The following is a 144179-nucleotide window of genomic DNA, read 5'->3' on the forward strand; positions in this document are numbered from 1 at the left end:
AACAGGGAGAACCAGGGAGAACAGATCTGAAGCCCTCCCCCGGTGCCCCAGTCCTAACCGCCATCCCGTCGGTGCTTCCGAAGGCTACGTCCCCACCAGAGCGTGAGCTCCAGGAGGCCAGGGCTGCGTCTGTCTTGTCCGCCGCCGAATCCCAGTGGTCAGCACGCCACTGACCGGCACGACCGGAATCAGTAACCGAGTAAACATCACACCTAACGTCCTGACGTGTTCGGTGAGCAACTAGTATGTCCCCCACATGATGGGGACACAGAGAAGGCCCAGACACGCAGCCGCTCGGAACGAGCTCACTGGCTGGGACTGGGACAGGAAGCAGCGATGTCAGCTGTGACCAGCCCAAGTCTGTGGGCTCAGGAAGACTTCCCCGAGGAGCAGCAAACTCCTGCGAATTGAGTCTCATTAAAAAGTCAAGGTCAGGGACGCCTGGGTGGCTCAGTCGTTAAGCGTCTGCCTTCGGCTCAGGTCATGATCTCAGGGTCCTGGGATCGAGTCCCACATCAGGCTCCCTGCTCAGTGGGGAGCCTGCTTCTCCCTCTCCCTCTGCTTGTGCTCTCTCTGTCAAATAAATAAAATCTTTAAAAAAAAAAAAAAGTCAAGGTCATAGAGCACATGAAAAAGGCAGGAGGACCTCTGTAGATTAAAGAACTAAATATGCGTGAAGTCTGGATACTGGATTATTGGGGGGGAAAAACTATAAAAGGTAAATGTGGACAATGAGGAAAAAAACGTTACTAGTGTCTGCGTAACAGACGGTATTATGGAATGATTTTTTTAATAGGTATGATAACAGTATCGTAGTTAGTCAGGTAAGAGAACGTCTGTACTCTGAGGAGACAGATGCCAAAAGATATAGAGGTCAATCATCAGGAGGTTTGGGACTTACTTTCAAGTGGCTCATAAAAAAAAAAAAACGTGTGTGTGTGTTTGTGTGTAGACAGAGAACACGAGCCAGAAGAGATGAAGGGTAAATGTGGCAAATATTAACAATGGGCGAGCCTAGGAGAATGGTACTGTACTAGTCTTTCAGCTTTTGTGAATATTTGAAATTTTTTAAAATAAGAGGATGGAAAGAAAAAAGCCCCACCCAAATCAGATCGCTCTTTTCACAACCTACTAATGCCTTCTTATTTCACTGAGTCATAACCAGTCCTAACAAAGGCTCCCTGTAACTCGGCCCCGGGTTCCCACCCTCACCCGTACTCATCCCGCTCCTCACCTGCTCCTCCTTAGGTTGCTGCACAACTCTCACCTCTTTTGGCCTCTACTCAGATGTCGCCTTCTCAGAGGAACCTTCCCTGCCACCCCATCCGACACCGCGGGCCCCCTCCCCTGCCTAGACATTCCCTATCCCCCCTTCCCTGCCTCATTTTTCTCCTTCGCTCATCACCACCTAACATACTCTATTTTGTCAAGTAACTTGCTTATTGTCTGTCTCTCCTACTACCATTTAAACTTCAGGAGGCAGGAGTTTATGTCTTTTTTGTTTGTCGTCGTATCCCCAGCACCTAGAAGAGCTCGGCATATGGTGGGCATTCACTAAATACCTGCTGAATCAAAGTTCCCCCCCGACCCATCACTAGTCTGTCTCTGTGCCAGGGCCTCAGCCGTGCCTGAGCCCCACAGCTTCCCTGGCCTTCCCCTGAGCTTCGTCATGTCATGTCCCCTTTCCAGACTTCGAGCTTTCCCTTCAATTCTGTGAGCTCCCCGTTATCTAGCCAATACAATCCTTTTCTGCGTAACTTAGCCAGAGCTGGTTTCTTTGGTTTCCACCCAGAACCCCCGACTGGCATTTCACCTAACAGAAGGCATGTTCCAAGGAACCCAAATGGAAATGCTGTGCTCGTTCAGGTATGGCAGTCAGGAGGGGGCCAGGTCTTGGAGGGCCCTGAAGGCCACACTGAGGAGCTGGGACCTGATCGTGCAGGTGATGGGGCATCAGGGAGGGATGTCAGCAGAAGCAGAGACTCTGACCTAGAGAAGCTCCACGGTTAGCAAACAGGATGTTAGTGCAGCCCCTCCAGGGCCCGAGACGTTGGTGGTTTTGCAGATACGTGCAGCTATGCTCCCACAAACGTCTAGTGCAGAGGCCCGCAAACTTCAGCCCACAGGCCAAATCTGGCCTGCGGCCTGTGTTTATACAGCTCATCAGTTAAGAATAGTTTTTACACTTTTTATGTTTATAAATATCAAGAGTATGACTTTGTGACATGCGAGAATTATACGAGTTCAGACCTGAGCGTCCACCAAGCTCTATCAGTAGACGGCCAGGCGCATTCATTTATGTGTGTCCGCAGCAGACTTTGAGCTACATGGACAGTTAAGTAGTTGCGACAGAGGCCCTATGGCCAGGGAAGTGTAAAATATTAACTATGTGACCATTTACAGAAAAAGTTTGAAGGCCCCTGCTCTAGTGGATGGGACACTGGGGCAAATCCACCCAAACTCGGAGAGAAAGAATCAGGACCATATGCCTTGAGGAGCTGGGGTCAAAATAGATATCCTCCCATAAAGGCAATAAGCTGATTTTTCTAGAAGGAACTGAGGCTTTTTTTCAAGTAGGTCCTGTGTCTAATTAAACCTTACAGAAAATGCCTTGAGTAGACTATCAATTCTGCCAAGGATGGTACTCAGCTAGTAGCACTCGAGAGATGCACAGAAGTTAATTCATTACATAAAATGTATGCCTGAAGGCATTAGGACTTAATTCTGTTACGGACTCCGAGACCCCGAGACAGCCTGTTGTGGTCAGGGCTGACTTAGAAGGGAGCTGAAAAATCAAGTTCTTCCTGCCTAACCGAGATCCCTTCTACTCCAGAACTCTTCAGGAGCAGGCAGGACCTAAACCAAACCATAGTGGCAGCTGGGTCCTCTTGTTTTGCGTTTCCAGGAAGCAGGGCTGTTCACTCATAGCACCAGCACCCCAGACCCCTCCTTGTAAGTCCCCTGGCTTAGTGAGCCCAGGTACCTGGCCCCTTAAAAATCCTAATGCTCACTTACTCCCCCACAATCCATGGCACCCTCTCCGTCCCCCAACGCACCAGTGGGAAGTCCCAAGGTGAAGTACTTGTCTGGCCCCGGGTTAAACTGGATGATGCGATTCCTGATGTACTTGGCTGCCCACTCGCTGGCCTGAGAATAATGGTCCAGGATGATGAGCTTCATCTTGTCCTGTAGGGGGCAGGTGACAAAAGGAATCAGTGGTAAGGGACAGGGAGAAAGGGATGCAGGTGGCTGGGGAGAGGGGAGAAGCCCTTCTCACCCAGCAACAACCTCTCACCAGGTGTCCGAGCAAGGAAGAGGAAGACCCCAACTTTCGGTTCACAGAGGAATTAATAGGCTGGGCCAAGTGCCTCCACCACCCACCAGGAGGCGCTGCTGTGAGACAGACCGGGGTTCTACTCTCAGTTCCTCCATTTACCAACCACAGGACCTTGGTCAAAGGACTCAAGTTCTCCCAGCCTGTTTCTTCTTACGTGAAAATGGGGACCTACCCGACAAATTTCACGATGGTGAATATTAAATGAGGGCATGTAAACCACACACTATTCAATATGCTGGCTGTTATCTTGTAGCTCGACCCAGCCCCCTTTCCCCACTTCTCTGCCCCCACGCGCTGGATAGTCTGTACCCACGGCCTCTTCCTCAATAGAGGGGTCATGGGATCATATGGGCCACTATAGCAGGTGAGAGCCATGGAGTTTGCCTGGAGACGTGTGTTCCCCTGTAGAGGGGTGCTCCCGTCGGCCTTGCTTTGTGGACCCTCAGTTTCCCCCAAAGCACAAGGGGTCAATGTAATCGCCCCGCACTGCGATCACTCAGGGTGGGAGGCGGGGATGGCGGTCCCGGCCGGCCGAAGGATACAGGAGTGTTTGCCCGACGCCGATCGCGATCCCATCGCCCCTCCGGCCCTGCACCGGGAAGGGGGGTCCCGGCAGCTCGCTGGGCTCCCGGCTCCTGGGGAACCCGAGGCTGGGGCAGTGCCTGGACCCCCGCCCACGCCCACCCGCGAGGAGGGTCCCCGCCAGCCCCGCGCCCCACTTACTCGGACACCTCCCGCGGCGCCTGCAGCAACTGCGCCGGCGGCCCCGCCCCGCGCGGGTCACGTGGCCCCGGGTCACGCGGAGCCGCTCTCCGCCCGAGGGGCTGACTCTGCGGGGCCCACTGCGGGGCCCTGGCCGCCCGCGGACTCTGGCCTGCCTGGGGCTAGGTCCCCTCTCCTCTCGGCTCCGGGAGCAGCTGTGGGAGGCGAGGCTTGGAGGCCGGTTTTGTGCGGCCCGGAGACTTGGGGGCTCCAGGTGGCCCCGAGGAATGCAGTGCCCAGGCCCGAGGCGGGGGGGAGGGGGGGCGGCTGGGGCCAGGTTTTTAGGGCTGGGGGGAGGGGGGGGGGGGGGAGGAAGAGCAAAATCGCTTCCTTAGAGCCTCAGGGATTGGGCCTGACTCTGTCTTCCATTTAACTTTTTCAGGTGTCATTTTTTTTTTTACGTAGATATTACAGCTTTTTTGCTTTAAATATAATTAGATTTTTCTTTCTTTTTTTAATCTTAATCTTCACAGCAGTCTATATTAGAGAAAGAGGGAGGTCCCTGGTCTCCCCAGCTCCCCACCCCAAGATAACATTGCTGAGAGTTTAGGCTACATTTCCAAAATCTTTTTCCGTGAATATATTTTCCATTTTACAGAAATGGGAACACACCACACATGATGTCCACAGGGAGCTAGGTGGCCGTATTCCACAGGTGCCATGATTGGGCTCACCCCTGCCCTGGGGCCCAGCTGCAGCTCCAGCCCAGCTCGATAGAGGTGGTGTTGGGCTGGTGAGGCCCTGATGAGATGGGGCTGTGGGGCTAATACCTCTACAATTCTAAGGACTTGTTCTTTGGCCTCAGTGTTGGTTTAGTTGTTAAAACAACAACAACAACAAAAAACACACACACACAGAAAGACCATGCAGTCAGAAACCTCATCTCAGCTTGAGCACTGTAGTTGTTTCACAACCCCAATCTCCAAACACATCAGATAACGGGGCCTAGTCTCCAGCAGCTGCATTCCCATCGTTCCAGGAAGAGTGACTTCATGTGACTTTAATTGGGCCTGTCGCCCCCATTATGCTTTCTGTAGGGAATCAGTTCCAGGTCTCTCTTAAGCCTGGCAGCTCTGGAATCAGAGAGCTAGGGGACACATCAGGAAGATCTGGTTTAGTCAATCCCTGGTTCCTGAGTGAGTGACTCAAGCAAATGACTCAAGTTCTCCAGGTCTGAATTTTCTCTTCTAAAACACGGGGACCGAATGGGGATACGTAATCCTGATCTCAGGCATCTATTGTGAGTACTGGATGAACAGTAGCATAGCCTGGCATTCATGGCCAGCCATGATCACCCCTCATGTCCTCCCAGCCTCCCTACAGCCTACTCTCTACCCTGCAATGCCCTCTACCCTAAGCTCCTGCCCTTCATGTTCCTCCCACTGCATGTCTGGGTTTGAACTTACCCATACCCGTCCTTCCATTCTCGTTTTAGAACCAAAATGGGCTAATTCAAAGAGTTGTGGATTCATCCTTGCAGTGGAACACTCTGTAGCTGTCCTGTGGATGGATGTTTTTGTACTCTTCCGTTGCCCTTGCTTTGCGTAAACACATTGCCCTAAGCCTCAGAAAATCCTGCTTGGGCCCTGGGGTTCATGTGGGTTTTGTGAAGCTGGTCCTACCCTCTGGCCTAATCAATTAGAGAGCTCCATGGCCCTGGCCATGACTGATTCACGACTAGGCAGACACGGAAGATACTAACCCAACAGCCACTCACAGCCTTCCTTCTCCTTTGCTGCTTCCCACTGTAGCCTCTGGAAAGTTAGCTACTCTCCCAGCTTCTCAGCCAGGATGTGGCCAGGTAACCTAGTTCTGGCCAGTGAAGTAAAAAGACGGCTCTGGGAAGATACTCTGCTTTCTGAGAAAGGTGACATGCTTGCAAAACAAACTGTCTGTTCCTTCCCTTTTCTTCCTGCCTTGCTGGCAGATGTGATGCCTGCAGCTGGAAAAGCTGTTTTATGACCATGAGGCAACAAGCATAAGGACAGAGTGAAGGATAGAAAGAACATTAAGTCCTTAATATTTGACCAGTGCTGGGACTCCTGCGTCTGGACTTCTTCTAAGTAAATAATAAATATCCTATGGTTTAAATGTTAAGCCACTGTTAGTAGAGTTTTCTGTGACTAAAGTTGAAAATGTGACTCATTGTTACGGTGGATGACTCAGGTCTTTCTCGGGGTTTATGTTGGTATTTTGGGGAGATACATTGTGGGGAGCTGCAAAATCCAGAAAAGTTTAGAGCTGCCAGTGAGAAAAGCAGAACCAAGAGAAAAGCGATACAGAATCCTGATGACATCATCTGATCCACTTAGATCTAGCCATGTCTGAAGCCAAGTATACCCCATTAAGTTCAATAGTTGTGTGAATGAATGAGTGAAAACATAAATAATTTTTTTTTTTTACCCTGAGGCTAGTTAGAGGAAATTCTGGAAGGATACTTAGTAATCTATTGCTGCATAATAGATGATCCTAAAACTCAATGGCTAAAAACAATAAGTCCAATAAGAGCCAAAGAGAAATGTGCTGTGAAGCCATGAAAAGACATGGAAGGAAACTCAAGGGTGTGTCACCGAGAGAAGCTGATCTGAATAGGCTATGTCTGCTGTAAGAGTCCAACGATATAACATTCTGGAAAGGCAAAACTAGAGAGACAGTAGCAGTTAGGGAGGAGAAAGGGATGAATAAGTGGAGCACAGAGAATTTTTAGGGCAGTGAAACTGTTCTGTATGATGCTGTCAGGGTGGATACGTGTCGCTCTACATGTGTCTAAACCCAGGGAATGTACGAGAATGAACCCTGATGAAAACGGTGGGCTTTGGCTGATTACGACGTGTCAGTGTAAGTTCATCATACAAATAACAAGTGTTTGTTACATTTATAATAACACATGTGCCCCCCTCTGGTGGGAGATGGTGATAATGCGGGGGGCTGTGCATCTGTGGGCATGGGAGGCATATGGGCTTCTCTGTACCTTCCTCTCAATTTTGCTGTGAACCTAAAAATGTTCTAAAAAAAATCCTTTAGGACACCTGGGTAGCTCAGTTGGTTAAGCGTCTGCCTTCAGCTCAGGTCATGATCCCAGGGTCCTGGGATTGAGTCCTGCTCCTCAGGGAGTCTGCTTCTCCCTCTGCCCCTCCTCCCACTCGTTCTCTCAATCCCTCTCTCTCTCTCAAATAAAGAAAATCTTTAAAAAAATTTTAAAAATCCTTTAAAAACATTTATTTTTTATGATCGCTCATGATTTCTATATGCTAGATATTCAGACAGGGTACGGTGGGGATGATGAATGGAGCCTTAAATGTAAGAAGGCTGGAGCTGGAATCATGAGGCTCGTTTACTCACATGTCTGGTGGTTGATGCTGACTGTTGGCTGGAACACTTGCCTAAGGGCTTCTCCTTGTGGCCTGGGCTTCCTCACAACATGGTGGCTGGGTTCCAAGGGCAAGCATATTGGACAGACGTGGGTACCCTATCATGGAATGGACTCCAGAGCTACACTGTCTGGATTTGCATCCCAGATCTGCTACTTCCTGATTGAGTAACTTCTGGTAAGTCACTTAATTCCTCTGTGCCCTAATTGCTTCATCCATAAAATAGGAAAAATATCTTCCTTATAGTATTTACTATTATAATGAAGAATGATTACCTCAGGGAGGAATACATGATTTAATAGATGTAGGGCACTTAGAATAATGCCTGGCAGAATTAGCCATCGCTAAGGAATTGTTTTGAGATGGGTCTTGAAAGAGAATTAGGATTTGGTCGTTGAAGAAGAGGAGGATGGCATTATAGGCAGGGGTGATCATGGAGGCACAGAGGCTGGGGTTGCGGTGTTCACCAAGGTAGAAGAATAAGAACACAGAACACCCAGTTAAATTTGAATTATTCCTAATTGCCTCCACGTATATACTTTGAGATAAAAAATTGCATAAAACCCACTTCTTTTCTTCTTTTTTTTGAAGATATACTTATTTATTTGAGAGAGAGAGTGGGGGGGTGTGGGGGGGGGAGCAGAGGGAGACAGAAAATCCTAAGCAGTCTCCCTGCTGAGAAAGGAGCCTGACTCCTGGGGGGGGGGGGGAGGCTGGGTTTCATGACCCCAGAGATCATGACTTGAACCAAAATCAAGAGTTGGACGCTTAACCCATAGAGCCACCCAAGACATACTTATTCTAAAAACAGATTTGTTGTTTATCTGAAATAAATTATAAGTATCTAAATTACATACCTATTTATTTCATTATATTTCCCTGGTGATTTGGCTCTCCTTAATAGTACCTTGTTTTGCAGAATTTGCTTATAAAATTCTCTGAAGTTACAGTCTGTGTTCCATTTACATTTTAACATGATTTCTGCAGTGGTCACATTCAACTTATTCTGTTCTTGGCCAAAGAACAGATAATAGGAAGTACAGCGAGAGTCAAAGAGATTGAATTTGAAGATCTCACAGCTGCAACAGTGCACCTGCTTTCACAAGTCTGACCTCACAACTAACCATCAACAGGGGTCCAAATGTTCAAAGGGCTGCAAATTTGCAAACTAACATTAAATTGAACTTGATGTCTGATGCAAAAAAAGATGAGCTTCTTGTTTGCCTGAAAGTGAGACGTGTGCTTTTAAGTCTTAATCAGCCAGAGCTGGTTTTCGTTAAGGCGTGGGAAAGCACGGTGCAAGCGGCTAGCGGGCTCTCACAAGAGAAAGTGCGCAGGAACGTTCGGGCCTCTCAGCTGAGTGCAGCACTAGAGCAAGGCTGCTTTTGACTCGCTGACTTTCAAGCTTGGGCTCCGGAGTGAGGGACTTGCTGATTGGCTGTTGTCTCGCAGGGGCTGTCGCTGATTGGCTGGCTTGCAGAGGCTGGGGGCTGTCCTTGACTTGCTGACTTTCAGAAGCTTGGTTACCGGGGTGAGATCATCGCTGATTGGCTGATTTTCAGAACAAAAATCGTAAGTTATCTCTTATTAAAGGTGCTCACTGTTCACGACTTGGGACTTTAGCCGAAGAACAGTATTTTCCTTTTCTGAATATGAAAATAAGTACCTTTATTTTGCAGTCTTCCCTTTTATACTTCCCTCAGTTAAACCTGCAGGAGACCATACGGGATTGTCCAGATCTTTATTTGTAGAGATATGCTTTTCAGTTAGTGTGGCCTTTAATTGATTTAAGTCCCAATTACGGTGGAGGAAAAATAGCTCTGATGCTTTTTTTTTTTTTTGTAATTTGATTTAAAAAAAAGCTGAGTACAGGACATTCATGGCATCCTGTCAGTAGGTAGGGAGCTCAGGACAAAATACAGGATGTGTTTTGTATATACAGGCAACTCTGGGGAAAGTGAAGGGAAAAGAAGAATCCTCATCCCCAACAGAAGGAAATCTAATTCTCATTTCCTTCTAGAAGGGCATTCATTATAGCCCTGCTTGTTAAAGGAAAATATTGGAAACAACCTAAGTGTCCATCGTTTGGGAACTGGTTGGATAAAGTTTTGTAGATCTATAAAATGGAACACAATGCAGCAGTTAAAAAGGAGTAGTTCTGTGAACTGCTATAAAGACGACCCCATAGTTAAGTTTAAAAAAAGCAAGATGCAGGGGTGCCTGGGTGGCTTAGTTGGTTAAGCATTTGCCTTCGGCTCAGGTCATGATCCTGGGGCCCTGGGATGGAGCCCCACATTGGGCTCCCTGCTTGGCGGGGAGTCTGCTTCTCCCTCTCCTCCTGCTTGTGCTTGCTCGCACACTCGCTGGCTCTCTTTCTGTCTCTGTTTCTCTCTCTCTCAAATAAAGAAATAAAATCTTGAAAAAAAAAAAAAGGATGCAGAACTCCAGGTATTGTATCTTTGGCCCTAAAGGATTCATGGGGGCCATGGAGATAAGAATAAATATATGTTCCTATATGCATAGACTATCTCTAGAATGACATTCAAGAATAGTCGTGATGATCTCTTTGGGGGAAGAGACCTGAAAAGCTGCAAAGCTGAAGGGAAAGGAGCAGGAAGAGTCTTCCTTTTCATGCCATATCCTTTTGATACTGTTTGATTTCTTTATCCTTTGTGAGTGCATTACCTATACTAAACACTTCAAATTACTTTTAAAACAATGATTTAAAAAATCAAATGTGCTGGGGCGCCTGGGTGACTCAGTCGGTTAAGCACCTGCCTTTGGCTCAGGTCATGATCCCAGGGTCCTGGGATTGAGCCCCACATCTCATCGGGCTCCCTGTTCAGTGGGGAGTCTGCTTCTCCCTCTCTCTCTGCCCAACCCCTTTCTCCCTCTCACGCTCTCTCTGTCTCTCTCTCTCTCAAATAAATAAATAAAATCTTTAAAAAAGAAATCAAATGTGTGACCTGGGCATGGACCAGAGGCACAGGTTTGATATGTTGGGGGTGTGGACAGGATGTTTTCAGAGCCTGGTGACCCTTCTGCACCAGGATGGACCTCTGAGGCTGTCCGACCGGCTGTGCAGGATGTTTCCCAAATCTCTTCCACATCTCAGAGGACAGGAAGTAGCCCGGGGCTGGAAGAGTAGCAATGTCATCCCACATAGCATATGACCAAGAAACAGAGCTCACAATAAATACACCAAATTGCATAGGCAGCCAAAAGAAACAGGAACCACCCTCATTATTTATGTAGAGTTCATTTCCTGGGGGCTCTCTGTTGCTGATGGAGGTGAAAACCAAGAAGGGTCCTCCAGAGTGGCCTTGGGATTTCAGAGCTGGAGGGCTTCTCATGGGAGAGTCAATCTGCTTTGAGAATAATAGCTTTTTCCTGGCAAAAACAGATGTCTGCAGCCCAGAATGTATTACAGAGACAGAGCGTGATAAGAACTTTTGAAAATAGAGGGGTTGGGAGCAGTAGAACCCACTGTGGCAGATAATCAGCATCATCACAGGAGATGATATTTACTGAGCGTTTATTGTGGTATGCGAACAGGTGCTTTGCATACATTATCATCTCAGTCCTTAGAACAGCCCTGTGAGGTAGGCACAATTATTGCAATTTCACTGATGAGAAAACTAGTATACAGAAGTTTAGAATTTCACCCAAGTTCATGTAAGTGAGTGGCCTGGGGCTTGAACTCAAGCTGTGGGTGCTCTTAGCCATTCTATCATACTGCCTTCAAAAGAGGGCTTCTCCAGCTCAGCCTAAAAACCAATTAAAAGCATCAAGCAGGGGCGCCTGGGTGGTACAGTCGGTTAAGTGGCCGACTCCTGGTTTCGGCTCAGGTCATGATCTTGGGGTCCTGGAATCGAGCCCTGTGTCGGCCTCTGTACTTTGGCGGGAGTCTGCTTCAGGATTCTCTCTCCCTCTGCCCCCCCCCCCCCCCCCCTCCTGCCCTCTCTCTAAATATATGAATAAATCTTAAAAATAAAAAAAAATTTAAAAATAGAAGCATCAAGCATTCATTGCGCACCTGCTGTGCGCCTGGGGCTGGGAGAGCCATGGGAAGCATTTGGTGTTTGAGCGCTAGCATGACTCTAGGAATGTGATTTCCTTTAACTGAGGGGGAAATTCACATAACAAAGAACTAACCATTGTAAAGTGAACAATTCAGTGGCATTTAGTACACTCACAGTGTTGTGTAGCCATCACCACTGTTTAGTTCCAACACCTTTTCATCACCCCAAAAAGAAGCCCCCTCTCCATTAAGCAGTTCCTCTCCATTTTCCCCTCTTCTCAGCCCCTCTAACCACCAAATCTGTGTCTGTCTCCATGGATTTACCTATTCTGGATGTTTCTTGTAAATTGAATCATATCATATATGACCTTCTGTGTCTGGCTTCTTTCACTTAGTATAATGTTTTCAGGGTTTATCCACATTGTAACAGGGATCATCACTCCATTCCTTTTTATGGCTAAATTATACTCCCTGTATCCATCTGCCACACTTTGTTGATCCGTCCACTCACTGATGGGTGTTTGGGCTATGTCCACATTCTGACTATTGCAAATGTTCTAGGACAGAAAACCGGTTCCAAACAGGTTTGGCTGTTCGTTGCTTGAAAATCAAGAGACAAGTGATGGAAGGAAAGGAAAGGTGGCTTTATTCCAGAAACTGGCAACCTGGGAAGATGGTAGACTAATGTCACTAAGACCATCTTCCCTGTCCAGGGGAAGCTGGAGGGTTCGAAAGCGGAAGGCATGGGAAAAGGCGGGGGACTGCACGCGGGAGAAGCAGGTGCCCGGGCGGTTACTCGTATGTCGACGTGACCCTGAGCAGACTCGCTGCCATCGGGGGCAGCTGTATTTGGATGTGGTCAGGCCTTATCTTCTGGGAAAGTTTGGTTCTTCACTCCTCCAAACCAGTGGTCTGCAAATCTCAAGGAAATTAAGTGAGCACTGCAGCACATCAAGGGACTTAGGTTAGCAAGCAAGGAATGCATAAGATGGAAGCAAGTCGACCCTTAGCACTGGTCCGAGGGCTCCTACACAAATAGCGCTGCTGTGAACATGTGTGTACGTGTACTTTGAGACCCGCTTTCACTTCTTTGCGGGATATACCCAGGGGTAGAATTGCTGGGTCATGTGGTAATTCTATGTTTAACTTTTTGAGGAATCCCCAAATTGGAACGTGCTATTTTTTAAAAAAAGATTTTATTTATTTGATAGAGACACAGTGAGAGAGGGAACACAAGCAGGGGGAGTGGGAGAGGGAGAAGCAGGCTTCCGTGGAGCAGGGAGCCCGATGCGGGGCTCGATCCCAGGACCCTGGGATCATGACCTGAGCCGAAGGCAGACGCTTAACGACTGAGCCACCCAGGCACCCCTGGAACGTGCTATTTTGACATTGGAGTCTTTTCTTGGTACCTTGGCTCTCTCCTGTCCAAGAAAAGGAGAGAGCTCCTTTCCAGGGTGAACAAGAGAAACACAGTGTGTTGTAGTGAAGACACGGGCTGGCGTAGTTTTGAGTCTCTGCTCTACCACTCGTTGATAGCATGTGTGTGGGCTAGTTGTAAGCCTCTTTGAGGTGGCTTCCTTATGTGTAGAAATCGAGATGATCCCATCATCCATCCGCCCATCCATTCATTCAGTGAATCTGCTGAGGGCTTATTGTGGTCCAGGTGATGGGGATAGAGGGAGCCTTCATTGAGTTTACAGAAGGAGGGTTGGGGGGACTGGGGAGGACCCAGGAGTGAATTATTTTGCAAAAGAAAGAATCTTTTTTTTAAAAAAGATTTTATTTTTAAATCATCTCTACACCCAACATGGGGCTTGAACTTGCAATTCCGAGATCAAGAGTCACATGCCGTACTGACTGAGCCAGCCAGGAGCCCGAAAAGGAAGAATCTTTTTGTCATGAGAATAATCACTCTCCCCTCCACTTTTTTTAGACTTCATTTAAATTCAAGTTAACATCGTGTGTATTATTAGCTTCAGGGGTAGAATTTAGTGATTCATCACTTGTATATAACAGCCAATGCTCATTACATCAAGTGCCCTCCTTAATGCCCATCACCCAGTTACCCCATCCCCCTACCCACCTCCCTGCCAACAACCCTCCGTTTGTTCCCTATAATAATCACTCTCTGTAATCACAAGTACGTCGGAGTAGGACTGCAGCCTATTCGTCTCTGTCCCCAGCAACAAACACAGGGCCTACAGACAGAGATATGTCATTTAGGGTTCTGGGGTGGCAAGCATCAGAAACTGAGTGGCTTGGTTAAACAGATATTCCTGGAAAAAAAAGATTAGGATAGCTCCCAGAATTGAAAGAATAAACAGTCTTCCGGGTTGCCAGTTGGAGACAGGTGTGTCAGCACCAGCAGCTTGTAGTTCTGCCTTCCCTGCCCCTGCTCCGACCTTGTCTCTCACCTGCGGGCCCCCTGCCCGGCTCCCAGGGCCTGACCCCCAGCCCCAGGTCGGGGCCCGTGTGCTGTTGCAGGCACTGCCTGTAATTGGAGGGTGGGCTTTGCACCACTGCGGGGGGTTCGTCACGTTATGGTCAACCGGGGTTCGAATCCTTATTATGACAATCTTCTAGCAAATACCAGTTCAAGTGTCCAGAGGAAAAGCATCTCTGTATGAAGTCACTGTTGGGGCTGAAAGAGCAAAACCCGGCCTGGACTGACAGGGAAAATCAGCTTGCAGTGCAAAAGAAAGAAGCCAGGAGGACAGGGAAGATAAAGCCAGCGGGGGAGCCACCAGGAAACACTGTTTCTCCTCAAGTCATGCAGAAGCTGTGAGATGTCATAAGGACCTCTCTTTGGGTGACCAGTGCTTTCTGATCTGTGACAAAAGATAAAAGCAAAGGCCTGCTTTGCTAGTCTCATCGATTACAGGGGACAGCCAACTGCTAAGCCGTCCTCACATCACGACAGCTTTTAATCCCCAGTTAACTCTGCTTTTCTCAATCCCAAGTCCCCAAAGAGCAACGAGTGCAGTCCTTTGGAAAGGCTCATCTCACCGCGTCAAGTCGAGAAATCCGATTCCATCAGACTGCAGGTGCAGGCTGGCTCCCAGTGGCTTTTGGGTAATGAGGCTGCACGGGCCGTCAGGAGCTGGAATAGAGGACTGTGATTGGCAGCCCCCCCCCCCACTCAGGACCGTGGGATGGAGGGCTGAAGTTTCTGCAGAAGAAAGTGGAACACTGTTTTCAGGAAAAGGTGCAAGTATTGGGCATCCAGACCCAAGAGCTGGCTCTTGGAGTAGGTGCTCAATTAATGCTAAGTATTATTGAGGTCATGTTCTTAGCAAATATCTTATAAATTATAGATAATAATAATACTTAATGGTGACTGAATATTTGCTGTGTGCCAGACATTGCTACTCTATTTAATTCTTTTTTTTTTTTTTTTTTAAGATTCTATTTACTTATTTGTCTCGGAGAGAGAGAGCACAAGCAGGGGGAGCGGTAGAGGGAGAGGGAGAAGCAGTGATGATCCTGCCAAGTAAGCCCAATACTGGACTCGATCCCAGGACTCCTGGAGCATGACCCAAGCTGAAGGCAGACGGTTAACCGACTGAGCCGCCCAGGTGACCCTCATCTATTTAACCTCACACCCATTTCATAAGGTCCTCTGCCCTTTCTAGAACATGCTGTCTGTGCAGGGAGTGTTGTCCAGTGTGGAGACTAGAGGCAGGTTGCTTCCAGATCTGGGTGTCCCCTCAGTGACTACTCCGGCCTAGCAGGACCCCCTGGATCTCTCTAGATCTTTGTTGGGGATGTGTGAAGGCAGAAGTGGCTCCTGGCCGGACACACGCTACTTTAAGTTGGAGGACTCACACTCTGCTCAGGCGGCAACAATGGTAACAACAACCATTCAAAACACTCACAAGTGGCTTTATTTACACACCAGAGACCTTGCTCAGAGTTTGGCATGTATCATCTCATTTAATCAGCAGAACAGCCCTGGGAGCTACGTGCTTCCTTATTTGACAGATGAGGAAGCTGAGGCCAGGAGATGTTTCTTGCTGAGGTCACATAGTTGATGAATGACAGAACTAAGACTTGAACCTAAGTCTTTCTAGAGTTCATGTGCTAAAACCACAAGGCTACGTTGCTTGAATGACCTGCGACCATTTGGAAACACAGCCTCTGTTTATATTTTTATAATCATTTATGTATGTACTTGTTCATATATAAATATGTATATATATATTTAAAAGATTTTATTTATTTGACAGAGAGAGAGTGAACACAAGCAGGGGAAGTGGCAGAGGAAGAGGGAGAAGCAGGCTTCTCACTGAAGAAGGGGCCTGATGTGGGGCTCAATCCCAGGACCCCTGGAATCATGACCCAAGCCCAAGGCAGACACTTAACCAAATGAGCCACCCAGGTGCCCTAATATTTTTAATAAATTAATGAATAAAGCACTTAGCATAGGGGCTGGCACATGAGACTCATGAGTGTTTATGACAGTTACAATGGATATGTTCTTTTTTTTTTTAAAGATTTTATTATTTATTTGAGAGAGAAAGAAAGCGAGAGAGATCACGGAGAGGGAGAAGCAGATGCCCCACTGAGCAGGGAGCCTGGCATGCGACTCGATCCCAGGACCCTGGGATCATGACCTGAGCCGAAGGCAGATGCCCAACTGACTGAGCCACCCAGGCGCCCCTACAGTGGATGTGTTTTTCACAAGGATGTAAATCCTATTCTCACTTGTAACTTTAGGTTGTGATTCTCATTTTATCTTCATTGCTCAGTGATGATCAATTTGCCACGACTCTTAGATGCTCTCCATCTCTCTCCTAAATGCCATCTGCCAAATTTCTCTCTCACGCCTTTTATGTGGCAAACACTTAAGGGCAAGCACCTAGAAAATAAAAGCATCTCTTAGCAAATTCTTTTGGTTGGGGAGAGTCCTGTTGTCATGGGGTAAATAAGCAATCACCCCTAATTTTTCTGTTTGTAATCTCAGGAATCCGGATTTGGGGAGAGAAAGGGGGAGCAGAGACCAGGATGGCTGTCTCACAGACTGGGGAAAGCCCAGGGTTGTCTCTGCACCTGAGAGTAGCCAGAAGGGCTCAGAGTATGGCTCCCACCATTGACATCGCCGTCATCATGGGCAGCTGGGCCAAAGTGCAGGGTCCGGGGCCCCACCCCAGGCACGCTGAGGCCGTGTCTCTGGAGATGGTGCCCATGAACCTGCATTTAGCATGTCTCCTATTATATATATATGTAGTATATATAAAACACCTTGCTACCTCAGCTATATTCTTATTCTAGTATCAAGGAGAAACTGCCTGGGGCAAGGCTGGGGTCCCTGTCAGAGGAGGAAGTATGTTTCATCAGTGCCTTGTGGATGGCTATCTTTTCAGGGGTCCCCTGTTTGGCTCTCACATGTCTTCCCTGCACAACTTTTCAGCATGGCCTTACTTGCCTTTTTAACATCACTTCCTTATTACACTAGTGCTCTAAGAGTCCACCTCTGGAGAACACAACAGGGAGCCATCACTGTCCCTGCTTCTTCCCCCAGACGCAGTTCTGCTCCCAGAGGTTGTTTGCATAGGACCTACCGTCCTTCCAGGCCCCTCACCCTTTTTCTTACTTCTTTTGGTCTTTGCTGCCCCTCTGTCATCACAGGGAAGGCAGAGAGGATGCTCCTAGAATGTGAAAGACCCATTTGCCTTATGCAATTCAAGGACGAAATTCACATGAATTGGTTTTCCTTTGGATTTGAGGCACTGAGATTTTGTACCTAATTTAGTACCCGCTGGACTGAGAGAATTGAAGCCTGTTTGTTTGTGCCCTTGGCTGACCTTCCCTCCCTTCTTTCTGCTTTTGTTTATTTCTTTTCTCTAGCTGCCCTTGCAGGTTTCATTTATCAGTCTGGCTTGCTTTGGGATGCCAAGAGCATGAGTCTGTGCCTGGCTGGGGGTTTAAGAGGAGGCGCTAGGAGCATTGTGGGAAGAAAGGAATAAATGCATATAAAATACCTTGCTATAGGGGCACCTGGGTGGCTCAGTCGTTAAGCGTCTGCCTTCAGCCCAGGTCATGATCCCAGGGTCCTGGGATCGAGCCCCGCATCGGGCTCCCTGCTCAGCGGGAAACCTGCTTCTCCCTCTACCACTCCCCCTGCTTGTGTTCCCTCTCTCGCTGTGTCTCTCTCTGTCAAATAAATAAATAAAATCTTTAAAAAAAAAAAAAGAACCTTGCTATAACTCCACAACAACAACAGCAAAAACAAACAATCCCAACTGAAAAATGGGCAAAGGATTTGGATACACCTTTCTCCAAGGAAGATACACAAATGGCCAATAAGCCCATGAAAAAGATAGTCAACATCACTGACCATTAGGGAAATGCAAATTGAAACCACGATGAGATACCGCTTCACACCCATTGGGATAGCTTTTACCAAAAAAAACCCCAAAAAAACAAAAAAACAAAAAACAGAGGATAGCAAGTGTTGGTGAAGATGTAGAGAAATTGGAACTCTTGTGCTCCGCTGGTGGGAATGTAAAATGGTGCAGCGACTGTGGAAACCAGTATGGCGGTCCCTCAGAATTAAAAATGGAATTACCATATGAACCAGCAATCCCACTTCCAGGTATATCCCCAAAAGGATTGAAACCAAGGACTCAAAGAGATACTTGTACACCCATATTCCTAGCACTATTCGTCACCATGGTCAGAAGGTAGAAACTACCCAGGTGTCCATTGACAGATGAATGGATAAACACACTGTGGTGTCTACATACCATGGAATGTTATTCAGCCTTTAAAAGGAAGGGAATTCTGGCACATGCTACAACCTGGATGAATCTTGAGGACATTATGCTGAGTGACATAAGCCAGCAAGGGAAGGATACATATTGTGTGATTTCACTTATATAAGGTACATGGGGTAGTCAAATTCACAGAGACAGAAAGTAGGATGGTAGTTGTCAGGGCTGGAGGCAATGGGGAAGGGAGGCTTATCTCTAATGGGTATGGAGTTTCAGTTTGGGAAGATGGGAAGAATTTGGAGATGGATGGTGGTGATGGTTGCACACCAGTGTCAATGTAAATTCCCAACATGGATGTACTAACATACTCCAGAAAGAGAACGACCGCTCACAGTTAGGGTACTGCTCTTTGTCTTTGTTCAGTAATTCCGTATTCAGGGATGTGCACTTCCCCTGACTTTCCTCTCTGTCTGGCCTTCAGCGGTTGGTCAGTCCTGCAAGCAGTGGTTTTGTCTGAGGGCCACACAAGCCGGAAGTGCCATGTGGAGAGAGCTGCTGACCCGGGAAATGCACGGCTCGGGGGGCTTTGGCTGGGTGAGGAGAGCAAAGAAGAATTTCTATCGTGACTACAACATAAGCTCCTCTGGAGAAACCTGCCCTGGTTGGTTTTCTCTGAGGTCTGGGTTTTTCTAGAAAATCACCTTTTGACTTCCAACCAGGCAGTTTCTGATGCCTCTTGGAGACGTTCTGAACAAATTGCTCATCTTTTTTTTCTACCTGATAATCACCCACATGGACCAGTCCCTTAAATACCCCTGCCTTCCCTACCCTGAAAAGCTTGGGTGTCTGGGATCATTTCATGAAGGGAGGACGGTATGGAAACCACTGTTTTCTAGAAGTCAGAGACTGCGTACCACTTCTTTAGTTTTTTGGTTGCTATTATTCATGTGCCATCTGTGTTATTATTTACTTGATATTTTTTACAGTCATTGTTTAAACCTTAGCATTATCCTAATCAGCTGTTATCTGTGAAGTCATGGATTTTATGTTCCATATACACACATGGACTTATACACACTTTTTAAAAAAGATTTTTATTGTTAAATAATCTCTACACCCAACGTATGACTCGAACGCACAACCCTGAGATCAAGAGTCACCGCTCCACTGACTCAGCCAGCCTGATGTCCCTGCACACACAATTTTAAATAAATACATAACAAGTGAAAAAAAATTTACAGAAATCATCAGGTATATATACTCCACCTCAGGAGCACAGGCCTAAGTTACGGTGCTCTGAGTAAAGTTGTGGACGTGGATTCTGTCAGGCTCAGCTGTGGCCATGGCGAACCTCTCTGGCCAGTGGGTTCTTCACCTCTGGTGGCAAACCCGGTCAGAAAGCACTGTGTTTATTAGAATCACTCCAGACTCCTATCAGCTTTGGGGCATTCTCCCCAAGTTTCTCTAACTCCTTCTCTTAGGGCAAGTTTTCACTTTGCTCCACCACACCCTGGGCCGAGCAAGTCAGCTTGACTTGCCAGGTTGCCCTTAGAACTCTGCACGGTATCCTCAGTCCCAGAGAGGGCCGGTCAGCTGAGCTAGGCAGCCGGAGGCTGCTTCTCTTTGCTAGATGTGTCTCTTAACCGCCTTTTTAGAAAGGTTTATTTAAAAATGTATTTATTTATTTGATTGAGGTACAATGTTTATGTCTTCAATGTACAGCTTGATGAATTTTTCTGTGAGTAAGCTACCACTCAAATCGAGGTACAGTCCTGTGCTGTTTGATGTGGTAGTTATCAGCCACGGATGGTTATTGAGCAACTGAGGGGTGGCTAGTTGAGGGGCCCCTAGGCTGGCTTAGGCCCTAGAGCGTGCGACTCTTGATCTGGGGGTTGTAGTTTGAGCCCCACGTTGGGTGGAGAGATTACTTAATAAAATTTAAAAAAACCACAAAGGGTGGCTAGTTGGAATTGAGATGTGCTGTAAGTGTAAAATACACTCTCAACAACTTAGCACAAAAAAAGGAATATATACCATTGATCATTTTTAAATAGTAAGTAAATGTCCAAATCACAGTATTTTGTATGTTAAATAAAAACATATCATTAGGGTGCCTGGGTGGCTCAGTTGGTTAAGCGACTGCCTTCGGCTCAGGTCATGATCCTGGAGTCCCGGGATCGAGTCCCGGATCGGGCTCCCTGCTCGGCGGAGAGTCTGCTTCTCCCTCTGACCCTCCCCCTTCTCATGTGCTCTCTCTCATTCTCTCTCTCAAATAAATAAATAAAATCTTTTAAAATATATATATATATATCATTAAAATTAAGGCTATTATAAAATTAAAATTAAATTTCACTGGTTTCTTTTTAGCTTTTTAAATATGGCTACTAGCATATATTAAATAGCTTACAGTATCGTTTTTTTGGACACTGCTGGTATGGAACATTCATTCCCAGCACCCTGGAAGGCTCCCTCATGTTCCTTTCCCATCAGTACCTTTCCTACAGGTAACCCTTACCCTGATCCCTATCAGCATAGCTTCATTTGGCCTGTTCTTGGCCTTCATGTAAATGGAATAATATAGTATGTACTTTTCAGTATCAGGCTTTTTTCATTCAACATTAGGTCTGTGAAATTCATTCATGTTCTACCAGGTTGAAACGGTTTGTTATTTTTTATTGTTCTCTAGTATTCTGTGGTGTGAATAGGCAACACTTTATTTTACCCATTCTGATGCTGATGAACACTGGTGTTTTCCCAGGGTTGGGTTATTGTTCATAAAGTTATTGTTACTAAGCTATAATGATTTTGTGTGTGTACTTGGTGTACATAAACACACACTTCTATTAGTATATACCCAGGAAAGGAGCAGCTGGGTCATGGGGTGGATGCATGTTTTGCTTTAGTAATATCGCATGACATTTTTCCAAAGTGGTGGTTAGAATTTGCAACCCCATCAGCTGTGGACGAGTGTCTTGGTTGTTCCACATTTTCACTGACACTTGGTATTGTCAGTCCTTTTGATTTTACCTAGTTTAGTAGAGAGGCAGTCAGATTTTGCACTGAAAGTAATTCTTGGGGCGTGTGGGTGGCTCATTCGTTAAGCGTCTGCCTTCAGCTCAGGTCATGATCCCAGGGTGCTGGGATCGAGCCCCGCATAGGGCTCCCTGGTCAGCGGGAAACCTGCTTCTCCCTCTCTTACTCCCCCTGCTTGTGTTCCCTCTCTCATTGTGTCTCTGTCAAATAAATAAATCTTAAAAAAAAAAAAGAAAGAAAGAAAGTAATTCTTACCATTTTCTTCTCTTTACAAGGTGACAAGACACCCACCTAGAGGATGTATAGAACATATACACAGGTAAAATAAAAACAATAAAAATACCCATCATCTCAAGTCAACTACTGTTAACCTTTTTTTTCTTTTTTCTTTTTTTTTAAGATTTTATTTATTTATTTGAGATAGAGAGCGAATAAGCAGAAGGGAAGGGCAGAGGGAGAAGCAGACTCCCCACTGAGCAGGGAGCCCAATGGGGGACTCGATCCCAGAACCCTGGGACTATGACCTGAGCTGAAATCAAGAGTCAGATGCTTAACTGACTGAGCCATCCAGGTGCCCTACTGTTAACCTTTGATATATATCCATCCTACATTTATTAGTGTATATACTGAAAAAGATGGCATCATACTACAATAATTTTTTTCTAACAATTTACCATGTTCCATCTTTCCGTGTCTATGAACATTCATCTACAGCATAGCTTTTAAAAGCTAAATGACGTTCCATTTTATGGATGTGCCATAATTTGATCAGTCCCCTTATTCTTGAGCATTTAGGATATTACCAGTTTTTCACTATTACAAACAGTGTTGTAATAAGCGTCCTTGGCATTAAATCTTTTTTCTTGTCTTTAAAATTTTCCCAGTAATGGAGTTGCTTGTTAAAAAGGCTGGCATGCATGTTTTGAAGGCTGCCAGTCTGTCTCCCTGAGCAGCTCCCAACCCAGGCTTGACAAGAAAACCCTATCTCTTTTCAGTTAATGACATTTTGAAGGCAAGAGGGCAAGAGAATTTTCTCTAGAACACTGAGTTGCTCTTTTCCTAGATCTAAAGTGCAGGAGGCACTGGTTTCCTAAGAATGCCAGGTCAGTTAGTAATGCAGAAGCTCAGGCATGAATCATGTTCCTGGGGCAGAGAGGGAGCTGTTGGGTTTCCCAAGGAAGAGATATCTGGACCAAGGAAGGGGAATGTGTATCTGTGAGAGGGAAAGTGCTAACTAGGTGAGTCAGACAGTCCAGAGGGATCTCTTAGGTGAGGTCTGTTAAAAGGGTTTGGGGAATAACAGATCATTAGTTCTTGGCTGCTGTTAGGACTATAATCCATATCCCCAACAGCCTGCCTGTTAACCTCCATTTAAGTGGGCTGTTTTCTCTGTGGGAAAGAGAATAAATGTCTGGAAGCCGATAGAAGGACTTGTGCCCCTGCCCACTCCTTTGTTGAGCACTCTACAGAGAGGGGGGGCTTATAGAAAGAAGCTGATAGAGCAATTCAAGATGGACACCCCAAGATTCAGGGCAAAACAGAACCACTTAAGGGCCCAGGTGATCTCATGTAGCTTAGAAGCAGCCAATTCCGTCCCCAACCCCCAGGAAACACTCTGCCCAGGGGCCTCTCACGATGGTTGATGTGGAGGTGATGCTTTCCCAAGGGGATTCAGGAGCCACAGTCAGGAAGTGGTGCTAAAAAGCAAAAAAAGGCAAGTAGCTGCCTAGTGACCACAGAGGGAGGCTGGTTTGTGTGCCCTTGTGAGGCTCCTTTCAGCACCTCCCAGAAGGACCTGGGGCACTCTGAGGGGGGCAGAGGTTCCTCTGTTGCACATGTGGGGGCTAAGGAGGCTGGTAGCTGCCCTGCTCTAAAGTGGGCAATCCAAGAAAGAGCGAGAAGCAAGCTGCATGTCTCTTATGACCTGGCCTCATGAGTCACAAACCAGCACTTACACCAACCATTATACTTGGTTATGTTACTGAGTCCAGCTGACACTCAAGGGGAGAGGAATTAAATTCCACCTCTTGAATGGGACAGTGTCATGGATATGCACATATTTTAAAACAACAGCAACCAACGGTACATCCTCACAGTCTATACCTCTAGAAAACATTACTGGGAGTGGGGAAGAGAGTTATTAGTTAATAACTGTTGTTATGAGAACTGATTAACCATTTGGAAAAAAAACACAACAAGAAAACAGAAACTTAGATCCCTACCTCACATTTTACACTAAAATAAATTCCAGATAGTTGAAATATTTAATTGTGCAAAAGTATTGGAAGAAAATTTAGATAAATCGAAGTAGGATGGGTGTGGGAGTCCTTAATTCTGTCATGTTCAAATTACTGCAAACTCAAGCTTTTAAGGGACGTGTTGATGGATTTATAAGAAATGACTTTCACTGGTTAAAAAAATGAAGTAGAGGAAGATATTGAATCATGGCATCCAAGCTTAGGCAACACAAAAGAGATGATTAGTCGATAGGATCACATGTGAAAATTAAACACATCAAAGGAGAAAAACCAAGCAAAAGACAAAGGAAAGCTGGGCGCCTGGGTGGCTCAGTTGGTTAAGCGACTGCCTTCGGCTCAGGTCATGATCCCAGGGTCCTGGGATCGAGTCCCACATCGGGCTCCCGGCTCAGTGGGAAGCCTGTTTCTCCCTCTCCCACTCCCCCTGCTTGTGTTCCCTCTCTCGCTGTCTCTCTCTGTCAAATAAATAAATAAAATCTTTAAAAAAAAAAAAGACAAAGGAAAGCTGGACAGAAATTTTTGCCAGTTATAAGGCAGACAAGAACTAAACCCTTAGTAGAAAGAGCTTGTACAAATTCATGTGGGGGAAAAAAAAAAAAGGCTCTAAAACGTGTCCCAGAAGTATGTCTCTTCTCCTGGGTGCGTGGCTAGGAAGTGTGCAGGGAGAAGGCGAGTGTCTGCACTTCCACGGGCCATTCCACGGGGCCGGGATGCAGGGACAGTGAGTCCGTTGATTACGGCTCTTTATTTCAGTTCCAAAAATGTCTGCACATTATTTCTGTGCCTCACCCTTCAGTTCTCTCCTCTCTCGCTCAGAGAAAGCTCGTTCAGATACTTCCTGTGCAGTTTGTGACTCACAGCTAGATTATGGCCCAAGTAGTGCTGATTTCAGCAAGAAATCCTCCCACAGCATAAATTGGGTCCCTGTGATGCCCAAAGAGTGAATTGGAACTAGAAAGCCTGGGCTCCGTTCAGCACCTCCTTCTTATGCCCTTACTATGAATCTGGAGCCCTTTTTCTTTTTTTAAGATTTTATTCATTTATTTGAGAGAGAGAGAGAGAGCACGAGTGGGGGAGGAGGGGGAGAGGGAAAAGCAGACATCCAAGCTTAGGCAGCACAAAAAAATGATTAATTGATAGGATCCATGTGAGCAAGGAGCCCAATGTGGGGCTGAGCAGGGAGCCCGATGTGGGGCTCAATCCCAGGACTTGGGATCATGACCTGAGCCGAGGGCAGATGCTTAACCGACTGAGCCACCCAGACGCCCCTGGAGCCCCCCCCTTTTTTTTTTAAATCTGAGTGCAGATAAGAAGAAGCTGGACAAGAAGAAAAGGCATGGCCTGGAGATCCAAGTTTGGGGCCAGCTCTGCTACTTTTCATCTCTGTGACCAGACAGGCCCCCCTCCAGCCCTAGACTTCAGTTGCTTCCTGTGTAAAATGAGTCGGGGGACTGGGTGATCCCCACAGGGTCTTCCAGCTCCAACATCCAAGGACTCAGCTCATTTTCTCTTTTTCACATGTGGGCTCTGATAGCTGTTTGACTTTACTTGAGAAATTTTGGAAGTCCCTTGAGAGTCCTTCACCGATTTTGGAACCCATTGAGAGTAAAATAGAAAGTGCTTTCAATTACTGAAGTTTTCCCTCCATTTTCTAAAGAAGATTCCATTCCACTCATTTGGAAAAAGTAGAATTGCAACAGAGCCAAATGACTAAGGAGGCGATAGTTAGGTTAGGTGGTGAGTCTGACAAGGTCCCCATCTTCTGATCTGGCCATGGACGTGGGTGTGGGAGCTGGGGGCAGCCAAGAACTTTAGACTTCATTTTCCTGGACATGTGATTGATACAAGGATGGCATGACATGATTCTGGGAGAGAAGGTCTCTGTCCCTAGGTCTTAAACTATTCGTGGTGCTGTTAAGCTGAGAGGCTGTAGGTCTGAGCACCGGGCAGCCATCATTCTTATACATGGAAAGAACCTGATGCAGAAGGAGGCCAAGCAGAGGCTACTGAGATGAGAGGTGGAGAGAGTGTCATGGAAACAGGACGTCAAAGAAATAAGAAACAAGAGGGAGATTCAGAGGGGAATGGAGAGAGAGAAAGAGAGAGAACTTCACCTTGAAGCTGAAGCCTTGGTTCCTATAACTTCCCCTTACAGTTTGTAAGCTACCTATCTTCCTAGCTACGTGAGTAAATACATCCTCTCTTTTCTTCAGATAGTTTGAATTTAGAAGTGTCCTGAATAATGTACTTGTGTATCTCCAGGAAGTTCTTCTTAAATTGTAAATGTGTTATCCAGCGGGATGACACATGAAACCAGTAATGTAGGTTAGGTTTTCAGATAAGCTGTGATTACTACATAGAACAGAGATACATTTTGACAAAGAAGATAAAGCAAGAGTATCGCTAGAGAAAAGAGGTATTGCTAGAAAAGGGGGGAATCCTCATACGCTGCTGGGGGGATGGAAAATGGTGCAGCCACTGTGGAAAACAGTTTGATACTTCCTCAAAAAATTGAACATATGGGGCACCTGGGTCGTGTAATCGGTTAAGCATCTGACTCTTGGTTTTGGCTCAGGTCATGATCTCAGGGTCATGAGACTGAACCCTGAGATAGGCTCCGCGCTGGGTGTGGAGTCTGCTTAGGCTTCTCTCTCTCCCTCTGCCCCTCCACCCCCATCCCCCGCTCGCACACTCTCTCTCTAAAAAACAAACAAAAAAAACCCTTGAACATATGCTGTGGAATTTAAGAAACAAAACAAATGAGCAAAGGGAAAAAAAAAAGAGAGACAAACCAAAAAACAGACTCTTGAGAACAGACTGATGGTTACCAGAGGAGAGGTGGGCAGGCTGGGGGTAGGGCAGAGTATGGGGAAATAGGTGAGTGTAAAAAGTGCACTTGTTGTGATGAGCACTAGGTGATGAATGAAAGTGTTGAATTACTATACTGTACACCTGAAACTAACATAATGCTATATGTTAGCTACACTGGAATTAAAATAAAAATTAAAAAAAAACCTGAACAAATGTTATCTCATGACCCAGCAATTCCACTCCTAGTTGTATACCTAAGAATTAGAAACATATTCACACAGAAACCTGTACATGAATGTGCATAGTAGGATTATTCATAATAGCCAAAACCAATTTCCATTAATTGATGAATGGATAAACAAAATATATCTGTATGATGGAATATTACTCAGCCATAAAAAGGAATGGAGTTCTGATGCATGCAACAACATGGAGGAACTTTGAAAATATACTAAGCGAAAGAAGCCAGTCACAAAAGGCAACGTATTGCATGATTCCATTTATACGAAATATCCGGAACAGGCAAATCTATGGAGACAAAATAAATTAATGGTTGCCAGGGGCTGGGGTAAAGTGACTTGTACACTTTAAAAGGGTGAATTTTTTCCCAAGAACCCCCCAAAAAAGGTGAATTTTTCAGGTGCCTGGCTGTCTCAGTCAGTAGAGTATGCGACTCTTATTCTTGCGGTTGTAGGTTTGAGCCTCCGTTGGGTGTAAAGATTACTTAAAAATAAAATCTTTAATAAAAAAATAAAAATAAAAAATAAGCGGATGAATTTTTGGTGTGTGAATTACATCTCAATTTTTATAGAAGGATTATTCTTATCCTGGTCATTCCCATCTTTATATCATACCGTGGTTTGATACACATTTTGTGGTTTGACTCTGATTCTCCCCCAGACATCCCTCTTCTAGTCCCCCATCCCACTTCAAATCCTCCACAATATTTAGAACCCCTGGAACACTCCCTGGTATGAATAGGAACTGGGGCTTGCTTCCCTTTCAAAAGAGCTACACCCTTTTGGTCGCACAGTTATTTTGTTGGGTAAAGGACCAGTCTTATCAACTCAAAGGGGATAGACAGCAGGGGACTGAAACTAATTCACAATTTTGTTTAAATTTACTTGTCAAAGGCAGAAATATTCAATTTCATGCATACTCCCAATCCCCTGCCCTGGGAGCAGATTTCCAGGAAGCAATTATGTAGAACAAAATGTAATGGGTAACAGGGGGTGCCTGTGAATTATTCATAATCCCATAATGATTTTAACCCATTTTTAACATTACCTGCTATTGGTGTTAGCTTCTGGAAAGTTCCCAGAGTAAGCAGCAGAGAAGCTTCCTTTAGCTCTGCTTCTATAACCATAAACCTCCTGCCTTTCCCCAAACCACCTGAATACTTAAAATTAAAGGAGGCCTGGGATCCCTTTCCTCCCTGAGTCTACAAAGCAAAGGTAAATGCTGCGTTACAGACTCCATCTTGCTCACCCATCAATCGTCCTTCCTGTCTTCCAGGATGGTCGGCGTGGCATAACGCCCAGCAGAGTGCCTCGCTCCGAGAAGGCACCCAATATTTACTTGGTTTGGATTATTGGAATGAATGAACAATGGAAAAGAATGAGATATTTGTAGTAAAGAATACCTGGGCTAAGTAGTTTTGCGATTTACCAGCTGTGTGATTTAGGCAAGTGTCCTGCCCTCATTTTTTGTTGTTGTTGTTTTCATCTGTAAGATGGAGAAAATAATACCCGCTTTGTGGAGTTCTTGGAAGAATTTGAGAGCATGACAGTAAGTGTTCAGTAAGCAGTAGCTGTTATTTTAGTCTTTCTTTCTACTAACAGTCCGGTAACTTCCCCACCTCTGGTAAACAATAGGGAATCAGCCGAAGCTTTCTTAGGATCCAAAGGTTACCACACCTGAGTGTGTATTGGAATCACCTGCAAAGGTTTTTTTAAAATATACATTTCCAGATTCTGCCTCTGGAGATTCTGATTTAGTAGGAATAGGACGGGGCCAGAGAATATATATTTTTGGTTTTTTGTTTTTGTTTTTTAAGATTTATTCATCCATTTGAGAGAGAGAGAGCACGCATGCGCAAGCAGGGGAGGGAGAGGGACAGGCACACTCTGGGCTGAGCATTGACTCCGACGTGGGGCTTGATCTCACGACCCCCAAGATCATGACCTGAGCCAAAACCAAGAGTTGGATGCTCAACCGACTGAGCCACCTAGGTGCCCCTTGGTTTCTTTTTTTTCTTTTTTTTTTTTTTAATTTGAGAGAGAGAGAAAGAGAGAGCACATGAGAGGGGGGAGGGTCAGAGGGAGAAGCAGACCCCCTGCTGAGCAGGGAGCCCGATGCAGGACTTGATCCCAGGACTCCAGGATCATGACCTGAGCCGAAGGCAGTCGCTTAACCAACTGAGCCACCCAGGCGCCCTCTTTTTTTAAATTAAGGTAAAATTTACCTACAGGGAAACGCACAGATCTTCAAAGTATAACTGGGTAAGTTCTGGCAAATGTATGCGTACAGAACATTTCCATGGCCTCAAAAAGTTAAATCAATCCCCATCCTGCATAGATCACCACTCTTTTGATTTCTATCGCCACAGATGGGTCTTTCCTGTTTTTGAATGTCATATCAATGGATGTGTCCGGTTTCTTTTTTTCTTTTGCTTCTCAGAAAGTTTTTGGGATTTATCCGTGTTGTTGCATGTATCATATCCATAGTTCATTACTTTTTATTGCTGAGTAGTATTCCACCCTGTGGCTGTACCTCAGTTTGTTTCTCTCTCTACCTACTGATGGGGCTTTTGGCTATTATGAATAAAGCTGCCGTAAACATATTTTCATTTATTTTTTAAAAGATTTATTTATTTATTTTAAAGTGAGAGAGAGAGAGAGAGAGCAAGCGAGCGAGCAGGGGGTGGGGTGGGCAGAGGGAGAGAGAATCTCCAGCAGACTCCCTGCTGAGTCCGGAGTCTGAAGCAGGGCTCTATCCCACTACCCCAAGATCATGACTTGAGCTGAAATCAAGAATCAGCTGCTCAACTGACTGAGCCACCCAGGTGCCCCTGGTGTTTTCATTTATTATGGTCAAATACCAAGGAGTGCGATCGCTGCATAATAGCATAGGGATGTGTTTAATTCTACTTATAAAAGCCTTTCATGTGATGCTGATGATCACCCAGATTGGGGAATTCCTGAGGTAGGAGAGGATCAACCCTGATGACTGATGTTTTGTTCAGTTTTTATTTCATTATACAGGTGTCCTTCTTTTACCAGGGAAACGTTATCTATTCTCTCTCTCTCTCTCCTGAGGAGCCCAGCCCTCCTCTCTCTTGCTTGCCAGTACCTTACCAGAGAAGAGAGTTCCTAGCCAAGGATCCCCATGAGTCTCTTGAATTGTGTCATCCAAATAGTTCCAGGAAGCGGGGGGTGGGGGGGGGTGAATGGAATCAGAGGAGGCTGCCCACTGACAAAACTTGCTCTAACCTTGGGATTGCTTGCTTAGGATGAAAGGCCAACCCTCCAGTCACTTGGAAGGGTTATCTGTTTCCAGGGGGCCACAGCAGTTCCCCCACCTGATCCAGGGGCAGGCCTGGGGCACTTTGGAACCGAGGTCTTTGGTAGAGCATGTGCAACTTCAAGGGAAGAGACGTGGCAGAGCCCTGTAGGCTGGTCAGGCTCAAGAAATTGGAATCAGAGTTGGGAAAGAAGAAGTTGTCAAAACACAACCATTTTGGGGGTGCCTGGGTGGCTCAGTCGTTAAGCGTCTGCCTTCGGCTCAGGTCATGATCCCAGGGTCCTGGGATCAAGCCCCGCATCGGGCTCCCTGTTCTGCGGGAAGCCTGCTCCTCCCTCTCCCACTCCCCCTGCTTGTGTTCCCCTCTCTCGCTGTGTCTCTCTCTGTCAAATAAATTTTTAAAAAATCTAAAAAAAAAAAAACAAACAACACAACCATTTTGTTCCAAGGGTCATGCTGGTTCTTGGCTCAGGAATGATATATATATTTGTTCTTTCTGAAATTGCTTTTCCTTTGGGGGATTATTAGAATTTCACAATAGGGGTGAGGACATTTGGGAACCAAAGTGATGCTCTAATTCAATGTTTCCCAAAGGGTGGCAGATGTGTATGGTACTCAGGACGGTTTCAGGGATTATACAGATGAGTAAAATTAAAAATAAGTATTTGCGGGGTGCCTGGGTGGCTCAGTCGTTAAGCGTCTGCCTTCAGCTCAGGTCATGATCTCAGGGTCCTGGGAATGAGCCCCGCATCGGGCTCCCTGCTCAGTGGGAAGCCTGCTTCTCCCTCTCCTACTCCCCCTGCTTGTGTTCCCTCTCTCGCTGTGTCTCTCTCTGTCAAATAAATAAATAAAATCTTAAAAAAAAAAAATAAGTATTTGTAGAAAAAATAAAACTAGCACATTAAATATGTGATTTCATGGATATGTTGCTTATTGTGAAGCCAAGTTAAAAAGGTAATTCAATTTTCAGAAAAATGTTAAGTATATAATAGTATGGGTGATACACAGGGGTGTTTGGAGGTAGAGATGAGAGGCCAGGGTTTAGAAAACTGCCTTTGTTGAACCATATCTTTGATGGATGGAAACCCAAGGCCCCAGGATGCAAGTGACTTGCACGAAGTCACACTTCATCAGAGCTAGGACCAGATCCCCAAACTTACCTGGTTCCTGGCCCAGGGCTCATTCCACTAACCTATTACTTCCCTTTTGTAAGAACGGGAAGGGATGTCAATGACCATGTAGCCTAGCCCCTAGATTCAAAGTCAAATACATTTGCAGAAATAGCCTACAGTTTGATCAGACCACAAAGGCAGAAGGAGTGCATTAATAGGTCCAGGCTCCAGGAAATCTGAGGTAATGAGAAGGAACCAGACTTCTAAGGAACAAACACCAAGATCTTTGTAACTCTCCTCACGTGAAATCTTTGGGGGCAGAAGAGGACAGAAGCAGAAGGACAGCTCTTTTCCCCATCTCTGCCTCCCATTCCTCCAGAACATTGAAAACGGCCTCTAATAGAAGGTGCTAGAGCCATGCTGCGTGAGTGCCCTACGTGGGCAGTTTACCCGTGCACAGGTTTTTAGAGGCCATAGAAAAAGAGCTCTGATTGTTCACTGAAATAGCTTCAGGCATCAGGCAACGTGTAAGGGCATGGCTTCCCAGATGACTGTCATCTTTGAGTCTTTACAAATCCAGCAGGGAGATTCAGAGGCGGCAACTCTGTCAGAATTCTAGCATTTGCTGACCCCCACCCCAGTGAGAGTGAAAAGGGCAGGCGCTGGGAATGCAAGCACAGATTCGAGCTTTCTCAGCTGGAAAATATAACTGACAGTGGGCGTGGCCGAGAGGGTCCACCTTACCCCTTTCTCTTCTCAGAATGAGATCTTGTGTCCCTTGCTGAGGCATCCCCGACCTCTGTAGTCTGGGAGCCGTTCATTCTTCCTCTGTGTCACCCTCAGGGTGTTGGACTAGTATGTGACCTACGGAGCCTATCCCTCAAAAGAAGTCTCAGGGATCCAAGCATGAGACCCCATCTAACGTCAGAAGAGATGTAGTGGGATATACCATGTGCAAGTTGTCCTGACTTACAAGATCTCAGCACCGAGGGGGACAGCACTTATCCTGGGGCCAGAGAGGAATCTGTGCATGGACCCCTCTAACCCCACCTCCTGTCCTCGCTCTGGCCGGTGGAAATAGGAGCCCTAAGAATTTGATAGTGGGTAAGTTAAGCAAGTAATACAGTACCATAGCTTCTCCTGACTTCTGTAGGCTCAGAATGAAGGTTCTTTTATTTAGCAAAGCACCTTTATGTGTTTTTAGGATATGCCAGGGTAGGCTCAGGAATCTGATTTGAGTGGAGGTGGAAAGCTGAATACCTCTGCATTAGAAAGTAACAAGGAATTTCACGGTTCCTGCTGGGAGCTCCAAGAGAAAGGTCAAGGAGGGAGGGAAATCATGTGATTTCCTTACAGTGAGCACTAAGGATAGAAGGCAGTGAGAACTGTTTCTATTTGTGGAACATACCATGGTCTTCTTCTGAGCTATGGCGTGTTCCCCATCTGTTACCCCCTAGATCTTCATAAAACCTGCTGTACCCAACAACTTTGAGTCATGCATGGGGTGGGTGGGACTACACATGAGGGTGACACAGGTGAGGTGGGCAGAGAAGCCTCCAGAGCACAGGGTGACCTTGAGTTGGGACGGAACTGGGGCATAGGGCCAGTCTCAGAAACAGAACTGAGACCATAAAAGTAAGAAAGCAGAAGTGCAGGTGGGTCAGGATGAGGGTGAGGAGTGGAGGGGCACACACTTAGATGGGTCTCCCTCTGTAAGGGGGGTCTGGACCCTGGAACTTCCTGCCTTTCCCCACCACAAAGAACTAACGGGGAACTCAGGAGTCTCCTTATTAGTCCTCTGATCCCATCCCCAGCCTTTGCTGGTGAGTCGAGCTGGGAACTTTTGACCTGGGCCAACAAGTGGCTTCCTTTGGAGTTATGGTCTTAGAATGGGAGAATGCTTGAGATCAGGCTGGCTTCCATGACTGTGGCTCGGAAAAATAAAACTCACAGGATCTGTCAGCAGCCACACTGCCTGTCTTGTGGGAAAAGCCACTGGAAGGAGAAGGAGGGAAGCTGACTGCTGGGGAGAGGGAAGAGATGGTGATGGAGTCCAGACGACTATCAGGCCTCAGACCCCCAGCAGCGTCACTGCCTGAAGATCCTTTTCCCTAAGTTTAGCCTCTGCCACTTGCATACAGAAGTGCCCACTGGGCACAAAGCATCACTCCCTGCTCCCCTTCCTCCTGTGTGGAGTGAGGTGAGGAACTTGGATGAAGACAGAGGAAAATGTCCCTCCTGGGATCAGAGCTCCTCAGCTCCTTTATCTTCACCACACTTACCACTCCCCAAATCATGTTTATCTGTTTACTTTTATCACCCCTCTCCACTAGGAAAACAAAGTTCCATGCTGGCTTGTTTAATGTGGTGTCCCTGGTGCCTGGAACATAGTAGGTGCTCATGAGTCACTGAACGAATAAATCAGGCTTAAAATCAGGCCACCGTAGAGCCCTCCAAGGTCACAATTACAGCAAAAAGATCTCAGTGCCAGACACTGAGTCCCGGATGTCCGAAATGTGCGTGTCCAAGTTATCTGCCCATCAGGGTGCACGAGTATGCTGGGGGCAAGGCTGGAAACACAATCGGTGCTTCAGAAAGCACAGATAAAGAGCCAGCAGCCGACTGGGACGAGGGGCTGCTGGGAGGGGAAGTTCGAAGCAGATTACAAAGGCTTCATCAGGAGCGGGGCACTGGAAGGCAGCTGTAATGAGAAAGCGTGGGCATTCGCAATTGCCTGGAGGTCAGAAGGGCGGCCCTGGCCGGCTGGGAGCTCGGCCGGAAATGGACGCGGAGGCGCTGCGGTCCTGGCCTGACATAATTGGACAGAGACCAGCAGCCCGTTGCCATGGTAGCAGCCAATCCGAGGAGCAGCTTCTGCGGGCGAGGACTCAAGGTTTCTAAAGAAGGGGCTAAAAAAGCCGCCTTTGTTCCCACTCTGAGCTACTTGCTGTCAGACCCCTGTGGGGGTGAGGTGGCGCGGCGCCAGAGCCAGCAACTGCGGGCCACGGTGGCCAGGAAGGGGGGCCGCGTGAGGACTCGCGGGGCTGGCTGGCCTTGGGGAGGCAAAATGTGTCTCTCCATGTAGCTGTCTGTGCCTTCCGGGGCAGAGCAGCGGCCAGTGGCTTGCGTGTCAGAGCCTGAGAGCGCGGCTCGGCCTCCTGGCAGCGGTGTGGCCCCGGGAACGACCAGGCCTCCGGTTCCCTACATGGCCAGAGGGACTGTGCTAACTTTCAGGGTGATCGTCAGGGTGGAGACAAGGATGCGCGCCACGTACTCAGAGAGTGGTAAATACTCTTGCCGTTGTTTTGACAAATGATACAAACGGCTTCCCAGCAGCTCCCTCAAAGGGCTCTTAGCTCCTGGGGATTAAAAGCCAGGTTTGGCTTCTCTAAGGGGACCAAGAAGATAGCCAACAGAGACTCAAAACCTCCAGGAGGTGACCGTTCGGACTAACAAAGTTGTATTTAAAAAGAAAACATTCTTCAGACTGTTTTGAGAGCTGTGCGCCATCAGAGAATCCTTCTCCTTTGTTCTTCTGGCCAATTTTGTGGGCCTGGCCAGGATACAGAGATGAGGCTTTCCTTCCACAGCGGGAGAGAGAAAACAGAGAGGACTCTGAAGGGAGAGCTTCCTCCGATGTTCCCGGAAGGTGGGGCTGCAGGGGCCAAGGAGGGCGCTTTGCTTGCCCCGGGACAGGCCAGAGGCAGACAGAGCAAGGGCACGGCTCTGCACCGAGCCTCCCCTTTTCCTCGCCCTTGCAGAAGTGCTGGGAGATGCAGACATCCCTCTTCCGACTCTGGTGCAGTCCTCTGTTGCTATGGCAACTCAGTGGGCTCTCTGGTGGGTGGAAGAAGGGCAGCGGCTCTGCCCCTTTGCTGTGGAAATCAAGGCATTTCTGAGACATCCCCTCTCCCATCTCCGGCGGCCCTGGGAAGCCCTGGGGTCCTGGGGGCCTCCCTCCTTGCTCCAGCCTATACCCGTCTCAGTGAGGAACCAGGCTCCTGTATGGAGAGACAGCTTCCTTGGGACCCTCACTCAGAGTGCGTCTTCCAATCACACGTTCCTCTGGAGGTTTCCTCTCCATTTTCTTTGTAGATGTGGTCTGTTCATTCGTTCAGCCAACTGGGGACTGTGGGCCTCCTGCGCAAGGCGCCGGCTGCAGAGCAGTGAACGAGACCAAGTGCCTGCCCATGTGGAGCTCACGGTTTTGTGGGGCACAGACAGGAAACACATGCACACAGAGAGAGACTTGGGAGGTAATACACAGGGTGGTACGAGCCGGGGAAATTGGAGGGGTGGGCTGATTAGCGTGGGGTGCTCCAGGAAGGCCTTTCCTGCCCTGCAGTGGGCAAGCTGAGGAGGAGCCACTTCTCCTTCTCCTTGTGGGCGTGAGGAGTGTTCCAGGGAAGAGCCAGTGCAGAGGCCCAGGGCAGGTGGTATGGTGGTTAGAGGAGGAGAAGGGGGGTGAGTTGTGAGGCCACAGAAGATGCAGCTGGAGAAGCAGCAGGAGGGAATTGGACAGAGTCTTACCGGCTTTGCCATGGAGCCTGGGTTTCACTCTGAAGGCAATGAATGGGAAGCACTGATGGGTTTTAAGCAGGAGAGGGAAGTGATCTGGTTTATTTTCCAAGGCCTCTGCTAGCGTGGTGGCTGATGGACTTTGGGAAGGCAGGCGTGGAAGCAGGGGGCCAGCTGGGAGACTGCCGCAGTGCCCTGGGGGGGGAGCTCATGGTGGCCTGGCCCAGAGTACTGGAGTGGTAGAATTTGTAGGTAATCCCAACTGGACTTGCTGGGCACCTAAGGGTCGGGGTAAAGGAAGGGTGCTGTGACCCCTCTCCTTCACCCACCAATCTCAATGAAATTGTTGGTTTTGGAAGAATATAGAAAGAATAGTTGAAATGATGAGCGTGGGGAGAGAGGTGAGAATAGAGAAGCCCCTAGTGGATTTGAGAACAAGACAGGGACAGGACGTGACCAGGAAAACAACCTTGGAATCTACAGAAATCTTGGGAAGGGAGCTGCCTTGCCATGTGCTGTGAAGGGGAAAAGAAGCCAGTTATTTGAATGTTGAAAGATTAGGAACAACCTCAATGCTCATCAAGAGGAAGATCCTTGCATAAGCTATGGTACATCCATACAACAGAATCGTAATGTGATAGATATAAAGGACAAAGTGCCCACTCCATACCCTGAAGTGGAAATAGGGCCAAGGCAAAATGTTAAATGAGCAAGCAAGTTGTACAGTACAGAGAATATGATCCCACGTAGGAAAACACAACAATCTTCCCCACAAAGCAAAAGGCTTAAAACACCCAAGCTACGGTAGACACTTCTGGGTAGAGAGTTGACATGGGTTTGGGGAATCAAAGGGGATTTTTTTACTTCAACTGATTTAGTCAACCTTTTTTTTTTTTTCTGCAGAAATATACTCATGTATTTTCTATGCAATTAAAAATGACTTAAAAGTTCTAAAAAGAAACAAGGGTCCTGAGTGATGTGCAGAGGAAGCCTGGTGCTTATTGTCTGACTGCAGGTACTGCCCAGTTGGCCCCGGACACCAGCTGCCCTTCCCCAGGTGATAAGCTCCAGGGTCAGTAAATATGAATAAATATGGGCCCAACTCCCCAGCCCCAAGTCAGACAGTTTTGTTTTAGCGGGGACAAAACCCCTCAGGCCCATGAAGAATCCCAGGGACACAGCCCAGCCATGGTTCATGACAGTCACATGTAATGAACCTGGACCTCGGGATAAATTGTTCATTGAAAAAGCAAGGTGGGGGTGGGGCGAAGCAAGGCAAAGGACACTGGGAATTAATTCCACTATTTGAATGAAAATAAAAACTGTGAATATGCAGGCTTATGTATGCATAGACTACTTTCAGAAACTAGTGATTGCTTCTCAAGAGGGCAGCAGGGTAGCTGAAAGACAGGGGTGGGAAGGAGCCTTAATTACAGGTATTTTTGTACCTTTGGAACTTTGAAATATGTGTTGCCTAATTTAAAGTAAGTGCTTTTTTTTTTTTTTCCTGAAAGTTTGTACCTCTTGACCCCCTTCACCATTTCGCCTGACCTCCCACCCCCCACCTCTGGCAATGATCATTCTTTTCTATCTGTGAACTTATTTTTTGTTGTTGTTCTGTTTTGTTTAGATTCCATCTATAAATGAGAGCATATGGTATTTGTCTTTCTCTGACTGGCTTATTTCACTTAGCATAATGCCCTCAAGGTCCATTCATGTAGTTGTAAATGGCAAGATTTCGTTCTTTCTTATGGTTGAATAATATTCCACACAAACGCATTCTTTTTCTCTATCCACTCATCCATCCATAGACACTTGGGTTGTTTCCGTGTCTTGGCTATTGCAAATAATACTTGCAATGGACACGAGTTAGTGTTTTCATTTTCTTCTGATAAATACCCAGAAGTGGAATTGCTAGATCCTATGGTGGTTCTATTTTTAATTTTTTGAGGAACTCCCACACTGTTTTCTTTAGTGGCTGCACCCATTTTCATTTCTACCAACAGTGCACAAGGGTTCCCTTTTTCCCACATCCTTGTCAACACTATTTCTTGTTTTTTTGATAATAGCCCTTCTAACACGTATGAGGTGATATTCCACTGTGGCTTTGATTTGCGTTTCCCTGATGATGAGTGATGTTGAGCACGTTTTCATGGACCTGTTGGCCATCTGTATGTCTTCTTTGGAAAATGTTTATTCAGATCCTCTGCCCATTTCTTTCCTTTTTTCTTTTTTCCTCTGCCCATTTCTTAATCTGATTTTTTTTATGCTATTAAGTTACATGTATTCTTTATATGTTTTGGATATTAATCCTTTATCAGATATATGATTTGCAAATATTTTCTCCCATTCAGTGAGTTGCCTTTCCATTTTCTTGATGATTTCTTTTGCTGTACAGAGGCTTTTCAATTTGATGTTGTCCCACTTGTTTATTTTTGTTTTTGTTGACTTTGCTTTTGGTGTCAGGTCCAAAACATCACTAACACTAACGCCAAGGCACTTACTGCCTGTGTTTTCTTGTAAGAGTTTTATGGTTTCAGGTCTTACGTTTAAGTCTTTAATTCATTTTGAATTATTTTTTGAGTATGATGTAAGATAGCCGCCCAGTTTCATTCTTTTGCCTGTGGCTGTCCAGTTTTCCCAACAGGATTTATTGAAGAGACTGTCTTTTCCCTTTGTATGTCTTGGGTCTTTTATTGGAAATTAATTGACCATATACATGTGGGTTTATTTCTGGGCTCTCTCTTCTGTTTGATTAATCTAAAAGCCTTTTTTTCCTCCCTGTATATCTGTTTTAATGCCAATACTATACTATTTTGATTATTATAGCTTTATAATATAGTTTAAAATCAAGGAGGGGCGCCTGGGTGGTTCAGCTGCTTAAGCATTTGCCTTCAGCTCAGGTCATGATCCCAGGACCCTGGGATGGAGTCCTACGTTGGGCTCTCTGCTCAGCGGGGAGTCTGCTTCTCCCTCTCTCTCTGCCCCTCCCCCCTACTTGTGAGCTCTCTCTCTCTCTCAAAATAAATAAATAAAATCTTAAAATAAAATATAAATACATAAATGCATAAAGAAATAAAATCAGGGAACATGATGCCTCTGGCTTTGTTTTTCTTTCTCAAAAAAATACTTAAAATACATATTTTTAAGTTTTTTATTTATTTTAATTTTTTAAAAAGTAATCTCTGCCACCAGTGAGGGGCTGGAACTCATGATTCTGAGATCAAGAGTCATATGCTCTACCAACTAAGCCAACCAGGTACCCCAAAATACATTTTTAAAAAAAAAAATAAAAAGAAGTATATTAAACCACGAAGGAAAAGCGATCAGAAAGGGCCTTTTTTTCTAAATTGTGAGGACATGATTGGGGGAAGCCCCCTTGACTTTGGACCTAGGGGCCAGTGCTGGGGTAATATTGACACACAGGCTACTGTGTTAGGTAATGACTCAGTTTCTCCTAATGCACCTGGGAATGCCCTTTCAGTGATCCAGAAATCGTCTTGATGCTGTGGTAGAGCACCTCTGCCGGCATCTGTGCCTCAGTTTCCTTTCAGAGTTTTTAGGATAATAAAACGCTATTTTTATTTTACACTATGGTTGGTTCATACCACAGGACTGATGCTTCCAAGACATAGCTGCGAAAGCATGCTGCGGCCGCTTGCCCAGGAGACATATCCTATAGACCCGGCCACAACGGCTCCTTTGTGGAATGAGGCAGGACCTGAGTAAATACACCTTGCTGTGTATCACGGGGAGCCCATAGTACTGTCCTGTTCCAGTTTAAAGATCGTCGTAAGCCACCCTCCTTTGGGAGAGTGTCCGCGCACACGGCCACGCGCGCCCACACACACTTCCTCGCCATTAAGTGCTCCTTCCATCGGGAACTAAGGACAATGGGGAGCTGTTGGAGGGTTTCCAGCCGAGCAGTGACCTGATCGGACCTGCGTTATTCAAAGATGGCTTCCTGCAGTGGGGAGAGTAGAGGGGAACAGGGTGAGGCCGGAGCTGAGCAGGGGAGAAGAGGTTGGGGGGGGGGGTTGCTGCCGTAGCGGGCCAGGCTGCAAGCGGTGGTGGTGCGGAGCAGCGGAGCCGGTGGGCTTGGTGAGGTGACAGAAGCGCCGTGGGCTTCGTAAGGTGCCTTCCGTGCAGACGCCCTGTGACCACCGTACCTCAGGCCCCGGCCGCTCAGTGCAGGCAGAGACGACAGGTCCCCCTTAGAAAGAGCTGAGGAGGGCGCCTGGGTGGCTCAGTTGGTTAAGCGACTGCCTTCGGCTCAGGTCATGATCCTGGAGTCCCGGGATCGAGTCCCGCATCGGGCTCCCTGCTCAGCAGGGAGTCTGCTTCTCCCTCTGGCCCTCCCCCATCTCATGCTCTCTCTATCTCTCATTCTCTCTCTCTCAAATAAATAAATAAAATCTTTAAAAAAAAAAAAAAGAAAGAAAGAGCTGAGGAGCGAGGAGGAGGGGTCACGCTCAGGTTGCCCCCTCTCCTGCAAGTCTCAGGGCGCCAGGAGGAAAACCTGAGTCCCCGGCACCTCTAATGTGTCGCTGACAACAGGGCTTGTGGAAAAGCTGTGTAGGGGAGGGCGGAGCGGGGCAGAATTTCAGACGGAGAGTGCTTCTTCGTGCTTGTTTGAGCCCCCGACCTCACGCAGCGCTCCTCTGGAGGAGTCCCCGGCGAAGGCCCCGGGCAAGGTCTGCGGGCGCTGGAGCGGCAGCGCTGGGGGCTGCGACACCCCGCCCCGCAAGCAGGGGGGACGGGGTGGGGGCGGGGGAGGCCGGCTTCTAGGCTTGACTTCCTCCTCCACCTTCTGTAGTCAGCCTTATCAGGCCTGTCAGGCTTGTCACTGAACTTCTTGGGACCTCGGTCTTTGTGTCTGGGAAAGAGGGATTATCATCCTTCTTGTGGAATTGAACATGAACCAAACAAATTATTAAATGCCGTTCTTCTTGCAACACGGAAAGCAACAGTCTCATAAAGTGATGATTTTCGGGGTGTGCTCCTGGGGCCACTGTAAGGAGGGGGTGGGGTGGGGGGTGGGACTCCAGACATCCCACTTCCCTGTTCAACAGGACAGCTCCACTCTTCAAAATGTTGGAATTTGAGTAAGATTTCATTTGAACTAATGAGGGGTCTTGCTGCTAAAACAGTTTAAAAACCACTATGGTGGGGCGCCTGGGTGGTTCAGTCAGTTAAGCATCTGACTTCGGTTCAGGTCATGATCTCAGAGTCCTGGGATCAAGCCCGCAATGGAGCCCCCAGTGGAGCCCTCCTCCAGCTGAGACTCAGTAGGGAGTCTGCTAGTCCCTTTCCCTTTCGCTCTACCCCTCCTCCTCCCCCACCCCCTGCTCATGCCCACATGTACTGGCATTCTCTCAAATAAATAAATCAATAAAATCTTTTTTTAAAAAGATTTTATTTATTTATTTGACAGAGAGAGAGCAGGAGAGTATAGGCAGGGGGAGAGGCAGGGGGAGAGGCAGAGGGAGAGGGAGAGGGAGAAGCAGGCTCCCCGCTGAGCAGGGAGCCTGATGCAGGACTCAATCCCAGGACTCTGGGATCATGACCTGAGCCAAGACAGTCACTTAACCAACTGAGCCACCCAGGTGCCCCATAAATAAAATCTTAAAAACAAAAAACCCACAATGACACAGCATTCCTCCCTGGGCACTTCAGATGTCTGACCTTAATCCAGGGATGGCAAATAAATCACCCACCACATATGAAGCCTGTGCCTGTGGCAGACATAACTAATGGATCACAGGCCCTTTCCTGCTGGACTTTAATGAAACCTCAGAATTATTTGCAACGCAACACTTGGAGCTACCAGTTCCATCCATAAGCATGTGAGATGAAACTGATTTTCCACTCTCTTGAATTTTCATTGTAGGTTGACCTTGAGCATCCAGTTGAATTGAAGACAATAGCTGCTCTAAACTTCATTTAGATAAAAAAAGTTTGAATACAAAGTTTGCTTTTGTCTTAGTCAGTTCGGGCTGCTATAACAAGATATCACAGACGAGGTGGCTTAAGCATCCGTCATTTACTTCTCAGAGTTCTGGAAGCTTCAGGTCCAGGATCAGGGTGCAGGCAGGGTAGGGTTCTGGTGCAAGCCCTCTTCCTGGTTTACAGATGACACCTTCTTGCTGTATCCTCATGTGGCAGAGAGAGAGATTGTCTCTCTTGACTCTACTTGTAAAGGCACGAATCCTATCATTAGGGTTCTACTTTCACGACCTAATTACCTCCCAAAGGCCCCACCTCCAGTACCACTGGGGATTAGAGCTTCAACATACGAATTCTGGGGAGACACAAACGCTCAATCCATAGCAGCTTTCAGAGATTTGTCTTACCAATATGTATTTAAGAAACTAAGATGTTCCTTTTGATCATTTACAGAGGGCCCTTCATCCTCATGTGCCCCACCTACCTCTCATTTTACATGTGCAAATCATACTCATCCTTTAAATTCTTTTTCTTTCTTTCTTTCTCTCTCTCTTTCTTTCTTTCTTTCTCTCTCTCTCCCTCCCTCTCTCTCCTTCTCTTTCTTTCTTTTTAGAGAGGGAGGTGGGGAGGGGCAGAGGAAAAGAGAATCTTAAACCAGCTCCACACCCAGGGCAGAGCCCAACTCCGGGCTCCATCTCACAACCCTGAGATCATGACCTGAGCCGAAATCAAAAGTCAGATGCTTAACCAACTGAGCCACCCCCTCTTCCTTTAAAATCCTAAATCAGATGCCTCCTAGTTACCTTCTCCCTGAAGGTGAATTTTCTTCTCTGAATTTTCACAGCATTCTATTTGCTTTGCTCATGGCATTTAATACCTTGTAGTGTTGGGTTTTTGTTGTTGTTGTTGTTGCTGCTGTTGCTGTAAATGCCTTGTGTTTCCATTTAGACAGTGAGCTCTGTTGAAAACATGACTGCCATCTGGATAGATATTTGTATTGTTTCAGAGTAGCCCAGTAGATAGTATTTGCTGAAAGAATGAATTGACATGAGGAAGTCTGAGGGCTAGCCCAAAAGGCTATTTCGTTTTGTTAAACTACAACTTGAAGCATACTTGAGGTCTATTGGGAACTGAAAGCAGTTGCTGAAATGTAGATTCTAGGGGCGCCTGGGTGGCTCAGTTGGTTAAGCATCTGCCTTTGGCTCAGGTCAGGGTCCTTGCTCAGCGGGAAGCCTGCTTCTCCCTCTGCCTGCCGATCCCCCTGCTTGTGCTCTCTCTCTCTCTGACAAATATACAAATAAAATCTTAAAAAAAAGTAAATAAAAAATAAATAAAATGTAGATTCAGGAGGATAGGTGATCTTGGTTTGTTTATGGCTGCTTGCTTCACTCATGGCTGGAACAATGCCTGGCATAGAGTAAGCCCTCCCCTCAATTTATTTTAGTAGAATGAATAAAAGAATGAACAAATTAGGGTTTGAGAAAATACTGTAGCCTGGCAGTGACTTCTCTTGTGTTTATCTCACATGAGGTAAGGTATTAAATGATTAACAGGGTTTAGCCACTTTTGAAACCAGCTGGACAACTGCCTGGTTATTTCTATGGAAATGTGCACATTTCACATTTTTCCACACAGGTAGGAACTGACAGGAGGATGTTATGTAATTGAGATTGACTTCCACCTCTAACTGGGAACTTAAATACTCTTGCCTCGTGGAAATCTGAGTAGATGTGGTCCTTTAAAGGATGAAAATATTCTGCATATTTAAAAATTTATAGTTGTTATCAAAATGGCTCCTGAAAATTCTCTTATTTTTCCTGTGTTTGGCAAATGAAGAGTTCTATCTTTCAGGGCCATTCTGCCAAGAGAGATACTATTGAATTTTCAATTTCTCTTTGCTATGAGAAATTTTTGGGTAATTTGCTGTCAGGTAGGATTGTTGAGTACTTTGGTAGTTTGCTTTACTGCTGATTGTGCAGAAACTCACTGATGGAGAAATCCACATTCGGCGTGATATGGTAACATTCCCAATCTCCAGGCAAAATACTGTCATCAGAAAGGTGGCTTTTTTTTTTTTTTTAAGTTCTCCTGGTTTTATGAGCTCTCACTTTTTTTTTTTAATTAACATATAATGTATTATTTATTTCAGGGGTACTGGTCTGTGATTCATCAGTCTTACACAATACACAGCGCTCAAGAAAGGTGGCTTTTTAAAGCCTGATATTTGCAATCCACTGTTTGGCACATAGTAGGTGCTTGAGTAAACATCAAATTTGTGCACTTAGTAATTCAACAAATATTTATCCAATGCCAGCCCTCCACTTGAGGTTACCAACATTAAATTCAGGTCCTAAGAACATTATTGGTGTTGTCTCTCGGAGTTAAGTTGGCTAATTAATGTGGGCACGCTATTATTTTCTTGACTGGCCTAGTACTGCCAAATGGCTCAATTAAAGCAATAAAACTGAAGAGGGCTTGATCTTCCTTTCACATGTATCATCAACAGGGGCTCAGTTCTGTGCTAAAAAGGCTTGAGTAAAGATTTGATTGGGCCCTTTGCCTACTCAAACTAGTCTATAACCATTAACTAGTTAATCCAAATAGGCCCTCAGGGAGGCCTGGCAGAGCCATTATCTTTACATTACTGAAAGCCAGGTGGCTTGTTCAAGGCTTCGGAATAAAGTCAGAGCTGGTTTACACTGGGGGCAGAGGAGAGTCCAGCCCTTCTTTGTCAGGGTTGGTCAACTGCTTCCTCCCTAGGCATTTGCACATCTGTCTTTATTTTTCCCACTTAAAAGGAGCTCCATTTTTGCCACCTTGCTCCCTTGCCCTCATTTCACTATCCTCTCTTCTCAGACACCTTGTCCCAAGAAGTCTTCATGTGAAAGTTCTGGTCCCTGGAGACTCGGATGGCCTTCTATTTCAGAAATTACCCCAAACTGATATGCAGACCTTAGCAGCTAAAGCTTTGGTGTCAGGCAACTTGGGTTCAAATCTTGGATTTATTGCTTAGTAACCATGTGACTTCAAGGCAAGTCACTTAACATTTGTCAAACCTCAGTTTCCTCCTTTACAAGATGGGGGTGTTAATAATAGTACTAACCTATGGTGTTGCTACAAAAATTGAATAACGTAATGTCTGTAAGCACTTAGCACATTGCCTGGCACACAAGAAATGCCCGATGTATAAGTAGCTATCAATGTACTAGGCAGCCATCACAAATTGCCTCTAGACAAAAAAATAAGACTTCTAAACCAGTCACATCTTGTCTTTTCAACCAAAGTCATCTGAAAAATCAATAACCAGAATAGAAACCAGCCTCTCCAAGTGAGATGGAGCAGATCTAACCTGTATACAACTCTGTTGGCTAGAACTTGGGGGAAAAAAATGAAAAAGAAATACGCCTTGTACTGCTTATTTACCTGGATGCAGCGAACTGAAGAGAAAGCAGATACTCTTTGGAGAGATGCATTTATTACCTTTGGGAGGCTGAGCTGAAGTGCAGCTGAGCAGCCAGGATTTTGACATTTATCTGTTTTCCCGATGCTTTATGGACTCTCTATAAAACCAGTCTAATGACCTTCCTACCAAGGCTGAACAATTTGCTGATGGAGCTGTAGGTTTCTGTGGGCCTTTTGTGTGTGTGTGTGTGTGTGAGAGAGAGAGAGAGAGAGAGAGGCTTTAATTTCATTTCTGGAATAAAGGAAGTGCAAAGACATTAAACTCTGGATCCATCAAAGAAAGAACTCTGTAATTGCAATTTGGCAGCAAAAGTGCTTGTGCTATGTGCACTTTGAAAGCCAGTGATGATTAATCCTGCACATTTATCAGAGCCCAAGAGCAGATGCGCAGGAATGACAACTGCGTCAGGCGAGAGAATGTTGTTTGATCATTACGGACTTGGACCTGCTGGGATGTACATGAGTAGCAGTCTCAACCAGATCTCAGCCAAGAAGTCTCAACCTGCCTGTCCAGCATGGCAGCCACTAGCTGCCCTTGAAATGTGGCTGGCCCGCATTGAGATGTGCTGTAAATATAGATTTTCAAAGCTGGATTTCAAAGACTTCGTATGTAGAAAAGAATGTAAGATATTTGTCAATTGCATATGTTAAAGTAATAATATTTTGGATATGTTGAGTTCAATAAAATAGATTATGAAAATTAATCTCATCTGTTTCTTTGTATTCCTGTAATGCATCTGCTGGAAAATGGTAAATGACATATGCGGCTCACATTTGTGCGTCACGTCATATTTCTGTTGGACGGCGCTGCTCTAGTCAGAGACTAACAGGTGAGGCAGACACATCTCCAGTTTGCTCCCCCCGCTCACAAAGATTCGTCTTTTTCAGGCGACTGCCTTTGTCCCCATCGCACAGTTGAGTGGTCTCCTCATTGCCATCATGCTGGGGTTTTTTGACTCAAGCATGGATGCCTGACTCAAGTCTGTCAGTCAGACTGCTTCCCTGGGAAGCTAGCCTGGGAGCTGGTGCTGGGAGCTGCAGCATGTCACATGGGCGGCCACGGTTTCTTGCTCCATGTGTCAGAAAAGCACACGGAGCTGATCTTCAAGGAGAAAGTTAAGAATGAAGCACATGTGAGGGCGCCTGGGTGGCTCAGTCGGTTAAGCGGCTGCCTTCGGCTCAGGTCATGATCCCAGGGTCCTGGGATCGAGTCCCGCATCGGGCTCCCCGTTCTGCGGGGAGCCTGCTTCTCCCTCTCCCTCTGCCTACTTGTGTTCTCTCTCTATCTCTCTGTCAAATAAATAACTAAAATCTTTAAAAAAAAAAAAAAAAGAATGAAGCACATGTGTAGGTTTAGAAAGAGACAAAACATGGGGAGTCCTGCTTGGGTTTGAGACTCTGGTTGCAATGTATATTTGGCCCAGCTAGGTTCTCACCCCTGGGTCCTGTGAGATATCCCGGATCCTTCTCATAAATGTCAACTTTTTCACTCCCTCTACCTCAGGTGGGTCTCTGACTACCAAAAGAGTCTGTATGTCAAATCTACTTTTCTCTATCACCCCAGGTCCAACCTGAAATAGATTTCCTCTGAAGTTCGTGAAGCTTAAGCCTTAGAGCCACTCACCTCCCTTGCAAAGCTTCCTTCCAAAGCCCCATGTTATATATGTACGTTAATATTCTTTTCCTTAAAGAGGGCCCCCCAAACTGTATATGTCTCAGGCAGTATAAAATGTAGATTTACCCTCTGTATGCATTCCTCTCTGTGCTTGCAAATTTAACCCTTTGGGGATTTCAGGAACATTATTCCTTCATAACAACAACTCATACCTACCTTCTTAGGACCTTTGACAATCCTCCCTTTGCCAGCCTTGTTCTTCCCCAGACCTTTGTGGAGTTGGCTCCTTCTTATGGATCAGGTCTTACCTTCACTGTTACCTCCTCCAAGATGCTTTCCTTGGATAGCCCACCCAGGGAACTCTGTGTCTCTATCACATCATCCTCTTTTATTTTCATGAAATTTCTTGTGTATTCATTTATTTGCTTATTGTTCATTTCCTCCTGTTCTTTCTAAAATGCAAGTGCTTCAAGAGCAGGAATACTGTCCTGCTCACTGCTGTAATCCCAGCATCTAGAACAGTGCCTGACACATTGTGGACATTCAGTAAACATTTGTTAGGATTTTATTTATTTATCAAATATTTATAAAGTGCTTCTTTTAAAAAAAAAAGATTTTATTTATTTATTTGACAGAGAGAGACACGGCGAGAGAGGGAACACAAGCAGGGGGAGTGGGAGAGGGAGAAGCAGGCTTCCTGCCGAGCAGGGAGCCCGATGCGGGGCTCGATCCCAGGACCCCGGGATCATGACCTGAGCCGAAGGCAGACGTTTAACGACTGAGCCACCCAGGCGCCCGTATAAAGTGCTTCTTGTCTGCTGGGCATGATTCTAAGAACTTTACAAATGAATGAATAAGTAAAGTTCCCAACTCTCTGTTACAGTCTGTGCCATAGACTATATTTTCGATTTCTGATTCCCTCTTACTAGGAAGAAAATTAGAATTCATCAACAACTAATTCATTAAGTTATTCCTATGTTCCAGGCACTAGGCTAAGTGCTTAACAAACATCTTATTTTAATCCTCACAGCAACCATATAAAGTAGTGTATTCACTTGGGATTGCATTTGGCTGCATGTAACAGAATCCAGACAACAGTGGATTGACCTGGTAAAGATTTCTTTTTCTCATGTAACAGGGAGTCTAGGGTATGTGGCCCAGGATATGTATAGCATTTCCGTGAAGTCATCAAAGACCTGACTTCTGCTTTCTTGCTCTGTCATTTGTGGTGGGTGGTTCTTATAACTGCAAAAATGGCTACTGACTCTCTAAGTGTCCTTGTCTTCTTTAGGCAGGAACAGGGGAAAGGGTTAAGGACAAAAATATATGAAAGTTGAACATATCCTTTGTGATCAGGGATACACCAGTTTTCTTGGAAGCCTCTTGTAATATATAAGAATACTGCTTATATTTCATTGGTCAAGCTGGACCACATGACCACCCCTAACTGCAAGGAAGTCTGGGAGGTGAGTGTTTTTAATTGGGCACATTGCTGTCTTGCATAAAATTTAAATTCTGTTGGTAAGGAGAGAGGAAAGAATAGATATTGTGTAGGGAATTAGCTGTGTTGGCTGTGACAGGATTCCATGATTATATCCAGGACCCTAAGAAATGACCAAGTCTGCAAGTATTCCAGGAATTCCATGCGTTCAGGACAGCCGGAAACACTGAAGGCTCTGAAGGTTGTGTAGGATTTGGGTGATTCGATGACGGAAAAAACATTTCATTTTACAGATGGAGGAATCAAAACTGTAAGTGATAAAGTGTTTTGCTCAAGATGTGGCATCTAAAAAAGATTGACAAGGGGAAAAAAGATACAGAACTGGAATTTAAACCCAGAACTATCTGATTTCAAAGACCATATTCTTTTTTTTTTTTTTTTAAGATTTTATTTACTTATTTGAGAGAGAGAGAGTTAACGAGAGCAAGAACACAAGCAGGGGGAGTGGGAGAGGGAGAAGCAGGCCTCCTGCTGAGCAGGGAGCCCAACACAGGGCTTGATACCAGAACCCTGGGATCATGATCTGAGCTGAAGGCAGATGCCCAACGACTGAGCGACCCAGGCGCCCCTCAAAGACCATATTCTTAAGGATTGGGCTTTGTGGGTCTAAAATATAGTTAAATGGTGGTTTTCTGGGATCGAAAGGCCCATCTTTTCATGATAAGTTTTCACAGTAATAACATTTACTGCTGATTGAGCACTTACTGTGTGTGATTTTCTTTATATACATTGTCTCATTTTGAAAATGGCTTTATGTTTTTTGTAAACGTCTTTCCTGATCATTGTAAAAAATGTTTAAATCCCCCAAATAAACAAACCAAGCAGTATGGAAAAAACCAAGGAAAAAAACCTCCAGGGCACCTGGGTGGCTCAGTCAGTTAAGCGGCTGCCTTCGGCTCAGGTCATGTTCCCGGGGTCCTGGGATCGAGCCCCATGTCCAGCTCCCTGCTCAGTGGAGAGCCTGCTTCTCCCTCTCCCTCTGCCTGCTGCTCTACCTACTTGTGCTTTCTCTCTCTCTGTCAATAAATAAATAAAATCTTAAAAAGAAAAAAAGAAAAACCCTCCAGAAATCCCACCTTGGAGAAAACCAGGATTATCATTTTGGTGAACATCTTCTCAGGCATCTCTCTTTGCAGATTAACATATTAGATATGTGTCTAAATACACAAGTGGGAGCATGCCCTGTGTTTCCTGTGGACATATACTGTCCAGCTAATCATTCCAACAACCCTGTGGGGTAGGCATCCTTAGTGCCATTTTATAGGCTTAGAATAGTTAGGTGACGGGGCGCCTGGGTGGCTCAGTGGTTAAGCATCTGCCTTCGGCTCAGGTCATGATCCCAGGGTCCTGGGATCGAGCCCCACATCGGGCTCCCTGCTCAGCCAGGAGCCTGCTTCTCCCTCTCTCACTCCCCCTGCTTGTGTTCCCTCTCTTGCTGTGTCTCTCTCTGTCAAATAAATAAAATCTTTGAAAAAAAAAAAAAGAATAGTTAGGTGACATGCCTAGGACACGCAGTTAACAAGTGGTCAAATGAGGCTACTTTCATTTTTACCTGAAATGATCACCCCAGTTCCCTGGTAGAATTAGAATTGGACAAAACAAAGGTCTCTTTCCCTGGAGAATTAAAACACACACACACACACACACACACACACATAAATAAAAGATGGTCCTACTATCAAGGCACCTTGGTGATAGGAAAGCATAGCTGGCTCTGTGGACTCAGCAGCTCTAGAGATTATACCCATTCTGAATAAAATAAAGGCATTTTTAGTGCCGTAGGGCTTCTGAGACACTGTTCATCTGAAGTCTGTGTGAAGCGATGCTGAATCGATGTCACCCAGCCCTGGCCCCATCACATGACTGAGTCTCCGAGAACTGTCAGTGTTTACATCATTACAAGTGATCTTCATTCTGATGCACTGCAAATGACTTTTTTTATACCACACTTCCACCCCCAACTCTGCTGATGCTCTGCTTTGTAGTTCTATTTGCCAGATATTGTGGACCAAGCTGAATAATCTTTGGAGCTGTAGGCTTTTGAGTGAATGAATGAAGTAGGGGTCTCTACTCTCTTGCTGGTGAATGGTATATTAACTGCCAAGGCCCCTTATAGTCTTTTTAAAGTGCTTTGCCATTAATAGGGTACTGATTAAATAAATTATGGCACCTCCCTATGTTGAAAACCCACGTGCTGATAAAATGAATGAGGTGGATCAGGGAAGAACTCCAAGATGTATTATTTGGTAGTAAGAAGAAAAGCAAGGTGTGGAACATGATGTAGAGCATGATCTCACTCTCTTTTCTTGGTAAAATGTTTTTTTTGGTGAGTTTTATTTTATTTGTGTTTTTTAAAGATTATTTATTTGGGGGGTGGAGGGGCAGAGGGAGGGAGAGAGAGAGACTCAAGCAGACTCCATGCTCAGTGTGGCGCCCCATGTGGGGCTTGATCTCACAACCCATGAGATCATGACCTGAGCCAAAACCAAGAGTCAGATGCTTAACTGACTGTACTACCCAGGGACCCCTTTTTTGGTAAATTTTAAAAGAATGTGTATATACATAGATATACTTCTTCTGGGAGGACCCATAAAAAACTACTAATAAATAGTAGTTGTTACCATTCAGAAGGGCAGGAACAGAAGTTATCACTTGTTATTTTATACTTCAATGATTAAAATTTCGAACTTTCTACATGTACTACTATTCTAATGTTAAAATTATTATCTAATATTGACAGGAATGATCTGGGCAGGGAGAGCATGGGCCGTTAAATGTTTTCTTTTCTGTACTTCTCCATGCTTTAAAAATGTTAAGATTTATTTTTAAAAGATGTTTTCAGAGAGAGCCCCTTCCTCCTTAAAAGAACAAGGGGTCCTCCTACCTTATAGACTTCTGCTGCTGAAATAGCCCTCTGTACACTGGGAACATGATCTGAGCACCAGTATAACCGAATCCAGTTTGAGGACAGATTTATTTCTTCTTTTTCAATTATTGTAATAAATCAAGCAGGACTGCCAAATAGTGCCAATTAAGTTCAGTTGGCGATGGCCGCCCGGAATGCTGTTGAGAAGAGCCAGGAGGCGGTTTCCGGGCTTAGCTGTGATTGCTGAGCCATGGCTGTCCCCGAGGGAGGGTGGGGAGTCTGGAGAGCAAGCTTCATGTGGGTTGGTGTCACCGAGGGACAAGTTCCCTCCAAGTTAGTCCTGGCCTCCCTGCAACCCCCAGCATGCTAGCACATGACAATATGCTACTCACAATGTTCCAGCATCCCAGAGGGGGAAATAAGGTTTAATGGAAGAAACACGAAAGGACACAAATCCTGATGGTGCATGAAATTAGCAACCAACACTGGGAAGCATAAGTCACAGCTCTGTTTGTTCTGGGACAGGGTGAAAATCACAATCATTTCATCAGAGTAGAAGATAAAACCAGAGGAAAAAAATCAAAAGACTAACGAACTGATCAAAAGAACCACCACCACCACCCTTTCAGATGGCCCCTTCATCCTTAGTGAGCTTCTGTGGCTAAGGAGAGAGAACTGGGGCACTGTGTGGGCTGAGACTGATAGTAGCTTCATCTTTAGGGCCTCAAGGTCTTTGTGAAGGGCCAGGGTAGTCCCCTCTGGGGAGATGACATCTGAACTGCTTATCGAGTAATACCAAGGAGCCAGCCGTAGGCACGTCTGCAAACGGCTGCTTCTGGTCGAGCCTGAGTTTCTCCAAGCCCCGTGGAATTTTCTAGGAACTTCCAGGTAAAACGTGTCCCCTCTGGTGTGGCATGTCTGGCAAGGTTTAAGTAAGGAGGAGCCAAGAGGCCCTTGCCCGAAAGGGGCTTTCTGGATGTCCCTGCAGTTTGCCGTCCGAGTGTCTGGTGGAATCCATGTCCGTCTGGGCCGGGAAGGTGCTTCTTGCACCACGTGGGCTACCAGCATTGACTACCTGGACTTGGTGCCGAAAACAGCAGCACTGAAAGGTCTGCTTGTTCTTTTTGTCCCAGAGCCATGATGAAATGCTTCCGAGGGCTCAGGAGGGTGTGAGGCTTAAGACGCAAGGTCTCTTCCCTTCCACAGCCACCTTTGGGATTTGGTCGAGTCAACGTGATTTAGTATTTAAACTCTTTTCTGTTTGTTTTTGTTTTTTGGTACAAAGTCCAAAGTATGAAGAAATTTCTCTCCTTTCAAAATTGGCAGATAAAGGACGTGACCAAACAGGATCCATTTGGTTTTCTAGTTGATGTGGCCCCCTCCCTTCCTCAAAATGCCAACTGTGCCTGCCTTAGATAACTCCTGATATGTCCCTTAGCACTGGGTGAAGCCCGGATCTCGGGGGGAGCATAAACACCAGAGTGAGAGCAGGTGGGTGGGGCAAAGGCTAGAAATCTGATTCTGGACACACCTTCCCTCATTCCTTTGATAAACAAATACAGTATATTTATGGTGTGCCTACCACAAACAAAGACGCAGCCTTTGTTCTCAAGAGCTGAGAGTCTAGCTGGGGAGTAGGGTCTGTTAAACTATGTCTGTTTGTTTTGCTTTGATTTATTTCACTGAAACTTGTCAGTGGTAATTCCACTAATGGCAGGATTAACAGGGAAAATTTATGAAATGTTTAAGCTAGTTTAAAAACTGAACCTCGGAGCGCCTGGGTGGCTCAGCCAGTTAAATGACAGACTCTTGATTTCAGCTCAGGTCATGATCTCAGGGTGGTGAGACTGAGCCCCGCATCGGGCTCCTGCTCAGCGTGGAGTCTGCTCCAGATTCTCTCTCTTCCTTTGCCCCTCCCCCTTCTCTAAAATAAATAGGATCTTTTTTTTTTTAAGATTTTATTTATTTATTTGACAGAGAGAGACATAGCGAGAGAGGGAACACAAGCAGGGGGAGTGGGAGAGGGAGAAGCAGGCTTCCTGCTGAGCAGGGAGCCCGATGCGGGGCTCGATCCCAGGACCCTGGGATCATGACCTGAGCCGAAGGCAGACGCTTAATGACTGAGCCACCCAGGTGCCCCTAAATAGGATCTTTAAAAAAAAAAAAAAATTGAACCTCTAGGTCATGAATAAATGAATTAAATTATCTGGATCCTGTTCTTGCGAAGAAAATAGCTTTATTTTTTTATAATTTTATTTTATTATTTATTTAAAGATTTTATTTTATTTTTTTAAAGATTTTATTTATTTATTTGACAGAGAGAGACACAGCAGGAGCAGGAACACAAGTAGGGGGAGTGGGAGAGGGAGAAGCAGGCTTCCCGCCGAGCAGGGAGCCCGATGTGGGACTCGATCCCAGGACCCTGAGATCATGACCTGAGCCGAAGGCAGCCGCTTAACGACTGAGCCACCCAGGCGCCCCTATTTATTTATTTTAGAGAGAGAGGACAGAGAGAGAGAGAGAGAGAGATCATGAGCAGGGGGAGGGGCAGAGGGAGAGGCAGAGAATCCCAAACTCCCTTCTGAGCGGAACCCCACATGGGGTTCAATCCCACGACCCTGAGATCATGACCTGAGCTGAAACCGAGAGTTGGACACTTAACTGACTGAGACACCCAGGTGCCCCTATTATTTATTTAAGTAAGCTCTCCCCCCACAATGTTAAGATTTGAACACACAGCTCCAAGATCCAGAGTTGCATGCTCTACCAGACTGAGCCAGCCAAGCGCCCCCTAAAGAGAAGAACTTTAAAAAGTGATATTAGGGGCACCTGGGTGGCTCAGTCATTGGGTGTCTGCCTTCGGCTCAGGTCATGATCCCAGGGCCCTGGGATCGAGCCCCGCATCGGGCTCCCTGCTCGGCGGGAGGCCTGCTTCTCTCTCCCACTCCCCCTCCTTGTGTTCCTGCTCTCGCTATGTCTCTCTGTCAAATAAATAAATAAAATATTTTTTAAAAATTAAAAAAAATAAAAAGTGATATTAGTGATTTTGTACATTGCACTTCAGCACCACCTCCATCTTAATCACTGGATCCTTTGCAACCCCCACCAGTCGTATTCTTTAACAGATTGCTGTTTTCTTAATTAATTTCTCCATTAACTTGACTTCATGGTGGTTCAAATTAGCATAAACTGACAGGATGAAGACCCTCACAAATAAAATTACATGTGGCTTTAAAGAAGAAAGAGTATAAGGAAATAAACTTTTTAAAAATTTTTTTAAAGGCCTTATTTATTTACTTGACAGAGAGAGACACAGAGAGGGAACACAAGCAGGGGGAGTGGGAGAGGGAGAAGCAGGCTTCCCGCGGAGCAGGGAGCCCAATGCGGGGCTCCATCCCAGGACCCTGGGATCATGACCTGAGCTGAAGGCAGATGCTTCATGACTGAGCCACCCAGGTGCCCAGAAATAAACTTTTTAATCATCCTAAAAAGGTGGCTCACAGGCCTAGTCCTGCAAAGAAGTATGACTTTTTGCAAAAGATAATGCTCCTTTTTATTTTATTTTTTAAGGTAATTTTCCTTTTATTTATTTTTTATTTTTTTTTTTTTAAAGATTTTATTTATTTATATGACAGAGAGACACAGCGAGAGAGGGAACACAAGCAGGGGGAGCGGGAGAGGGAGAAGCAGGCTTCCCGCGGAGCAGGGAGCCCGATGCGGGGCTCGATCCCAGGACCCTGGGACCATGACCTGAGCCGAAGGCAGACGCGTAACGACTGAGCCACCCAGGCACCCCGGTAATTTTCCTTTTAAAAGGAGTGTATAATTCACACAAAAACTTGTACATGAATGTTCACGGCAACATTATTCGTGATAGCCCCAAAGTGGAAATGACCAAAATATCCTTCAACTGGTGAGTGGTTACACAAAGTACGGTATATCTATACCACGGATTCTTCAACAATAGAAAGAAATGAAGTATGTCTATACATGCTATTATACAGATGAACTTCGAAAAAATTCTGCTAAGTGAAAGAAGCCAAACACAAAAGGTCACACATCGTATGATTCTATTTATATGAAATGACCAAACTAGGCAAATCTGTAGAGACAGAAAGTTGATTAGTGGTTGCCAGGGGGCTGGCAGGGGCAGCAGTTGGGAGGAAATGAGGAATGACTACTAATGGATGCAGGGTTTCTTTTTTGGGGTGAGGAAAATGTTCTAAAATTGATTGTGGCACATTGCAAATAGACCACTGAATTGCGCATTTTAAATGGATTAATTGTATAGAATAAAAGTTATATGTCAATAAAGCTGTTATATATATATAGATATATATATATATCTATATATATATATATATATAAAGGTATATGGGGTGCCTAGGTGAGTCTGTCCGTTAAGTGCCCAACTCTTGAGTTTAGCTCAGGTCCTGATCTTGGGGTCGTGGGATGGAGTCCCCGGTTGGGCTCTGCACTAAGCATGGAACCTGCTTAAGAGTCTCTCTCCCTCTCTGCACCCCCAACATGTGCGTACACGTGCGTGTGCTCTCTCTCTCTCTCTCTCTCTCAAAAAAGGTATATATATGTGTGTGTGTTTAAATGTATATATATATTTAAGCTTTTGAAAAATTGAGTCATTTTAGGACAGTTAGGGCAGCAGCCTGAAGAATTCTATTTCCTTAGATCGAATTTGTATGTGAGGATTTTGTTAATCAAGTTTTCTAAAAAGCAGGACTCACAATACACATTTGAACAGATGAGTGAAAAAAAAAATCAGAGTTCCAGAAATAAGCTCATATATATAAAAGGAGATTTTGTATATGATGGACACTTTTTAAATAATTATTCAACAAATGGTATGAGATCTAGCTAGCCATTAAAAAACCCCAAAAAATCCTGGATTCCTACCATGTTCCTTACCCCAAAATAAACTGAACTTGATCAAATATGTCCATGTAAGAAAGAAAAGTACTAGGAAAAAATATATGTAAATGTTTTCATGATCTTGAGGATGAGGAGGATCTTCGTAAATTAAAGGCAGAAGTCATTAAAAAAAAGAGAGAGAGAGAGACATAGATTTGACTACATTTTTTTAAAGTGCACAAAACTAAATAAAATCTTAAAAAAAAAAAAAATGGGGCGCCTGGGTGGCTCAGTTGGTTAAGCGACTGCCTTCGGCTCAGGTCATGATCCTGGAGTCCCGGGATCGAGTCCCGCATCGGGCTCCCTGCTCAGCAGGGAGTCTGCTTCTCCCTCTGACCCTCCCCCCTCTCATGTGCTCTCTCTCATTCTCTCTCTCTCAAATAAATAAACAAAATCTTTAAAAAAAAAGTGCACAAAACTTCAGCACAGCCAATATTCTTCCTCTCTCCTCTTCCCTATGTGCCCACTCTACCCAAATTTGATGGATCCTTCAGGATAAAGCTAAAATTGCCTTTCCCTGTGGCATCTTTCCCAACCACTCCTGCACCTATGACCATTTATCCTTTCCTGAACGTCTCTTGAACTTGGTCAAAAATACACAGATGGAAAGAGGAGGTGGATGGATTATAATTTACCTGCCAGATCCAGACACACAGCAGTGACTTCTCAGAGCCCTGTGTTAGAATTCTTACCTGCTTCTGACCTCAGGGGGATTACTACTCTCTGTCCTGCACATGGGAAAGGTAACATGAGTCACATGCATCTCCCCTGTCTTTGGGCATCTCATTACAAGCACCCAAAGCCCTGAAATGAGTGATTTCCAGGAGCACAATAGTTCCCAGGATCAGAAAGTATCCCAAAAGTGACCTCTAGTTTATGGTGTGGGGCAAGGAGAGTGGCAGGGAGGGGATGCAATGGAAAATGGTCCTCCTTTACTTTTCTTCTTTAAACAAAACCTATTTACCTCCAAGCTATACTCACTGTACATGGGCTTTACGTGTGGGCAGAAAATAGAGGAGTTTTTTTTTAAATAGAAAGCTGCCCATGGAGTGAGAATTAAATATGCATTTACTGAATGAGTGATTGCATGAATAAAATCAAAGACCTGCAAACACCTCTAACATGACAAGATGTTCCACGGAGCTCAAGTAGCACATGCACCCGGTAAGAAGCTAGTAAACATGCCTTTGTTTAAGACAAGCTCCAGGTCAACACAATGGCAGAGACTCAACTAGGAGATGCTCCCACAGCCAGACGAGGCTGTCTCCCTGTCTCCTCGGTTCTGCTGGCTGATTGCAACTCTTCCTGCCTCATTCACGAACCTTGCACCCTCCTGGAGCCGGCATGAACTCAGCCTCAGAGAGGCTTTTGCAGTCATCCTAACCTCATGTCAGCACACAAGGAGTTATCCACAGAGAGCCCTGGCCGGGAAAACTTCCTGGTGCTCTGTGGCTGGAAAATCTGTGTCACCAGAGATATCGCTAGATAATTCATCCGTTCCGCTCCCTGGATTTTGAAGATTCAGGGAACACATGCAAAGGCACGTGATAGTTTTTGGTATTCGCAGTTTGCAAAGTGCTTTTACCTGCATTGTTCCATTGAGTTGGTCTTCCAGAGGTCAGAGACTAGACTTTTTGCTTGAAATCAATCTGTCTCAGAAGAACAATTGTTGCCAAATATCCTATAAAAGGTCTTTTTTTCCTACTGACAATTGGCATTTCTCTCCCCTCCCCAAGAAGGAAGTCTAGTCTCCAGGTGGGAGGAAAGCTTATCCTTAGGCAGCTGCCAAGTTGGGAAAGAAGGGCTACCCCCCTGGGCAGTGATGTATGTTTAGAAAGGGAGAGGGAGTGACATTTTTAGGCTGCAAGTCTCTTCTGGGAGGCAGACCTATTTTTGGATATGTTCTGTGCCACCCATGAAACACTCGAAAGGTAACTAAGAACCTGGTGTGTTTCCTGTGGGGAAAGTTGTGAAGGGCCAAGAACTTCAGCCTGTTCTGAGTCATGAAGTTTGACTTCATCATCAGTTGGTTGCAGAGAGAGCACAATACCGCCCCTCCCCTTTCTTCTGAACCATAGTTTGGTTGCATGAGGACAGCACAATGGGGATGGCACAAATCCTCGAATCATAAAAGGTTGGGCCACACGCTCTCAGAGTACAGGAGGCCAGGGTGACGTGTGTTAACCCAAAGTGGTAGATTGTTTGGTTCAGGGATGGAAGGAACCTCATGTTCCATAGCCTCTCTGCCACTTCCTGGCTGTGTGATCACGGGCATGTGACCTAACCCCTCTGAGCTCAGTTTCCTCATCTGTCAAATGAAGGATCAAACCAAATGATTTCAAAAGCCCTTTTAGCTCTTGTCTTCTATGACATACACACAAAGGCAAGATAATTATCTTCATGCAACTTGTTCCCTCATCCAGAGGATAGAGATAAAATAGATTCTACCTCATGTGTTTCTTTTTCTTTTTCTTTTTCTTTTTTTTTTTAAGATTTTATTTATTTATTTGAGAGAGAGAGACACAGCGAGAGAGGGAACACAAGCAGGGGGAGTGGGAGAGGGAGAAGCAGGTTCCCTGTGGAGCAGGGAGCCCGATGCGGCGCCCGATCCCAGGACCCTGAGATCATGACCTGAGCCGAAGGCAGACGCTTAACGACTGAGCCACCCAGGAGCCCCTACCTCATGTGTTTCTTATCAACAGTAGAAAAGATAAAAAAATGTAAATTGCTTGGCACAATTCCTGGCATAAAGTAAGTGCTCAGTACGTGTGATAATTAAAGTAGTGGTCTTGGGGGCAGTGATATCAGACGCATCTTTTTTGGGACAGTGAACAATAAAAAATGCATCTTTAATTTTTTATGGTGAGAAGCATCAGTGGCAATTTAAGCCAATGTTCTGGATGACCTGTAGACTAGTATATCGGCCATGTTTGCTTACAGAGTGACTAACAGGTAAAGGAAAGTCAAGGCAAGAGAATGGTGTTTCAAAAGCGAACACAACTTCCATTCGACCCCTGAGCCGGTGGCCAATTACTATTTAAAATTGAAATCTGTTTTGTCACCATCAGCTCTGGAAAGGCTGCGTGCCAGGTGCCAACCCACCTTGTACCATTACTCTATCACTGCATGGCTGACTCCAGGGGAGGAATTTGGCATAGAGGGGGGCTTGTCTTTGCTCCATCTGTGGGCTTCAGTTACCGAAGATGTGAATGAGGAAGAGCCCCACACAGGAATAATGTTAGAGGAGCTCCTGAGTAATTTGGCCAGGATTTCAACACTGCTTTAAAACTATGGTACGGGGGCGCCTGGGTGGCTCAGTCCGTTAAGCATCTGCCTTCGGCTCAGGTCATGATCCCAGGGTCCTGGGATCGAGCCCCACATTGGTCTCCCTGCTTAGCAAGGAGCCTGCTTCTCCCTCTGCCCCTCCCCCTGCTTGTGCTCTCTCTCTCTCTGTCAAATAAATAAATAAAATCTTTAAAAAAAATTAAAAAAAAAAAACCAAACTAAGGTGTGATTTCCTGGTCCTCATGTAATCTTATTTAAAACTAGAGAGTCTCCCTTGTCCTTTCCTTAAAGGCTGCTCTAAGTCACCCAGGCAGAGTTTCCTGGTGACCTGTGAGCAACCAGCATGTGTGCCCACAAGCTGCGGCTGAGTTTAAGCCAACATCAGCTTCTTCCAGTGGGGGACCCTGCGGGGGGCTCGTCTTTGTTGTCATAATTAGCACAAGTAGTATGTCCCCTGACACAGTGCAGACAGTGCAGATCCCTGAGCTTTAGTATTTCCCTCGTGTAATCCTGTTTCTTACGATACTTCCTGAACACAGGGAGAAAATTACCCACTGGGGAAATGGGAGAAAACCTTTTCTTGTCTTAGGAATCAGCCTGAGGGGTGGAGAGCCAGGCACTTTCCCTACTCACCTTGTTCTTGTGTTCAAGACACTTAGTTAAAGCAGCTGGTTGGTATGCTGGGTCCAAAGATGAGAATCAGACGCTTGATTTCCTTGTGGACACTTCGCTGTTCTTCATTCCTCATTCCTTTGTCACCCACAACACCCCTAAATATATTGTGAGCCATTTGTCAGGGATGGGATCATGTAAAGATTTTATGGGGATGCCTCCTATGGTTGCATAGGTTGTATATTGCCCAGATCAGGGTGGAGGGTGTCGTTTGCGTAGACTATAATGGCCTGGCTCTCCCTGGACTGTGTCAATGCACTATTTACACAATCAAATGTGGCAGTCAATACATGGAGGTCCAAGTTGCAGCATCTCTCCTGGCAGGGGGGGGGGTTCCCCAAAATTTAAAGCATGTATTCTATTTAGGACAGACAGGTCAGTTCAGCATCTTTCTAATTAAATGTTACTGAGGACTCTTGGAAGAAATTTCTCTATCGGTCTTGGTACCCTGTTTTATTTAGCTCAGGTTCCCTATCAGTTGTATAACCAGTCAGGTCTCCACTTTTTTGGTGCGCTTGTAACATGTATAACTTCATTTTTGTGTTAATCTCATTCCTGATGCTATTTCAATCCTACAAGGGCCTATTATATGCCAGGCTCTGTTCATATGGAGATAACGGTGAACAAGAAGGCGAGGTCTGTTTCATGTTGCTATTTTTGTTTTGCTTCTTCTTTTCTCATCTACTTCTAATCTATGATTTCTTTACTATACTGCAATCACTTAAATCCTTTTTGGATCGAGACAGTGTATAAAATAAGTAAATACTATAAATGTATATGTACCTAACAATAAAGCACTAAACTATATGAAGCAAAACTGACACCAGTGAAGGAAGAAATAGACAATTCTACAATTATAAGTGGGAGACTTCAACAATCTACTTTCAATAATGGTTAGCCAGAAGATCAACTAGCCAGAAGAGCAACAAGGAAATAGAAGACTTGAACTACACTATAAGCCAACTAGACCCAATAGACACACCTAGAGAACATGCCACCCAACAATAGCAGAATAGACATTCTTTTCAGGTGAACATGGAACATTCTCCAGGGTAGACCATAGGCTAGGGCATAAAGCCAACCTCTATAAATTTAAAAGGATTGAAAAAATACAAAGTACGGGCAACACCCTGTGGTCCCTTCCCTCCTCGGGAGTTTCATAAGATCACTCTGCTATTGTTCAATAAACCTTGCTTTGCTGTCCACCAAAAAAAAAAAGAAAAGAAAAGAAAAAGAAAAAAAATACAAAGTATGTTCTCCAATCACAATGGAATGAAATTAGCAATCAACGACAGAAAGAAATTAGGGGAATGCACAGATAGGTCAAAATTAGGCCACACACTGCTAAGTAACCAATGGGTCTAAGAAATCACAAGTGAAATTAGAAAATAGTTGGAAATGAATAAAAACAAAGACATAACATACCAAATCTTACGGTATGTTAATACCCACACTTAGCATTTCTTAATTTCATTTTGGAGAATAAATGAGAAACTATTCTTTTGTAGTTTCAGGTTTTAGGCAGAAAGCCATAGCAATTGCCCATATTGGTGCTCAATTAATATCTGTTGAATAAATAAATCAATTGCATTGCAGGGGCAAGAAGATAAGCCAAGGAATCAGGAATCTCATGATGGATCCCTAACTGACTAACACTTTTCCTCTGGCTTACATTTTTGCAGAAGCCATTTGTAGTTTAAGATCTTTTATAAATACCCATCCTCTTCTCTCTTTCCCTTGCCTCTCCATTAGGCCTTCTGCATTACTCTGTGGTTTAAAATTCCTACTCAAGCTCTTAGCACATAAACTTTTTTTTTTTTGTCCTGCTAGGAAGCTAGGGGCTGGCCATCTACTGCCTGGGGGCCAAATCGCACACACTACCTGTTTTTGTATGAACTGAGAGTTAACCATAATTTTTACCTTCTTTTACATAGTTGAGAAAAATCAGAAGAAACATAATATTTCATGACATGTGAAAATAAGAAGTTCAAATTTCAGTGATGATAAATAAAGTGCTATTGGAACACAGCCATCCAATTTGCTTGATATGGTCTATGGCCATGTTGATGATACAGTGGCAAAGTAGAGTAGTTGTGACAGAAAACTTGTGGCCCACAAAGTCCAAAATATTTCCAGTACTGTCTATCCCTTTACATAAAAGTTGCTGCCCCCCTGTTCTAAGCTTTTTACAAGCATAGTCCTGACTGGGTGTGCCTTCCAATTCATGGCAAAGCCTTTTTTCTCATTCAGAACCCTTTCTCTTTAATCCTTACCTGATTATCACACATGATCACATAATTCTCTTCACCATCTCTAGTTAATATAGCCCAAGACAGCTGTAATTAACTTGAAGTTTTTATATTTGAAAAAATGTCTTGAATCTGTGTTCACTATCTTCTCTATTTCACTGCAGACTCCACGGATGAGACTGGTTCTTCTGCGTCTTCTACTCTCCTCTACTCTCTTCTACTCTCCTCTACTAACTTCTGCACTCCTCTACAGAGCAGTGCTCAAGTTTTGTTATCAGACAGATCTAAATTGGCATCCTGGTTCCACTCTCACTAACTGAGCAAGTGATGTACATCTCCTGAATCTCTTTTACCTGCAGACTGGGTTTGTTATGAGGATTAAGGAGAAGACCTGTGGAAGGGTCCAAGATCAAGAAGGTGCTCCACAAACAGTAGTAATTATCAGTAGATAATTTCTTTATTTGTAATATGAAGATATCACCTTTGCCTTTAATGGAACTCATAGTAATGTAATGAGAATTAAAAGAAGGAGTAAGTAAGTGGAAATGGAAAAGCATGGTTCAGTGGGAGCTCTGTAAAGATTAGCTGGAGACATTCAAGGTCTGAAACGAGATATTAGACCAATGAGGCTTTGTTTAAAATTTAACAAACCCTTCTTGGTTACTTATTGAGCTCAGTGCTGCCTAGGACAGGCCTCAGGTGGATGTGAAAGACAGAATACCGCATCTATTCTGGAGGAGTTTTTATCTAAATGGGGGGGGGGGGTAGAGAAACAGACGTGAGCTATGCTTGTACTTGTCCATAATATTTCTCTTCTCTCTCAGGATGGATGATTCAGAGTCAGCAATTCACATAAAAAGTATTGCACATGGAAAGTATTACTGCTGTTCTGTGGGGAAATAAGTTTCTAAGTGCAGCAATCTGAAATTAATAACTTTCTCTGTGGAAACTCTTTGACAACATCTCCAGATGAAGCCAAAGAGTGCAATTTTTATAGCCTTGGATTATCTTTGCTGTCTGCTTGGCTTGCAGCAGGCATGGATCCGTGAGTCAGAAATTCAGTTTTCCCCTTCACTGTACAGTTTGCTTGCCAACGGGAGACCTTATACAGCGGTGACTCAGTTTCTCAACTTCCCAATTTACCCATCCATTGAATCGACACAAATCATCTCCATTTACTTATTAAAGGCTTTGGGCGGGGCGGGGTGGGGCGGGGAATTCAGAGAAAAAAAAAACAAACCCACCAAGACTTCGCTGTGAACGTAAAACATTTTGGTTCAGGGTATCAGAAAAGGAGTAGGAAAGGGAGACTGGAAGCTACAGATGAACTTTTTTTTTTTTTCCTTTGGAGAGACAATATTCCAGGGAGAAAGCCCAGTATTTATATTACGTTCATATGCAGGGAGTGTATCGCTATTGGGGGAGAAAGTAATTTAGGAAAGAAGTAGACGGGAAGGGTAGCAACATCTTTTCCGCAAACGTCACGGCGCCGCGGACGTGCGTAAAGATGGCAGTTGTTACTCCCATAGCCATATGCGGCAGCACAGACATCTTTTTTATTCCTTCTTACAAGTAAATTTAGATAATCTGGGCAAAGAAATCTGGGTTTCTACTTTTATTGGTGAGATTTTAAAGCATTTCAAATTAGACATTTTTTTCCCTTATATAAGACCACAAGGTAGGACATTAGGTGTAGAACGATTCACGGTACCTTATTACATTTAAAGGTGGTTTTTCTGGATTAAAAGCAACGAAGGGACAGAGTAAAGAGTGTACCATTTTGAGACTCTCAGCTTGGCATCTTGCTGGATTTGTTCACTTCTCAAAAGTGTAAATATGTGAGGCTAACGCTTGGATGTTGGGACAGACATGTAGGAGTTTGGAAACTGGTGGAGAACTTAAAGTGAGGAAGATAAATATCTAGAATTTTTATTGATTACAATTGGCTCGTATATGTAGAAACCTCAGGGTAGGTTCAAAACACAGCTATGGTCAAAAAATATGTAGTTAACTAAACTTGAAAATCAGAGGCTAAAACAATGATCATATTAATGCCAACCTTAGATGACTAAGTTGGAAAGGCAATCAAAAAGAAATGGGAATTGCAACAAGCTTCAAAGATCCATTTTTTGCCCGTGTTGGACATGTGTGTAGAAGCAATTCCAGGTGGCTGAGTATGACAGAAGGAAATAGCAGACCTTAAATGCCTGCTATATAGCTATGCTGTGCTATGGGAAATATCAAAATATTTAAGAGATATATACTTTCATCTTCACAGAGTTTATAATTTAGTTGCATGATAATGGTTAACAATGCTGGTTTAATGGGTTTACATTCCAGCTTTTCCCCTCACTGGCTCTGTGTTCTTGGGTAGGATATTTAATCTCTTCAAGCTTAATTTCCTCATCTGGGAAACATTGATAATTGTATCTCGTATGTGGCAGTTCTGCCTGCCTCCTTTCAGTTCTTCCACAAGGCAAGCTCTCACTCCTCTCAGAGACTTTGCACATGTTACCGTTATCAGGAAAGCTCTCAGCATGGCTGAGTATTTGGAGTTTGGCCATTCATGTCACCTCCTCAGAGAGCTTTGGTTCAGAAAAATACCATGGGGTGGGGGGCAACCCTCTGGGGTCCCCTCCCTCTTCCGGAGCTTTGTACTATCACTTTGCTATCACTCAATAAACTTTGCTTTGCTGCCCACCAAAAAAGAAAAATCTCATGTTGGGGTTCCTGGGTGGCTCAGTGGGTTGAGCCCAACTCTTGATTTCAGCTTGGTGTTGATCTCAGGGTCCTGAGTTCAAGCGCCCGGTTGGGCTCCATGCTGGGTGGAGCCTACTTTATATATATATAATATATATAAAACAGAAAAATATGTCTATATCTACAGGTGAGGCTGTTAAAATACTAAAGGGCTGCATAAAAAGGAGGATGCTATTACGATCATCCATCCTAACTAGGGTTTGTTCGAGATCTAAGGAATTCTGGAGGATGTAGGCTCAGGGAAACTTCTCTGTAATGGGCCAAATAACAAGTACTAGGATTTACTGGCCATACTCAACAAACGGGAGCGGCTGCGTTCCAGTAAAACTTAATTTATGGACAATGAAACGTCCATTTCTTATACTTTCCACCACCACTGGACCGGATTTGGCCTCTGCCCTGCGGTAGCAGACCCCTGCTCTATGAAGATGGCAGACAAGAAGGGACTTGGAAAAGAACCGAGATTGTGCAGCAGGTACCAGGGATCAGATCGCTGCTGGGCCAGGTTGCCAACCTCCCTGGACGCCAGCGACCTCTTAAATGGGGCTGTGGCCCCCATGTCGGGGTGTGCGATGAGGGTTAGAAGAGAACACACGGGGAAAGCTCAGAGCTCGTACGAGGTGCTCCTCAGTGGGTAATTCTTTTTCAGCGGCCTCGCCTCGGAAGGGCGGACCCCACCCCGGGCGGCGGCTCCGCGGGGCCAAGGCGGCGGCGCGGGGTGAGGCCTGGCCTGGCCGCGCGGCGCGAGTCGGGGGCGGGGCGGCGGCGCAGCGTCGTCGGCGGCGTCCCCGCCTCCTCCCCAGGGGCCGCGTCGGAGCCTCGGCGGCGGCGGCGCTCACAGCCTGAGGAGAGCGGCTTGCTTGGAAGCGGCGGCGGCCATCCAGACCCACCCGAGGCGCGTCCCCCTCGGCCTCCCCGCGCTCCCAGGCCGCAGCGCCCGCGCCCCTTTAGCTCGCTCGCTCGCCTTCCTTCCCTGCGGCCGGCTGCGCCATGGCGTTGGCGTTGGCGGCGCTGGCGGCGGTGGAGCCGGCCTGCGGCAGCCGGTACCAGCAGGTGAGCGACGCCGAGTCCCGCCCAGGCCCCCCGGCCTCCAGCCCTCGGTCCCGGACCCTGCCCCGCCGGCCGGCCGCTTCAGGCGTCTCTGGCCCCAGCCTGTGGCCGACGCGACGCCGCGGCTTAGCAGGCCGCGCCCGGCCTCACAGGGCCGGGCGGGCCCCGCGCTCGGATTCGAGGCCGCCGCGAGCCCGGCCCATCCCTCCGCGACCTGGGGCGGCACTCGGGCGGTGGAAAACCTCTGCCCCGCAGCGTTTCCCGCAGTTCCCGCGGCGGGCGGGTCCCCGAGGCAGAACCCGCGACCCTCGGGAGGCAGCGACCCGGGGGCATTCAGTTTTCCTTGCTCCTCTTTTGGTTTGATGTCATTGGAAAGAAGAAAGAAAAAAAAAAGCAAGCGTGAGATGGGAAAGGAAACGAGGTGGAGAGAAAAGATTAAAATCGCTGCTACTGCGGCCGACAGCTCCCCGCGAGATGCGATTGCTCAGGGTTTCAGAGTCTAGTCTGTCGAAACCCGTCCCCCTCGCCTCTGGTTTTAAGACAAAAGTCAAAAAATGAGACGAGAGGCAAGTCCGCAGTTTGCAGTAGGTTTGGGAAAGGCGATGTTTAATTGGGGCGATGCCCCAAAATGTCGAGCTTCATGGAAGGCTGCAGGGCGTGTGCCTGGGTGTGTGTTTTAAAGGCTTGGAAATGACGTTTAAGGAGATTTAATAGCATGGCTGGGGAGGAAATGTATAGGGGTTGATTGGAGTATTATCCCCGTTATAATTTCTAAATTGAGGCCCTAGGGAAAAGAGCTGCTTGTTTTACTCGCCTGTCTCTGTAGCTGGGTTCCCCTCGGAAATTCAGAGACAATCTGCAGGGTTTTTAGTGGTATTTAACCTAACATATCATAATTGTGGGAATTAAGCCAGGTAGGAACTGGTGTTGATTGGAACCGCAGATAACTGCTTGCGTTTTGTCGTTTCAGATGTTTCTGATATAATTTGCATACAAATGTCAGTCGTGCTTTTATGATATTAAGTGTCCTATCATTGATGAGCTACAGTTTTGGGTTTTAGAAATAAGGAAGACCCAGTATGATTAAAACATCTAGATTAACCCAATGCAGCCAGTTACCAGTTTGTTTTGCTGTCATCAGGGCTGTGTTGTAATTTCCTCCCTCCTCCAGCCAGACTTCTGAAATGACTGGTTAAGAATTTAGCTTCTTGGTTTCATAAACACGCCCAAACTGTGGCAGTGCAGTCTAGTCCTCAGATCTCTCACAGCCTGGGGTCTGGCACATGCTTTTTTGTATGACCTTGGGCAAGGCTCTGGGTTCCTCCCTGCTTTAATAAAATACAAATGACAAGTGTCACTTAACTGTCTACACAGTGTTCAAAAATCACATGTACCCCACAGTGTGATCTAATTCATTCTTTTCATCCTGCTTTGGATAAGGCAAACAAGCAAAAAGCTGTGGCTTTTCTTTGTACTGCCATCTTCTTGAGCTATTAGGTAATGCTGACATATTGCTGGAATACAAAAAATTTGGTGGAGTATCAAAACTATGCATTCCTTGGTGTAGTAGTTAATAGCTTTAAAGATGCCGAATTGAGCTATGTCAGGGAGAGGCCTCATCTTTATTTTATTTTTAAAAATCATTATGTTTCAGAAATAACCTCCAAAAACCATGAAAAAAAAAAGAATCTTCCTAGAAAAATTGCAAAATATGAAAGCCAGCCCCCCCCAAAACCCCACAATAAAAATCTATCACCCATAGGTAACCAAAGTTAATATTTTGATGTGTATCTTTGTGGACTTATAAGTATGTAAATATACGTAAGTATAAATCAGTATACATGTGTACAGATAAGGAAAGCTAATATTGACTGAGCATTTACTACATGCCAGTCACGGTACTAAGTGCGTTACATCCATAATTTCACTAATCCTCATAAAACCTGCATGAGGCAGGGTTTGGTATTATTGTATAGATGACAAAGTCAGGACTCCAAGAGGCTCATTAACTTAAGGTCACAGGCTCTAAGTAGTGATTACAAGGATAAATACACACTCACCTACTTAAAACAGGCTCACATTCCAAATACAGGCATGTGCATTTAGCAGATGTATATGTGCATATGTATTTTTCTCTTGTACCCATACATATATACAGGCACATCTTTGTACACGTGTACCATTCCATGGGCCACTGATTATACTTGCACACATTTGGTGCATACGTGCACATGTGTATGTTTACACACGCGCTGTGCCCATGTGTATCACGTTCTCAGACACATGTGCATTCACAAATTTGCAGGTACATGTATTTGTTTACATGTATGTACAGAGGCACACAATATAGCTATATAGGGTGGTTTAATATTTTCATGTCGGCATAGCATGTAACTGTGGTTGTACCATAGTTCAAGTCAGTTGCCTCTTGGTCACTAAGTATGTTCATAATTTTTTTTATTCACTGAAGTTTCATTTACATACATCTTCATCTCTTTTCCTTAGTATAAATTTTCAGATGTGGAAACGCTTGGTCAGAGAGTATACATATTTAAAAGGCTTTTGCATTATAGAATATCGGTGAATTGTCCAGGCAACTTGATAGGAGCATGATACTCTGGTTGTCACAAAAGGCAGTTCTGACTTCTGTTCGATCTGGTTAATCAAATAGAGCTGGTTCTCTAGTAAAGTAAATGCAGTGGAAGACTGTATGATTCATTACTAAAGACAAACACAAGTTTGCCTTTATGGGTTTCTTATTGGGAGTGCACTATGTGCACAACTTGAATTTAGTGTTATGACAGACTGCGCAGAAAGCCTGGGCTCGTAGGTTCCCCATGGCTTTATTTTTTTTCCCCTTTTTGCATTTTGAAGCTGAGATTGTATATCCCAACATTCAGAAGAATTGTTTCAGAAAGGTGTAGGGAGGCCCAGTGTTGTGAAATTTGTAATACGTCGCTCTCTCTGCAGGTGTTTATTCCTGTTCATCCATTCCAGGCCCTCTTTGCCTCACTGGACTGTATCTTTGCCTGTTTTATGAATTTTGCCAAATACTTCCTGAAATGTTTTCAGCTCTTTTGATTTGAATCTAATCTAAGGAAGCAACAATGACACTGCCATCTAGGCTTAGAAATAGACTGTGAAATGTTTAGTTTCAGACTTACTGCCTGCTGCAGAAGTTACCCACTTGTAAGCATCACTAATAGGCTTGTAATGCAGTCTGATGACATTGTAGAGCTGCTTTGGGAATGATACCTTTTTGTATAAATTCTCTCAGGATTGTGGAGGAAGGTTTTGATAGATCAGGGAAAGAATTTCATCTCTGCCAAGCCAAACCATATTTATGCTGAAGTGTTAGATGAAGTCACGATCCTGGAGGAAGGGGCAGAAAGTGCCCATGTGGTTTTATTTTTTTAGTTTGAAAAGTTGTAATTATATCTTGGAATGCCCCTTAGAATGTTACGTCAAGATTTTAAGGTTATTTTGCTGTATTTGTGGCCCATATGTGCAATGATCAAAGAAAACTTTTCAAAAAATATTGAGATGGGTAGAATTGTTTTTTTAAAAACTTTTAAAAATTGTAGTAAAAAAATACATATAATTTACCATTTTGACCATTTTTAAGTGTACAGTTCAGTGGCATTAAATACATTCACATTGTTGGGCAACCATCACCACCATCCATTTACAGAACTTTTTCATCTTCTCCAGCTGAAACTCCATACCCATTGAACAATAACTCCTTTCTTTCCGCTTTCCCGGCCCCCACAACCATCATTCTATTTTCTGTGAATTTGATTACTCTTAATACCTCATGTTAGTGGAATTATATAGTATTTGTCCTTTTGTGGCTGGCTTATTTCACTTAGCTTCATATCCCCCAGGTTTATCCATGTTGTACAGTCAGAATTTCCTCCCATTTTAAGGCTGAATAGTACTGTATGCATAGAGCATATTTTGTTTATCCTTTCATCCAAAGGTGCCCATTTGGGGTGCTTCTGCCTTTTGACCAGTGTGAATAATGCTGCTGTGAATATGGGTGTACAACTATCTTTTGAGTGCCAGCTTTCAGTTCCTTTGGGTATATACTCAGAAGTAAAATTGCTGGTTCATATGGTAATGCTTTTTTAAATTTTTTGATTAAAAAAATAGTTTTCCATAGTACCTACACCATTTTACATTCCTACCAGCAGTGCGTAAGAGTCCCAATTTTTTTTTGAAGAGTTCCAATTTTTAACATCCTCATCAACACTTGTTATTTTTTGATAAAGCCATCCTAATGGGCATGAAGTTGTATCTCACTGTAGTTTTGATTTACATTTCCCTAATGATTAGTGGTATTTAGAATTTTTTTATGTGCTTTTTGGCATCTGTAAATCTTTGGAGAAATGCATGTTCAAGTCCTTTACCCACTTTCGAATTGGGTTCTTTGCTTTTTGTTGAGTTGTAGGAGTAGAGTCATTTCTTAGTAATATTTACATTTTCACCTTTTTACTATGAAAATTCCAAACATATGCTAAAATGTATAATAAATCTAACAACAGTAATCAACAAATGGGTAATGTTTCATTTATACTCCCCACCATTATTTTGAAGCAAACCTTAGAAATCGTGTTATTACATCCATAAATATTTTTGTGTGTAACTCTAAAAGATGTAAGCAGTTCGTATGTGAGAAATAAATCATGAGAGCCCTTTTGTCATCTGTTATGAATATGGAAACAGAATTTGTGTCAGGAGCTGTAGATCTACAACTGTGATTCTTATTTGACTCCCTCTTAGTAAGCAGTGACTGTTTTTTTGTAGCGGTGATGGATACTTGCTGATTCATTCTTAATTTTCTTGCCTGCTCCTACTGGTGACCACTTGTTAGGGGAGATTTAATTGGTTTTATCATTCTCTCTTTGCACTGAGGGACTAAGGCCCCATTGAGGAAATCCTGGCATCATCTCAACTGACCCCACCCCCTGGTTTGCCTGCCTGTAACTTCAAATTACTTTATGCTAGACACCGATTGTATCATATTACTTTACATAAAATTATATTATAAAATAAATCCTGTGAGAGTGACTTTGTACTCTTACTAATAAAAAAGGAAAGGCTTGAAGAGGTTCAAGTGCCATCTTCTGATTTATCTGTTTTTAGGGCTTTAAAATAATTACTTTGGTTTCTTAATAATTTACTTTTATGTTGTCTTTGAACAAGTACAGCTGTTTATGGGGTGCCTGGGTGGCTCAGTCAGTTAAGTGTCTGCCTTCAGCTCAGGTGTCCTGGGATCGAGCCCTGTGTTGGGCTCCCTGATCAGTGGAGAGCCCGCTTCTTCCTCTCCCTCTGCCCCTCCCCCCCCCTTGTACTCTGTCTCGCTCTCTCTTGCTCACTCTCTCTAGCTCAAATAAATAAATAATAAAAAGTACAGATGTTTAGTGGAACATATTCTCGTAGTAGTGGATGGTGCCCATTTAGATAAAGCAGCTCCTAACAATTTAATTAGAGATTGATGCTGATAATAAGCTTGATGGTCTTATCTTTGTTCTCAAATCATTTTTGCCAATATAGGCAGTTGGTAAATACCATACATTGAATTTGTTGAGCTTTATATACTCCAGTTGTAATTGATCCTAGTGGCTGTCTAGATAGATGTGCAGGATGTGTTATTTTGCCTTCACCAAGTGTAGTAATAAAGTGAGTGTTAATAGACATCATTTAGCACTTCCTGCTGTTAAAATTAGGATGACTCATTTTTTTCCCCTGAATAACACAATTTATTATATTAAAAGTTATACATACTGGGTCTAAATACTGATCAAATTTAAGAATGTTTCTGGTGAAATATTTTCTTACTGATAAAAGCAGTTTGTTTCACATGTATGTTTTTTATGCCCCTTAGCAATTGAATATTGACATTTTTTCGTTTAAATTCACATATTGCACTAATATCAGTTACTAGTTAATGAGATGCTTGAATGTGATTTGGAGGTTTTTCTGGAAATTGGATAGTTTATGCATAGAAATACATGGGTTTAGGGAGTGACTTCTGTTTAAGTTTGATTTTATGTATTATTCAGTGCTTAAATGTGGCATTTAAAATTAAGCATTTCTTGTTAGGCATTATTAGTACGCAGATATTCTTCATAGCCTCGAGTCAGTACACTTGTAAAGAAAAGCTTGATTTCCCTTCCCTTCCAGTCTCTTCTCAGAGGTAAGTGCTCAAATTGCATTCTTCAGGCTTTAATAATTTTTTTCCCTTTCCTTTTTTTAAAACAAGTTTTTTAAAAAAAATATTTTAAAATAACCTTTAATTTTGTAACATTTAAAAAATTTCAGAAACATTGAGAAAATGTAGTTTCCATGTACCCCAGATCCAGTTTTCCCTATTAACATCTTACATTAGCGTGATACATTTATGACATTAATAAACCAATACTGATACATTATTATTAACTAAACTCCATACTTTATTCAGAATTTTGTTTTTTAATCTAATGTCCTTTTTTGTGTCCCACAATCCCATACAGGTTACCACATTACATTTGGTTGTCATGTTACCTTAGGGTCCTCTTGGCTGTGATTTTCCTGTTTCTGGTGACCTTGACAGTTTCGAGGAGTTTTGGTTAGGTGTTTGTAGACTGTCCCTCAAATGGGATTTTTTTTTTTTTCCTGCAGTTTTATTGAGAAAATTGACATACATCACTGAATAAGTTTAAGGTTTACAGCATCGTGGTTTGATTCACATATATTGTGAACTGATTACAGTAGGTTTACCTAACATCCATCTGCTCATATAGTCAGTTGGATTTGTCTGAATCTTTTTTCATAATCAAACTGGGGTTATGGGTTTTAGTGAGGAAGACCACAGAGGTAAAGTGCCATTTCTATCACATCATACCAAGAATGCGTACAACCAATGTGACTTAACACTGTTGATGTTGACCTTGATCACCTGGTTGAAGTAGTATTTATGAGGTTTCTCTTTTGTAAAATTATCCCCCCCCCGCCCCCCCCCCTCCGGCTTTTCATACTCTGCCCTTTGGAAGGAAGTCACTATCTATGTACAATATGCACTTAAGTATTGAAGAGTTATGCTCCACCTTGTGGAGGGCAGGGTATTTACATAAATTACTCAGAATTTTTCTGCACAGGATAGTTGTCTCATCCTATTAATTTATTTATTCAGTGATATCAGGATGGACTCATTTATTTTATTCTTTGGGTTATAATCCAGTACTAATTTATTTTGTGGCTCAGATATTTGCAGTTTTGGCCATTGGAACTCTTTCAGTTGGCACTTGTGTCCCTCTAACATAATCCCATCATTTTGGGTTTTTTGAAGCACTTCCTTCCTTTCTGGCATGAGGCTCATTGTGAATATTTCCTGTCCCATCCCGGAATCAGCTATTTCTCCAAGGAGCCTGGTTCCTTTTATTGGACAGTGATACTAGAAACCAAGATCTGTGCACGTTGCTACTAGGGGGCCATTGTTTCTAGGCCTTCTAAGTTAACAGAGTAAAGAAATAGATGTGTGTATATGTATCTGTAAGTATTTCTATATGTAATCACCTGTATCTATATGAAACTAACCAACTCTAACCAATTACTACATGGATCACTGTAGCCTCCTGCCCTGGCCTGTCTGGAAACTCCCACTTTAGCAGTGAGAAATCTTGCTCCCACCACCCACCATCCATTTACTTAATTCTTCAATTCTAACATACGTGTGTAGTGGTATCAGAATTGGTAACCTACACCTCTGTGAGAAACACTTTTTTTTTTTTTTTTTTAAAGATTTTATTTATTTGACAGAGAGAGACACAGCGAGAGAGGGAACACAAGCAGGGGGAGTGGGAGAGGGAGAAGCAGGCTTCCCACCGAGCAGGGAGCCCGATGCGGGGCTCGATCCCAGGACCCTGGGATCATGACCTGAGCCGAAGGCAGACGCTTAACGACTGAGCCACCCAGGCGCCCCTGTGAGAAACACTTTTATCAACTAAAGGACAGGGCATTTATACAGTTTCTTTTCTTTTCTTTTTTTTTTTTTTAAAGATTTTATTTATTTATTTATTGGAGAGCGAGCGAGAGAGAAACAGCATGAGAGAGGAGAGGGTCAGAGGGAGAAGCAGGCTCCCCGCTGAGCCGGGAACCCGATGTGGGACTCGATCCCAGGACCCTGGGATCATGACCTGAGCCGAAGGCAGTCGCTTAACCAACTGAGCCACCCAGGCGCCCTATACAGTTTCTTTTGCTGTTAGACTTACAGACTCTACTAGTTTCCAAAGTTGCTTAGGTACTTAGGTCAGCACCTTTCCCCTCACCTTCTTTAGTGGGGTTGTTTGATACATTTATAATAGTTAGGTTGTTAAGAAAAATGGTAGGAGTGATTACTCTTTTTTCCCAAAGTTTCTGTTAATAATCATGTTTTGCTTTTTAAAAAATTCATGTAACAAACTTACTTGGAAATAGTTTCAACTTACAAGTTTCAAGTATAGAATAAAGTAACACCCATATATTTATTGCTCACAGTCACCTCAAACATTAAGGTCTGATTAACAATGAAATACAGTGCTATAAAAATTGAAAGCACTATAGGTAAAGCCCAAGTCCCTTTAACCTCACAATCCTTTCTCTATAGAATTCTATGCTTATTTTGCAGTTTACTTTGTTATTAAATTATTTTTAAGTTATTTTGTCCTTGTGAAATTTAAATGAGATTTTATGGACTAGGGAATCAGGAATGTGGTGTTCTTAGTATTTTGAAGCTCTCGTTTTAGGAGTTTTATTTTATAGCATCCAGACTTTTCATATAACTTTACGTTAATAAGCAAGGTTGTTGTTGTTGTTGTTTTTTTTTTTACAGTAATCTCTGTACCCAGCGTGGGGCTTGCACTCAAAACCCCGAGATCAAGAATTGCATGCTCTACCAATTGAGCCAACCAGGTGTCCCAATAAGCAGTTTTTGAAGCTTGTAATGTAGACTTCAGTATCTGGAAGGTTCACTTTGGACATTAAGTAGAGACTGATTCAGGAGAAGGTAAAAGGACTTTATTAAAACATCTAATCAGTAATAGTCCAGCTTCTGTCATGAAGTAAGAGGTTATGTGACTGTAGGTGAAAATTTTAATCTCCTTCTAGCCTTATTTTCTCCTTTGTAAAATGAAGTAGTTGGACTATGTCACTTTGACTCCTTCCAGCTTATAGTTGTTTTTGTATGTAGAAGCTGGTGGCTTTGATCCAAAGAGATGGCATTCTCTTGATGATTTAGCAAACTTCTTTCGTGATGAATAATTATTTTTAAAAGTGATATCATTAAATATAGATGGTGAGTTTATGCTAAAAGATAAAAGAAATTATGCATTGTTCAAAAATATAGAAAATGTCTCCTTAATAGTATATTTTCAAAAAAATGGGTCACTGAGTACAGAATACCATTTTGTCATTTTTCAGTACTAGTTTTAAGTCTTTCCCTTCTTGTCAGCTTCAAACATTATATATCATAGCAAAAAATTAATAATGCTTTTAGAAATCAGGAAAAGTAATAATTACAACTTTTTCAAATACATTTTTTTAGAGGGGGTGGGGCAGAGGGAGGGGGAGAGAGAGAATCCCAAGCAGGCTCCACGCCCAGCATGGAGCCTGACATGGGGCTCGATCCCACGACCCTGAGATTTACAACCCAATCCGAAGTCAAGAGTGGGACGCTTAACTGACTGAGCCACCCAGGCATCCCAATAAACTTTATTTTTTTTAGGGCAGTTTTAGGTTCACAAAATCATCACCCACTGTCATATAATTTTATTACTTCATGATAGAAGCTGGACTATTACTGGTTAGATGGGTTTTTTTGTTTGTTTGTTTGTTTTTAAAGATTTTATTTTTAAGTAACCTCTATACCCTGTGTGGGGCTGGAACTCACAACCCCAAGATCTAGAGTCACACACTCCACCAACTGGGCCAGCCGGGTGCCCCTGATTAGATGTTTTAATAAAGTCCTTGTAAAAGTGAGAAAATAGTAATTTTAAAAGTTCTGTAGCTTTTTTTTTTTAATTAAGCTGGCTCTTTGAGTTCTAGTATTCTCATTCACTGCTTTTAGTAGTTACATTTTCACAAGTTTTGAAATTCTCATGTAACTCTTGAAACAGAATAAGAAGTTTGATTTGAGGGTAATCTGCAGTTGAGCATTTTATACATGATTGATGGTTGATACTAGAGTCTTTTCAGCAGTTTGTCCTCTTGTAGCTGAATTGCGTTTTCAGATGTAGTATTTTAAACTGCGTTTAAAATCAGTTCTCCTCAGTCATGTATGTGAGGGTAGGCAGCATTAATTATCTTTGACATGTTGACCCAGTTTCATTTTAGGTGGCTAAGTGAGGTGATCAGAGTTTTGTGATCTTGTGAGTTTCACAGCCAGCTTGCCACCTTTCAGCTGTGGCCAAAATGACCAGCTGAGTAGAAGGGGAGAAAGTTTATGAGGGGCATGAAAGGTAATCATTGGCATATTATATTAGCATCTGCTATTATTTGGAAGGTTAAAATATCTTTTCATGTATCAGGTTTAATGTAATCCAAATGCCATTTTAAGTTTAATTTCTCATTTCAGTGAAATATTAAAGTAAGAATCTGTAACTGTGTTTAAAAGGATCTCAACAATTACTGGGGCATACCTTCTTTTTTATTGTTATGTTAATCACCATACATTACATCATTCGTTTTTGATGTAGTGTTCCATGATTCATTGTTTGCGTATAACACCCAGTGCTCCATGCAGTATGTGCCCTCTTTAATACCCATCACCGGGCTAACCCATCCTCCCACCCCCCTCCCCTCTAGAACCCTCAGTTTGTTTCTCAGAGTCCATAGTCTCTCATGGTTCATCTCCCCCTCCGATTTCCCCCTCTTCATTCTTCCTGGGGCATACCTTCTAACACTGATTTTGTATTTCTCTTAGCAGATTGCTTTATTTTTAATTGTCCCTGGTTAATGCTGTAGTTATTTCTGAGAAAGGAACTTTTTTTTTCCCTTTAAAAAATTAAGACTGGGCGCCTGGGTGGCTCAGTCGGTTAAGCGACTGCCTTCGGCTCAGATCATGATCCTGGAGTCCCGGGATCGAGTCCCACATCGGGCCCCCTGCTCGGCGGGGAGTCTGCTTCTCCCTCTGACCCTCCTCCCTCTCATGCTCTCTGTCTCTCATTCTCTCTCTCGCAAATAAATACAATCTAAAAAAAATTAAAAAAAAATTAAGACTGACTTTCAGATACTGCCGTGGTACTACAAAAGGTTATTTAATGAAGGAAAATTCCACCATGCAGTTAGTGAAAAGGTTATTCAATTATTTGTATTTGCTCAAAAGTCTAGAAGGATAGCTGAAAGATCAGATTGGTGGTTTTTATTTTCTTCTCTATATTTTTGCCTATTGAGTGATTCAAGAGAACGTATTATGGTCTTGATATAGTACTAATTATATTAATACAGAGAATGAGATTGTAGATAAAAGACATCATTTTAAGATGGAAGAGCTCACCTGGTTCCAGGTAGGAAGCTTCTGAGAGGATGAAACTTAGCTTGGCCTTGAAGGATGAGCAAGATGTAGTGAGGGAGACAAAGATTTGGGGGAAGGAGTGGACTCTCATGACTTGTTGTTTCCAATGGGAAATGTGTTTCAGGGCCAGGGCCTAGAGTGCATCACCCTCTCTGGTCTGGAGCCTCCTCTTACTCGTCCTCTCCCTGGAATGCTCTTTCCCTCTTAGCCCCCCATCTTAGTTTAGGTAGTCTGTCTTAAGGGGACTTTGAGTAACCCCCCCCCCCATTAGGTTAGTTTCCCCTGACCATAGTGAGATTCCTTTTTTGTGACACATTTTGTAATCACATTTTATCTTTTTTAACTTTCAATTTAGTTTTTATATCAAAATTATACATGCATATAGGTTAGAGTCAAATCTTACAGGCTTATTACTAAACACAGTAGTCTCCTGTTTACTTGCCTGCTTCTTAGCTCTTTTAGCTGTTTCTTTTAGCTGTTTCTTTTACTGTTTTGTTATTATCCTTGTAGCTAAAGAACATTGTATAGTGTGCTACTTCTTGATTTTTCAGTTTTCACTGTTGAAAAAAAATTGACTTCACCGCTATGGGGTGTAAGGATTTGTCTTTTACCTCCCTCCCACAGTCACGTATACTCCTACTTCCTGTCTCTTCACTTTTCTGATATAGTTGTATCCATTATGTGGTTAGATCAATATTCAGCATTTACAATAATTGAAAGTAATAAATACTGTTCACAGCTGAGATATTTGGTATTCTGTGGTTTCTTGTCCTTGCCTGAACAGTACTTTATTTTCCCTGAAGTTAATAATTATTTTGGGGGGTGGGGAGATGGGTAAAATAGTGATGGGGATTAAGGAGTGCACTTGTGATGAGCACGGGGTCATGTATGGAAGTGTTGAATCACTATATTGTACTCCTGAAACTAATACTACACTGTATGTTAACTCTACTGGAATTAAAATAAATTTTAAAAAGTAATTATTTTTTGTTTTCTTAATTTCTGTGTACATATCATAAATTGCTAATAGTACTAATTCATCCTCAGGCTCTTAACTAATACAACCTCATAGTTTTTTTGATATGTTCAGATACATCAGGTATTTTATTGATATCATTGAGGGTGGGAAGGGGTCTTTCCTGGCCTTTTGACCCATTCTAGAAGATTGCTCCCAAGGTCTGCTGTTCATTTGTCATCCTGGGGGTTTCCTTTCCCAGGGTTTTTAATTGAAGCCCCTTTCCTTGATTCAGTTTTCTCTCTTGGTTTATTGCCTCGTTTTCCTAGAACACAGCCTTCAGTATCTTTCTGAGGAAGAATGCATGGGAAGTTAAGCCCTCCCCCCCTTTTTTGAGACTTTGTACATTGAAGACTCTTTTATGTTACTTAGACTTTTGGTCTAGAAACATTTTCCTTTAGAATTTTGAAGGCATTTACTCCATTGCCTTCTAAGTTTAACTGTTTTGCTTTTAGGAAGCATGAAGTCAGTTTTGGTGTCTGATTCTTCAAATGGGGCCTACTTTCTCTAGCTCTCGGTCTCGTACTCTCAGAAGTTTTTAGGAGCTTCTTTTTGTTTCTAGTATTCTTAAATACTGTGTTGTACCTTGAGAGCTACTTTCATCCATTGTGCCAGGCATTCAGGGGGGTCCTTTTGGTCTGGAAGCCCATGACCATCAGTTCTGGTAAATTTTAAAAAGTTTTTGTGTCCAAACTGTGGAGAGAGTCCAGATGTCCTTCGACTGATGAATGGATAAAGAAGGGGTGGTATATATACACAATGCAATATTACTCAGCCATCAAAAAGAATGAAATCTTGCCATTTGCAAAGACGTGGATGGAGCTAGAGTATATTATGCTAAGCGAAATAAGTCAGTCAGAGAAAGACAAATACTGTATGATTTCACTCATATGTAGAATTTAAGAAACAAAACAGATGAACATATGTGATGGGGGAAGAGAGAAACTATAAGAGATTCTGAATGATAGAGAACAAACTGAGGTGTGATGGAAGGAGGTGGGTGGGGGGTGGGCATTAAGGAGGGCACTTGTTGTGAGAGCACTGGGTGTTATATGTAAATGATGAATCACTCATTTCTACTCCTGAAACCAACATTGCACTATATATTAACTAACTAGAATTTAAATAAAAACTTGAAAAGAAAAAAAATAAGTTTTTGTTTGATTTTTCTCTGCTTTGGTTTTTTTTTTTCTCCTCTCTTTGGATCTAGAACCTCTTGTACTGATTTAAAAATTATTTAGCCTCGTCTCGTATTTTTCATCTTTGTCTTTTTTTTCTACTTTCTGTGAGATTTCTCAATTTTAATCTTCTTTTAAAAGTTTTATTTATTTATCTCTGCCTAACAGGGGGCTCAAACTTATGACCCCAAGATTAAGAGTCACGTGCTCTTCCAACTGAGCCAGCCAGGCGCCCCGAGATTTCTCAATTTTAGATTCTTTTTGATAAATTTTTAATCTGTTAGTTTTAATTTTCAAAAACTCTCTAATCCCCCCTTTTTTCTTTATAGCACACCATCCTTGTTTTATGGTTCTGATTTTTTTCTCCTCTGAGATTATTGAAAACTTTTTCCTTTCTTTAAGTTTTCATCTTCCTGCCTACTTGTTTCCTCCACATTGCATGTATTCTCTTTGTTTTGGTCTTTTATGACCTTTAGAAGCTTTCATTAGGTGTGTGGTGATCTTCTCCTGCTTGGTTCAGAGTGTACTAAGCAGTAAAGCCGTTTGGAAGCTCAGTATGCTTGGTGGAGTTTATTGCTTTGAGTGACAGTGTCATTAGGTCTATTCTCTTGGGTTGCTGCATTTCCCAGAGAATAGGCCTGGTGCTAGTAGGAAGGGAGCTGAATGGGAGGAAGAAGGCTGGGAGAGCTCAACATTTAGTACATAAGTGTCTCACTTCATCACTCTTTTCTGATATGCTACCCTTTCTCCTAAACTGTGTCTCCAGCCCAAAACTCTGTTTTACACTCTCCAGAGAATAAATTTCTAGTCCTCTAATGGGGATCTTGGGAGCTGTGTGTTTCTGGCTGCGTCTGCAACCTTTCTGCTTTTAAATCTCATTGTCATTCCTACTTCCACCAGTACCTGCTGCCACTGCTTGAGCCTTTTGAGGATATAGTGCAAGACAGATTGGTTTTCTGCCTTCTGGGTTAGGCTTCAGTTTTCCTGGGTCTGCTGTGGTAGTTGACACCTGTCATCCTGCTTCTGGCTTTCAGGATTTTACTGCTGCTTCCTTTCCCGGCGCTCGGCTCTGTAGTTTTTTGCCTTAAAATTAAAACTTTACTGACATTTACATTTAAGATGGTTTTGGAAGGGATAAGAAGTACATGTGTGTGTTTAGTCTTTAAGTGGAGTATTAAAATTGCACTTAATTCTTTTGATTGTCTTTTCTTTGATAAACTACAGACTTAGGCTAAAAACACCAGTCACCTTTACTATTGAGTCCTTTACCCCACACCAGTCATGGCCTAACTTGTTCATTGAGTGGTGTTAAATTAATATAGCAGTTAAACACTTGCATAATGGAACATTCTGTGATGGTGGAATGGAGGGAAAGATATGTAATGCTTAATGCATCTCTCTGTTTCTCGGCTCTCATTGTTCTTGGAGGAGAAGGGGACCTCATGATCAAACCTAAGTTAAGGCAGACTCTCTTGAATACCTTTTCCCATCCATAATCTCTGCCCTCGTATGCTCTACTCCAGGCATAATAATAATAATACAGTAATAAGCAAGCATAGCTTTTGGAACTTCTCAGCCTGAGAGAGTTCTGGTTGTTCACGGGGCTAGCAAAGCCAAGCAGGCTGCAGTCAGCGCTAGTCCCTGGCTTCTAGGCATGTCTGTCACTTTTGGTATCTGGACTTTGACTTTACTGTGTTTTTAATGTAGAATATTCCATTTCTTGGATATACCATTTGGTTGTTTTTATTTTTATTTTTTAAAATATTATTTATTTATTTATTTGACAGAGAGAGAGAGAGTACAAACAGGGGGAGTGGCAGGCAGAGGGAGAGGAAGAAGCAGGCTCCCCACTGAGCAGGGAGCCTGATGTGGGGCTCGATCCCAGGACCCTGAGATCATGATCTGACCTGAAGGCAGATGCTTATCCGACTGAGCCACCCAGGTGCCCCTTTATTTATTTTTTTTAAACTTTTTTTTTCCTTTAATATTTTATTTCTCCATTTGAGAGAGAAAGAGAGCACGGCAGGGTGGGCCGGGGTGGGGAGCACAGAGGGAGAGGGAGAAGCAGACTCTCCGCTGAGCAGAGAGTCCAACTCAGGGCTTGATCCTAGGATCCCAGGACAACGGGATCACAACCCAAGCCAAAGGCAGACGCCCAACCAACTGAACCACCCAGGTGCCCCCATTTGGTTGTTTTTGGAAGAAAAAAACATTCTAGGAATGACAGTGTGATTAAAATAGTAATTTTTCTTCATATGCACCACCTTTATTGAACACCTGTTTATACCTAGTGTACTGTGCTAAGTGTTATAGGTTGAATACCAAATGTTAAACGTTTCTTATTTCTCAGGAGATAAACGTTGAAGAAGTCTGTTTCTCCTTTATGTTTCTTAAGCTTTTGTTGCCATTTATTTGAATATTGGTAATTATAGAATCATAATGTTCTTTTTTTTTTAAAGATTTTATTTATTTATTTGACAGAGACACAGCGAGAGAGAGAACACAAGCAGGGGGAGTGGGAGAGGGAGAAGCAGGCTCCCCACTGAGCAGGGAGCCCGATGCGGGGCTCAATCCCAGGACCCTGGGATCATGACCTGAGCGGAAGGCAGATACCCAACGACTGAGCCACCCAGGCGCCCATCATAATGTTCTTTTAATTTTTGTTATGAAATACACAATACATATACAAGGAAAACATGTAATGCATAAATTTATAAAGCCTGCAAATAAATCAAACACCTTTGAGTTTATAATCCAGGTCACAGCAATCTTCTGAAAGTTTCTTTTGTTTCTCGCACCTCCCTTGCTTTTGGATCAGTCAGTAAGAAAGAGTAAGCTTTGTCTTTGTTGCTTTGTAAAGCCTGGTTTCTCATCAGTTTTCTTCATGTTTATGTGCTCCTGGTGCTAAGTAGTCATAGGGATGCCACCGGCTGCTGATGCTCACTCACGGACCTGTCACCACTGTCCCTTCTACAGATTCGGCACTCATCTGCATGTGGCTGCATGCCTTGCCTGTACATGTATTTGGTAATTTGTAAAGTAATGTGAATACTTGAGATAAATGTGAACTGGTAGGTTAAGATGGCATTAAGATAAGCCACCGCTTTTTCAGGTAGATTTCTGTTAAAGCTACACCTCCATGCCTGCTTTAGTCAGCATGTGCTAACAAAGTACCCCTGATGTGCTACTCACTGTGCAGTGCTGAGGTGAATACAGTGATGAACCATGCAAAGGTCCCTGTCTGCATCATGGATACTCTTCCAATCGCCTTTTCTCCCCTTCCTGAATTGTTAGTAAAGTATAATTTATGTACAGAACCATACACAAATCATAAATTGCACAGCTTAGTGTTCAAAAGGTGAACATGCACTTCTAACTAGTACCCAAATCAAGAAACAACATTACAGCACTCAGAAAGCCCCCTTCAAGTGCCCTTCCAGTTACCCCAGGGTAACCACTGACTGGCATATGAGGTTTGCCTGGCTTTGATCTTTATATAAATATAATCATACAGAAAATGCTCTTGTTTCTGGCTTCTTTGGCTCAACATTATTTTTGTGAGATTCACCCATGCATTGTATGTTGTCATAGTTTATTCACATTGCTGTGTATGGAGATACCACATTTAGTTATTAATTCATTTGTTTTTAAAGCATTTTTTAAGATTTTATTTATTTATTTGACAGAGAGAGACACAGCGAGAGCAGGAGCACAAGCAGGGGGAGTGGGAGAGGGAGAAGCAGGCTTCCCGCGGAGCAGGGAGCCTGATGTGGGGCTCGATCCCAGGACCCTGGGATCATGACCTGAGCCTAAGGCAGTCGCTTAACCGACTGAGCCACCCAGGCGCCCTAGTTATTCATTCTGCTGCTGTTGATGGGCATTTAGGTAGTTTCCAATTTTATAAGTAGTGATGCTTTAAACATCCTGGTGTGTCTTTTGGTGAACATATATGTTCTGTTGGATATGTAACTAGAATGGAATTGCTAAGTCATAGAGTATGTATAAATTCATCTTTAATAGGTAAGTGCCAAACAGTTTTCTAAAGTGGTTGTACAAACTACAATCCCAGTTGGAGAGTTCTGGTCATTATATGCCTTCATCAACATTTGGTATTTTCTGCTTTTAAAATATCATCTGTGGTTTTAGTTTGCATCTCTGTGCTGACCAGTGAAATGGAGCACTTTTTAATAAGTTTATTGGCCATTTGGATAACTTATTTTGTGAAATGTCTATTTAAGTCTTTTGCCCGTTTTTCAGTTGGGTGGTTTCCTTTTTCTTTTTTTTCCTTTTTCCCCACTGGTTTTTTAGAAGTTCTTTATGTATGCTGGTTATGAGTCCTTTGTCTGAAAAATATATCTTTTCCCACTCTGGATTGTGTTCATTCTCTTAATGGTGTCTTTTGAATGAATAAAATTTCTTAGTATGAGAAACAAATGTGGGTGGACAGCTTCCTGCCCTTGGACACAAAACAACTAACCATGAAGGAAGAAATTGATAGTCTACTTTTGAAGAACAGCAGTAAGATGAATATCTACTACAATTGCTGATAAAAATATGCCATCCCCTGTGATGACCCAAACACGAAGCTAATCACAGGGTAGAGAATACTGACATAACAAAACAAGTAGAGCCCAGAAGAAAGCAGTTACTGTACCTAAGAAACGACTTCCTTTGGTATTTTAGTGTAGTGGTATATAGGAATAGTTCTTCTGTCAACAGATTTAATGAAACAGTTATTTTGTCTTTGTTGATCTTGATCTTAATAATTGTACATAAAACATCATTTAACAAATATCAGATTAACTTTTTAACGTCCAAAATTATCAGCCTAAATAGTATTATTATGGCTTCTACTAAAACCAGTTTTCCTAGTAAATGGAAAAAATGGAAGTGTTCTTTCAGGAGCATTAAGGGGAAAATAATAAAAAATTGTCGTCATCCTGCCATGTGTTAGTGCCTGGTAAAATTTTATTGAATGAAATATTCAAATTTCTGACTATCCACGAGAAAAGTTGTGGGCTATGGCAGAAGAAAAGGCAATGGAGAGAAGGGAAAGCTTGAATCACAATATATTTACATTTGATTATACTCCTCTAAGTTATATATCCACATTAATAGGAGAGGGAGAGTGCGAGAGCATGAGCAGTGAGAGAGGGAGAATCTCAAGCAGACTCCACACTGAGCATGAAGCCCCACGCGGGGCTCAGTCCCATGATGCCAAGAGCATGACCTGAGCTGGAACCAAGAGTTGGTCACTTAACTGACTGAGCCACCCAGGCACCCTGATAGGCATATAGTTTTTTTTATTTATTATTTATTTTTTAAAGATTTTATTATTTATTTTTGCAAGAGAGAGGGCATGAGTGGGGAGGGCAGAGGGAGAAGCAGACTCCCCTCTGAGCAGGGAGTCCGACGCGGGACTCGATCCCAGGACCCTGGGATCATGACCAGAGCCAAAAGCAGATGCTTAACTGGCTGAGCCACCCAGGTGCCCAGGATGTAGTTTTTTTTTTTTTTTTTTTTAAGATTTTATTTATTTGAGAGAGAGAGAATGAGAGAGAGCAAGCACATGAGAGGGGGGAGGGTCAGAGGGAGAAGCAGACTCCCTGCTGAGCAGGGAGCCCGATGTGGGACTCGATCCAGGGACTCCAGGATCATGACCTGAGCCGAAGGCAGTCGTTTAACCAACTGAGCCACCCAGGCGCCCCAGGATGTAGTTTTTTTTTTTTTTTTTTAAAGATTTTATTTATTTATTTGACAGAGACACAGCGAAAGAGGGAACACAAGCAGAGGGAGTGGGAGAGGGAGAAACAGGCTTCCCACAGAGCAGGGAGCCCGATGCGGGGCTCGATCCCAGGACCCTGGGATCATGACCTGAGCCGAAGGCAGACGCTTAACGACTGAGCCACCCAGGCGCCCCCCAGGATGTAGTTTTAATAATAATTTTGCATTGGACTGATTTAAAAGGGTTGAGTTCTTTTGTAGTTTTAATATTACATTATATAATTGTTTTACAAGTCAGGATTTGGGGAGACATAGTATGTATGTTATACGTATCCTTAATGTGTGTATCTTGGTACATACATCTTTATATACACACCTGTGTGTATTAATGTATATGTGTGTGTGAAAATCTTTTTTTTTTTTTTTTATTAAAAGATTTTATTTATTTATTTGCCAGAGACAGAGACAGCGAGAGCAGGAACACAAGCAGGGGGAGTGGGAGAGGAAGAAGCAGGCCTCCCGCCGAGCAGGGAGCCCGATGTGGGACTCGATCCCAGGACCCTGGGATCATGACCTGAGCCGAAGGCAGTCGCTTAACCAACTGAGCCACCCAGGCGCCCGTGTGTGTGAAAATCTTAATAGAGGCTAGAAGTGTTCTCTATGCCAAATCCAGAAATTGGACTTGTTCTTAAGTCTAAAAGAATCCTTGAATAGATGATGCCATGTTCTGTTGGGACAACTTCCTTTTTTTTTTTCCCCCCCAGAAAGCATTGCTTCATATAGCATTTTAAATGGTGAATATAATTAAGAGGTTGTTTTTGCTTCCATGTTGGTATTTTATAGCTTTAACATTTCTTAGATGATACAACATACACGGTTTTAAAAAAAAAAGCACAAACAGTATTTATCACTCTTGCATTTAAATTATGGACTAGACTTTTTTTTTTTTAAGATTTTATTTATTTATTTTAGAGACAGAGCACAAGAGGGGGGAGTGGGAGAGGGAGAAGCAGACTCCCCGCTGAGCAGGGAGCCCGATGCGGGACTCGATCCAGGGACCCCAGGATCATGACCTGAGCCGAAGGCAGTCGCTTAACCAACTGAGCCACCCAGGCGCCCTGGACTAGACTTTATATAAATAATTTAAAAGTGAGAGTCTGTCTAGCTACTATTTTTATGTTGTTGGAGTGATTTCTGCGAGTACCTTGGCTTCTTAGGAAAGTTGAAGTTGGAGATGAGTGGCTACTATCTTGCCTTCCTCTTTTCTCTCTGGATGGTATTCCTTGTTACTTGTATCTCAAGTGAAGAAATAAGAAAACTTATCAAGCTGGTAATCATACTTCATAGCATTTGCTCTCATTTCTAAGGACTAAGATAAATACTGTGAGTATTTTCCCTCCTTCCAAACCAAATTTTATTCATCAGTTTTATTTATGTGTGTAGCAGTGATAACCACAAAAATCTTTAAAAAGCTTTATAAACTGATGGCCTTTCTAAGGGGATTTGCTGTGGTATTAGGATTTTCTTTTCATCTGTTACTGCATTGACTTTTTAAGGCATTATTCTGATTTCTTTTGCTTTGGTGAAGTTTGACTTTTAATCGTGTTTTTATTTTGGTATTAAGAGGATTTGCATTTAATTTTTTCTTCTGACATGAGACATATTGTTGGGGATAGTCTAATTCTGGTGTTTATTTTTAAAATTATCTTTAGGGAAGCTCTTGAAGTAGAAAAATTTAAATTAATGCTGCTCATCCTCAGCTCTTAAAATAGGTTGTTAGCCAAACTATTTTGATTTCTTGATCCTAATATTTTTGTCAGGAGGGGAGAATATTAAGGAATTTTTTTTTTTTTTTTACTACAATTAGTTTGCAGCTCAGTGTGTTATTTTTCTTTATTTTTGTCCATTTGCAAGTATGTGTTCCATGTTAAGCTCTAAGGATACTGATGGGATCAGGACCGTTCGCTCCTATTAAGGGGCATAGACATGGATTTAGCAAGAGAATGATGATTTGGAGCAGTTAATTTTCAGGGCTTTTTCTCCCCACCGTAAAAATGCCTTAAAGGTAGTGTCTTGTACAGTGTGTGACGTTACAACAGGACAAAGAGCAAGTGCGTGCAGAGACATGGCTATCCGAGAACAGGTTGTGAGTGAATAAGGAGCTCACACAGCTTCCATGCTTTACTGGCTCACAGCTCTAGGCTACCTCTTCCTCTGCCTCCTCCTAGGACTCGCCCTCCTCCTTGGCTGTGGTGTCCTGGTCCTGCTGGTAGTCGGACACCAGGTCATTGGTGTTGCTCTCGGCCTTGGTGAAGTCTGTCTCGTCCCTGCCCTCGCCTGTGTGCCAGTGCAGGAGGGGCTTGCACTGGAACCTGGCTGTGAACTGCTCTGAGATACGCTTGAGCAGCTCCTGCGTGGCCGTGCTGTTGCCGATGAAGGTGGCAGACAGTTTTAGCTCCCGGGGTGGGATGTCACAGCTGTTCACATGTTGTTGGGGATCCACTCCACCAAGTAGCTGCTGGTCTTGTTTGGGATGTTAAGCACCTGTTCGTCCACCTCCTTCATGGGCAAGGAGCCCCTGAACCCTGGGGCCACAGTCAGGGAGTGGCCACCGTCGGGGAGATGGCGTCACAGGCAGCCATCACGTTCTTGGCCTCAGATATCTGCTGGCTGAGGTCTGGCACCATCAGGGCCCGGTACTGTGGCTGCCTCCGCTGGTCAGCGGGACAAAGCTGGGCCTGAAGAAGTGCAGGTGGGGGAAGGGGGACCGTGCTGACAGCCAGCTTGTGCAGGTCAGCATTGAGCTGGCCAGGAAAGTCCAGGCAGCTGGTGACCCCACTCTTGATGGCTGACACCAGGTGGTTGAGGTCCCCATAGGTGGGTGTGGTCGGTTTTAGGGTTCTGAAGCAGATGTCATAGAGGGCCTTGTTATCCATGCAGTAGGTTTCATCTGTGTTTCTTACGATTTAGTGGACTGGGAGGGTGACATTGTAGGGTTCTACCACTGTGTCTGACACTTTGGGCAAGGGCACCACACTGAATGTGTTCATGATCCTGTCTCAGTACTCCTCCTGGATCTTGCTGGGGAGGGGGGTACCCATCCCAGACCCAGGCCCTCCACCCAGGGAGTGGGTCCGCTGGAAGCCCTGCAGGCAGTCACAGCTTTCAGCTTCCTTCCTCAAAATATCCAGCGCCCAGTCGACCAGCCCCGTACCTTCCGTGTAGTGCCCCTCGGTCCAGGTGTTCCCAGCACCACTTTGACATAAGACGAAGTTGTCTGGCCCGAAGATTTGCCCAGAGGGTCCCTAGTGCACACAGTCCATGGCGCCCAGCTCCAGGCTCACGAGCACAGGCGGGGAAGTACCCGCCACCCTTGGCCTGGTTGTAGCACCCGTTGATCCATTCCAGCTGCAGGTCGCTGTCGCTGTGGTAAGTGCCTGTAGTGTCGCTGCCCTGCTATCTGATGACTCCCAGAACTTGGTGACGGTCTGGTTGCTGCGATGGCTGGCCTGGTGGTGGTGGCATGGGTGGAAGGGTACACCAATGCAAGAGCTGAGGAGCGGGTGCACAGAGTGCTCTTCAGTTTGGTTTTTTGAGTTTTTTTGGTGTGTTTTTTGTTTTTTGAAGTAGGCTCCACACCCACCATGGAGCCCAACACAGGGCTTGAACTCACAACCCTGAGATCAAGACCAGAGATGAGATCAAGAGTCCCACGCCTAACTGACTGAGCCACCCAGGCACCCCTCTTCAGTTTTGTTTTAACTAAAATTCACATTACGTAGGTTTGTGTTTTCAAAATTAGAAAATACTTTTCTTGAGATGTAATTCACATACTGTAAAATTCACCCTTTTAGAGTACACAGTTGAGTAATTTTTACTATATTCACAAGGTTTGGAACTATTACCAGTATATAACTGCAGAACATTTTTATCACCCCCCAAAAGAAACCTGGGTCCTTTATAGCAGTCAGTTACTCTCTCCTCTTCCCTTCCCCAGCACCTGGCAACTACCAGTCTTTCTGTCTCTTCTTGGATTTGCTGTTTCTGGTTATTTTGTATAAACAGAATCATAAAATATGTGGTGTTTTGTGACTGGTTTCTTTCACTTAGCATACTGCTTTCAAGTTTCATCTGCAATGTAGCATGTATCAGTACTTCTTTCCTTTTTTTTTTTTTTGATAGGATGGATTATTCTTAGCCATCCTTTTGTGTGGATATACCATATTTTGTTTATTCATTCATCAGTTGATGAACATTTTGACTATTATAAGTAATGCTGCCATGAACATTCACGTGCAAGTTTTTCTGTGAAACTATGTTTTCGCTTCTCTTGAGTATATACTTAGGAGTGGAATTGCTGGGTCTTTTTATAACTCTGTTTAACTTGTTTTTGAGGAACTGCCAAACTTTTCCACAGTCACAGTTTTATATTCCTGCTGACAATGTATGAAGGTTCCAGTTTCTCTGCATCCTCAAAAACACTTTTTATTTTCCTTTTTTATTTTCTTATGGCCATATTAGTGGGTTTGAAGTGATAGCTCTTGGTTTGATTTTGCATTTCTGTGATGACTACTGATGTTGAGCATCTTGTGTATACTGCCCATTTGTAGATCTTTGGAGAAATGTCTATTAAAATTCTTTGCTCATTTTTATTTTTTTTTTAAGATTTTATTTGAGAGAGAGCGAGCACGAGAAAGCAGAGGGAGAGGACACAGAGGGAGAGGGAGAGGGAGAAGCAGACTCCCCACTGAGCAGGGAGCCTGCCATGGGGCATGATCCCAGGACCCTGAGATCATGACCTGAGCCCAAGGCAGATTTTAACTGACTGAGTCACCCGGGTGCCTCTCTTTGCCCATTATTAAATTAGATTTTTTTTTTTATTGGTGAGTTTCTGTCAGAATTATTTACCTTATTTAAAGATTTTATTTATTTATTTGAGAGAGAGAATGAGAGCGAGCACATGAGAGGGGGGAGGGTCAGAGGGAGAAGCAGACCCCCTGCTGAGCAAGGAGCCCGATATGGGACTCGATCCAGGGACCCCAGGATCATGACCTGAGCCAAAGGCAGTCGCTTAACCAACTGAGCCACCCAGGCGCCCTATTTACCTTATTTTAAATGTCACCCTCTAATTAATAGCAACATAATAGAAAATTGTTCTTGAATGTAAAGAATTTGGTGATGTTAGAATAACTCAATTTACAGTCAGTATACAATTAAAAACCCACAGGTTATATACAGTAGAAAATACACAGTCTTCGGGGCACCTGGGTGGCTCAGTAGGGCTCTCTGCTCAGCGGGGAGCCTGCTCCCCCCTGTGTGTGTGCGTGTGTGCTCTCTCTCTCTCTCCGTCAAGTAAAATAAATAAAATCTTTTAAGAAAAATGAAGCCCCATATAAATAAAGATTACTATTCAAAAACAAAAAAGAAAATACACAGTCCTCACAAACTGGTTATTTCTGAGTAACAGTAAAATGCACACTCGGTTGTTTACCTAAGGAAATGTGCTTGTTTACTTTCTGGTAATTATACTGTCTCTTTTGGTAGGATTTAAAGAGTATACAGAAGTAGTGGGTTGGTAAAGAGAGGTTTAAAAATTGCATTGTAAGGTAAAAGATTTAGGATTTAACTCTAAAATTATAAGTGGTAAAATAACATTTAAAGCTAGAGTTTAGGCATTGATCCAGGATTTTTTGAGACTTATTGTTAATAACTAAAGAAGGGATTTAAAACTTACAAGATCTCTTGCTGCTTAAATAGGACCTAACCAAGATAAAAATGAATAGTGTGAATACTTGTAACTATGGATTTATTGGATAGTTCAGCGTTATTTTCCACATGCTTGTTGTGTTTGTGTGAATTTAGAGGTATATTTTGGTACCTCTTTTTTTTTATTAATTTTTTTTTTTTTAAGATTTTATTTATTTGAGAGAGAGAGAATGAGAGACAGCATGAGAGGGAGGAGGGTCAGAGGGAGAAGCAGACTCCCTGCTGAGCAGGGAGCCTAATGCGGGACTCGATCCCAGGACTCCAGGATCATGACCTGAGCCGAAGGCAGTCGCTTAACCAACTGAGCCACCCAGGCGCCCCCCCCCCTTTTTTTTTTTTAAGATGTTATTTATTTGACAGAGAATCAGTGAGAGAGGGAACACAGCAGGGGGAGTAGGAGAGGGAGAAGCAGGCTTCCCGCTCGCCCAATGCGGGGCTCGATGCCAGGACCCCAGGATCATGACCTGAGCCAAAGGCAGACCCTTAACGACTGAGCCACCCAGGCGCCCCTATTTTGGTACCTCTTGTCATGTATAAGGCTTTATGGATTTTTTTTTTCTCTTAGTTGTTTAGTAGGATTTTTTGTTCTCCCATTCTTTTTTTTTTTTTTTTTTAATCTGACAGAGAGACAGCGAGAGAGGGAACACAAGCAGGGGGAGTGGGAGAGGGAGAAGCAGGCTTCCCACTGAGCAGGGAGCCCGATGTGGGGCTCCATCCCAGGACCCTGGGATCATGACCTGAGCCGAAGGCAGGCGCTTAACGACTGAGCCACCCAGGTGCCCCTTGTTCTCCCATTCTTAGTAAATAGAATCCAGGAGTGACTTTTAAGAGCCTTAGGTACTGCCATCCAACAGTTGTAAATTTTGGCCCTTAATTTGGGCCTAATCCTAGTCCTGGCTCCGTTCTTGATTAAAAACAGCTCATTTCTAAATGGAAGACCATCTTTAGAACTTCTTAGGGGAGAGGAGTGAGGAGGCCTTCTTGCTGGAGTGGGAACTCAAGTTTAAGAATTTAAACCTGCAGGGTATAAGTGTCTGTAAACTTGTTAAAATCTAGTTTGCGGGGCGCCTGGGTGGCTCTGTCGTTAAGCGTCTGCCTTCGGCTCGGGTCATGATCCCAGGGTCCTGGGATCGAGCCCTGCGTCGGGCTCCCCGCTCAGCGGGAAGCCTGCTTCTCCCTCTCCCACTCCCCTGCTTGTGTTCCCTCTCTCGCTGTGTCTCTCTCTGTCAAATAAATAAAATAAAATCTTTAAAAAAAAAAAAATCTAGTTTGCTTCTGTTAGAACTAGAACTATGTATGATTTCTGTATGGGAGATTTGTTAAACTGTTGTTTAGGTAAAATGTCATGTATATAATTCTAATAGCAACAATATAGATAGGACACAGGAAGGTAGTAAGAAGGAGTCATTCTTTTAGATATGCTGCCTTTCTCTGGCTAAATCTAAGAGGACAAAACATTATTAACATCTGTTTACAGGTAAATAATAAAAAAAATAGAAAGTGATCAAGGCCAACAGGTACCATAGCAGACTGTGATATGCAAAGTGGAAACGTGGGAGAGTTCTAGGGTTCTTCTAGGGAGCCATGACAGTGTCTACTCAGAGTATAGAGTGGAACATGGGTAATCAGGAAAGTGGGGGCGAGAACACAGTGGGGATGTGGTAAAGAGAAAGGCCAGACGGATTTTCAGATGACTGGATTATTCCTATCTCAGGAATGGAGACCTGGGTAATTTTAGGTAGTTTTGTACTAAACTCAGTACTCTATATGGCATGCATAGGTAATTGTGTAATTAATTACTATTTTGAAAAAAAAATGCCATTTAAATAGATAAGTGAAATTGATCAGAATTGTTAAGGAAAGTTATATGACAGAAAAAGAATCAGTCCCCAGTGGGTATTTATCATCTGTCATAGATACAATCAAAGGATTCTCCCCACCCACCACACCTAATACCACAGCAGGGAGAGAGCAGCAGGTCTCCCCATGTTCCAGCCCTGCCTCTCACAGTGTCCCCTACAGCCAGGATTCTGTGACAGGTTGGACTCATGCTCCCACTGACCTTGTTGATGGAAGACACTGGACATCTTTCCAACACCAGCCCCAAAGTGACAATGACCCTAATTCTCTGAGAGAGTCTCTGGAGAGAGCCTTAAGATCCCTGAGCCTCAGAGATGTGGCAGGGAGGGCTGCACAGGAAAGATTCCCAGGGACAGAAGAGGGAACATTAAAAATACATTCGGAAGTATCCAACTTTATAAAGTAACCAACTTTATAGCCTTATAGATATGTCCAACTGTAGTTCTAGTGTGCATTCTTTCCAACCCCCCCCCTTTGTTAGTGAATACCTGATTTGTTTGGCTAGCAGAGCCAAATTAACAGCCATAGATGACCCCCAAGTGTAAAAAGATACATACTTAGGGATTCTGTTGTTTAGCACTTACTGTTCACACAGATGGTGGTCACTAGATACTTGCTGCAGGTGGTTGCCTCTTTCTTTTTTCCCCACCTGGTAGTATTTTATTTTAAACACATTTCTTGGTGGAGCCTAAACTTACCACCAGCATATAGAAAATAGGCCAGTGTTGGGAAGCCTGTAGAGTGAGGTCCTGGGATCGATCATCCCAGCATGTGGAGCCTCCAAAGTCATAGTGGGTGTTTTTTATCACCTTTGTTTTTGTTTTCAGTTGGAAATAGTATTAGTACACGATTCTAAAGTGGTGAAGTTTAATGGAGGGGAAAAACTTCACCTGGAAATGTTTGTTTTTTCCCTCACTGAAGAGAAAATGGGGGTTTCTGAGACAGTTGGAATTTCTTTGCTCTGTTATCTCGTACCTTGGTGTGGGATGATCAAATTGCACATCTCCAGGTTGCTAGGAGACCGGCAACCTATCTCATAGATACTGGCATGTAAGACCTCTTTATTCTCTGGACTTGTGTATTTTTCAGAATTGTCATGCTTCCTTTCTAAACCCTAAATTATGCAGAGGTGACATGTTTATTTGACCAAGCTCAGGAAATCTAAAACGGGTCAAAAATTCCAGGCTTGGTTTAGATAAAGAACATGACTGGCCACAGTATATTGAGGTAATATTCTTGTAAAATCCATATTTGCCTCTGTTTTTGCTGCTGACTCTTTTGTGACATTCTCAGGGCAAAAGTGGTTAGGTGGGGGCAGGTTGAGAATACCCTGTCTAGAGCTTCTTATAATGTTGAAAGAATTACAAATGAACCATGGCTCTAGGATCTCTGTTTAAATAATTTACTGTCCCAGGAACATGTGGCTTTACTGTAGCTATTTTGACCTATACGCCTTCTTTAAAAGGAAATTCATCTTAGGTTACAGTACAGTTCTTTTGGGGGTGCCCTAAAGTTTAACATTAGAGTTCTAGGGTTCAAAAAAATGTGCCCAGATGGGAGATGTTGATGATAATTTGGCACAAGAATTCCTTTGAAATTGAATACGTTGCAGTGTTCATCAGAAAAGTTTTGTTGGCTTCTGATTTTGAATAGCATAATAGCATAGGGAGTAGAGACTGAGATGGTTAATTAAAAATTTAAGGAATTAGGGAGCTCTACTCTATGTTACTGGAGGTCGGGCTCTCAGTTTTCCTGTCTCAATTCAAGATGGAGTTCTCCGTTGCAGTCAGTTTAGAGAGGTGTGTATTTTACAAGTGGCTCATGTGGCTCCGTATATTACGAAGGCATATAGTAGGACCCAGACCCCCAAGTTATTTACATCGATAAATATATTCTCTGTTATTACTTTACAGATTGACTCCCATTCTCAGCCAATTAATCTTTTTAAATGAACTGTAGTTAATTGTCACACTAGAAAAATTAAATCCGACGTTCTATGAAGATGAGTTGGGTAGACTATCCAGACTGGCAATGGCAGAAAGACCCACTTTTCAGTGTGAGTTATTTAAAGTAACTGGGGCTGTAGATTTTACAGAGAAAATGGCTGAGATAGGAAGAGGGAGATTTATTAACAGAGGTCGTATATGTAGAATTATGTAGAATTTTATGTTTTTTTTTTTAGAATTTTATGTTTTTGTAAATGTCTCAGTTATTTAAGATTTAATTTCCTGTGCACACTGAATAAATATAGTGGCAAACCTTGGTTTGCTGTGATTTATCTTGAACAGATTATTAATAGATTCTTTTTCTTTTTTTTAAAGATTTTATTTATTTATTTGACAGAGAGAGACAAAGCGAGAGAAGGAACACAAGTAGGGGGAGTGGGAGAAGGAGAAGCAGGCTTCCCGCTGAGCAGGGAGCCCGATGCGGGGCTCATTCCCAGGACCCTGGGATCATGCCTGAGCCCAAGGCAGATGCTTAATGACTGAGCCACCCAGGCACCCCTAGATTATTTTTCTAACTTAAAAAGTTATACAAGTGCTAAATGTTCATTACAAAAAATTCAAATATACATATAAGCAATAAAAAGGAAAAATTCCCTTATGATTGTATCAGCTAGAGATAAACATTGTAAACTGTAGATGTCTCTCATTCTAGACCTTCACGTATCTGTCTTTCACAACCAAATTATATTATGCATACTCTTTGGGAAATTTTGCTTTTTTCATGTAACAGTACAGCATAAATATCTGTTCAAGCCATCACATTTTCTTTATTTTCATTTTTATGGATGCTTAGTGATCCTTTGTGAGATGAACTATAATTTTTTTAATAAGTCCCCTGTGAGTGGAATTTAGGTTGTTTCTATTTTTTGCTGCAGTAACTTTTATATGTACCCTTTTTTGCCTCTTTGACTGTTTCCTTAGGATAAATTCCTGAGAGCAGAATACTTTGTAAAATATTTACACATTTTAAGGCTTTTGAAATATGTTACCAGATAGATTTCCAGAAGGGCTGTTCCAGTTTTCAGGTTCTTCTCTAAGTGGCTTTGTACTTGGATTAAAATGTGGAATTTTTATTTAGTTGCAGAATGAGGAAGAGCCTGGAGAGCCAGAACAGGCAGTAGGGGACGCTCCTCCACCTTACAGCAGCATCTCTGCAGAGAGTGCAGGTAGGTAACTGGGCAAGGTGACTCTTGAACTCTTGAAATGCACTTGGCTAGAGGCTTGTCCAGTATGTGTCTATTCGTCTTTGTCTTTGCTTCAGCTTTCCCTAAGAAGTCTGACATTATTTGTAGTTTATTGCCAAAAGTGAAAAAACCACAAAACTCATGTTACTCTTCTGGAAAACACTTAAAACTCCATTTCAGTGTGGCTTTTTTATGGTACTCAATTTCATTCCAACAGAATATAAAGGAAGTAGAAATTAAGCAACCAGGTGATCATCTGATTTTTATTCTTTTTGTAGTTTCCTCATTAATTGTTTTGCTCTTTGTGATTCTAGTGCCTGTGACCTGGAACATAGTACTTTGATTTCTTTTGTGCTAGTAAATTCTTTTTTTTTTTTTTTTTTTAGATTTTATTTATTTATTTGACAGAGAGATAGAGAGACAGCACAAGTAGGCAGAGTGGCAGGCAGAGGGAGAGGGAGAAGCAGGCTTCCCGCTGAGCAGGGAGCCCGATGCGGGGCTTGATCCCAGGACCCTGGGATCATGACCTGAGCCGAAGGCAGCCGCTTAGCCAACTGAGCCACCCAGGCGCCCCTGTGCTAATAAATTCTTAATAAAAAAAAACTGGAAGTCTCTCAGCTCTTTCATGATGTTTCTCATAGTTTAAGCCCTCCTTAAGTAATCTTTCATCTTCACATCTTATGCCAGACTGTCTTTTACAATCTCACCTGTTTATATAGAAGGCATGGGGAAGAGAAAGAAAACCTTGACAGTTGAGGACTTTGGGTAGCTTAAAGCTGCCTGATGAGCAGCTCTCCTTCAGTTGCTGAAAATTGACCAGTTTTGATGGAACATCTTCCATTTTCTCTAACAGAGAAGTGTGGCAGTGTGGCAAGTATATGGCCCATGGTGCCACCACTGAACCCATCCTCTTCCCAGGGTAGATAGGCAAATTGAAGACAGCATTTATCCCAAACACAGCCTCAGAATCCTTTTCTCTACAGCACTTGGGGCAGCTATTGTCCGTTGATGTGGGATTAAATTTGTTGGTCTCTGTGACCCTGAGGCTGCCATTATAATGAAGAAGAACATGGGTCAGAAAGTTTTTTACCTCCACTCTGGCTTCAAATTTTGAACCCTGTCTCCTTGTATTAATTTTATTTATAAGCATCGAAAACTAACAATGCTAAGTTAAAGTTTTTTGAGGAATTCTAGGGTGTCTCATGGAATCGAATGAGAACACCAAGACTTGAGAAAGAATCACAGTGCCATGCCATATTTACTCATTTCTACCCAGACTCTAAGTACTGGTTTTCCATTAGAAAGACATCCAGTGAAAATTGTAGCTGGTTAATAAGAAAGTTGGATCCCGCTTTTATTAATGATAAAAGTCCTTTGTATTTAAGTACCCAGAATCATTAGGAGGTAATTTTTTCCTGAATATCTGAGTTTCTGCTCTCTGTAGTTATAAAATCTTACAACCATTTTCAATAGAAATCTTTCTCAAACACTTCTCTCTCTTATTCACTTACATGTCATATTCTTTGTTTAAATTTTTCCTTACGATTTGGGTTACAATCAGAAACATTCTCTAGAAGGTATTCTATCCTATACTGTAGTGATACCTTTATTCACTGAGATTTGTAGAACTTTGGTTAAAGAATCAAATTCTCCCTTTGCTGTTAGATGGTATTTCCTATAGCTGTCCTTATGAAGTCCCTTTAATCTCTTTCTCCTTTGTTTTTGTTAATCTTACTGTGGGCCCCATAGCAAATAACAAAGATTCTTAAGATTGGGTATAAGGTAGAGGTAAACTATTTCTAGAATAGAGCCTGAAGAATACTCTCTCAAATAAAGTCTTTGGGTTTTGTGGCATTTCATCTAAATACACAGAGGCCTTAAAAATAAATAAACAACCAAACTTTAAAAGAAAAAATTTTTAAATTTTTAAGTAGGCTTCACACCCAGTGTGGGCCTTGAACTCATGACACTGAGATCAAGAGTCTCATGCTGTACTGACTGAGCCAGACTTTTATTTTATTTTATTTTTAAAGATTTTATTTATTTATTTGTCAGAAAGAGCACACACAAGCAGGGGAAGCTGAAGGCAGAGGGAGAAGCAGTCTCCCCGCTGAGCAGGGAGCCCGATGCGGGGCTCAGTCCCAGGACCCTGGGATCATGACCTGAGCCGAAGGCAGACGCTTAACGACTGAGCCACCCCGGCGCCCCTACAGCTTTAGTTTCAATAACACATTTTCGTATATTTTCTTCTAAAGGCTGTGATATTTTATTTTTCACATTTAGATTTCTGTTCCATCTGGTATTGTTTTTTTCTGTGTAGTGTAAGGTAGTGGTCAAAGACTAATTTGTTTCTCCTTATGGGTAGCCATTTCGTACAGTGCTGTTTATTAAATCTTTCTTCACTGCTCCGCAGTGTCACCTTTATTGTAAATCAGGTGACCATATATGAGTGGATCTGTTTTTGGATTCATTTATTGTTCTTTGGTCTGTTTATTTATTTTTATGCCCATCCCCTACTGTTTTAATTATAGAGCTTTATAATCTTGATATCTGGTAATGTAGGTCATTCAGACTTTTTTTTTTAAGATTTTTTTATTTATTTGACAGAGAGAGACACACAGTGAGAGAGGGACCACAACGCAGGGGGAGTGGGAGAGGGAGAAGCCGGCTTCCTGCTGAGCAGGGAACCTGATGCGGGGCTCGATCCCAGGACCCTGGGATCATGACCTGAGCCGAAGGCAGACACTTAACAACTGAGCACCCAGGCGCCCCCAGACTTTCTGTTCTTCAAGATTGCTTTGGTTTTTCTTGGCCTTTTACATTTCCATATGCATTTTACAATTAGCTTGTCAATTTCCATAAAATGTAACAAAACAAAAACTGGAATTGTAGTTGAAATTGCACTGAATCTGGGGGTCAGTTTGAAGAGAATTAACATCTTTATAATACTGCTTCCAGTTTGCAAACATGATATATCTCTCCATCTAATTAAGATCTTCTTTAATCCTCTCAATAGTATTTTGTAGGTTTCAATATTGAGGACTTGCATGTTTATTACTGGATTTATTCCTCGTGCTGTTGTAAAAAATGTTCCATATATAATTTTATTTTCTATTTGTTGGTAGTATATGGAAATACAGTTGATGGTTTATATCCATCCAGAGACTTTGTATGCAGAGACTTTGCTAAAATTCATATATTAATTCTTGTCTATAGATACTCTTGGGTTTGATACATCTATAATCATGTCATCCATGATTAAGGACAGTTATTTTCTTCCCTTCTAATACTTATGTCTTACATTTCCTTTTCTTGCTATATTATATCAACTAGTAGGACCTTTCAGGTAATGTTTGATAAGAAGTAGTGAGAGTAGGCACTTTTGTCTAAATCTCTAATTTTAGGGGAGAAAACTTAAAAATTTACAATTATGATATTTACTCTAGGTTTTTCATAGAGACTTATGATCAGATTAAGGATGTTTTCCCTTATTCCTCATTTGCTAAGGGTTTTTATTATCAGCAAGTTGAATTTTATAAAATGCTTTTTCTGCCCATGCGAGTACAATAGACTTCTTCTTCTTTTTTTGTTAATGAAGTGAACTGTATTGATTCATGATTTCAGTAATACGTTACAGTAAAATTGGAAGTTAATTACAATTAACCAGAGGGAAAAAAGAAAGAAAAATGTTAATCTTGATGAACTATAAGACTTTTTTTTTTTCAAAATCCTTGTTTTTTAAAAATTGTGCAGAAATTTAATACATTTTTAAATAGCTCTTTTCTAATAAATATTGAGTTTCTTATAATAGGAGTTAATGAGAATGAAGATGCAACATTAAAAAGAGGAAATGAAAGATTTAATTCAAATAAATAATGGCTCTGTAACTGAATTAGTTACCTTAGGCACATCATAGAAAACAGTACATGGTAAAACTAATGTGAAGAATCAAAATGCTAAAACAAACCTGTGAGAAATGAATTTTAACTTCTTTATTAAGTTGGTTTTCCTGTTTATAAATGGGAGGAAACCATGGTACAGCTTACACACACACAGGTGAGGTATTTTTGGCTTAAATGCTGTCTTTATACCACTATTAATATTAAATACCTTTCGTGAACATACCATATAACAGTTGAAAATGTGTTTAAAGGCACTTGGAAGGGAAGGCAGAGTGATTTAAATGAATAAATTTAAATAATTGAAAGGTGGATAAATTTAAAAATCATTCTCAATCTCATATTCATACATAAACATTTCGATTCAATTATTCTATATGTACTCTTAGAGGAACAGCTGTTTTTTTGTTTGCCAGAGTTAGTGGAAATCTTATTTTTCCTTAGTTTAGCTAATGGTCAGATATTTGTGACTTCCTTTTTATTCTGCAGCATATTTTGACTACAAAGATGAGTGTGGATTTCCAAAGCCTCCATCTTACAATGTGGCAACAACACTGCCCAGCTACGATGAAGCTGAGAGAACCAAGGCTGAAGCTACTATCCCCTTGGTTCCTGGAAGAGTAAGTCCAATTTACCATGTTACTTGCTGGCTGCTTGATGGGAATTAGGTTCTTTTCGTTATTCACTTTTGATGTATTCCTTATGATTGTACTGATTAGTAGAAGTACATTAATTTTTAAAAACAAGTACATTTTCTTTTGGGATAACAAACTCTTACCTCTTCTGGAAGATGATGCATTAAAAGGTACAAATCAGCAGAAAATCACTAGTCAGGCCAGCTTATTTTCCCTGTATCTCTACTATTACAACCATTTTCTCAACTTTCCTGCCGTGACTGAAATGTCTTAGAGCAGGGTCTGATTTAGCAAATACACTGTTTGCCTTGATTCTGCACACTTATTTTGGTATTAGGTAGATAGCTGCTGGGGAGATCTATAGAGAGAATAAGTTCAACTTTGTAGAATTAAACTTATAAAAGGGCCCCAGCAATTGTCTCGATGAACCTCATGCCAGCAGCATTCTAGACCACTCCATCTGTGGGGACATAGTGAATTCAGATCCCATCTGGCCTGATGTTGATTCATGGGAGGGGGCACTGGGTGTGATGAAAGCCAGGAGGAGACTTTGGGGCACTCTTTGTTCTTGATGTCAGATCTGCAAGTGACTAGATGTGGTTTCATAAATACTCATCCAGGTTGAAGGGGATGTAGGTAGGGCCTTAGGCCAGATAGTGGGAAAAGATGCAGTAGGATCCATTCTCTAGGAATGTGGGGCAGTCAGGGTTCCAGACTCGAGTCCTGGCAGGAAACCAGAGTGAATGATAAGAACAAAAACAGAAGATTAGCCTGGGCAGTGCAATGGCGTAGGCCCCAGAAGTTCAGGCCTTATGGTAGTAGACTGTTTACACACCACACCTACTATGAGTGATGGGGCTTCTGAAACCACTGCTTGGCAGAAATAATAGTTTATAAGCCCGGTCTAGGCTGATCCTATATGGTGGTGTGTGCTCAGTTCTTGGAGGTGCCAGGGAGAAACTAGCAACCTTCAAGGATCTTATGGTCTAAGGGCAAAACAGTTTTAATGTAATAACCATGTATTGGGAGCAAATGACATGCTTGGTACTGTGCTCAGTTTCCAATATATTGTTTGAAGTCTTCACAATAGCCTTGCAAGGTAGAGATTATATTATCCCCATTTTACAGATGCAAAAATTGAGGGCCAGAGAGATTAAATAATTGGCCCAAACTCATACAGCTAATAGGTAGCATAGGTGAGAGTCACACCCAGATATTCCAGACTCCATAATCCTGTGAGTATTCTGTAGTCTTATTAGACTATATGGTAACTGTCCCATGGAAATAGACGAAGTGATCAGCTCTGATTAATAGCAGAACTCCTTAGAATACTTTTATTTGACAAGTATACATATTTAGGAACTTGTTAAACATTATTTAGCAAACATGTGTAGGCCACTTTTTTATACAGTGTGCTATGTGCTTTGCAATGGATAGGTAGAAAACTTTGAGTGAGGCAATACTCCTACATACAAGCACTTAAATATAGCTGGGGAAAAGGCCCACAAATACCAATACCTAAGCAGCAGTACAAGTGCAGTGAGCATTAAGAGCTGTGACTTTTTACTGTGTGATTGTGGGGAAGATGGGATATGAAGTGGGCCCTGAGTTTTGATGGATAAGAACATTCCAGGGCGCCTGGGTGTCTCAGTTGATTAAGCGACTGCCTTCGGCTCAGGTCATGATCCTGGAGTCCCTGGATCGAGTCCCGCATCGGGCTCCCTGCTCGGCAGGGAGTCTGCTTCTCCCTCTCCCACTCCCCGTTTGTGTTCCCTCTCTCGCTGTGTCTTTCTCTGTCAAATAAATAAATAAAATCTTTAAAAAAAAAAAAAAAAGAACATTCCAGAGGGAGAAGGGCAGAAAGCAGATGTGAATCCAGTCCCTTGTGGGGTAGGGTCTGTGAATGTAGTAATTGATTTTGCTTGAGCAAGGAGTTTGTGACCAGACTATAGGTTGTAGAATGTTGTGAATGCAAGGCTGAGGCAATTAGACTTACATGTAGGTCACACAGACTCTTTCAAAGTTTTTGAGCAGGGATAAGACAAGTATGGTATTTTAGAAACATTAACCGAGCAACAATTTGTAGGAGTAATCCAGTAGTAGAGATACCAAGGACAGGAAGAACAGTTAGAAGGCACCTGCAGTATAACTAGAAATTACTTCCATGTCCTTTTGTAGTATATCTTTGAGTATTTATGCAAAAAACCAATTAGTGTCTAATTAGGCAAAGCCTTATTTTTCCTAATATGAAGTCAGAAACTGGGTATTTAGTATTTTAAAAAACATAAAAAAAACACATTCTTATAAGAATTTTCTAACAGGAGAAGAAATGTGTTAAGTTAGAGATGGAAGCTGCCACTGACACTTTCCTATCTCTAGTACCCCCTCCCTGGACCTGTTATGGCCTTCCCAGCCCCCTTTCTGTCTGTGTAGGGAGAGTTTGGACTGTCCCTGAAGTTGTTTTTTTGTTTTTTTTTTTTTTCATTTGGGGAATCTTCACTGGACTGTGTACAAATCTGACTTTTACTTGTGAGTGTATATTCATATATTTTTCAGTATTTCAACACATAACCTACATCAGTTGAAAAGGTGAGCCACATATGTGGGTGTTAATGTTGGTGAGGATCGTGTTCCTTCTAGACTTGGAGTATTATGTTTTCAAGTTAGGATGGAAAGGATCCTATCTGCTAATAAGCTTGGAAGTGAGGTTGTTTCAGACCTATATGCTAATGTGAACAAATGGTTATGGAGTTGAGCAGTGGGTAGCCCTATAGCCTCTTCATGTGTGATCATGCTGTCCTTTTTCTCATAAAGCATTTGAGCTCCTTCATAGGTCCTGGATTACTAATATTCTGGGCCCCCAGCAGGCCCTGGGTTAGTGATTTTAGAACGTAAGCCAAATATATATATATCTTTGCTTTAGATATATATGAGTTAATACTTCCCATTGAATTTTATAATTTTTGAAGCTCATTGTTAAAGAACTTGGGTTATAAAATGAACAATTCGTTTAGAAAACTGTAGAGATGGAAGTTTTTTTTTCTCTAATTAGATCTTTTACTTAAAAGACAAAATGAAATTTTTAACACATACTGAGCCTCAGTGCTCATAGTTTTGAATTGAGCCAAAGCAGTAAATTTTCTCCTTGGTACTCATTTTTATCCCCTGCCTTACTTTTTTTGATGCCTTTCATTTGCCTATGAATGATTCATTGTGAATTTACCTTATTCTTTTTTCTTTTCACTTAGGATGAGGATTTTGTGGGTCGGGATGACTTTGATGATGCTGACCAGCTGAGGATAGGAAATGATGGGATTTTCATGTTAACTTTTTTCAGTAAGTAAATACACATAGCAGAGCCACCTCCCACAAACTGGAGTGCTTTGAATTATGGGTGAATCTGACTGAATTAAAATTGACTAGGTGAGCTAATATTTTAATACATTGTGCTTATTTGATGCCTTTTACTGAGATGTTCAGAGCTTAGTTCACTTTTATCTTATTATCCCTTCTGTTTGTCTTCTGTTTCTACAACTATCTTTAGAAAATGTAATTGAAGCAGTTTTGGGGATGCTATATTTTTACATGAACTGAGCCTCATCTTTTAGGTCTGCAAAGATCCTTAGCATTGCTCCTACTCATACCTGACCTGTAGAGTAGGATTAAAGGCCTTAGTCTGATGGAATTTTTTTTTTTTGCATGCTTCTATTTTCTGACAGATCAGAGTCAACTGAATTTTTTTTACCTCCTCGGCGTTATTTTGCATTCATCTTTCCATGTGTGTCACTTAGAAGTGAGCAGCCATTTTTTAATTTCCTATATTAAAAAGATAAGATATAAAGGAAACGTAGTACTTTAGTGGTAACATTGTGTAAGCTGTCAGAATTCATAGAAGTAGGGGGATGAATAACTTGAATCAGATTTTATTTACTGAAGTGTAGCATATAAAGGGTACAAGTCATAAGTATACAGTTTGGTGAATGTTAAGGCATTTTTGAAAGTAAATAGCAGCAGACATAATAGTGTAATACCTGATATTCGGAGCAGATGGTTTCTTGTTTGTTTTTGGGAAGAAGACAGAAAATGGATGTTTTGGGGAGGTAGGGCAAGGGTTATGGTGGGTGGGCTGGGCTGGGCTCTCTTTTATCCTTGGAAAAGCCATTTAAGCAGAAGCAAGTGTAGAGATCACTCTTCCTTCTTGGGTAACAGGACATGTCTGACATGGTTTTTTTCTTCTCTGCCTTTACAGTGGCATTCCTCTTTAACTGGATTGGATTTTTTCTGTCTTTTTGCCTGACCACCTCAGCTGCAGGAAGGTATGGGGCCATTTCAGGATTTGGTCTCTCTCTAATTAAGTGGATCCTGATTGTTAGGGTAAGTTGTATACCAGAAAAGATAGACCCTGTAGAGAAACAATAAGTAGAATAACTTTGACTATTTGGTTTTTTGGTTTTTTTTTTTACATTAGTTTTATGTTTAAAATGATTTTAGGTTTGTCTTTGTTCTGGTTTCATGAAGTTGAACCTAAGTCATTTGCAGGTGGTTCATGCATGTTTATAGTTAAATCCAGTGACTATTGGTCGTCCCAAGGTATCTATCCTACAGGTTGTTCCCAAGTTGCTTTCTCTGCTTTTAATGCTTATGATATGATAATATGTGTTTGTTCTGAAATTAGTTGTTTTTGTAAAAAAAGGAAAGATAGCACTTCTTTGGTGTCTCATCACAAACAGGCATTCCTCACATTAATTCTATTAAAGTTTTGGTCTTTCTTCTTCCCTCTTTCTTTTTCTTTGTCCCCCCCCCGCCCCCCCCTCCTTTCCAGGGTTGTTTATCAGTAGTATCATTGGTTATGCCAAAATGTTTGGAAGCTGAAACTGTTTAACCAAGTGCTATTCCATTAGGGGGCCTTATCTCTAAAGTGTATTAGAAATCTTCAGTGATTTGGGAATTATCAGGTAGTCAGAATTGCTGAAGTAATTTATACTTTAAAAGATCTAGTCTCTTAAAGTGTACTGTGATTTCAGGTAAGTTTATTGCTTTTGTCAACTTAATAGATAAAAATCAATGTATTCATCATATATTGGCATTATTAACTAATTAGTGGGTGTTGACTGACCACTGGACTTTCTCAGATTTATTTATTTATTTATTTACTTATTTACTTACTTATTTATTTTAACCAGTTGTTAACCTTGTTAACACATAGGATTCTGAGTTCCTTTGAGAATCTGTTAAAAGTTATGGGCTTTTCCCCCAGGCAGCTAATACATACTCATCTAAGCCATGGACTTAGGTAAGGAACCCAAGCCCTAAAAAGGTTTTTCATTCCTTCTCTAAATCTTAAATTGTTATTCTATTAAGAAATAATATACTGTATTTTAGTGCACAAACTGTGTTAAACTCTTGGATATCAAAGCCCCCAATAGAAAACAGATAACATTAGTTACCAGTCTTTTTTTTTTTTTAAAGATTTTATTTATTTGACAGAGAGAGACACAGCGAGAGAGGGAACACAAGCAGGGGGAGCGCGAGAGGGAGAAGCAGGCTTCCCGCGGAGCAAGGAGCCCGATGCGGGGCTCGATCCCAGGACCCTGGGATCACGACCCGAGCCAAAGGCAGACGCTTAATGACTGAGCCACCCAGGCACCCCACCAGTCTTTTTTTTTAACTAAAATTTTCACTAAGCTGACTAAAATGTTAAAACTGAATTGAATGAATCAACTCGTATTAGGATGTCTTTGTCTGGGAGTAACAGAAAACTGAGCTCAAAATGGCTTAGAAAACAGTGGGGAAAATTTATTTCCCATGGAAACAAGTCCTGCTGTGGAGGATAGTTAAATCAGTGTTTCATTGACATCATTAGGGATAATCGACGCTTCTGCTCAGCAGGTTGGTACAGCTGTCCCTCCGGCAGGGTTCTAACGCCTATGGCAGTTTCAGGCATCACGGCAGAAGCACAGCCGTGCTCAACAGAAGAAAGAAAACAATTTCTTCTCTTCCTTTGCTCTCCAAGTGCAGTAAAACCTCAGCAGCCCTCACTTGCCATTGGTCAGAATGTGCCATTATTTGGCAAAGGAATGGGATTATTGTGATGTACATGATAAAGCTTCCGAGGTCAAGGCGTACCTGGAACAACGGGACAAAATAATTGGTTTTGGCACTGGGCAACCAAAGTAAAAGTATCATCAAAACATAGTTCTAAGGGCACCTGGGTGGTTCAGTCGTTAAGCATCTGCTTTCGGCTCAGGTCATGATCCCAGAGTCCTGGGATGGAGCCCTGCATCAGGCTCCCTGCTCAGTGGGGAGCCTGCTTCTCCCTCTCCCTCTGCCTGTAGCTCCCCCTGCTTGTGTTCTCTCTCCCTCTCTGGCAAATAAATTTAAATAAAATCTTTAAATAACAAAACCCGTATTTCTAGAAGGATGAATATTACGTGGGGAAGACTGTCTTTAAAAAAAAATAAATAAATAGATCAGAGAACTTCAAAACAAAGAGTCTATAAAGCCAGAATTGTATTTTGAGATTGACTTTCCACGAAAGGAAATACATCTGCATATATGATAATCATTTCAAGTCAGTAATATATAAAATATTTCCACTTAAAAAAATTGTGAGAGCTAAATGACAGCATTAGTGTATGAAAGTCTTGTGTTTTATGTGCCCTTAAGTTAAAATGTGAATTTCTACCCGCTAAACTACTATAAACTAATTTGCTTTATTTTTCAGTTTTCCACCTATTTCCCTGGATATTTTGATGGTCAGTACTGGCTCTGGTGGGTGTTCCTGGTTTTAGGTAAGTGCTTTTAACATAGACAAAGGAGAGAAAAGATAATTGTTAAATTTTAGAAGTAAAATTACTTTTAATCCTCCCTCATCTTGCTTATGATACAGTAAGAGATTAGCAATATAAGTATGATTTTTAAAATATTTTTTAAAGATTAGTTTGTCATCACCATTAGAATAACGTGCATGTTAATGAAACGTCTCATAGTGGTGGTCGAATTTTTCCTAACCCATTCATATATACTTCTCAGGTTTCCCATGTGACCAGTGGGACCACACTAATAAGATGACTTTATAGTCTATGAGTTTTTTTCCCCTGGAGAATTATTGCCACAGAAGGGTTCACAAACTCCACCCCAAATTGTTCATAGGTATATTTTAACCAATTGAACTAGTCAGGAGTGTATGCGGCCAATCTTCAGTTGGATCTGTTAGCAGGAAACAAAATGTATAGCCTTGCTAGAAATAACTTCTGGGAGAATCATTATTGGGCTTCCAGAATTCTTTAGTTCAATACTGATGAGAATAAGAATGATTTTGCAATGAGGAGGAGGCCTTTTTTTTTAAAAAAAATATGCTAGGCATTTCAGGTTGTTCATCTTAAGATTATCTTCTTTGCTGTAAGTATTTATTTTAAAATCTCTTCTTTCAAGACATGTTAAAGCAAAGAAATGAACATTGGGGTGGATAGTGTTGGCTTCTTCATTCTTTGTATAGAAAATCTATATGATACAATAACAGACCACCATCCCTGCTGCCATTTCTATGGAATTATAGCAGGGCCAACCTGTAGCTGTTAAAGATGGTATAATTGCTTCGCCCTGCTTCTGTGATATCACTTGCTCCTGTCTCCAATTTTGGGCCTTCCTGTTGCCTCCATAATTAAGATCTCTGGTGGCAATGCTGCTAATTGGGTCTAGTTAGTACAGTGTAGACCTACCTGCTTTGCCTATGGTGATAGACTGAACCTAAATTTTACTTGGAAAATACAAGTCTTAAATCACACCACCCCCAACCTCTCCAACAACATCATCTACTCTGCTGATAGTCATTGGAATTCCACGGAAAGAGAAATCATGATTTCCCCCCTCCTTAATTATTGAGACACTTAATGATAAAAATGCCCCAAAGAAGAGTTACTTTGGAGGAATAGTTTCTTGGTTTGCTTATTCTCAAAATTGTATCTTTAAGAAAAAGGCTGACTCCTTCCCCACCACCCCTAGCGTAAATCCAAGCAAATCCTGAATGGACCAAAGGAGAGCCATTTAAGCATATTTTCAGGTTGATTGTTGACAGCACAGATTATTTAAAGAAACTTAATGAATTTATTGTCTTCCTATATTGAAGTTTCATGGGAAATTATAATACTCGTTATTAATTGATCTTTCTGTCTTACTGTTTACTAATAAGCAAAAAAACAGGCTTTGGATATCATTTGTGCATTTGGACCCAGTGTTTGGGTCATTTTTGGGATTTCTCTTGCAGAAAGAACCAATTTTGGGGTGTTTTGTTGCAAGGAACAGGGCCACACAGAGCTCTCAAGCTGGCAGCCTGTGAGCTACATCTAGCCGGGAGTTGTGGTTAGTTTGTTCCACAGTTATTTTCAGAGGTTTTTTTTTATTAGCTGCCATCATTTAAAAATCAGGAGTTTCCACATAAAATGTCTGAATTTTTTTTTTACTTTTCTTAAAAATTGGAACATCTAGCAAAACAGGCCTCTATTTCCACATGGCACCCACCCTTTGACTAGAGCTGAGTTGTAGGTGTCCCCTCTATACAGGTTATGTGTTCTCTATTTCACTAGGATTCCCCAACCCAGCACTTAACGGGGTGACCCCTGCTCTATAGCCACTTACTGCTTTTGGTACCAAACAGAGTGGGAATGAGGAGTGATCGCTGAATGGGTACCGATTTTTTTAGGGGTGGTAAAAATGTTCTAAAATAAAGATAATAGTTTTGGTTGTACAGCTCCATACCTATACTAAAATTAAACCCAGTAAACTGTATACATTAAATGAGTGAACTTCATGGTATGTGAGTTACATCACCATGAAGGTGTTTTTAAAAAGCCCTCTTAAGACTCAGACACCAGCTCTAAAGGAGGAGGACCAGGAGCATGTGAGCTATCCTTGGAGGGGGCACATCACCTTCCCCACAGATTGTTAGAAGAGGTGCCAACTGTGAATGTGTAGCTTCTGGCATAGATACACAAAATTAGTCTTAACTCCCTTAGTGTCTGGTAAATAAATGGCCAAGTGTACCCTACTTGTCTATATTTTTTAAAAATAGAGAAATAGAGTTCAGAGTTGAGAATATACGAATTGGTGCTAAAGGAAAAAAAAAAAAAAAAGAATTGTAATGGATAAGGGGATCCTGACATCTAGTGGACAGCTTATGTACAGTTGACAGAAAAAAAATACCATGACCCGAAGGGATGGTGCACTTGTTTTTTTTTTTTTTTTGACTTGAGAAAAGTATTTTATAACCTGTCCTTTATTTATTTATTTATTTGGAGTTAATTATCTTGAAATACTTTTTTGGAACCCAGAAGGTAGGTTTTGATAATGCTTCTCAGGTTGCCAAATGTAAATGTTTAACTCCATCTTATTTTTTATTTCCCTTTTAGATCAATTAGATTCTTAATGTGCAAAAAGAGTTTCATTTGGGCTCTTGAGATTATGTCTTCTCATTGAGAAATGGAAATCCTTTGGAAGTTTTGGAGAAAATTACTCATGTTTTGATAGCTTTTAGCAGAAAAAATGATAAAGTAGTGCTATCAAGAGGGATGTTTTTGGGGAGGGGACTTAATACGGAAACTATAAATTCATTCTTGACTTTTCTTTTTTAAATCAGGCTTTCTCCTGTTTCTCAGAGGATTTATCAATTATGCAAAAGTTCGGAAGATGCCAGAAACTTTCTCAAATCTCCCCAGGACCAGAGTTCTCTTTATTTATTAAAGGTATTAAAAAAAACAAAACTTGGGGCGCCTGGTGGCTCAGTCATTAAGCATCTGCCTTTGGCTCAGGTCATGATCCCAGACTCCTGGGATCAAGCCCTGCATTGGGCTCCCTGCTCAGCAGGGAGCCTGTTTCTCCCTCTCCCACTCCCCCTGCTTGTTTCCCTCTCTCGCTGTATCTCTCTCTGTCAAATAAATAAATAAAAATCTTTTAAAAAATAAAATAAAATAAAAACCAAAACTTTATTTTAGTCCTAGTATAATCACGTGATACATTGCAGATTGCTATTCAGGTTCAGAGTAGAGTATACCTCCTGTGGTAGGAAATACAGAGAAGGTAAAGAAGCCTTCTTAAGGTCTTTGCCTTTTAGCAGTTTCTAGTTTAGTAAGGGGTGTTTTCATGAAAAGCTGTTGAAAAGGGCAAGTTAGAAAAACTGCCATAGGAGAAAACGTTTTCTCATGTTCTGGCAATACAGAAGACGCAGGAGTCTTAGTGTAGTCATCAGGGAGGTAGGATATTTGGCTGCAACTATGGGGTCCTAGATCTTTGAATCTTGAATCCTGAAGCCACTGCTTACTGTACCAGTTCCGGAGGAAAGATTGGGAAGGAGCCTTTCAGGCCTCATCACTGAGCTTTAATTAGATCCCCTAAACCCCAGAGCTCCAAAGTGAAGAAACCATTGGCTGCTTTAGAAACTCCTTTTGTCGAGGCGCCTGGGTGGCTCATCGGTTAAGCGTCTGCCTTCGGCTCAGGTCATGATCCCAGGGTCCTGGGATCAAGCCCCACATTGGTCTCCCTGCTCCACGGGAAGCCTGCTTCTCCCTCTCCCACTCCCCCTGCTTGTGTTCCCTCTCTCGCTGTCTCTCTCTCTCTCTCTGTCAAATAAATAAAAAGAAACTCCTTTTGTCTAGTTTACTTACAAGCCCACCAAGGCTTCCATCTCTTAGAATTAGTCAGGGAGACTTTCCTGGTGCTCTTCTTCAGGTTCATAACCTGATATTACCACTCTGGTGGTAATGAGGGTCAAACTCAAGGAAAGGAAGGGGAAAGGGCCTTTTCCCCTGCCTCGCTAGAACAGAAGTCTAAGCCCTGATTTTATTCCTAGGTGGTTTTCCCCAGAGCTGGTTTCATCTTATATCACTGGCTACAAAAAGGAAGAGCTCTAGCCTGATGTGGGGTTCGATCCCAGGACCCTGGGATCATGACCTGAGCCAAAGGCAGACACTTAACCGACTGAGCCACCTAGGCGCGCCTAAGATTTTATTTTTAAGTAATCTCTACACCCAGTGTGGGGCTCACACTCACAATCCCGAGATCAAGAGTCGTATGCTCTACTGACTGAGCCAGCCAGACGCCCCCCAAAGATCAGACGAGGTTTTGTAAAGGGTGTACCAGTTGCGATGAAGGTTAAGTGGTGGGTAGAATTTCTACTAATGAAAATTGGATGGGGTGGGGAAGATTTCAGAATCACCTGAAGCAGAGTGAAGAGTGTAAATAGAGGCAAGGAAGAATGGAGCTTGCTCAAGGGACAACAATTTGATTGTAGCATAAAGGAGTGTTGAAGGTCAAGGCTGGAAAAGCCAGGTTGAGACAGTGTTTTCAAATATCTAAGTACTAAGTATCTAAGTACTGAGTACTAAGCCCATTTGCAATGGAACTATAGAATTCATAGAGCAGCCCTAAAAATCCAGTGACATGTTGGCTCATTGCAAGGCTGACCCTTCATGAACATTAATTTGTTCTGTATTTTCTGCTGGGTGGTCAAGAGTTTGTGTAGGTAATCATATGCTAAGAGTAGAGTTCTCAGTTTTGAAGATTCGTGGTGGTATCAGGATGTGTGCTTCTAGGAAAGAAAGTAGCCGCCATATATAATTTGCCAGGTGATGGGGGACAGCATTAAAAGTTTGTAAGCAACAGAATAATATGATGAGAACTTCTCGAATATGACAAAAAAATTTTTTCAAGCATGGTATGATAATATTTTTCAGCACTCATTTAAGCACTTTATATATATAATTAAATATTCTTATGTAAGTAACAGAAGGTTATAATGATAGATGAGCTCAGATACCCGCATAGTGGAGTATATTCATAAGGCGTTTCTTACAAAAGTTAAAGCATACAAAGAACTTAGGCTTGTGTTGGTTAAAGTTAAGTTTCTTCAAGGGAGTATGTATTTTATTTGAAAGAAAAGTTTAGTCATCAAGATTACCACACCTGTTGATGTTTTTTTTTTTTTTGAGAAGGGGAATGTTTTATTGCATGTTTAAAAGTGTGTGGCATATCCTGAATTTGAATTAGGACACAGGTGGACATTGACATTGCTGGTCTAGCCCCTAATGCCCATGATGTGTCTTTGTGTCTAGGACATCCTAACTTTAATAAGAGACTTATCCGATGTTCTTTGCAGTTTTATGCAGTTACTGTTGTCATCTTTTTTCTTTCCTCTCCATATCTGATTATAATTGGTAATTATTTCTAAGCCTCAGGTTTAACTCTTACCTACCAGAAATTCAAAAGTTAATTCTTTTGGGTTGCCATGGTTCCCCTTCTTACAAAGGGTACCAAAATCACCTATAGATTTCCCCTAATACATTGGTGCCCAAAAATATCCTGAGGGACAGATTTCTTTCTCTCTCTCTTTTTTAATATCTTAAAATTATTTTTAAGTAATCTCTGCAATGTAGGGCTCGAACTTAGAACCCCAAGATCAAGAGTCACATGCTCTACGGACTGAGCCAGCCAGGTGCCCCTTCTTTCTCTTTTTAAAAAATAATAGATTCCCTTATCTAGTCAAGTGGTAGCTTTGAATTTCTGAATGGACTGAGATCACACCTCTGTCTATTCATTCTTCAGTTAGAAGGAAGTTTTGATGTTTACTAGGGGATTGCACACCTTCCTCATCTTGTTTCTTTTCATTTTTTTTTTTTTTTAAGATTTTATTTATTTATTTGTCAGAGAGAGAGAGAGCACGCGCACAAGAGTGCGCACAAGCAGGGGGAGTGGCAGGCAGAGGGAGAAGCAGTCTCCCCGCTGAGCAGGGAGCCCAATGCGGGACTCGACCCTGGAATCACGACCTGAGCTGAAGGCAGACGTTTAACCGACTGAGCCATCCAGGCATCACTTTGTCATCTTGTTTCTAATACATAACAAATAATAGCCAGGTTGGGAGAAAGCCTGAACTTCTCAGTTTTCCTATACTGTTAGAGACTGTATTGAGGGGCTTTTGTTTATAAAAATTGTTATTTTTTGTTTGGATTTTTAAAAATTCTGAAATGTCTTTATTTGGGGTTATGATTTGAAGTAGGCAGTCCTTAGTACTAATGCTCATGGAGCTGTGGAGGGACATTGTAGGCCTGTGATTCTTTGTATTTTGGAGTCAGAAGGCTTATTGTGCTTTAGGAGTTGTCAGAAATTTCGAGCATCCCCATTGGAGAGCATAGTTTTCTTTCCTTTTCTGTCTGACTTTGGTATTCTAGTTGATTTGAAATAATTTCTGACATGCCCAGAGGATTCAGCACTCTAAATTAGGGGTTTGGGGACTTAGAGCAGCATTTAGAATTTTAATGACTTCCTTACTAATCGTCAGTATCCCCAGAGTGAATCTGAAAAACCATAATATCCCATGGGACTGATTTTCCTTTGTCCATTGACAGGGGTAAGAACTGTTCATCTAGATCCAAATGTAGAATGTTTCTCTAAGTCAGAGGAAACTTAATTTAGTTTGAAGTTGTGCTAACCAACCATCTTATAAGGAATGAAGATTTTATTTTCTTTTATAGAGACTTCTTACTTCATTTAATGTAGTTGTCACTAGTTAAAAGCTAGCTGTAGGCTTACTTTTTGCCAGAAAGACACAGGTAGGGACTTTTAAAATAGCTTTGCCATAACAGAAAAATAACTTAATTCCCATGCTGTCCTACGATCTGGCATTTTACTGGAAAGAGGTCTGAGAATAGCGACTTTTCTTTTCAGGTGACCCAAAATACAGTACACACAAACCAACCTTGAAATGACCCAAAAGCCCTCTTTCTAATCAGCTAAAGTAGTTGTTACAAAAGCCAAACACTAAAGCTCATGTACTACTATCTTAGGGGCCGCTTTCAGGTTCCCTTTCGGGAGCTCATTTAAGCTTAAAAAGGAAATCGGGTTTCCTATCCCATAGCAAGAAGAGCCAAAAGGAACTGCTAGAGGTGGGCCCAGCAGCATCAGGAAGTGTGTGACTGGGAGGAAACAGAAGAACAAAATGCAAATGCTCCTTCTGTATTGTTTAAAAGAAACGGATCCCTTTTAGAAACCTCTTTATCTGAAATGGTCAAGATGTAAAGTGTTCATACTTTTTCTTATTTACCAGCTAACTGGAAAGTAAATGTACGTGGAGTACCACTTCCTCTGATGCTGCCAAGTAATTGAGGGTTTAGCTGCAGCGGCTGGAGCGTGGTGTCCAGCACTACTCCGAAAGTACTTGCACCTAGGAAGCACAGTAGATTTTAAATTCTGTTATTTTAACTACCTGTGAAAGAGGAGGAAAGAAAGTTTTGGGGTGTTTTTTTGTTTGTTTTGTTTTTGATAGAGAAAGAGCAAGCGCTTGCACGCTGGGGCTGAGGGGCAAAGGGAGAGGGAGAAGGAAGCTACCCGCTGAACAGGGAGCTGCGGGGCTTGATCCCAGGAACCTGGGACCATGACCTGAGCCACTCAGGCGCCCTGAGGAAAGAAAGTTTTTTAAGCCCTGACGTTAATGAGATAGGGCCCTTCATAATTAAATGATTCCTCTGACCTGGTGAGCTGTACCTAATAGACACCAGATACTTAAATTTTTCCCCCATATGGTGATAAATGCTTTGATTTTTCCCGTTCTATAGTCTTCCCCCTCCTAATACCTCTCAATTTATTAAAGGAAGTTCACCTCAAGTTAGTTTGATTTATTGGACTGTGTTATAAAGTAGCTAGGTAGTAGAAATGTTTTCAGTGGAATTTTTGCTTTAAAAATTCACATAACGTTCAGGAAGACATGGTTGTCTTCCTCTTGAAATTAAATGATCTCTGGGCTCCTGGTTCCTTTTGTTTCTGAAGTGATCTGATCTACAGTTTACTAATGAAGCCCACAGTCCCTAAAACCCTTCTGTCCTCCGTTGTGTGCCTCCATTGTTTTTGTAACAATTTGTGAGTCAAGTCCATCTGAACAGGCCTCCAGGTCTTAGAGAGAAGTGAGCGCCTCTCTAGCAGTCGTTTTCCCCTGGAGTCTGTACAGTGATTGAGATCACCCATTACTCACCTGTCTAGGTGCTCTTAATGGAATTTTAATGTTCTCTGGGTGGCTCTGACTTTGAGGGATCTATTAAAGCTAATTCACTGCCGGGGAAGCAGCATGGTCTAAGGAAAGTGGCCAGATAGTTTTCTGGACTGCATCATATGTTTGTGCAAATTTTAGTGTTTTGCTGAATAGGAACAATTACATCAGTTTTCTTCTGTTCATGGAAACGGCTAAAATTGAAGTTACTTAAGTTTGTAATTAAGTCTAGCCTTCTGGCAGAAACCTCCATCTGACATCGGTCTGCCAATACTCTTTTTGCTTCTTGGTTTTTCAAGTTCCTTGTGTTTGCATGTCTTTGTCCCTGCACATCCTGAGGTCTCTCAATCTAAACAAAAGTTGCTCTTGTGTCAGTGGTACTGGTTTCCTTGAATACCTACTGAATTTGGGATCTGGTAGAATATTAACAGTTTAAGAAAGCATATGTTGATTTCCTCTTTTGTTGTAGCTCCTCTGCGTTTTGTCAGCCTTTTAAAGATTGATGCAGTTGTCTAATCAGAAAAGTTAGAAGAGGTTTGCTTGGAGCTTTTACAGGAATTTGGAAAGGCAGAAAAGTAAGCTCAGGGCCTGCGTAGTAGCCCATCCACCTACATAGTAGTAGGTGCAGGGTACCACAAGGTAGTTTCTCAAATATTTATTAAGTAGTATGTATCTCCTTAGTGGTTTTCTTTAGCATGAATATCAGGAGTTCCTTATACTTTTCCCCATTATTTCCATGAACACCAAAACAATTATACCAATACAGAAATGCCTCAAAGTATTGGAGTGAAAACTGGACTTTACAATATATGGACATTATAACTTTTTTTTCTGAGATACATGTCCCAAAATACAGACTTTTCCCCTAGTTGATTAAAAAGAAGTATTGGGGGCGCTTGGGTGGCTCAGTTGGTTAAGCGACTGCCTTCGGCTCAGGTCATGATCCTGGAGTCCCGGGATCGAGTCCCATGTTGGGCTCCCTGCTCGGCGGGGAGTCTGCCTCTCTGACCCTCCCCCCTCTCATGCTCTCTATCTCATTCTCTCTCAAATAAATAAATAAAATCTTTAAAAAAAAAAAAAGTATTGGGGCACCCGGGTGGCTCATCGGTTAAGTGTCTGCCTTTGGCTCAGATCATGATCCCAGCATTCTGGGATCGAGCCCCACATCAGGCTCCCTGCTCAGCGGGGAGTCTGCTTCTCCCTTTCCCTCTGAGCTCTCCCTGCTTATTCTCTCACTCAAATAAATAAAATCTTTAAAAAAAAAAAAAAGTTTTATGTGTGGGCACCTTGGTGGCTCAGTCGGTTAGGGGTCTGCCATCTGCTTGGGTTGTGATCCCGGGGTCCTGGGATTGAGTCCCGCATCTGGCTTCCTGCTTAGTGAGGAGCCTGCTTCTCCCTCTCCCTCTGCCCTGTCCCCCCATACCACTCATCTCCCCTCCCCCGTCTCAAATAAGTAAAATCTTTAAAAAAAAAAAAAATATCTGTGATACCTATGAGTTTACAGTAGTCTTTTAACTTTGCCATGTTCTGAGTACAGCATGACATCATTGGCATCCTTATTGGAAATCATCTTTGTGTGAAATCTGACAGAATTGGCAGGGTAAACAGTAGCTTCGGGTGTATCAGGAAAATTACTTGTGCACTTGGATTCTACTGTGTCATAGCCCCCAAGTTACAGTCATTGCTGTGAAGGTTAAGTGTAGGGTAAAGGAAGTGGTATTTGCATTTCATTCTTTTGTGAGGAAGTTTGGAGAGAGAGACTCCTGGCCTCATGGGTTTTAGAGAAAGCATTCAAGTTCTTCCTAGTTCTAGAGTCCTTGGTAACTTTAAGAACTGAAATTTTGATGTTTATTGAATAGTATGATGTCAGTGTATAGTAATCTTAAAGCTATGTTAAAATGTACTTCTTGTGTCTCCAAACATCCTGCTTTCTTTTGTGACTACATCCTTCTCTTGGCCAAAATAACAAGCTAACTAGAGTTTCAATATTCAATATCCTTCTCTGGCAGATGTTTTCTGGCAAAGGCCTTCCTGCGTTTATGAATTCTCTCTGAAGAAGCAAGAGAACACCTGCAGGAAGTGAATCAAGATGCAGAACACAGAGGAATAATCACCTGCTTTAAAAAAATAAAAGTACTGTTGAAAAAGATCATTTCTCTTTATTTGTTCCTAGGTGTAAAATTTTAATAGTTAATGCAAAATTCTGTAGTCATTGAATCATTAGTGGTTAATGTTTGAAAAAGCTCTCGCAATCAAGTATGTGATGTATTAATAATGCCTTATCTATTGTTTGTAGTCATTTTAAATAGCATGAGCCTTGTCCCTGTAGTCAGTAGGGGGCAGTCTTGCTTTATTCATCCTCCATCTCAAAATGAACTTGGAATTAAGTATTTTAGTGTAAGATATGTATAATGCTGGCCATTTTAAAGGGGTTTTCTCAAAAGTTAAAACTTTTGTTTTGACTGCATTTCTGCACATAATTCATACTTGCTGTTAAAATTAACCTGGAAATTTATTCAGTTGTAGTGTGAACACCTGGAAGCAAAATCATAGTGCAAAATACATTTAAGGTGTGGTCAAGAATTTGTTCTTAATTGGTAAATAATAAGCATTAATTTTTTATAGTCTGTATTCTAAATTTTGCAGTACCTTATTGTTCTGTGTTATGAATCTAAAAAATTGTAAAGGCGTTGTCACTGTATAAAATAAAAAGGACAAGGGCAAATGCAGCTTAATTACTAAAATGCAATTCTTGACATTTTCTGTGTGATTAGAGTCCCTACCCCCCTTTTTTCCCCCTTTCCCCCCCCCCTTTTTTGGGGGGGGCTGGTCTCCTGATGATTAGGCCAAGGGCTGGAGTAGGGAGGGGAATAGGTACTTAGGAGCAAGGAAAGAATTAGTTTGGAACTTTTGAGATGATCCCTAACATACTGTAGTACTACTTGCTTTTACTATGTGTTAGCAGAAACCGATGAGTTATAAACGTAGAATAATGTGCTTTCTGCCAAGTGGTAATTCACCTTGGTTTGCTATGTTAAAACTGTAAATACAACAGAACATTAATAAACGTCTCTTGTGTAGCAACTTTTGCTGTAGATTAGTGTTTAATTTCTTGGTTTGCATTTGTTCATTGCCAAGGCAATTTTTTCTAATCTTTATTCATACAGATTCATGCAGAATTACTCACTAAATAAAAAATTGGTTTGGGGCCAATTTTTTTCTTTTTTTTTTTCTTCTTCAGCACAAGAAGTTCCCTTCTCTTATACTCAATATGTTCCTGAAGATGTATGTGAAAATTAGTTCTGCAAAACATAATGGACTAAATGGGGGGGAGGAGTTGTAGAGATCTTAAATTATTCCAGAATTCCTAATCATGCTTCATTTTTCAGACATAATCTTAGATAATTTATTTCCAGTATTTTCTGCATGTTCCTTGCCTTTGCTCTTTTTCTCATTCAAACACAATCCCCGGTTTAAGTCTTTTGAGCACCCTTTGAGGTGAAAGATCACTCATTCCTCCTGATTTCTCTTCTTGTCCCAGTTGTGTTAAAGACCAGTGGTTCCTATAATGTCAGCCGTTTGATTTTTTTTTCTTACCTTCTCCACTTAAATAAAATATAAAGCAGCAAGATGGTCAAATAACTACACAAACCAGCACCAGTGAGGTATGATTGCTGCAAATGTTACTTATCTGTTGCATGTAAGTATCTGGAATCAGCTTAGGAAGTCTCTTTAGGGGTGTCAGTATGTAATGCACACAAGTATATAGGTTGTTTGAAAGCCAAATAGGAAAATTGAGGGCCTCCTGGATGGATGTTTGAATGATCATTCTAACTTACTTATTATAACTAATAGTATATGTTCTTGTTCATATTTCAAGTTATATTTTGCAGTTAGGTAAGCAGGGGGTTTTAATGAAAGTGTCTGAAGACTTAAATTTTGAATTAGATTATGCCAACAATAGAGTTTGGAAAATTTTATAGCCTATTGTGTTCTAAAGTTTCAGAATGAATATATCTCTAACAATCTGAATAAATTTGGGCAGTGCAACAGAGAGAACTATTTAAACTATCTTACAGGACAAAATAGAAGGGCCCTAGATCACATAAACTGAAACATTTTAAACTCACTTTGGATTTATTACTTAGGTCCTTGGTCCTTATTTGGTTTTGTATATTCAGAGAACTGAAATATTTGGAATTCCTATTTCTACATATTTGGTGGTCCTTAAGACTTTCTCACATGTAACCCTACAGTGTGACATGCTTTCAAAATACTCAGAAGGGTGATTTCTCTTTTTTCTTTTAAATGTTCTACATATGAAAGTCTTTTCAGACATGTAAAGTTGATACCATTTGTTAACTGTTAGGATGGAGATATTTGTACTGTTACTTTTCATTTTTGTCTCTCATTCTGTTCTGTTTCCCTTTGGTAGATTCATAATTAAGAATAATAGTTTATTTGAAAGGGTATGTTGAGGAACCACTGTTACTCGCCTGAAGTTAATAAACTGGCCTTGATCCTGAGCTAAGGGACAACTAGGGCTTATCCATGACCACAGAGGTCCCTCACACCTCTTACCTGTTCATTTGGAATTATACAAACTATGTTTAAAGGATTCTGTGTAACAGTTTCTTTTTTCAGAAAATTAGGTTGTGTGGGAATAAAAGGTTATTAAAATTTACTTGTTAAAAAATTGTAAGAGTGAATATCTTTACTAATGGGATCAATTTTGTTTAGGGTTTTAAAGCAACAAGATTTTTAATGAAGTAAATGTAAGTTATCTGACTTGGGCTGTGGCCCGCCATGAGTCATTGGCAGCACATAGGAAATGTCTTTTGACCTTCACTATTTTCTTAAACTAGAATATATCCCAAGCTATAAATGGTTTAAAGGAAGATATAATTACTGAAAGGGAGTTCCAGGGCCAATAAAAGTGATAATTCAGTTGAAGTAGCTGCTGAGGTGGCAAGATTCTGAGGTCAGAATCAACAAAAACAGAGTGTTCTTTAGTTTTGAATCCAACCCTACCACCTCTTCTGTGTCCAACCTTGAAGGTTAACATGGTAGAAATCAGAGAAGCACTTGGCCCTGATTCCATTAAATACCGATAATCGAATTTTAACTTCAAACATGCCAAGGCTAGACACAGACCTATGCATTTATGTAAAGTATGCGGGAGTGTTTTGTGAACAAGGAGCTGGGGCCCTTGTGCCCTACGTTGAATCTGGTTCTTGGTGAAATCTCAGTGATGAACACAGGTAAGTTGTGTGTAACATGTAGTAGTTTAATAATTTTCAGAATCGCTGTTTTTCAGCTATTTAGATTTTCACCTTTTTAGGCTTTAAGAGATGATGAGAGGTGTAACAAAATGCAAACAAGCTTCTGTAAATAGTTTGTGCATTTTTAAAATTTTGTGCATTTTTAATGCCAATACTATTTGTAGTCTGTATGGTATTTAAAGTGGATTGAGTGAGAGTGTTTGTTAAACCAATACTGACGTGCTCTTGGTTTAACTCTTCCTTTTGCATATAGTTATGTACCTTTGCATATGTGTATGGTTGTAGTCATTTAGAGCACCCACAGAGTGAAAAAGTGCTTTTGGCAGATAGCCTCTTAATAAAAAACGGGTTTTGGTGGGCTGTGCTACTAAAGTGGAGAACAACACCAGAAATACACCAGGAACTCCCGAAAGGGAGAGCAGGTTTGAGAGTAAAAGGTTTCCAGAAGGAAACTGATTGTGTATCCTCTTTATTCTAAAAAGAGGCTATCTGATAACCCAGTTCATTGTCTCCCCTACAACTTGGTAGCCTATAGAAAGACCTGCTCTTACGGGAAATCTGTGAATTGAGAGCTGTCCTCCTGAGGATAGTTTCCCTAGCTATAAATTTGAAATACCATCTAATGCATGGCATTTTAATCCCCTCAGACCCTCCAGTTATTCTCAGAATTTGAAACTTTTAGAATGTATTTCAAGTTTTTGTTTAATACCTGTTCCTACCAAAAAGCATTGTTTGCTGATTTTTGAGAGTTTTAACTCTTAAGTTCAATTGGTGAATTAGATATAAACTTAAATGCAAATCTATTAAATCACTATAGAATATATGAAACATAGAGAATTCTCTTGGATTTTGCAGGATTTCATCCAGGTCAGAAACTGAGATGCAGTTGTATAAAATAGACCTCTCCCAATCCTGCTTTGTATGTTGTCCATCGTGCTCTAAAAGTGATTCGTTTTTACTATTTATATGGGAAATGAAATGTTTCACAAACTTGTCCCCATCCATATGTGATTGTGGGTTTACAGACAACAAAAGTGAGAAAAATGGTCCTTTAAGTCTTACAAAGATGCGTGCTAGGCTCTGAGAAGACAGTATTCATTGTTATTCATTGGGACGTTCAAGAGTGGTATTGGTATATGCAGCCTGGGAAGCAAGAAAATGGGTCAAAAACCTAAAAGGAATCTCAAATAGAAAAGGTGATTTCCTGACGCTTTGTATCAGCTAAACGATACAGCTAGGGAAGTGCTGCCTTCTGGCCATGAAACAGCCTGACTCTTCTGAAATTTATCCAGAGCTGCAGTGATTTTCCACCTTGCACAGTCAGGGTTTGCATTCATGTCCCCTACTGAGAGCTGCTTTCCCCCATTTAAGCCAGTTACTTCCTGAGCCAAGTGGAGGATTGGAACAACCTATTATCATAACTTGGCTAGAGTTAACGCTTGGTGAAACATCCTTCTTTTCTTTTGCACAACAGTCAGAAATGCCTAAATGTCCCCTTATGTGAGGTTTTAGAAAGAATTGTGCCATCTGCTTCCTGATTTCACATCTTTATTTTGATGGGACATTTCATAGGCTGTGTTTGGCAGTCGCTGGGTTTAGATGTCATTCGGGTCATTTGGGCATGTTCATTTCTTCTCTTGAGTATCAACCTTAAGGATTTTTGTATCGATTTATTTCTAGTTCATATTTTAACTGGATTTGCAGATAATTGGTAAGGGAGCCACTTGGTTTGTTAGATCAATATTTTCACGAACCCTTTTATTGCTAGCATCATTTGGTACTATGGAGTTTTTAAAAAGTGGAGACTGGTGGCCTAAAGAAGCAAAATTAGTCCATGTTTTTCTAGGTTTGACTCAGTGACTCTCAAATTCTGGATCTGTGTGTCCATCGTCATGTATATAAGAAAAACGTTTTGGGGGGATTGTTACATATGTTATATATGTTTTCCCTGAGACTACATATGTGAAATGGGGTTTAATCTGTGTGTAGTTCTCCCACCTGTATTCGGCCTTAAGCCCTTCTGTGATTTAGCGGTTCACTAGATTTAGTATTGAAACAAAACCTTGTTTTTCTAGGTTCAGTTTCTAGGCTCAGTTGGTTAAGTGTCTGCCTTTGGCTCAGGTCAGGAACCCAGGATCCCCAGGTCCTGGGATCGAGCCCCGCGTCGGGCTCCCTGCTCAGCGGGGAGCCTGCTTTTCCCTGCCTCCCCCCGCCCCCAACTCGTGCTCGAAGAAAAAAAAAAAAAAACGTTTTTCTGACATCCGTCCTGTAGAATTATAGTCAGACTTGGTTTCTGTAGCAGTTCCACAGAGCTTCTAAATAAGGATAATAACGTAAGAACTCGTCTCAAGTCTTGACTTTCCACAGAAGGTTGGATAGAAGAAATTTGTAGAGTTGTATACCTACACCTAAAATTAAGAGGTAATTTTTTTTCATTAGAATATTTTCAGGGCATTGTTTGCTGGGTAAAATTAATTATTTTGTCTTCAAAATAGGTCTGTAGGTCTTCTCAAAGGTCATGACTACAATACTTCCTCTTTATAGCAGGACTATGGAAAGGAGTGTGTTTGCAGAGCAACAGGGAAAGGCCATAGGGAAATTAATTTCTAAATATTTGGCTAAGAATGACTGTGGACTCTTCTTGGAGGTCTTTAAAAATAGAGTGGATCCTCATCTGTTTGAAATGGTTTAAGGATAAAGGAAAAGGAATGGATTAGCAGGCTCCTTAAAATCCCCAGAAACTTTAGAGGTTTGTATGTGGCCCACATCCTGACAGATTTGGAACAGTAAGTTCGACAGATGTCATGTCTGCCGTTCCCAGGCGGTGCTCGTTTCAATGTGGTGACCTTATGAGAGCACTGTCCTAAATAGTCTGCAAGAGGGGAAGGAGTGTGTCCAGCCTTCTGGTAAACCTAACTAGGGAGGCTTATTACCTACAACTACATTTGTTTTAAGATCCAATGACCAAAAAAGTTACACTTCGCTCAGAGTTCCAAAATGAGAAAACAAAAAAGCACCCTCTAGTTTCTGAAGCCATTTTCAAACCTTTGTATATTCTGAAGGAATTTTGTTTAGGTGGCATTAGCTAATGTTACCTTTCCGAATCCTTCCCCTAAGGGACCATGGGAGGAAGAAAGAAAGCAGATTAGGTGGGTAAGGAGGGCCCTAGAGGAAATGAAGTCTGATTTGTTAAGAAAGGACTGATGGAAGAGGGTAGCAAATCGGTTCCTTTTGTTCTTCGGTCCTGCTTTAATCCTTTAGACTCACAGGATAAAATTGCTAGCTAATTGCTAGGAGCTCCCCATAAAAGAGGATTGGCCTAAATTGAAGAATAAACTTAAAGAGTGACTAAGGATTTTTTTTTTAATTCCTCCTTTATTCAGGTCACTTTTCTTTACATATGATTATGTCTCCAAGAAGTGGTTGGATACCCTCTTGAGAGGTCTTTTTACAAAAAAGAAAGAAAAATGTCCCTGAAATTCCAAAGACTCTTTCCCCCCACTGTAGCCTTTTTTTTTTTTTAAGAGTGTGATGAACTGAATTCACTAGACTGTAGTTTACATTAAAAAGAAAAACAAAAAGCCAAAAAGACTAATGTGTTTTGTAGTGGCATTTTTGTACAAGTGACTCATTGGTAGAAATATATTGACCATTTTGAAGTGCAGTCTGATCTTACAGGGGGAGACATAATTTAAATGTCAAGAGATTTTTAACCTGAGTACAGACACTGTACTTAGTTAGGACAGATTATTGTGTTTGTATCTCGGTGCCAATCTCAATCATTTCCTAATTAGGTGCTTTTTTTCAAATAATACCTGATCCATCCAAAACCAGTATACTAAAAGTTGTCATTAAAACATATCAAGTTTTAATAGCAAGCCATGGATACTTTTACTGCCTTTTATTTATTGCCAGGTGTATTTTATTAGAAGGAAAGGTAACTAAGTATGTTCTGCAGAAAATACGTAGTGTAAGTCAGTCCCAGTAGCAGTTATTATTTTTTAACTAGATGGTGAAGCATTTACACACTTAGTTTATTAGTGACATTCCCATAAAATTTTTAGGAACACAAGGCCAAATAGAGGTCATAAGTTTCTCTAAGCTGGCCCTCCAGAGCACTGCTTTGGGTGATATGAGACAGCTTAAGAGAAGCCAAGACACCCTCCGTGCATCTTCACTTTCTAAGCGGCAATGGCTTCACCTCCATCTATGGTGTTCTCGCCCCTCCGAGAGAATGATGCATGAAATTCAGTCCCCTGGGTCCGAGGTGATAAAGCTGTACTTTTGAAAGAAAAGTTCTACTTTTATAAAGTAAATACTTGCGCCTTGGCTTTTTCGTTGTAAACCACTTTATTGAGATATGATTGACATACAAAAAGCGGTACATATTTAATGTATACAACTTGAGTTTGGAGAGAAGTCATTCAGACGCCATAAACATCCGTTACTTCCAAAAGTTTCTTCCTGCCCTGCTATTATTATAATCTATAATCTATATTTAAATATATCCAGCACCTCCCAAAATTTCTTTTTGCCCTCTTTATCATCATCATCTTTTTGTTTTGGGGTTTTTTTTTTTTCTTCCCTTTTTTTGGTGATAACACTTAACATAAGATCTACCTTCTTAGCAAAATTTTAAGTGCACAATACAGTGTTGTTGACTCCGGGCCCTATGCTGTATAGTAGACTGCTAGGACTTAGTCATCTTGCATAGCTGTGCTGTTCCAGTTTCTCAGATATAGATGTTTTAGACCTTCATTGGCTAAAAAGTTACTAGCTGATTATGATATGTATGACCTTGTACCGGCTGTCACGCATGCAGGCTTTGTAGAAGAGAGCCCCTGGCTGCGGGGAGCTTCTGGTCGAGGGTGAGGGCTGGGTGGGATATAAGACAGTGCTTTCCTGTCCAGGAATCTCAATACATCATCATTTTCTCTGGCTTACTTGCATAGTGGTGGAAGAAGTTTTTTTACACTTTCCAAGTTACATTTACCTGCCTCTAATTTTATTTTTACCAGAAGGGCACTAAAGATCTTTGTAAAACCAAATACCCTCCAAGGAAAGAGAGATTGCTGCCACCTGGGGAAGTCCCCGCTGCCCAAAGAGCCAACAAGGCTGGGGTGGGGGGTGCATTTCAGGGACCTGGTAAACCAGCTGCAAAGGGAGGTGCAGGCCCAAATCCACTGGGCCAGGGCTTGAACCCTCACTCCCCACTTCCTAGCTGTGCAATCTAGGTCATTCAGTTGCCCTAGCCAAACTTTGTTTTCCTAACCTGCGTTCCAGAATATTTTCTCACGGAGCTGTTTTTAGTTTTAAATGGGATAATGTAGGTAAAGTGCCCGGCAGCTCTGCAAGCAGCTACAGCACTGGATCCAAGGGCAGGACACAAAAAACCCAAACCTATAATTCAAACCAAGGGCATTCATTCCCTTCTCAGGACCACGTGGCTTCCCTAAGTTCTGCCTTTCCTCACTCTTTCTTTCCTCAAGGCTGTCATTAGACCATCCCTGATAAATCAGACCACTCTTTTCCTTCCTAAATTCCTGCTGCCCAGATGAGAATATGACTTACACTTGCTTTTCTGGTAATATCATCATGTGTTTATGTAGGACATTCTATTTGTATACATGTTCATTTGATCCTCACAGATTACCATAAAAGGGATTATGGAGCGTTCTTTGCCACCAAGCAACCAAAACCTCCCTCCCCCTGGCAAATAATCTTTCAACACTCAGTCACATCAAAACACTCTATAAATCCAATAAACTCTGATTCTCGTTTCCTTTCCTGAGTTCTACAGGCTGAGATTCTGGCCTCCTTTTTTCTTGGGCCATTTGTATTATATTTCAAGATTTCCCATACACTATCTTTGTGTGGATTTAGGTCTTCAAAGCGTCCTTTGAACTTCTTATCCTTCTCCTTGTTTCTTTCTGCACTTGCCTTAAATTCTTCGCTACTTTCCCCACTCTTCACATATCCTCTGTGCCTGCCTCCCTGCACCTCCCCCTACAAGCTTTCCAGTACTTCCTAGATGACTCTACTTCTTTTGGCCTTTTCCGGTCCTAAATTCCTACATATCTCTTTTCTACGACCATAGTTAGGGCCATTTTCTCTGTAGCCGCCTTCTGCCTCCTTTTCTCTGCCTCACCCGGGCCACGCCAACCCTAGTTACTTTCTGCCTTCCTTGGCCATTGACCTCTACCCGACCTAACCAGAAAGTCACGGGTTTTGATTTACTTCCTGAATGCCCGTGAGTAGTAGAGATACGACCTGTCTGTCTTTTCCTCTTATTTGGGATTTGGGGAGTTTCTTATCAAAATCTTATCAATAAGATTTTGTTTACAAAATATTGTCTAGGTGAAAGAAAAGGTTGGAAAACCACTGCCCTGGGTGGGCGCCCCAACTCATCCCTCACTTTGCCTGACGCTGTTGGACCATCATACTGTTTTTTCTCCCTTGATCTTACAGGGGTTTCAAAAAATACCCTGATTTTGCAAAAAATAGTCAACAAATCTGAAAGTCACCTCTACTCCACTACCCCCCTCCCCAATCAACTGTTTTTTCTTTTTCAGTCTTGTTTTTATATATTTATCAGTTTGACATTTTGGGTAGTCCTAGCCTGGTACAGTCCAGTGGGATGAGGTCGCTTATTAAGCCATTCTGTGTATGTCACACGTTAAATTTTTGCTGTCCTGGAGATGCTCTTGCCTTTTCCTGCTTTTCACCTAGTTCTAATGAATCTGACATGGCGGTGTTTTTTAAGCCAACTTCTAATACCTCTTTCCACTGTTCTTTTGCTAAGGAGAATAACTAGGCTTTTGCAACAATTACAATAAAGGCTTCCTATAAGCTTATGGTCTTTCATTGATGGGATGTCTAAAAGAGATCCAGTTCTCTACACATCTGAAAATCACATCAAATCAAATTCTTAGTCTCCAGGGATTAAACTTAGAGTAAATATGTATATTATTGTTGTGCTGCAGGTGCCCATCATAGATAGACAGTAACAGTTCCCATGTATCGAGCATTTACCATGTGCCAAGTAAGCTGCTTCATTCTTTATGCACATTACCTCATTTAATTGCCATCCTAAACCTTTGAGGTAGGTAGTACTATTATCCTTATTTTATACTTTAAAGAAAGGGAGGCTCTTACGTGGGGAGGCCGAGACTAATCTGCTTTGTGCTGTCAGAGCATGAACTCCAAATAGTGATGTAACACCTGCCCCTTCTGTGAGTGCACCTGCTTCCGTCCCCTCTTTTTATTCTTCTGCTCCTTCTTGATCCACTCTTCCTTTCCCTTCCCCCAAGGCTCCTAGCCTGCCAACTCCGCTTCATTGGACGTGGCAGTGGAGGGATTCTGGCCCGGAGGCACAGAACATCCACCCTTCCAGAGCTGCCTGAAATGTCCGCCGGTCCTCACACGTTGACGCTGGCCTCGGCCTCCCTAGCTTGTACCAGAGAGTTTTTTATTCTCCCTCTAAGCCAGTGAAGCAGGCCTAGCTGATGATCTGAATCTTTCTAGCCATGGCTCAAATGAAGTGATTTTACAGGCTCTTAGAACGAGTACTGCACAGAAACAGGACAAGATCCAGGGGTCTTTGCTCTCCCCAGTTAAGCAAAGGGACATCTTGAGACAATATTTCATTACTAACTTCCTATTAATAGCTTACATTTATTCAGCACTTTTGTGTCCAAATGCTCTTAAGTGCTTGTCATGCATTATATCCTTTAATCCTACAAAAATTCAGAAGAAGTTATTCCCATTTTATTTTATTATCCTGATTTTATACTGAGGGAGCTGACTCAGAGAGATCCAGTAAGTTGGGTATTGTCACACAGCAGAGAGTGCAAGACACTCTTGGCCAGTAATTGATACTTCTTCCCCCTTCTCCGTTTTTCCCCCCAAAAGGTAATCTATGTTCATTACGGAACTATTTCAATGCTGATTTTTAAAATTCTGCCTTCTGTCAATAGTGCTAAATCTGGAGTAGTTTTTTAACCTCTTAAAATTGCACTAATTCTCATGTGTACAGCTGTGAACCTTCATGGGAGGAGTATGCAGTCTTGGACTGCTAAGAATAATTCTGTCTTCATGTCAGAGAAGGGTGTTTGAAGTTGCCCAAGCAATGTCATATATACTGAAGGATTCGTGAGAAATATTTCTTCACTTAGATTTGAGAACTGATTACTGAAAGCAAAATTTATTATATTAACAGGTTTATTGTTATTAATCTCATCCTTTGAAATTGAACATGAATTTTTATTTATTTTTTAAAGAATTTATTTATTTGAGAATGAGAGACAGAGAGCACGAGAGGGAAGAGGATCAGAGGGAGAAGCAGACTCCCCGCTGAGCAGTCCCCCGATGTGGGACTCGATCCCTGGACTCCAGGATCATGACCTGAGCCGAAGGCAGTCGCTTAACGGACTGAGCCACCCAGGCACCCACAACATGAATTTTTAAGACTTGATGTTAAGGTTATGATCTGCCGCAAATGTGAGAGGAAACAATCTATGATCTTTGACTACCCTTTCATAGACCTTTATAGAGGCTTTATAAATACTCTAGCCAGTGCTTCTCAAATTGTAACATGTACATGAACTCCTAAGGATTTTGTTAAAATGTAGATTCTGGTTTAGGAAGTCTAGTCTGGGGCTCAGGATTCTGCATTTATAACAAGCTTCCAGGTGATGCCCAAACTGCTGATCCAGGAGAATGAGGCTTCGAGAAATAGTGCTCTAATCCCACGTTATATTCAAGAAAGAAATTCAAATTCAATTATTTACGAACTGTTTACTAAATAACCCAAAACTCAAATGGTTGTTAGAAACAACACCTGTCCGCAGGCTCCATAGCATTCTGATTTTCATGGAGTTTTTTGGGCCCGACCTTGACTCCCTTTTTGGTTTATATTAGTGCATGCAGTAAACTCTCAGGCTTTCCTCTCATTGCTTCTTTGTAAGCTGAGTTATTCATCTCTTACTCACTTGTTGTGATGTGTGTGGGTCATGGCTTGAACCAGCCCATATGTCTTCCTTGAAGGATAAGCAGTAAATTTTCTAGAAAACCACGCTCTCCAGCTCACTTTTTGAGAGGTCTCTGTGAGGTGTGGCAAGGGGCAGGGAGAAAGATTTGGAACCCCAGGAATGAAGATCAGAGTGGTCCTACCTGTGTGCATTTATCTGATAAAGTGCAGGAAAAGTTTGCCTCTTTCCCACCCCCACTCTGCCTACTCTGAGCCTTGGCCATGTCCAGAATGGACTCCGGATGGCAGTTGTGGATGCTCAGAGCACAAAAGGTTTCTTGTTTGCCGAAGGGTCTATCAGTGTTTAAATAGAACAGGCGGAAGCGCAGGCACACCATATCAGCAGCTTATCGGGGCCCACAGTTTTCCATGTACATTTGCTAGTCACTTGAATTTACCCAGCCCCATCAGCGCTGAGTTAAAAATTGCAAGGCCAGGCTGTATAACAAGGAGAACAAGAAAAAGCCAGTTACCGAGTATAGGGGTTTGTGTGGGTTCTCAGGACCTTATTTGCATTCTGCCCGTGTAGAGAATGAAGTTGTGCTGACCTGTGTATTAAGAGGCACCAGAGAGAACCGCAGTCTGCTTTAGAGGACTAGGATGAATCCAGAAGCTAGGACGACTCCAGGGCGCCCTGCGGCAGACGTAGTGGAGATACTTCCTGTTACCCTGGCTCTCTGTTTCCCAGGGCCGTAGTCAGCTCAGGAAGTGGCTAAAGGTGGTGTCAACTGTGCCTACGTAAAATTGTACGCAGTTTTGGTGTTTGCAAGTGTGTGTGCACACATTTGCCTGGGAGTGGATCCATGACCCAAAGGGCTAAATGTTCCTGTACTTTTTGGGCTACATTTTCACGGAAGGAAACCTTTAGGACAGATATATGGGCAGCCTGCTTTAGAAATGAGTCCTTTCCATTTATAATCATCATTCTTCCCAGGAACTTGCTCTATGCCAAGGGCTCTGCTAGCCACTTTTAAAGGATTACCTCATTTAATTCTTAGAACAATCGCCTAAGAATTGTCATTTCTATTTTACAGATGAAGAAACTGAGGCTTAAAGAGTTGTGATGTGTCCAAGGTCACAGAGCTAACTTAAAGATAGAGCTAGCATCTGAACCTGGGCTTTCCGATTCCAGAGCTCTTAACACGGTGGACAGCTATCCCTAGTGTTTTAATATACATGTCTGAGTTTTTCATACACGTTGGTTAACTCTAACTGGCACAGAATTGTCCCAAACTTCATCCACCTAAAAATCAGCTTCATGCATGTTGCCATATTTATATATCACCAGTATTACTGAATTCCTATTTAAATTTTTTTATTAAATGTTATTGAATTTATTACTTACCCTCATCCTAATCAATATCCATGAAATAACCACTGATGTGCTTATCTCATTTTTATTGAGTTCACACTGAAATAAGTACATAACCATTAACATGAAAAATGTATGTCCCACCAGCATCATTTAAGGCACCATCGGTGTATTCATACTGTACATTCAACAGTCCTGGTGTAAGATGTAAAGGCTGCATGGCCCTACTGCCACGGAATTGTGGGCAAACTAAAATAGCCTCTACATCTCCACCCCAGGCGGCCTTCCTGCCCAGGCCCTGGCCTCATGGGGAGTGGTGCTGGGAGCTTCCGGAAGGGGCTGGGCAACCCGATGGATGGCACTCTTCTGGTGGAGACCACACTCTTTCAGGGCTCTAGTAAGACAGCTACAGGGCCAAGAAAAAGACTATTACTTAGCGAGCCTTGAGGGGGTTGAAGGATTCCAGGGACTGGGGCAAGAATCTGTACTCCATTGCTGAGTGCTCCTGAAGGGATTTCCTGGGATACTGGGGGTTATGAAAGACAGTCTTGCCATGGGCAGAGTTTGGGTGGTAAAGGGTTCCAGTCGAGGATGAAAGAGGCCTCTAACTAAACTCCAGTTGTTCCTATTTCCATCGTAACCAAATGTTCCTCCCTAAATTCCATCGCCCCTGGGGCCTAAATTAAAGGGAGAGTTGGAATCTTATTGTCTGAAATTGTGTGTGCATTTGACCTACATCGCTGTGTCTTTAATACAAGCAGCTAAATTTCCTGACTTCACTGTGTATACCAAAAATGGAGTAAGACCCTGAGTAAGCGAGCACCTACAGTTTTTTGCCCCAATAAAGTTGCATTTTATGTGATAAACTTCCCAGTCTTGGAATTTTGGCAATTTTGTAATTTGGCAATCTCTCTAACCAGCAAGTAAGACAAAGGATGGCAGCATACTCATGCCCTGAGGGATGTGCATCCCTGGAGTCTGTCTTCTTTCACTGGCCTGGAGAAATCAGAATGGGAAAGGTTCTTTCTGAGGACCAGCTGGTCCTCCAATCTCTCTAACTAGACCCACCTGTAGCAGAAAAGTGGCCTGTAGCTGCCCTACAGCTGATCTGCTATCTTGATCATCCCAGACACACAGTGATTGCCTGCCCATGATGACTGCAGCTGTTAGTATTTCAATACCAAGATGTGGGGAAAAATCAGCAAGAAATAAAGAAAAGTCTGCTCTTGGAATGGGCTGGGCATTTAGCATTGTGACTGTCCTCATCCTTGTGGTTCAGCAGTAGCTGACCCTGGACACTTCTCTGGGAGCTCCAGTATGTCTTGTCCCCAAACCAAAATTTCAGCTTCCTGGGGGTGCAGCTCCTAGTCTTTCTCTACTGTCTGTCCTCCAAAATGGCATGGCTTGACCCAGGACTCCCAGGTAGGGTGCTTTAAAAAATGTCTCTCGCCAGCTTTCAACTTCATATCCCATTCTCCACCCTCACCCCTCCTCCCACCAGAAGCTTGTGGCTTGAGTTTACAGGAACACCAGGCACAAATGGAATGCTGCCAGTCGCAGGAGATTCCGAGGGAGATAAAAAGCACATCTTTGACCACTTCTTTACCAAACAGACCCGAGATGTGTAATTAAAGGCCCCAGGACTCTGCTGGAAATAGGTTTAAACTTGAGGTAATCCCTTCTGGCACTTCCTCTTCCTAATAACCATCAACAAAAATCAAACAAATCCACCTGGCTCCAGCCAGTAAGCCTATAACCAGCAAAGGTCACGGGAGGAGCGATAAGAGAAAAAAGCGGCCCCAAACAGCGTTACTGGAAACACATGTCGGGACGTGCTACAAAGTGCCTCCTGCCAGGACCCTCCTGGCCCTGAGACGCGCCCGCTCTGCTGTCAAGAAACGCATTCTCCGCCGCTGAGAAGGAACGGCAGTGGCACGCACGCACGCACGCACGCACGCAGGCGCGCACGCACGCAGGCGCACGCGCACACATGCAAGCGCGGGGAAAGACGAATATGGGGGATTCAGTGGCGGCGTCTGCCTTCGGCTCTTCTAAGATGTGACCCAGCCAGAGAGAGACTAGAGTTGAGGCCATTCTTTTTTTTTTTTTTTAAGATTTTATTTATTTATTTGACAGAGAGAGAGACAGCTAGAGAGGGAACACAAGCAGGGGGAGTGGGAGAGGGAGAAGCGGGCCTCCCGCCGAGCAGGGAGCCCGACGCAGGGCTCGATCCCAGGACCCTGGGATCATGACCCGAGCCGAAGGCAGACGCTCAACGACTGAGCCACTCAGGCGCCCCGAGGCCATTCTTAATGTCCTTTAACTTCCTCATCTTTCCAGATGTCAGGCATGGGCGTTATTGAAAATACTGTTGATAAGAAAAACCAAGAACGAGATGCTTGCCCCTAATTCCACCACGCACAGTTTGCCCCTGCGAACATCTTGGTCTATCTTCTTTCATGTTTTTGATGTCGGATACAGAAACACATATGCATGGAAAGGGATTTTTTTTAAACTTTCAAACCGCATTACATGGTACAAACGATTTTTCGCCGGGTTTTTGTGTCAGTCTATCTTGAGCATCTTTTTTCATCGTTTTGAGTTAGTCATTTTAAGTGGCTGAATTGTATTCCATCACCTGACAGCACCACAGTTTAAGCATCTCCTGTTGTTGAATGTGTCGGCTGCGTTCCGGTTCCTGTTGCTCCCCTCTCCCATTAGCGCGGACTATTGGGTTTGAAAGGGCGGGTGTCAGTTGGTTGGAGACTGCCCAGGTGAGCTCAGCAGCACCTACCCCCGCTTTGGAGGGGAGGAGACTTTAGGTTTCTCACGGACAGTTGCCCCCTTAGCGGGTAGGCACCTTGAGGACAACAGAGAGAGTAACCCTCTGGTAAGGGCAAAGCTGGTCCTTCCCTGGTGCTGAGATGTTGGCTGTGGAAGCTGAGGCTAATTCGGGATGACGTGGCTTTCAAGGTGGTGTTTTGCTGAGGGCAGTGAAATGTCGAACTGCATGAGAGCTTTGAAGAAGAGTTTTCATTCCCTGCCTGGGTGTCTGTGATCCTCTGGGCCTAAGTGGTGGGTCCATGCCAAATCAAAGTTTGTGATGCTAAAATATAGTTCGATCACCAGTGAAGTTGGCCCCCAAGGTTATGCTGACTGCTTACCCATTTGTTCTGCCCATGTGTTCTCTCTCTGTGATATTTGCAGCAGGGGATTGCAATTAGGGAAAACCTCAAGGTCAGGACAAACAGAACAAAATAAGCAATGCATGTGTCCGGAGCACCTACTGGGTATCAGGCTGAGGCACATTATTGTCTCCACTTTCCAGGAGAGGAACCTCATGTAGAGAAACGTTCAGTCGCTGGCCCAAGGCTGTACAGCTGGGAAGATAGAGCTGGGATTCCAGCCCAGGTCTGACTCTCGAACCTGCCCCAAACCATTATGCCACACTGCCTCATTATGATGCATTTATAAAAGCTTTCTAGCTAGGCAGGTTTATATATATAACTTAATTATAGTTGACAGGCAGGACAAAATAAGGTCATTGTAAAAAATGCTATTTAGACAACTAGCTTTGCAAAAAGCTGGGGGTGCACGAGTGGGTGGAGAGGGCAAGTCCTGGTAGCATCTTTGTCAGCATGGTTTTGTATGAATTTGTCACAACAGGAAGAACTAAGGGGTCTACGTTGAGTGTGTGTATCTTGGGGTAGTATGCAGTTTCAAATGTGTACTGTTCTGAACTGAATCTCTTAGTTCGAATATCTTGAGTGAATGTAAATACATAACCTTCAATTAAAAATTTGAGTATGCATTCCAAAGAGTTGAAGTATAGTTATAAAATCAAAATCACACTAGGACAGGGGTGCCTGGGTAGCTCAGTTGGTTGGGCATCTGACTCTTGATTTTGGCTCAGATCATGATCTCACAGTTGTGAGATTGAGCCCCAAGCTGGGTGGGAGCCTGCTTAAGATTCTGTCTCCCCTCCACCTCAAAAACAAAAAACAAAACATATGCACACACACACACAAGGTTGGAATTCCAGTTTTGTACTTTTCAAAATTTTTTTCAGCCTTCAAATTCTGCTTGTGATGCTAATCATTTTGATCTAATTGACCAAAATGAAAAAAGGCTTTGGAAGGCAAGAACATACTTGGCAGTATATGCATGTTGTAGGATCTAAAAACTGTGTCAATGAGTAGCATACAGTAAGAAAACTGTGGAGTCATTACAGCCACGTTGGACCCTGGAAATCATGCATTTTCAGTGCCATCTTTGGAAAGGAAGGAGGAAAATGTGGCAATGAGCATGCTGCCCAAACTGAAAAATCCCAGCCCACAGAGACACAGACGTTGGGGGTGGATGTTTCCTTGGGAGCAGCTGCTATTACTAAGACTCCGGTTTGCCCAGTCAACTCCTAGTCAGAAGGACAGTTGTACCAGGGCTGCAATGGGTTATTTGCCTCCTAGGAACACTTGGGGAAACCCATGTACTTGGCACCTGAACCCATGTACTGGCCCAGCTTTGTGTCCCAGGGGACTTGCTAAGAAAGCAGGCTTGACCCAGGAGGTCAAGGAGGACCTGCTCCTCCTTGCAGGAGCATTGCTAAGTGCTGCTATGCCTACAGACGAAGCTTTATCTCTGATTTGGGGGGCGTTCTGGTGCTATTGTTGTCCCCTTCCCCAGGTCTCAGGGTTGGATTGTAGGCAGCGGATGCCTTCTGCCTCATGATTCGCCATCACGCATGAAGAAAATTGGTTGACTAGAAGCCAGGGACTGGGGAAAATAGGGACTAGCACTGCTAAGATACCCACCTGCCTACGGAGGTGCAGCTAGGCAGGCCAGGACCTGCAGATTATTATTATTTTTTAAAGATCTTATTTATTAATTTGACAGAGAGAGACACAGTGAGAGAGGGAACACAAGCAGGGGGAGTGGGAGAGGGAGAAGCAGGCTTCCCTCTGAGCAGGGAGCCTGATGCAGGGCTCGATCCCAGGACCCTGGGATCATGACCTGAGCCGAAGGCAGACGCTTAACGACTGAGCCACCCAGGCGCCCCAGACCTGCAGATTCTAGTAGGGCCCTTAGCATCTGTGTGCCTGGCTCTGTCAGGAGTAATAATAGCACCTCTCCCACAGCTGGGGAGGTGGAGGGAACCCAGGTCATCTGGAGGGATTCCAGAATGATTGGGATGCAGGGAGGGCAGAGAGGAAAGAATAGGTCTTGGCAGATAAGGTGGGGATTGGGATGATTTCCTCTGCACACCTAGTCACTCTCTTTCCCTTCTGCATTCAGTATTGCCCACACCCTGTCTACCCTGGGCAGCATTGTAGGTGTTGAGTGTATAAAAACAATATAAGATCTTGAGCTTGAGGAGCCCATAGTCACTAAACAGCAGAGGTAGAAGATCCTCTTTAAGTAGGTCATCACGGTGCAGTGTGAGTATCGTGGCAGGAGGAACCACGTGCAAAAGGAGTGTTGGGGTAGGAGCCATACAATCTGTTATTTCTGCTAGTTATGCTTCTCAGTGTTGTCGTCATAAATGGATTGTATGTGCTTTTAGGCCAGAGACCAGGTTTCTTTCTCTGACTCCTGCATGAGCCTCACCCAGTTCAGAGATCGTGGTTAAGTAGTGATCAGTGCCTTTAGATTGATCAATCAACCAGCCTTGAACCCTGCGGCAGGAGTGGTGGTGGGGCTGATAGGTTTGGATATTACAGCCCCACCCTCTTTATAGGGAAGGAGACAGAAAAGCCTGGGGGTTGCAGGGAGGATGGTTAACCCAGGCTCTGCTTTCTAAAATGCCTGTTAAAAATGTATTGCATATCAGCTGAGCAGCTTTGGGTAAGTTACTTAACTTCTCTGAGGCTGTTTCCCTAGCTGTAAGAGTGGATGCTGCTGCTGACCTCACCATATCTGGAGAGCTGCCCTAGAATCCTGCCGGACTGTAGTGAGCACTCAGAACAAGGTGTGACTTCTCAGGACTCCAGCCACATAAGTACATTTATCTTCTTTAATCAGGCACTGGTTCTTTCTCAAACCGACCTTCTCCATTCTGCTCTGAGCCAGACTCTGTGGAGGTCCAGAAAGGGATTAGTCCTTCAAATTTACTTTTTTTTTTTTTCCCCAGATTTACTTCTAAGTAATAAAGGAGGATTTTTAAAATAAGTGCTTTGGCCTTCTGCTGGCTTTTTGAAAGCCTTAGCATAAAACTAGGAGTACAAAAAAGACAAGGTGACATTAGAGTCACCAGAGGGGTATTTAGCCTTTTTAAATTTTTTTTTTTTAGAGTTGGGGGAGCAGAAAGAGAGGGAGAGAAATCCTCAAGCAGACTCCCCAGCGAGTGCAGAGCCTGAGGTGAGGCTCGATCCCAAGGACCCCTAGATGACGACCTGAGCTGAAATCAAGAGTCGGGTGCTTAACCAACTGAGCCACCGAGGCGCCCCAGTATTTAGTCTTTTTTAAAAAATTATTCATTATGCATCGGGCTCCCTGCCTGACAGGGAGCCTGCTTCTCTCTCTTCAGCTCCCTGTGCTTGTTTCCCTCTCTTGCTATATCTCTCTGTCAAATAAATAAATAAAAATCTTAAAAAAAAAAAAAAAAGGAGCGCCTGGGGGACTCAGTCCTTAAGCATCTGCTTTTGGCTCAGGTCGTGATCCCAGGGTCCTGGGATCGAGCCCCGTGTCGGGCTCCCTGCTCAGCGGGGAGCCTGCTTCTCCCTCTCCTTCTGCTGCTCCCCCTGCTTGTGCACTCTCACTCTGTGTCAAATAAATAAATAAAATCTTTTTTTTTAAATATTTATTTATTTATTTGAGAGAGCGAGAAAGTACATGAGAGGGGGGAGGGTTAGAGGGAGAAGCTGGCTCCTCGCCGAGCAGGGAGCCCGATGCGGGACTCGATCCAGGGACTCCAGGATCATGACCTGAGCCGAAGGCAGTCGCTCAACCAACTGAGCCACCCAGGTGCCCTAAATAAAATCTTTTAAAAAAATTATTCATTATGAAAAGGTGGAAAGAATAGTAGTAGTAAAATGAACACCCACAACCTAAGTTTTTTTTATTGTGACATCAGCCACAGCAACTTCTTTCAAGGCATGTCTCCAAAGGCAAGGGAAACAAAAGCAAAAATGAACTATTGGGACTTCATCAAGATAAAAAGCTTCTGTACAGCAAAGGAAACAGTCAATAAAACCAAAAGACAACCGACAGAATGGGAGAAGATATTTGCAAATGACGTATCAGAAAGGGCTAGTATCCAAAATCTAAAAAGAACATAATCAAACTCAACACCCAAAAAACAAATAATCCAATTAAAAAATGGGCAGAAGACATGAACAGACATTTCTACAGAGAAGACATCCAAATGGCCAACAGACACATGAAAAAGTGGTCAGCATCACTCGGCATCAGGGAAATACAAATCAAAACCACAGTGAGGTGTCACACCAGTTAGAATGGCAAAAATTAACAAGGCAGGAAACAACAAATGTTGGCGAGGATGTGGAGAAAGGGGAACCCTCTTACACTGTTGGTGGGAATGTAAGCTGGTGCAGCCACTCTGGAAAATAGTATAGAGTTTCTTCAGACGTTGAAAATAGAGCTACCCTACGACCCAGCAACTGCACTACTAGGTATTTACTAGTACCAAAGACACAAGATGTAGTGAAAAGAAGGGGCACACGCACTCCAATGTTCATAGCAGCAATGTCCACAATAACCAAACTGTGGAAGGAGCCGAGATGCCCTTCAACAGACGAATGGATAAAGAAGATGTGGTACATATATACAATGGAATATTACTCAGCCATCAGAAAGGATGAATACCCACCATTTGCATTGACGAGGATGGAACTGGAGGGGATTATGCTAAGTGAAATAGGTCAAGCAGAGAAAAACAATTATCATATGGTTTCACTCATATGTGGAACATAAGGAATAGCACGGAGGACCAGAGGGGAAGGGAGGGAAAACTGAATAGGAAGAAATCAGAGAGGGAGATGAACCATGAGAGACTCTGGGCTCCAGGAAACAAACAGGGTTACAGAAGGGAGGGGGTGGGGGGATGGGGTAACGGGGTGATGGGTATTAAGAAGGGCACGTGTTGTGATGAGCACTAGGTGTTATATGCAACTAATGAATCATTGAACACTACATCAAAAACTAATGATGTACTATATGTTGGCTAACTGAACATAATAAAAAAAGAAAGTATGCAAAACATAAAATCGGCCATTTTACCATTTTTAAGTGTACAGTTCAGTGGCATTAAGTACATTCCCAATGTTGTGTAACCACTGGCCCCCTCCATCTTCAGAATGTTTTCATCATCCGTACTATAATTCTGTGCTCATTAAACACTAACTCCCCATTCCCCACCCCACCCCTAGCCCTGGTAACCACCCTTCTACTTACTGTCATTATGAAACCAGCTATTCTAGGTACATTATATATGTTCACCACCTAAACTGAACAATCATTGATTTTTGGTCATCTTTGCTGGATCTTTTTTTACTGATGTGTTTTAAAGTATATTGGAAACATCACGACATTTCTCTAAATATTGCATCTCTAAGAAATGTATTCCCAAATAACCTCAACACTGTATATAACAACTTTAAAAAATTGTGTTAATACCTTCATATCATCTAATTCCAATCCACATTCAGATGTCCCCAGTTGTCCTAACAATATCTCTTATAGCTGGTTTATTCAAATCAGGACCACATACTGTATCTGGTTGTTAAGTCTTTTGAGACACTTTTATTTTAGAACTTCCCTCTTCACCTCTCCTCATCCTCATGAGAGGGGCTTATCGAAGAAACCAGGTAGGTTGCCCATAAACCCACCTTCCGGGATGGTCTGATTGTTGACTTGAGGTGTTTAACCTCTTCCCTATCAGCTACATTTCCCATAAGCCGAAGTTAGACGTAGGACTTGATGAGATTCAGGTGTGGTGACACTGCACACCTTTTATTGCCCCAAATCAGAGAGTTCATCTTGTCTGGTGGTCTCACTATGGGTCCCTCTGTGCCTGGGGCCGAGGTTGATCTGGGGGTAAGGGGTTCCTACCTGACCCTGCCAGTGTCAGTTTACATTCTCCTTTTCTGCACTGCTACCAGCGAACAATTTGTGAGGTGATATTTTGGTCCCATGTAGAGTATCCAGTTCCCCCCAAACCAGTGCACCCATTGATGTTCCTTGCCTGAGTCCGTTATTTCATCGGGGTTGCAAAAAGGTGATTTTCTAATTTTTGTTTCTTCCACATTTACTATCTAGAATTTATAAAGAGTTATCCCTCCTTGCCTGGGACCGATTACCCTGAAACATAGGGCCAGAGGGAAGGAAGAAAGGGAAGCCATGAGCCTGGGCTCACATTCTGGGCTGGGGAAAGGACATTAAGCACTACTCCCTTACTCTGACTCCCATCTTCCTGGGGCATGGAGGGGCACCCCAAAGGATGTTATCCAAAGGGGCTCTACTTGGTGTTCAGTAGCTAGACTCCTTCCCCTTTCCCACGTGGGAAAGTTAGTTAGCAGCCCTGCCTCCCCCTAGCTCTCCCCCTCCCCTTTAGAAGGGGTGCACTGCTCTCAACCATTCAGTAGAGCAAGCCATTTAGTGTTATCTCATCCTCTCCTTTGGGAGCATCTGCTCTGCTCAGAGGAGGCCCCAGGCATGTACCTCTGTGCCTAGCATCTACAGGAGAAACCAGAAGACATTAGGCAAAAGACAGATTATATTATGACTTATGATGTATCTTATTATGTTACTCAGAGAAGTGGTTTGCTAAAATCTCTTTGAGACGTGGCCATTTCTTTTGGAAAAGTTTGAAGCTTTGCAAACCTGAACTCTGGGGAAGTGTACCCTGTCCTCAGCCCTGTAGGTTGAAAGACAGACATCTCAGTTTGCCTGGGGCAGGCCCAGTTTATGCCTATTTGACCTTTCTTCATTTTACATCTTGGTCTGGACAATAAATTATGGCTACCAGAGCCGCAGGTCCATATACTCAGTCTCTAGAAAGAACATAGAATTTGGGGTCTGGAAGGGATTTCCAGATGTCTCTTTGTTCATTCTCCTGCTGGAAGGCAATAAGCAGAACTCGCCCACCTTTCATCCCCATCCCCACCATCCAGGAAGATCTCAGCGCCTCTCTCACAGGCCCTGGGTCCAGCCCTTCCAGGTTCTGTCAGTGGGAGGATGTTCCTCACCATCCTCCCCTTCTCTCTGCTCAGAATTACTTGATAAGATAAGAAAAACTAGGACTTCTGGGGGAATGGCCTTTGTTCTCACAGGGAGAAAGCCCTTGGGCCTGAAGACAAGCCCAGGAGGTAACTTGTTCTCCTGGCTCCCTTGTGAAAAGAAGGAATGGGATCCTGGAGAGCCCGCAGAAGTGGCAGAGCTGGGTGGTGACCCCCAGAGCCCAGATGGCCTTTAACCATCTGAGCTTGACTGGCAACTTACCCACCACAAGGCCTGCGGAGGGAAGGTGAGGCTGCCTGCTGGCTCATGCTGGGCCTGGACCCTGCCCAGGGCTGTTTGGGGAATGTCATTCTAACTCTTATCTGCTTTCTGCCCCCATCCCCACCCTGTTGGTCAGCTACTTCATGGGGAGCAGACGGGGGACCAAAATGGCTATGTCCCCGGGTTGGGAGTTTACGTCTCTGTTTTGTTATTTGGGGAAGGATGTGCTTCATTTTACTTAATTATGGGACATTTGTTGTGTTCCTACTGTGTGGCAGGCAGGTGTCCATGCTAGGTGCCGGAGGCGCCATGGCCCTGGACCCTGACCTGCCCCAAGAGTGCAGTGGGTTTGTGGCATGGTGCTCTGAACTGAGGGCACAGAGAGGGGAGCCGTTGTTCTGCCTTGGCAGTGGGGGTTGGCGGGGGAGGCTTCAGAAAGGAAGAGTATTTGAGCAGAGTCTTGGAGGGTGAGGGAGGCCTTTACATGGTGGGTAAGTCAAGAAGGGCTTTCCAGGCCAAGGAAAGTGCCTGAACAAATGTCAGAGGTGTTTGAGGAATGGACACAGTTGGGTGGGATAGGAAGCTGGTGGACTTCGTAGTTGTTCAATGCTGAGAGGTGGGCTGAGGGAGCCTTCTGGAGACTCACAGACGGGCTATGTGGCTGTGGGCAAGTAAGTTCACTTTTCTCAGCCATAGTTGCCTTTTCCCTACAATGGGGATAATATAACCTACTTCATAGGCTTGTTGTGAGAATTAAAGGGTATATTGAATATAAACCATCCAGCTCGGGGTCTGGCATCTAAATGCTCACATAGTGTAAATTATTGGCACTGCTCTCCTACTAATAAAAGTGGACTGTTCTTTTCTACAACATACGGCGTGAATCGCCAGAGTGAGTCAGCAATGCTGCACTTCCAAAGCAGGTCTGGACCTGTGATCTCATTTAGGAGGAAACGGCCCGGAACAGGATGCCGAGGGAAGAAAACTCTAAGGTTGCCGTGCACGGGGCTCTGCCACCATCTTTCTCTGACAGTTGTGTTGGGCTGGCAGTGTGGCTCTTGATCGCAGTAAATGCATTTAATTAGTTTTTATTCCACAAATAATTATTGCGAACCTGCTATGTGCCAGGTCTTAGATCCAATGTCTTAGTAAGAATATGTGACTAAAGGCGACAGGGAGGCAGAGAGAGGAGAGAAGAAAACTCAGTTCTTTCCAAAACTAATTTTATAAAATCAGAAATTTATTTGGAGGCCATAATTTAACTGCTTTTTATTATTCCATGATGTCCCTGTATCTGAAAGCTTGGTAAGGTGTGGGGGGCGATTTGTTTGTTTCTATCTCCTTCATTGGAGTGCAAGTGCCTCAAGAGTAGCCACTGTGGGGGACCGGGTCACATTTATCCATCTGGCCACTCAACAGAGCCCCTGAGCGGCTACTATCGGCCGAGCACTGTTCTGTGCACTCGCTGTTGAAGTGGTCTTGGAGATCTGAGGAGCCCTGTCCTGATTATGATGATTACTTTTAAGTGATCTTTTTTGTATTAGAAAGAAACAAGCCCCCTTTTTCCTGCTCACATAGACTCGTAAAGAGAAAAGTGGAAATCCAGGGACCGGTATTGTTGTCTGTGCTGAAATCAAATGAGGCTTAGGGCAGTGATGGGTGGGGACAGGGCTGGGGGAAGGGACTGGGGCTGTTTCCTAAAGGACAGCCTACCGGACTCTCCCACTCAGGAGGGCACATCTCACTCTTAGCGAAGGTGATGGGGTGGGAGTGGGGGGTTTGATCTGTTTATGAAATGAGCAACTGCTTATTCCCCTCTCATGCCTCCCACACTTTGAAATCAATCTCTGCAGGCTGAAGCTTAGCCCCTTGTGTTTTATTGGAGGAAATGGCTGCCTCACCCAGGGTAAGGTGACTAAAGAGTTATAATATGATTAATTGAATAGTAGCAGTCACTACTATTCACTTACTGCTGCTAGTAGTAGTTTTTGAGTACCTAGAATATTCTAGGCAAACCAGTGCTTGTCATACATCTCGTTTAATCCTTGCAACCACCCTATTGCGTCTTCTCCATTTGCTGGACAAAGAAAATTGAAACCAAGAGAACCAGTGTAAGCAGGTCCACAGTCACGCAGCTGTCAAATAGAAGAGCTAGGAGTTGAACCCATTTCTCTCAACCTGCAGGTGCCTTCACCCATACACTGTCCAGCTTTTCCCTTTGACCTCGACCTTGACCTCCTCAACCTCTCTTTTCCCTCCCCCGCCCCCTCCTCTTCTTCCTTGTTTTTCTTCATGATTCTTCAGTTAACCAAGCCAGGCTTAGAAAACCCTGATGGGCTAGCAGTGGCCTTTTATAGCACGGCACCCGACCCTGGGGCTGCAATGGCTGACTCTGGCCTGGCGCTGCAGAGATGAACGCCCTGGCCTTGGGAGGCGGCTGTTAGCCCTCTTTCTAATTAACAGTCACCACCACTGGCTTTCATCCCT

At 43.0% G+C, this 144179-nt stretch overlaps 2 protein-coding genes and 1 pseudogene across 4 annotated transcripts in view; 1 reads left to right on the top strand and 2 right to left on the bottom strand.

Moving 5' to 3' along the window:
• GNPDA1 (glucosamine-6-phosphate deaminase 1) overlaps positions 1 to 4073 on the bottom strand; it is an 11815-nt gene extending 7742 nt beyond the window's left edge. The window contains exons 1-2 of the mRNA XM_021701747.2: positions 4061 to 4073; positions 3057 to 3186 (exon numbers count right to left, since the gene is read on the bottom strand). Of these exons, the coding sequence (XP_021557422.1) occupies positions 3057 to 3180 (124 nt within the window). The 5' untranslated portion in view covers positions 3181 to 3186; positions 4061 to 4073. The remainder of the gene's footprint in view (positions 1 to 3056; positions 3187 to 4060) is intronic.
• Positions 4074 to 45610: 41537 nt separating this feature from the next.
• NDFIP1 (Nedd4 family interacting protein 1) lies at positions 45611 to 118699 on the top strand. Of its 3 annotated transcripts, none has more exons than XM_044916734.1 (9): positions 45611 to 45696; positions 56809 to 56938; positions 95948 to 96035; positions 100442 to 100572; positions 103836 to 103923; positions 104837 to 104961; positions 107312 to 107378; positions 110222 to 110327; positions 117625 to 118699. In XM_044916734.1, the coding sequence occupies exons 2-8, from the start codon at positions 56930 to 56932 to the stop codon at positions 110323 to 110325; spliced, it is 612 nt and encodes a 203-aa protein (XP_044772669.1). In that variant the 5' UTR covers positions 45611 to 45696; positions 56809 to 56929; the 3' UTR covers positions 110326 to 110327; positions 117625 to 118699. The 3 variants fall into 3 exon arrangements, with proteins under 3 accessions (XP_044772669.1, XP_044772670.1, XP_021557605.1); XM_044916735.1 differs by lacking the exon at positions 45611 to 45696 and adding an exon at positions 52017 to 52081; XM_021701930.2 differs by lacking the exons at positions 45611 to 45696; positions 56809 to 56938 and adding an exon at positions 65536 to 65793.
• On the bottom strand, positions 87435 to 88713 carry LOC110591035 (annotated as a pseudogene).
• Positions 118700 to 144179: the final 25480 nt, after the last annotated feature.

Source organism: Neomonachus schauinslandi, chromosome 7 (genome assembly GCF_002201575.2).
Source record: "Neomonachus schauinslandi chromosome 7, ASM220157v2, whole genome shotgun sequence".
In the NCBI taxonomy this organism is placed as follows: Eukaryota; Metazoa; Chordata; class Mammalia; order Carnivora; family Phocidae; genus Neomonachus; species Neomonachus schauinslandi.

Bases quoted from the DNA above. Each gene is read 5' to 3' on its own strand.
- NDFIP1 (XM_021701930.2), top strand. From the start codon at position 65,731: ATGGCGTTGGCGTTGGCGGCGCTGGCGGCGGTGGAGCCGGCCTGCGGC. The intron at 104,962-107,311 runs GTAAGTTGTATA...TTTATTTTTCAG, and splicing joins AGTGGATCCTGATTGTTAGG to TTTTCCACCTATTTCCCTGG. The intron at 107,379-110,221 runs GTAAGTGCTTTT...TTTTTAAATCAG, and splicing joins GTGGGTGTTCCTGGTTTTAG to GCTTTCTCCTGTTTCTCAGA.